Source organism: Spinacia oleracea, chromosome 1 (genome assembly GCF_020520425.1).
Source record: "Spinacia oleracea cultivar Varoflay chromosome 1, BTI_SOV_V1, whole genome shotgun sequence".
Lineage (NCBI taxonomy): Eukaryota > Viridiplantae > Streptophyta > Magnoliopsida > Caryophyllales > Amaranthaceae > Spinacia > Spinacia oleracea.
The window spans coordinates 135,055,645-135,199,823 of record NC_079487.1 but is presented as its reverse complement, the minus strand read 5'-3'; the positions used below and the strand labels follow the sequence as shown (position 1 = coordinate 135,199,823).

At 34.3% G+C, this 144,179-nt stretch overlaps 12 protein-coding genes and 1 pseudogene across 14 annotated transcripts; 5 read left to right on the top strand and 8 right to left on the bottom strand.

The window, feature by feature from the left end:
- Positions 1-42,520: 42,520 nt before the first annotated feature.
- Positions 42,521-44,723, top strand: LOC110794463 (F-box protein At1g67340). Its single transcript, XM_021999449.2, has 3 exons — positions 42,521-43,001; positions 43,101-43,263; positions 43,496-44,723. The coding sequence occupies exons 1-3, from the start codon at positions 42,610-42,612 to the stop codon at positions 44,270-44,272; spliced, it is 1,332 nt and encodes a 443-aa protein (XP_021855141.2). The 5' UTR covers positions 42,521-42,609; the 3' UTR covers positions 44,273-44,723.
- Positions 44,724-52,964: 8,241 nt separating this feature from the next.
- LOC110794424 (vegetative cell wall protein gp1) lies at positions 52,965-54,545 on the bottom strand. Its single transcript, XM_021999405.2, has one exon. The coding sequence runs from the start codon at positions 54,543-54,545 to the stop codon at positions 52,965-52,967; it is 1,581 nt and encodes a 526-aa protein (XP_021855097.2).
- Positions 54,546-55,648: 1,103 nt separating this feature from the next.
- Positions 55,649-58,224, bottom strand: LOC110794454 (REF/SRPP-like protein At1g67360). The gene is made up of 3 exons (XM_021999439.2): positions 58,063-58,224; positions 57,699-57,953; positions 55,649-56,296 (listed from the first exon to the last, which is right to left on the bottom strand). Exons 2-3 carry the CDS (start codon positions 57,939-57,941, stop codon positions 55,817-55,819), a joined length of 723 nt encoding a protein of 240 aa, XP_021855131.2. The 5' UTR covers positions 57,942-57,953; positions 58,063-58,224; the 3' UTR covers positions 55,649-55,816.
- A 1,113-nt stretch (positions 58,225-59,337) lies between these two features.
- On the bottom strand, positions 59,338-64,660 carry LOC110794432 (uncharacterized). Of its 3 annotated transcripts, none has more exons than XM_021999415.2 (7): positions 64,308-64,660; positions 62,962-63,189; positions 62,114-62,247; positions 61,811-61,907; positions 61,389-61,667; positions 60,490-60,827; positions 59,338-59,839 (listed from the first exon to the last, which is right to left on the bottom strand). In XM_021999415.2, exons 2-7 carry the CDS (start codon positions 63,116-63,118, stop codon positions 59,621-59,623), a joined length of 1,224 nt encoding a protein of 407 aa, XP_021855107.1. In that variant the 5' UTR covers positions 63,119-63,189; positions 64,308-64,660; the 3' UTR covers positions 59,338-59,620. The 3 variants fall into 3 exon arrangements, with proteins under 3 accessions (XP_021855107.1, XP_021855115.1, XP_021855121.1); XM_021999423.2 differs by having other exon boundaries at positions 62,962-63,207; positions 64,308-64,652; XM_021999429.2 differs by having other exon boundaries at positions 62,962-63,141; positions 64,308-64,652.
- A 5,061-nt stretch (positions 64,661-69,721) lies between these two features.
- On the top strand, positions 69,722-72,232 carry LOC110794403 (inositol-tetrakisphosphate 1-kinase 1-like). The gene is made up of 2 exons (XM_021999383.2): positions 69,722-70,727; positions 71,291-72,232. Exons 1-2 carry the CDS (start codon positions 70,353-70,355, stop codon positions 71,960-71,962), a joined length of 1,047 nt encoding a protein of 348 aa, XP_021855075.1. The 5' UTR covers positions 69,722-70,352; the 3' UTR covers positions 71,963-72,232.
- Positions 72,233-75,555: 3,323 nt separating this feature from the next.
- LOC110793048 (cytochrome P450 78A5) lies at positions 75,556-78,214 on the bottom strand. Its single transcript, XM_021997879.2, has 2 exons — positions 77,071-78,214; positions 75,556-76,402 (listed from the first exon to the last, which is right to left on the bottom strand). The coding sequence occupies exons 1-2, from the start codon at positions 78,085-78,087 to the stop codon at positions 75,785-75,787; spliced, it is 1,635 nt and encodes a 544-aa protein (XP_021853571.2). The 5' UTR covers positions 78,088-78,214; the 3' UTR covers positions 75,556-75,784.
- A 13,991-nt stretch (positions 78,215-92,205) lies between these two features.
- Positions 92,206-93,850, top strand: LOC110793040 (DNA polymerase II subunit B3-1). Its single transcript, XM_021997867.2, has one exon. The coding sequence runs from the start codon at positions 92,283-92,285 to the stop codon at positions 92,730-92,732; it is 450 nt and encodes a 149-aa protein (XP_021853559.1). The 5' UTR covers positions 92,206-92,282; the 3' UTR covers positions 92,733-93,850.
- LOC110794397 (65-kDa microtubule-associated protein 8) lies at positions 93,733-99,171 on the bottom strand. The gene is made up of 11 exons (XM_021999370.2): positions 98,325-99,171; positions 98,009-98,212; positions 97,276-97,533; positions 96,803-97,015; positions 96,530-96,685; positions 96,277-96,436; positions 96,024-96,175; positions 95,806-95,893; positions 95,002-95,075; positions 94,768-94,842; positions 93,733-94,289 (listed from the first exon to the last, which is right to left on the bottom strand). Exons 1-11 carry the CDS (start codon positions 98,406-98,408, stop codon positions 93,939-93,941), a joined length of 1,815 nt encoding a protein of 604 aa, XP_021855062.1. The 5' UTR covers positions 98,409-99,171; the 3' UTR covers positions 93,733-93,938.
- Positions 99,172-104,458: 5,287 nt separating this feature from the next.
- Positions 104,459-110,819, bottom strand: LOC110794389 (uncharacterized). Its single transcript, XM_021999361.2, has 4 exons — positions 110,579-110,819; positions 109,544-109,697; positions 106,182-106,417; positions 104,459-105,015 (listed from the first exon to the last, which is right to left on the bottom strand). The coding sequence occupies exons 2-4, from the start codon at positions 109,692-109,694 to the stop codon at positions 104,635-104,637; spliced, it is 768 nt and encodes a 255-aa protein (XP_021855053.1). The 5' UTR covers positions 109,695-109,697; positions 110,579-110,819; the 3' UTR covers positions 104,459-104,634.
- Positions 110,820-112,726: 1,907 nt separating this feature from the next.
- Positions 112,727-112,793, top strand: LOC130466442 (uncharacterized; annotated as a pseudogene).
- A 67-nt stretch (positions 112,794-112,860) lies between these two features.
- LOC110794377 (uncharacterized) lies at positions 112,861-118,840 on the bottom strand. The gene is made up of 9 exons (XM_021999354.2): positions 118,613-118,840; positions 116,654-116,763; positions 115,791-115,859; positions 115,473-115,588; positions 115,309-115,363; positions 114,446-114,566; positions 114,304-114,351; positions 113,316-113,410; positions 112,861-113,211 (listed from the first exon to the last, which is right to left on the bottom strand). The coding sequence occupies exons 1-9, from the start codon at positions 118,659-118,661 to the stop codon at positions 113,113-113,115; spliced, it is 762 nt and encodes a 253-aa protein (XP_021855046.1). The 5' UTR covers positions 118,662-118,840; the 3' UTR covers positions 112,861-113,112.
- Positions 118,841-126,353: 7,513 nt separating this feature from the next.
- Positions 126,354-128,923, top strand: LOC110794368 (40S ribosomal protein S28). The gene is made up of 2 exons (XM_021999348.2): positions 126,354-126,511; positions 128,446-128,923. The coding sequence occupies exon 2, from the start codon at positions 128,447-128,449 to the stop codon at positions 128,642-128,644; it is 198 nt and encodes a 65-aa protein (XP_021855040.1). The 5' UTR covers positions 126,354-126,511; position 128,446; the 3' UTR covers positions 128,645-128,923.
- Positions 128,924-131,234: 2,311 nt separating this feature from the next.
- On the bottom strand, positions 131,235-135,501 carry LOC110794362 (flavonoid 3',5'-methyltransferase). Its single transcript, XM_021999338.2, has 6 exons — positions 135,365-135,501; positions 135,070-135,156; positions 134,841-134,926; positions 132,019-132,163; positions 131,755-131,886; positions 131,235-131,662 (listed from the first exon to the last, which is right to left on the bottom strand). The coding sequence occupies exons 2-6, from the start codon at positions 135,145-135,147 to the stop codon at positions 131,348-131,350; spliced, it is 756 nt and encodes a 251-aa protein (XP_021855030.2). The 5' UTR covers positions 135,148-135,156; positions 135,365-135,501; the 3' UTR covers positions 131,235-131,347.
- Between the last annotated feature and the right edge of the window lie 8,678 nt (positions 135,502-144,179).

Below are 144,179 nucleotides of genomic sequence, written 5' to 3'. Positions count from 1 at the left end.
CCGGTGTTGTCTTTTTTTTTTTACTTTTTTTTTTTGGGTGAGATTGCAATATGCATGCAACATCTATCGCATAATAATTGTACGGGCTATGCTACTTCAATATATACTCCATATAACATTTATTCAAAGCATAAAAATGACATTTTGATTAGTTTGGTTGAGTTTCTTTGTCATGAAATTAATGAGGTACAAATAAATTGGATCTAATTTGGAAGTTGGAATGTTTGGAGTAATAAAGTTGATAATTGAAGAAAACAACGAGTTCTAGCTAATTGGTCCCGTACGTAATTGATGAAGACGTGAGAGGGGTGACACTGAAGTGGTTTTATTTTGGATTTGTGCATCTTTTGGAGCATACTAGTAAAATTAGATGATACAGAGTACGGATTACAGATTAGTAAAGATGGTTGTAGGGAGTGGGTCATATATATTATATATACCTCGAAAACAATTATTGTGTTGAGCCGTGCAATGTCATTTATTCTAGAGGTAAGACATAAGTAAAAATAATCATACGACATCGATCTACAAAAGAAATTTGAATTTAACAAATACTACGTAACAAATAGAATCAAATTCCTCCATCAAAACTATGGTCGTTGAGTAGACCTTGCACTGTGGGATATCTCTCGCACATATCGCTTGAGTAGACCTTGCACTTTTTAGGAGCGACAATCTGACGATTTGTTGTAGTCGCGAGGTTTGGATGCATTCTATTCATCTTGTTTTCACTTATTTCAAGAAAAATAAGTTCAGATAAGAAATATTAGGGTAAGATAATATACCTGCCAAACATAGCAAGTTATGTTCTATTCGACTTATTTTGTCGGAACTTATATTATCTAACTTATGTGAATTTATTTTGTCTGAAACAAACTTATTTGTTTGTGAAAATGTCTAAAAAAACTTAGTGTTTATAAACATATATTATCTTATTCAAACTTATATGAACTTATCTGAACTTACTTGAACTTATGTTGTGAAATAGTTCAAAATAATTCGAACAAATTAGTATATATATTTTTAATTAAGTTAGACACCGGCCACACATCAGAACGTTACCTATAATTATAATTAGTAGTAGTTAATTACAATAATTAGATGATGCAACTCTTTGCTTGTGAAAATTAATCACCTAATCCCACTCTGATCTCTATACTAGTATAACAAATCTTGGCATGCCGATGTTTTTGGTCGGTTAGTTGCTAGCGTACGTACCGTCATCAACCAGTTATTTTTGCTCCCTAATTACTTTATCAGCTCTTAATTCTAAACAAAAACCTAAATCATATGTCATCCCAAATATAGATATATCTGTAATCAAGGTTTAAGTTCTACTACTCCTCGCCTTTTTTTTTTTGGTGTAGAAAAAGCCAAATTACAAGATGACAAATGATGTAGACGAGATTCGATCTCAGGTTTTTGTTACCAGCCTTGAGACTTTTTCAACTTAGCCAGGTGAAATCCGCACGTTGTGTTTCTTTCTGTTGTACTTGTTTGAAATCAAGCTTTATAATCGGATTTAGATAATTAAAATGTAATCTAGCTTCTTCCAATAAATGTAGAAAAAAATGTATTCATGTGGGATTTTTGAGTTTGATAAGCTTCGATCTATAGTTTCAAAAAAAATTTAATCAATTATCAACCCTGTTTACATATTTAAAGATATTTACGCTTAAGTATAAACTTTTAAATTACTCAAAAAGTAAAACAGGAATAATGTTATTAAATCAACGGAATATGACTATTGTTGTTGTTATTATTATTATTATTGCTGTGATGATGATGAGGATCAAGTTGCCAATTAGCTTTAGCAAGTTCCATGTCAAAGTGATAAATTGTGGGACAAAGTGAAATTAATTTAAAACTTAAAACATTGGATGAGAAGGAGCTCTCAAAGATGACAATGGTAATCAAAATAGTTATATATCATTATTGATGGGTCAAATTAACTCAAAAAGTGCATGCACCTTAGCTTGGTGGGTTTTACACATTATAGATGGCATGCAAATTGTTGTTGATGATTTAAGGTTTTTAAATAAGCTACTTAGCCTTGGCTTTTAGCTACATTTATCATTTTAATCATAAATTTCATGAAGTCTTTATATAAAATGACAATTTATATACTACCTCTCCGTTTTCCGAATAGAAGTATCAGTTTGAGTGACACATTAGCCAATTCACAAATTAAATCTTGAATTTTCTATTAAAGAATCCTAAAACTATTTTAAAATAAATAAATTTTATGAGTACTTTCGTATACATATCAATAAAAATAATCACACTACAAGAAATTGTACTGTTAACGACGGCAAATCCCGTCGCAAAGGCCAATAATTGTTGATTAACGACGGGATATTCCGTCGCAAATCCGACATAAAAGGGGGCCTTTTCTTAATGGAAATCCCGTCGTTAACCCGTCGTAAAAGACATTTGCGACGCTTGTTCCCTTCTTTGTTGGATTGTTATCTCCGTCGCAAAAGCACTTTTACGACGGGATTTTTGCCCGTTGTTATTAGGTTGTCATAAAAGATACAAATTTTTGTAGGATCAAGGGTTAGTTTATAATAAATAATGTAAAAATCTAAATAATACTTCTATTCAGAAACGGAGAAAGTATATACGAAGTACTCCGTATATTGTTTTCCTTTGTTATTGGTTTGTTACCCACTATATATACTTATGTCCTTGGTTGTAGGGTATATGGTTGTAGTTATACTAATACTATTATTATTGGGTATGTTCATTGTACCATTCTGTGTAATCAATTGCAAGTCAATCATATAGGTGTCGGTGTACGTATTCTTCAAATTTTGTTCGTTTGCAAAATGTTACATCTGTTTTTTTTTGTTTAAAGAAATTAAATAAGATTGTTTCATACACTCCATCTATCCGGAAATAATATATAGTCGATCATATATTGTTTTAATGTACTTCTTCTAATTAGATATATATCATTGTTAATTACTATAGTTAAACTCTTTGATTTATACTTCGTGTTAGTTACAACACCCTTAATAAATTTTAATCAGTACGTAGAATCGATTTTATTTAATTCATCTGATTTTTACTCTCTTTTTTCTTCTGAATTATCTTATTTGAACTTATTAAATCGAACTAACCAGAGCTTGAGCTATGTCCTGTTCGACTTATTTTGACTTACTTCAGACAAGATAAGTTCAAGAAAAATAAGTTTTTTTCAGACATTTTTACACACAAGTATATTTCAGACAAAATAAGTTATTTTCAGGAAAAAAAATTTAAGTTCAGATAATTTCAGATATATAAGTTCAGTCAAAATTAGTCGAATATAAAAGACCTTTATTTTAATTAAAAAGTATATTTGAATAGCCTTTATTTTTCTTGAACTTCTAATAAATTAAGTAGTACTTCGTAATAAATAAAAATAAGTTTTAATCGGATACGTTTCTAGATGACCCCCATCAAGGAGTTGGGAATTAGGATTTTGCTTACAAGATACTTAATTTTGATACTTGCTCAATGCTCATAGATCGAGTACCTTATTTGTATCATATACACGGCTACACGAGGTACAACCGGTTGAATAGTTGTAGAGAATTGCGAGTATAAATGTATAATAGTCCGGCCGGCTATTTGTATAGTTGTATTGTACGAAGTATGGTTTATTGCTTGCACGACCTTCGAATTGAACTAGCATAGTAGAATTGCCATTATTCATTCAATTATGCCAAAGGGTCAAGGTCGTCCCCTTTGATCAACTTATTTGATCAGTAAGTACGTGAAACACATTTGGCAAGTAGCTTACAGTAAATTCATGTCGACTAACAGTTTAAAACACAACTAACATTTGTAGATGCAGTTGGTAAAAGATTGACTTGGTTAAAAAAAAAATTAAAAAAAAAGATTGACTTGGTTAAAAAAAAAAACTTACCCATTTATATTATAATAGTATATTATGTAACCGTGAATTCTTGATAAGTTTTGGTCAACTCATGACTCATGAGCATTTTAATTAATTGAAAATTTGATATGCATAAGAAATGTTGATAACACCCTTATTTCAAGTGTAATTTTTTTTTAAAACACTTATATTTGCAAGATCAGACATTCTCTACAAAAATTGGTATTTTTAATGACAATTTAATAACCACGGGTAAAAATCTCGTTGTAAAAGGCTTTTGCGACGGGGCTAACAACCAAACAAAGACGGGAACAACCATCGCAAATGTATTTTACGACGGATTAACGACGGAATTTTTCATTAATGACGAGCCCCTGTTATGATGGGTTCGCAACAGGAAATCCAATCGTTAATTAACAATTATTAGCCTTTAGCGACGGGATTTCCCGTCGTTAACGATACAATTTCTTATAGTGATTATATATATTGCTTGCATATAAAATTAGATTTTCGAATATATTTGCACGCTCTAAACGATAGGTAAATGGAGTAGTAGTTAATAATCGATTGCTAATTTGAGTATTTCGGTATTTAATAAAAAGTATGTGGTAATTACCAACAACTAATTTGAGCGATCGGTATGTTGTTAGGCGTAGTAACACTACATAATTAGTAACGTTGTTAATCTAATCGAATGGGAAAGTAAACCCTATACTACGAAAGGATCAGAAAAAAAAAAGTAAAAAAATAAAAAAAATTACGACGAGTACGTACGTGCAACTTACCTTACCATGCACGTAAAGTTAAATTTAACCTATGTCCCAAGAATGGTAGGCAAAAAGCAATCTAATGCTGGTAATAATATAAGCATAATCTGCCTTCTTACTCTTAATAAACTACTTGAATACCTAAACATGTGGCCAGTGAAATAGTTTTCTTGTTTCACACGTAACTGCAATTGATCTGAAATGCCCTCCCTGCTACGCCTGTTTTTTATCAATGAGATTACTCACACGTCCATGGAATTTGTTACGTGATTTTGACGCCTTATTAACAACTTAATTAAGAGGGGGAGGTGCCTTTGTGTACGACTCCTAGGTTTATATTAAGTCCTTATTGGGTCAATAGATCATGATGATATATATAGTCAGTGGCGTAATCAGAATTTCTTTTTGTTAATTTGGAACGAAACATATACTTCCTCCGTTTCAAAAAAATTGCAACACTTTTAGTTTTGCCACTATTCATACATCAACTTCGACCATACATTTTACTAATCTACTAAAAGCAAATATTATCGAGTAAAATGTCGTTAAATTGATCGATCTCATTATATATTTTCAGAATATTAAATTTTAAGATTAGTTTAGAACAAGATAATTAGAGATAATTATGGTCAAAGTTGTATCTTGGCAAATATGAACATCAAAGTGTTGCAATTTTTTTGAAATATAGGAAGTATGACTTTTTGTTGGATCAAGAAAGACTCGACACTTAACATTGTTTATCGTGTTTAACATGTTAATTTTGGTTGAATAAAGTACGTTTAGAATGGAAATCAACCACCCACACACGTACAGTTTAGGATTATTCTGAGTTCATGAAAATTTAGGATCTTTTAAAGCAGATCCACCATAATTTAAACTAGTAACATTAATTTATCCTTTAATAAATAGACGATATAATGTATTCCTCTTGAGTAAAGTACTTCAATTATTCTATCCGGAAACAATTATAAGTGAATAAGTTATCACTTTGTACGTAATAAAGATGGCCGTGGGCCGGGATTCGGGTCGTACCCATGGGCTGTGGGCCTAACCGGGTCGGGTCCACACCAGGCCCACGTTGTTTCGTGCCGGGACGAAAAGTTTAAAAAAAAGGGCTCAGACCCGGCCCAAGCCCACGGGCTTTCGTGTCGGGCCGGGCCAGGGCGTCGTGCCTAAGGCTACTTTTTTAAATTTAGCGATTTTTGGCGTGCCGGGTCGAATCGTGCCGTGCTTTATCGTGCTTTTTTCAAAAAATTATGGCCCACGACTTCGTGCCCGGACCGAACCGTGATTTTTTCGTGCTCACACCGGGTCGGCTCGGGCTTCGGGCCGGCCCGACCCACAACCATCTTTACTTTGTATCGATATCTGATGAGACCAGCTCATGCTTGATCTTATGAAAAGTTTTTGAGCTTCAAATAAATACCCGCCAATAATAGTTAAGGTAGCGTATGTATGAAAAGAGATGTCAAACTTTGACCAAGAATCTTTAGTGGAACTCCAAAACTCCAACCCTAAATTAAGGTAAACTCCACGTAATTAAAATTCACTATAACTCAATGCAATACTATACTATTTACACTACTCGATCCTAACAATATTAGTAAGAGCCAAAGTAAGAGTATACTCAGAGAATGTTAAGACAACTTACTAATTACTCAAACCCGCTTAATTAATTAATTAAGTCAAAAATAACTCACTGGGATTCGACACGAATTTCGAGGCACGAAAAATACTCCATGAGCGTCAAGCAACATCCCCTTAATTCCCTCTTCTTATATCCTCATTTATGGTTCGTTACGCTAAATTCTCTCTAATCCCTACAATTTTTAATTAATTATTTGATTTATTTATTTATATGATTAGATAATATATCTATGTTTATATATATTGTAGGACTTGTGTTAATTATTGTAGTCACTTGATCAAAAGATTGTGGCCTAAGAATGATGGCCGTCTTACGTTACTTTGTCCCCGAGTTGTCTTTAATTTCTTTTAGTTAATTAATTAATATGAATGTGTATAATTAATTAATTGTACTCCTTAAAGCAAAAAAGGTGTGGTTGATTTTGTATTTATATATTTGTATTTTTTTAATTTATTTATTTAATTGAATTGATGTTTCTTTTAATCATAGTAAATTGGTTATGAGATTTATTTGCTTGTTATAACGCTCCCATAACGTCTGCATGACGTTTTGGAATACTTGGGTTCTACCATTTCCTCTCGTAAAATTACAAATTGTGACAAGTGGGGAGCTTGTGAACTAGGCGATTAGTCACGTGACTGTTTTACCGACTGTTTTTTATGGTCGGAAATTTGTTTTTTACCGGCTGTTTTTGACGGTCGAAAATTTGTTGTTTCCTTATAGTGTGCTTCAATTGGACGACCTTGATTAACTTTAGGGCGACCGTTTTCCTACAAAACGACGAAAAGTAGCTAACTTGGGGGTATTCTCGAAACACCCTCTCTGATTCCCAAGTCAGTTTCTTGTGCAAAGAAAGAGTAGAGAAAATGAGTGCGTTCATAATTCAATATTTGAAAAGTGATGTGAATATATGACTAGTCGGTAGTTATAGGGACGTGTGAGGAAAACGATGGTAGATATCTCCATTCGTAGGCCAAAATTCTTAGGCCTTTAATTTAGAGGATTAAGTTTGGACCCCGGGATTTATGTGGAAGCCCATCTCAGGCTGTTGTTGAGGGGAATTTTGTATTGTTCCTTTTGGAGGGTATTTTGGTGATTTTCCTTTGGGAGTGGGTCTCATCAAGGGGCCCGAACACCACATTTTTCCCACTTTTAAAATGTGTGCTTCTTTTCCAACGGAGCCAGATCAGATTTGTTTATCTTATTTTGTTTTTAAGTTACTCTTTGTTATTTCTTTCTTATATCTTTCGTATTATAGTAATCCATATTAATATTGTAGGAAAATGCTAATGTTTATTTATTATTATTATTATTATTATTATTATTATTATTATTATTATTATTATTATTATTATTATTATTATTATACTCTTCCTAAAATAGTGACAAGAACAATAGTAGTTACATCATTGAACTCTTACTTAATAAGATCCTTAGATAAAATTGAAAAGACGTTAGTTAGGAGCCGACGCTCTTATATAAAAATGCATTATGCATGGTGAAACTATATGATTTGCATGAAATAATATACGGTGTACAATGTAGCAGCCGTCATTGTAGGATGGGATGTTACTATTAATTAATAAACAATAGTTGCTTAATTAGTTCGACTAACCTTTCTTTTGCAATCAAAACTCACCTATAGTTGATAACGTTAAACAATGGTATCCAAAGTTTAATTTATGCTTAATTTCATTTATTTTATTAATGTAGATGAATGAATGGATAAACTCTGTAATCTAAAGTCTTTTTCCAACAACTTTGCTTGTTTAACGGCTAAACTAGCAATTTGATTATTAGTTGCAAATAAACACTTTGCCACTTTGGATAAGTATGATTTGGGTCAAATTAGTAGGTGATTCGTCTTTGAAGACAAAGGAAAAGGATTGTAGTAATGATTTAGGTTCATCAGTGCATAGCTCAGTCGATAAAAAGTTAAGACGGTCAAGTTTAAATGTACGAACACGTATTATAAGATATTGTACCATTAACGACGGGAAATCCCGTCGATAAAGGTTAATAATCGTTGATTAATAATGGGATTTCCGATCGCGAACCCGTTATAAAAGGGGGTCGTCGTTAATGAAAATTTCGTCGTTAACCCGTTGTAAAAGACATTTATGACGGTTTTTCCCGTCTTTGTTTAGTTATTAGCCCCGTCGCAAAAGAATTTTGCGACGAGATTTTTGACCCGTCGTAATTAGGTTGTCGCTAAAGATACAAATTCTTGTAGTGGACGTGGCTAATTAAGTTTAAACTCTGTCAGAAACATAAATGGGCCATATATGGATTACATAATTGAAAATAAGGTGAACAAAATATCAATCACACAATTATTAATCACACAATACACGTCATTGAGGCATTGAGCTCATATAGTCATATGCAGTACAAATGGAAAATAGATATACTTTCAGGATGATTTCAACAGTTCAACTCTCTAGTGTGAGCCAATCATAACTAGCTAGCATAAAATAATCTCAAACTTTGAGAAACATTCTACCTATTATTCATGTGTACATATCCTACACAAAATATTTAGATCGAAGAGCTTTGTATAAGATAATTAACAAGACACTTTCTATGTAAATAAAATTATATTAATAGGCCAAGTTGTTTAATTTCGCTTCATGAACTTAACTATTCGTCTATACAATTAATCGATATTACACGTACTACGTACTTACGTAGTGAGTATAATTATCTAAGCAGTGTAATCGACCGATTGGTTGGGGTTCGAATTCCAATTTTTGATGGTGAAAATAAATTATTGATCAACCATTTATCCTTAATTAAAGCTCGGAGGGGTAGAGACTTAGTCGTGGTTATCGGCGGCAGGGCCAACTAGAAGGAGGTCTTTTAAGACTTCCAGCACCATAAATTTTTTGTCGTACCCGGGTACAGCCAGAGTTGGCTGTACAGTGTATCCCCATCCAAAACAAACATTTACTATTTCGAAAATGAACATTTATTATTTTATTTGGAAATGAACTTTATTATTTCGTAATGAACTTTACTATTTTTGAAATGAGCATTTATTTATGTATTTATTTGGAAATGAACATTTATCTACTCATTCGAATATGAACGTGTATCTAATTATTTTGCAAACCTCATTTATTCAACCAATTTAGAAACGAACATTTATTTACCGATTGTGAAATGAGTAGTTACTAATTTTAAAATGAACTTAGTTATTGCATTACTATATTATTACTTTGAACATATATTTACATATATTGAGCAATTAAAACATGTCAAATAATATATTTTACCAAAAAATGAACATTTTAGGGATTGCCTATGTAAGTTTGTACTTGCATTAGAAGAATATTGGTAGAAATCATCCACTTATTTTGCAATATCTTCAATCTTAAATCTTGCTTTTGATGTAGTCTCGAGTTGTTATACTTTTGAATGTGTGTATGAACTGTGATTTGAACACAATATTTAATTTTCACGGTTTCAATTTCCTCATTATTGTACGTAGGCTGAAAATGAAAATAGTAAGTAATTTGATATGATGATCACAACGAATTTAAAAATGAACATTTACTGATTTGAAAATGATTAGCATGCAAAGAAAACAAATAGGTTTAAAAGGTACAAGGGTTTTTATGATGCTCATTAATAGAACAAGAAAGAACAAAGAATACAAAAAGGTATGAACAAATAAAACAAAAAGTATGAACAATTTTATTATGAACATTAACAAGATGATGATCATGAAAAAACAAATAAACAAGAAAGAACAAACAATTCAACGTAAAAAGAGCAAAGAATATAAAAAAGAACATAAAATTCCATGAAAAAAATACAATACAACAATTATGATTAGTAAGCATACAATTAATCGTTTATAAATCAGTGGAACAACCTTCTCTAGTTACTCCATAGGTCGCGGGTTCGAGTCCTACTTTCTACTTTCTACATTCTTCTTTCTTTCCTTTCTTTTAAAGTAACCAAGAAAATTCTAAATTTTATTTTCTAAGAGTGAGTTTATCCCTAGTCTTGAAGGGAGTCTTGAGGTGAGTCTCAAACCTAATTCTTGGGATAATGTGGTAAAAGACTACACCAAGTCTTGAAGTGGGTTTGAAAATCCAAGACTCACTCAAGACTCACTTAAGACTCCACTTTTTTCTCCCTCCAATCAAATCATGCCACATGATCAAACTTAATTTATCTTATTTCACCCAACTAAATTATTGATGGTTTATGTATTATTTTGTTTCATTTTCCTTTAAATTTATGTTCTAGATCTTTTGAATTTAATATGTTGTATTATTGTTTCTAATTTGTACGGAATATATATCAATTTCGAAATTAACATTATCTGTTTTATTTGTCATTTTTTTTCTCGAATTATAAATTACTTTGTTTGTATATAAGAAAACATAATTTCAATATTATTTAGAAATTGTACCAAAAAATATACATAACTAAAATATTATTTTAAGAGTTAGGTGAGACTGAGGTGAGTTCTGGGGATAATGTGTGAAAATAGGGTGAGTTTAGTGTGAGTTTGGATAATGAAAAAGTTAGAGGAAAACTGATGTGGCAGAGTCTGAAGATTGCAGGTGAGTCTGAGGATAAACTCACCATAAACTTCATCGGCAGTCCCTATTAATAGATGATAAGACCGTAAAGGTGAAGATTGAGTCAACGGAGGTGTTTGGATAATTTTGGTTACGGGATAAGATTTACTGGTATGAAGTTCATCACTTGACATGCACGTAAAGGTGAAGATTGATCGAAGAAGGGCATATTTGAATTGAATTGTCGCATTTTTTGCACCCAAAAAAGCAACATATAATTGCACCACTTACTTAGTTACGGAGTACTTATACAGTGTTTGCTTCCACGCTCAAATTAGCTTTTACTACTGTTTCCTTCGATAACGTTTACGGAGTATACGTTACTCCGATAGTTAATACGGTGTACGGAATTACGAAGTAGTAATCCAGTTTAGTAAAGATAAGCTAATATAAGTTCAGTTCAACAACAATAATTTTTTTTCAACGAAATTAAGTTTAGATAAGCTAATTAGAGTGAAATTCAGTTAAATAAACAAAGCCTAAGTTACTCCGTCTATACTAGTATATTCCGAAAATTGGATTAGGTGGTGAGCTAAGGCGCGGCCTTGTTCCCTTTACCTGATCTAGTCCGATTTTTTTTAGTTTTTTGTCAGGTCTAATCTGGATCTTTTAGGTGAGTAATTTTTTATTTATTCTGATATAATCTAATTTAATTTTTCTGATTTGATTTAATAAGCAATAAAAATAGTATAAAAGAGAATAAATTCTTGCTCTTATGAGACCAATAATGAAGTTTACATGGCAAATATATACTCCCTCCGTCCCGGAATACTTGACATGTTTTCCTTATCGGACCGTCCCTTAATATTTGACCTGTTTCTAAAAATGGAAATAGTCTAACAATATTATATTATTTCTCACTCCACCCTTATTAACCCACCTACCCCCTACTTCATACAAAAAATAATTAAAAAATCAACCATTTTACACATTTCCCACTAACTACATTAAAATAATACCCCACTATCAACTACTAACTATTAAATTAAATAAGTCAATTCAAGTCCCTTAAACTTTATGCCGGTCAAACCGGATCGAGTATTCCGGGACGGAGGGAGTACTTGGTACTCCACTAGATGCATGTACTCAAAATATCTGGAAGTAACTATCGAATCTTAGCATGATATTTGTTGATAGTTGCTCTTCAATTCCTTTCTCTAAGATCGACACACATTAGGCAATAGCTCATCAACATGATTTAGTACGTTTGTCCCACTTGTGAGATGTATACTCGTATAGTGTCTATGAATCTATGATTATGTGTGTGATCTGTGACAAGATATTTGTAGAGTTGTCTTATGTTACGTGACCACGTAGGTAAGATATACACCGTGACGGATCTTAAACAATTTTACGAGGGGTTGGTAGAAGAAAAAAATCAAGCAATGTACTATATAATTATACAATCATACACAAATTTTAGGAGACTGTCACTAAAAATACACTATATAATTTTTCGACCGGGGAACCAGGCCCACCCCAGCCACAACAAATATTCACCCCTCATATACATAATATCTACATACTCGTATGGAGGCTTGATTTAGGAACACAACGACATGTGCTCATCCACTTATATTATAATATCTAAATTAGGAAAAATATCTCAACTTTATATTCTTGTATCTAAATTAAATAGGTACGTTCTTATTATTGCCAATCACAAGGGAATTTTTTTATTTTTGCTTTTTGTTTCATGGAAAAAAAAAATGAGACTATCCAATTTTTGGTGTTGTTAAGTTAAAGATGACACTGAGTTGGCTTAATTTGTCTATTAAGCAACATGACCCAACACGAAAAAAAACACAACGCGACATGGTCTCGAAGTCAAGGGTCATGAGCTGGTCTTGCGCCATATTCTTTTGGGAAACATACACACGAGATCTGATATGATAAAACACGTTAACTTGGGTGAATACAAATACACATACGCACAAACAACACAAGGTATGTGAGCTTAGGTCGTACTTAATTACGCCATATTTTCTAAAAATTTAACACTGCACACAACACATAGCAAGTCGACTCGACATGAGTCAGTCGTGTCTATCCAGGTCATAAACAAGCAGTGACGGAGCTAATGTTCAAGATATTGGGTCATTTGGCCCTACTTGAATGTAGATTTTTATGTAATTCTGCTATAAAATCAAATTTTTGTAATTTTTTCTTATACAATTTTGTCCATTTACACCCACATAAAGAGAGAGAAAATATTTTGCACCCACTACATCCAATGTTATTTTGGATCTGCCACTATCCACACGCTCACACGCAGTCTCGGTACAAGACATGATATAGACTTGTCATTCGGTCGGGTCGGGTTGTAAAAAAAGATCTTCGGGTTCGGGTTAGATCGGGTCGTTCACTTTCGAGTTCGGGTTTACAAATGCTTGTTCAAGACCAAGAAAAACTTACAGGTTCGGCTCGATCCAACGGGTTGAGAGATTTTAAAATGCACATTATATTTCCATTAATTTAGGTAATAAATATACAAAATATGGGCATAAATTAACAACGTTTCCTACACAAGTTTATATTTAGTCAAATTCAACCATAAAATGACGTATAATTCAAATTAAAATCATATTACAAACAACAATAGTAAAAACAACGTGTTTATTACTGTAAATACAATGATTTTCAATCGGTCGGGTCAAAAACGGGTTCTGTGGATTTTGGCCCATTACTTTTTGGGTTGCTCAGGTTCGGATAAAATCGAGTTGCGGGTAACAAAATCTTTTTTAAGACCCAGTATTTTCTGGTCGGATTCATATCAGATCGATTTTTGACAGGTCTAACACGATGACACGATCCAAGGCCATCTTTAATTAATTGAGGTGCAAGTGGAATATACCAGAGACAAAAACGGAAGGAGCATGGAAATTAAGTTGGGTAAGGCAAAAAAACAAGAAAGTAGTCTGAAGTCTGAATAAGGGAAAAGGGACAAAGCTAAGGGCTAAGGGCTAAGGGCTAAGGCTAAGGGGCTGCCCTAAGGTTGGAGGGGTGCTTTAATGTTAATGTTACGTTACAGTCGGGAAATCCGTGCAATTGGCGTGCATTGTCTCACTGCTTTTTCAAGTGGCTCAATCACCCTTCAATTCAATTCACTGCCCCAAACATTCTGGATTTCTTTTGACATGCACGACCCAGTCAAACACCCCCCCTCCCCACGAACTACTCACGTGTTCTTTCTTCGTCTCTTTTCTCTATTCTTCTTTCTGCCTTTTCTCTCTTTCACTAATTATAATTTTATTTTTTACTTTTATGTGTGAATGAGTAAGAAAGCAATACAAAATATTACTCCATCATGCGCTAAATACTTCATACCTTAATTTTCATTGTAAAATTGTTTATATATATATAAGATAAATTACATACCTTAATGGCTTAATATATTTTCTTAAATAATACTACATCTGTTTCTTAAAGTTCATTTACAGTTATTAGTTTATTACACTACAAGAAATTGTGCTATTAACGACGGGAAATCCCGTCGCGAAAGGCCAATAATTGTTGATTAACGACGGGATTTCCTGTCGTGAACTCGATCGTCATAAAAGGGGGCCGTCGTTAATAGAAAATCCCGTCGTAAATCCGTCTTAAACCCGTCGTAAAAGACATTTGCGATTGTTATTCCCGTCATTGTTTGGTTGTTAGCCCGGGATTTTTGACCCGTCGTAATTAGGTTGTCGTTAAAGATACAAATTCTTGTAGTGCTATTTACGCGGACTCTAATGCAATATTTAACTACTAGTATATCCAATATCGTATGTGAAAAAATTATAAAAAGTTAATATTCTGAAAATACATACCGAGATTAATCTAACAAGATTTACATGTAACGTTTTGATGTATATAATAGTTAAAATGTTTAAGTCCATTATTAACTTATTGATGTTATGCTCAAAATTTTCATATTTCGAACTCATTTTCCAAAGCGTAAAGAATTTTCAGAAACGCAAGTAGTAATACGTTCTAGAATCAGTGGCAGATCTTCTTTGTGGCTTGGGATCAAGGGTCTAGAATCAGTGACTGTGATAGGTCTTCCCTATGATATGGGAGACTCTCCGGGCAAAAGAAAATTATAGTGTGTTTTAATTATGGTCCCCTCATAATATGAGTGTAATTATGTAAATCTCATACTATATTACTTAATGTTTCATTACACCTAGTTAATTAAACGATTTAAAACCCGCCACTAAATGCTTAAATCATTAATCTTCATAGTACAACTATTTTTAGGTAATTCAAGTTCTCCCAATAGTACGATTATGTGACATATGGACTTTCTGAGAAGTACATTAGGTAGTGTTTGGTAACGCGATTTCATTTCAATTTCTGCATTTCAAATTTTGGAAATTGAAATCCCTCCATTCAATTCCAAATTACAAGTTTGGGAAAAATAAAGAATTCTAAATCCATAATTTCAAATTCACCATGGTGTTTGGAAATAGTTGGAATTTGAAATTCCAAAATTAAAAACATAATTCAACTTCATAATCCAACACTAACAATATACGTAGTATGTGATTGAAGAGATAATCACAATCAAATAATACAAATTCAACCTCAACTTCTCTTCTACATTTTCTCTTCCCTTATAATCCTTCTCCTTTGATAAATCAACGTATATAGAACAACAATTTAAAATTAGCTTGTTAATTAAATTAATTAGGGAAAGCAATAAACCCTAACTTATCGATTTTCGTTGCCTTCAATCTTGTTGTGATGTCGGCAAGCGGGGCATCAATTTTCTTCGATCTTGCTGTGAATTGGCGGCGACACTATCATTTTTCTTCAATTCTTCAACATAATCTTCAATTTCCCACAAACTATTTCTAAAATAATCATCCATTTTCTCTCTTTCTAATCCCGCGAATCACACAGTGACAATTCCCCAAAAAATTTCAGACTATAACCCTAACCTCGGGGTCTAAAACCATCGTTTTTCGTCGGAATCTGATGATTTCAAACACTTTCTAAAGGATAGTAACAAATCAAATTAGTCGTAGCAAAGAAATTCATAATTTCAGATCAAAGTTCGGTGCCATTGCAAGGCCTCTGAAGAAGCATTTGTGCTCTATTTTAGCAGAAATCAAGGAGAGAGAATTACACATGAGAGGTTGTTGAGATAGCAAAAGCGAATCGGAAGGGAGGAAGGTGGCGGAGGAGCGAGAGGGAAGCTCAAAGTCTCATGGGAGAGAGAGATAAAAAAATGTCGAGGAAGCTGTGTGGGAGGAGAGAGAAAAAATAAACGCTTAAGTTGTTGGCAATGGGCTATGGGCTGAGAATTTCAAATGACATAGTTTAACTTGTAATTTCAAATCCTTATTTTGATTGGCTCTCCTTGGCTGTTTTAGAATTTGGGTCAATTCTGAATTTCAAATTCTAAATCATCCAAACAGTGGAATTGACTAAATTCCGGGATTTCAAATGAAATCCTCATATCCAAACATAGCATTATTGAATTTGTGTAATTATATTTGAATTTTGTAATGATTTTTTGCCTTCTATGTTGCTCGGATCTTTTGATACAGATTAACTTAATTTACATTCACTTATATATATAAAAAAAGGTTACTTATAGGCAAATGAAATGTGGACGCGCGTGTACATTGTCCATGTGATTATTAACCGTCCCAAGTAGTTCCCAACTCACTCTACTAATCAATTAATCATACATCACATATAATACGTAATCTTAATTAAACAATTAATTAAATATAGTGCTTAAACTAGTTAATGATGCATAACCTAGATACAATGAGCATGCATATATTAAATTTAGGGCAACAAATGAATTAATTTAATTAACCACATACAAAGAGGGTAAAAATAGCTTAATTAGTGGATACTCAAGAAGTCACATGGTTGAATCACGAAGAAACTACAAATAGCAAAAATAACTTGAGACTCAAATAATAAAATTTCGAATTACGAGGAAAGTTTAATGCAAATGCGTCAAGCAACATCCTCTGATTGTCCCCTCCTGAAAATTCCCCTAATTTTAACCCTTTTAAGATTTATTTTATTATTAATACTAAATTAATTAATTAATTAATTGATTAATTAATTGGATCTTCACTTGCGTTAGATTCTGTTTTTGAGGTCCCAACGTATGGAATGAAGTCGAACTTACATTGACACCATTCTACGCTTTAGACCCTTGCGTTATAGTGAGACTCATTATTGCAACTCACTCCTCATAAGTCATATCTATTCTTTGACTTTTGACTTTTTAAGTAAGATGAATGATTCATTTTGGACGATAAAAAGTTCGGAAAATCAAAACTTCACATGATATACTTACTCTGTGTTGTGTTATGACGTGCTGGTATTTTGAATAAGAGAGTCAATACCGTACATAATTAATAATGCAAAAGTGTTGTTGGATTCCTTAACTCCTTGGGAAATTTTGTTAAAATGATCAAATCATGCTAGTCTCTCATGTTGTTGTTTTCGAGATATTTTTCACTCTTGGTTTGTGAACCATAGAAAACCCTCTCACGCTGTGCCAAGACTATAGAGGCTCGTGTTGGATCATGTTCAGATTGTTCAAACCGTATGCCAACTCGGCCATCTATCAGCTTTAGATTGATATTCTACCATTTATCAGATTTAGAGTGATGTCCGATCGACATTCTATTACTCATATTATTATTATAATAATAATAATTATTATTATTATTATTATTATTATTGTTATTATGTATTTTTAATTAATATTTTCTAAGAAAATTGAGTAAAAAGCTTTAGAAGAAGTAATCAAATTGGAAAAAGCGAAAATGATACCTTTCCAAATTGCAACCTAGTTCATATGATAAGATGATATGGTGGGATCCCTCCAAATGAAGCTTTGCCTTTCAATTTGGCGTGTCTTCTTATCTAGCAACACAATTTACCTCTTTCTTAAGCCTCCCATTTTATTTTTATTTTTCCCTCAATTTCTTTTAGTTCACTACTTTCATCCTACGTGGCAAATTCTCAACAATTTAGAACCCTAATACAGTAATACTCATCCAATTTTGTGAATTTTTTTTCTGCCACGTATACTAATTGTAATTTTAGACCGTTGTGAAGCCAACAACTAGATGATTTGCTCCCAAACCCCCCAACAATTTTTTGGGTCCCACTATTTAAAAAAAAAAAAAAAAACTTCATAGCATTCTAAGTTTCTAACAGATTCTCCCATCTTATAAAGTTTTAAGTAACTTGTGAGAGATAGCTTTTTTAAATTATTAATTTTGTAAACTTTATAATATAGTGAATAATGTTCCTCATATTTTCATTTTTGTATGAATGCTATATAAATTGTGATTTACTAGTGTATTACAATGTCATTCGTCCTCAAATAGTTGTAACACTTCCGTATATTTTTAGGTTTGTGTACTCATAGTAACAAAATTAAGATTTTTGAGTTGTGGTGTCGGCATGTTGATAAAATTGTTTAATCCATATTAATTTATTTTTCTTACAAAAACAAGGTATAGTAAACATTTACTTTTTAAAAAAAAATTGGGTGGTCGCTGACCACCCTTACACCCACGTACGCACGTGGCTCCGCCTTGGTGCACAACAATGAAGAAAGAGGGTAAAATAGTAAATTTAATTGTCAACTACTCGAGTAGTAAGTAGATATTGTTAAGAAAAATTTAGGGGAAAATAAGTGCAAAGTTTTATCATAAGAGTAAAAAGTCCAAACACATTACCCTATAGTTAAAGTAGTCCGAAATAACTTATCATTTTAATAAAGTGTTGCAACTAAATGAGTACGGCCGTAGTATATATGACGTGCCGTATGCAATACTCTGTATATCCCTATATGGTTTGTTTGCCCATGCATTTCTCCCTCGTAACCATTTGCAAGCCACCTCATGAATCACAACCAACTATTTAGTAGAGAAAATGACACATATGCCATGATCAAAAGTTCGAGTTTCTTCAATGGTCAGCAATTGTACCTACACACTTTTAGTAAGTATTTCCTCAATTATTTAATAAGATACATCATATTGACTTTTCGTAATATTTATTTACTAATTTTGATCACGTTTATTACTAATATGTAAAGACAAATTTCGTGCTTTTAATTGATATTGGATTAATTCCAAAATATATTTTCAAAATATTTATTTATTTAATAACTTTGACTATATTTATTACTATTATGTAAATTTCACATCATTCTCGTAATGAAATATTGTCAGTCTACCTGATACATGTTTATGATTGTTAGAATATGTCTTGAATCGATCAAGTCCTCTTTCTGCAACGTCTCACCATGAGAATTATTTAGGTCATGACCTAATTGTATTATGTTATTTCTGCTCATAATTAATAATAAAAAAAAAACTCCTCATTCCTCAGTCTGTGGATTTAGCTAACACATTGTTAGTCAACTACGTTAAATCTCTATATTTTGTTTATTTGCGTTCTTAAATATATCTTTCTTGCTTCTGTAATAACAATGCATGATAATACTCGCTCGGATTAATATTGACCATTTCCAAAATCCAAAATGATTGAGTCTCCTCAAAGTATATAAGTTATGGAAAAGATGATAAGGTACACGAAATTATAATTGCACTTAAAGTCTTGATTCAACAACAATTGATAATACTAATTCCTTTGTCCCGTGGTAAACCAAAATTGATATCGAACTTAGAGCTTCTTCTTCAAATTGACATGAATCACATCAATCTCCATATATCTTATACGTGCAATTAACTTATGGTAGAAGCCTCTACTCTTTTACTACAATTACAGAACATTGTCACATGGATTTACACGTCTATTTTACTCCAATGTAAAAATTTAAATTTTTGGATTTGCTAAATTAAGCTAAGGTGTTATGATTAATTGGACGCTAAGTTAGGTGTTTGTATATATGTACTTGCATATAGTCATTATATAGTCCCGTTTGTAAAATTCTTCCTATTGAGGTATGTATGTGTGTTATATTAACCGGATGAAACTTGAATTTATCTTACTTATTAGAAATGACTAAATCTGATTGACCTGATTGAAACTTATTAGACACAATTGGACCTAATCAAACCCGATAACAAGTGAATTTAGTCATCAATGATAAAATTATGAAGTATATATGATTATATGACAAAGTAATTAAATTATGAACTAAAAATATCAACGGGCGTAGGTGCCCAATTATAAACTACATTCATGAAACAAATGGAGTATATATTTGCATGTACATTGTGTTTGGGAGCTCTAGTTTAATGAGGAAAAATGTGTAGAATTGTGGAAATATGAGAATTCCTTAATTTTAGCTTGTTTGGTAATTTAAATGGAAATTAAAAGTGGGGAAAATAAAATATGTGGAAATCTGTGGAAATCAACTAGTTATATTTTGACTATTTTATTTTCCACACTTTTTCCCTCAAAAGTGATAGAAAAACTGTGGAAATATGAGGAAAACAAAATTAAAGAAGTGAAATATATGAGATATTTGAATTTTTTCAGTTTTCCATAATAATTAGCCAAACAAATTAAAATTTGTGATCTCTACATATTTTCTTCAAATTTGCTTTTCTACAGATTTCTATAGTTTTACTTTTCCTCACATTTCCAAGTCTATTTGGTTCCCAAACACAGTGGTAATGTCCATCGGGAAAAAAAACATGTAATATATATATATATATATATATATGATGTTTTATTTAATGAAAATATTTGCATGTAATGTGATGTACATTGGATCTCATTTAATTGGATTCACTTAATTAGGTTGAAAGGCGTAATATAATGCCGTGATTTGGTAAAAACCGCTAGACAAATTAAAGTAATCCTTTGACGTAGGGTTTAGTGGAGCCTTGCATTTGCATTTGCATGTCATGCAAAGTACAATTTATGCATGCTTTAACGTGCCATTTACTTGACTAATTAAGCAAGTCTTCACTTACTAATTACCTAATTAAGGTTTTTGTCTTTTGTTCCCCTCTTTGTTTTGAGAAACCTTGAATTTCTTAAAATGGAATATAAATTCTAAATAAAAAGATATAAATAGATTATGATCTAGACGAATTGAAGAAGGTTAACGATTTACAACCTTTTGCTAATATTGGATTTTGGGTTCTCTCTAATTAACAACGTGATAAAAAAAAAAGAGTAAAGGAAGAATTACGTGTACTACCTTCGTTTCGTTTGGCGTAAAACGTTTTCAGTGGAAAAAAAAATCTACGAAAAACTTTTTCAAGGAAAAACACATTTCAAAACAAGTTTTTCTTGTTTGGTTCCTTACAAGAAAATTATAAATTGGGGAAAGATGGTGAAGATTGTTGGTGAAAAGGAAGACGGGGACATGGATGGGGTAAGGAGGAAAGATGAAAAAGTAGTTTCCATTCCTTTCAAATGGAAAATGTTTTTCCACCTTCAAGTTAGTTATGAAAAATTGTTTCGAAAATGATAAAGGTCGCAACATGCGACCTTTAAGCCGTGTCACAATGATGACATGGCATGTTTATGTGTCATGATTTAAACTGGAAACTAAAATATTTAATTTATATATTCTATTTTAAATGTTTCAAAAAAAGCTAGGAAAATCTTAATATTCTAATTTATTTCCTTATTTATACCGACTACATTATTTACATATTTTCATAGTAAAAATATTGCATTGATAGTAAAAATATTATGATGACTCTTAGCCTACGTGTCGCCTATATGTACCAATTAAACTGCGACACGTAAGATTGCGACAACACAATGTTGTCGCAACTTGCGACCTTTATCATCATCCAAATTGTTTTTCATCCTTTGTCAAACCATGCAAACTACGTAAAGTGATTGAAAAGGGAAAATCGCTTTCCATGAAAATGTTTTACACATACCAAACGAACCCTAAAGATGTAGATATAAATTCAAATGGATCAAATAAAAAAAATATAAATCTGTATAAGATACGTGTAGTTCACAACCATTAAACATGGAATTCATCTCAATCGTCTCCCATTATAGGTGAAAGTCTCCTAATTATTTCATATTACTTACTGTTCTTGACAATTACTATTTACATCAGAATTTGGGAAATTAGGATAGTCTAGAGGTAATGAAAAAGTGGTCGATAAGTGGTTGTGCAGGACAATAGAGTTTAAAATATAGCTAAAAGTTGAATAAAATTAAAGTTGAAAGAACTTTGCTAAAAAACGACCTGTAAAAATGCGTAAAATGTTAACGCAAAAAAAATTAAAAAAATAAAGGCAGTTCAAAATAAAAAAGACCAAAAGGACGTTAAAATATACTCCATTTTTTTTATAAAAAGAAAAAAACTTGCTAAATAAAATTAAATAATATTTTTAAAACAAAAAAGTACAGACCGTCACTGACCTATATAAAAAAAAAAGCGCAAACTGTTAAGAACAAAAAAGGACGAAGGTAGTACAAAGTAAACGAGACCAAAATCTTAAAATGTTTGGAATAAGAAATTTCAAAAACAATACAAATCGAAAAAGACATGGTTATCCACCCACTCTAAGGCCCATCCTAGATTTCTTGGCATAACTTTATACCTCAAAATGTTGAGACACACAAAGCTTCAAGATCACGCCTTTCTCCCTCACCTTCAATTTTATTTTTCTTCCAAAATCTAATCTAATAAGAAAAAGCATCACTTCTCATTTTTTTTTCTTGCTTCCTTATCCTTGTCTTCAAATCCACATTACCCTAATTTCATTATCAACCTTATCATCTCCATGTTAATTTGATGAGGTGGCTAATAGTAGCGCGCCACGTGGCATTTTGTTTGTTTTTAAAAAATAAAATTAAAGGCTAATCCAAAATGTAGAAATATCTCGAATGTTGAACAAATAAAGTGAGGGGTGCCATAATATTTCCATATTTGTCCCCATCCTAGACCTATTTATGTGTTTTGGAAACTAGTCACTACCCTTTTTACTTTTTATTTGTGCCAAATTCATCCAATTTTCATGATATACCTAGATAATACGATGTACTTTATACTTTATTGGTCCATATTTTTTAAAAAAATATCTTAAATACTTGTCATTTTTCTTAAAAGAAATTGTAAGTAAAAGCTAAGTATATATTTCCTTGCACAATGATTTAATTAATCAGACTATAATTATTAATATCTTCATTTAGGAGAAATTTCATAAAAGTATATACTCCGTACTAGATAATTTAAGGCCATATTTAATATATATTGATTAAAAAAATTATTCTGAAAAAACAGTAATCTCGTACGAGTATTTTAAAAAATTAAAACACTAGTGAATTAGTAAATTATACGATTTAATTAATAAGTAAAAACTAGTTTCAATTAGTATACATAAATTGTAATCAATAAAAATTAATTTTAATCATTAAGATGATTTTGCTTTAGTACAAATCAGGTGAAATGGATAAGTAAGAATACTACCCATACCATACTCCAATTTGGCAACACCAAAATGTGTATTTGAAACATAAACTCAAACAAAATAATTTTAGTTATTGTTAACACTTGGCCCTAATCTTTTGGAATGATTTGAATGATTATGAACTGAATTGAAAAGAACTTAAAAACTTATTTACAGTGTATAATCAACAAAAAGTTCAGCATGAACTAGAAAACCTGAAGGGTAGGCTGCTAAAACTCATGGCTTATTTGAAAAGGAAAGATAAACTTAGTCACAACTTTAGTGGGAAATTCAACAAAGTCCCTCCAATTATGAGTGAGAAGGGGACAAGGGAAACTAATCGTGGCTAAATAAGACATCAATATTAATTAATTAATTAATTAATCATAATTATTTCATAATTAATTAATTAATCTTAGGTCCTATTTTGTTCGACTTATTTTGCTTATTTCAGATAAATTAAGTTCAGATAAGTTCAGATAATATAAGTTCAGCAAAAATAAGTTTTTTTCATACATTTTAACACACAAATAAGTTTTTTTCTGACAAAATAAGTTTTTATCAGATAAAATAAGTTTAGATAAGTTCAGTTGAGTTCAGTTAAGTTCTGATAAGTTCAAATAATATAAGTTCAGTCAAAATAAGTCCAATAGAACGGAGTCTTAGTGTCTCTTCTAAAACTGACCTTGTTCTGATGCTTTCTATTTTCCGTGTCTCATTAACCTTAAGGCCCCTTGACCCTTACCTTCACTGTCTTAATTTTGCGTTCTTATTCTCTTTAACATAACCTTTTACTTTTCCCGCTTCATGTTTCACGAACGATTTCTTATGGAGGTTCATGTTATTTGACTCTAAATCATTTTGGGACTAATGGTTTATTGTTGTTGTAGTAGTAGTTGTACTGATTTCACAATTAATTAATTAATTAAAATTGGGTGAACATCGTATCAATGCCTAAACACATCCCATCAATAGACAAACAAGATTTCTTTTTTCTTGTTTCTTTAGCTTTTTTTACTTAGGATAAATTAACAGGATTTAGTAATCTTTTGACCAATCTTTTAACTCCCCTGCTTATAAGTTAAGCAATCAAAACACTAGTTCTTGTAGCTTAAATTCTATCGATTATTATTTGGGTTATTATAAAAGTTGGTCAATTTTTTGGGACTAACAAGAGTTGAAGATCAAGACCTTTACCACTTTGTGTAACCCAATCAGTTCGTAGTTAATGTATTAACGAGGTATTGGCTTATTGGTTAAAAGTTTAAAATTAAGGTCTTGTGTCGAATGTGTACGATAGCTGGTAGGTCGCATGATTTCGGAAAAACGCCGTATTTTACATCGGATACTTCTAATTACTGGTTCAAGGGTGTATAGTCCCATCAAAATGAAATTCAACAACCCTAATTAGCTAAAACTACTCCTAAAAGTAGCTACTTTGGTCATTAAGAACATTTAAGAGATTTCTACAAATAACGTTTGACGTGAGCATATAAGTTATGGGGGCCAAGAAAGACCTTCCAAGTAAGAAAACAAGACTTTGTAGTTAGATTTCAATTATACAAATCAAACATGCCCTTAAATTTACAACTATTCATCAAAGTGGGAAACGTAATAAAAGGGGGAAACTTTATTACCACTATATTTTCAAGTTCTATGGCCCCCCTTTTTTTAAATTTTAATGGTTGAATTTTTTTGCTTGATTTAAATTAAGAATTTTGAAATTATGTGTAAATTCTAGATTGTCCTTTATAGTAACTACTTACATGGGATGCATGTGATCTGTTTCTTATTTTAGTCACACATCTTGACTCGAGTTAGTTGGAATTGAATAGTTACTAAATAAAGTGATTATCAACTAAATCAACATATAATTATCTTCTCATGATGCAGCTCAAAATTGGTTGGTTTGATTTATAGAATTTTTTGCACTATCATCAAAGAGGTTAACTCTTCGGTTACAATCCATCGAACCATATCGAAAGTTACCTCTAAATTAGAATAGATTCTTACTTTTCTAAGACCTCCCCTGTTACAAGATTGTATCAAACAACAATATGTAACAGGATTATCATATCCCATCTGTAACGATCATAGCTTTGTCAAAGTGAGGTTCTATTTCCTGCAATTTGATATGTACTCCCTTTGTTACTAAATATTCGCAACACTTGTGTTTGTCTTTAGCTTCATGAAATTTTGTGGATATTATATAAGAAGTAATAAAATAATGTGCAAGTGGAGTTAATGCGGTTATTTTAATTGCTCGCGTTGGAGAGAGATAATAAAAAACATTGTGCAAATGAGGAAAGTAGGAGAGAAAAACAATAACAAATTGTTACAAGTGAGTAAAATTGGGTGTAGGTCGGACCTAGTCATGCTTCGTGCCGAGATCATGTGGCATGGGCCTGAATGGTCCATGCCCATGTCAAGTACACTTGTTACGTAAATTTCAAAAAAATACGGCGTACACACGACCCAAGCCCACATTCCTCATACCGGGTTGGGCAACCATCATAACTAAACCTAATTTCTTAATTTAATGTGATTTATCGTAAGTCAATGTTTAGTTTAAGCAACTTAATCTTCACATTCACCTTGCAATCTTGCACCTAATTCAGATAAGTTTAAGCAGATATATATATGAAGTACTCGCAGTTTTTAGAGACCAATAATCAATTCATAAATGTTGTAGTTAGTTAGTTGATTGGTTTTTGACAAGACATCGATCTAGATTATCAATAACATAACTTTGGCACTATGTTACATCTAGAATATAATCACTTATCTAAAACAATTTTGTTCTTAGTCATAGTAAAAATTAGGCAACCCTAAGTTAAGAAAACCAAATAACTTGGATATTTTTCTAAGTTTGGAGTTGATCACAAATATAAATTATTAATTTAGATCTTTTTATGACGGATTCACGACATGAACCTCGCAAAGAATTTAATCTGAATTTTATTTCCTTAAAAAATGGTTTGGAGTAATTTTTTTACATAGAAAGGGGAAAGGAGAAGCAAAGGAGGATAGGCAGATGGGGCCCAAAAAGGAGGACACGTACGAATGGTGTACATCAGTATTTGAGTAGCCACGTCAGCTTCCTCAACTTATCCATTGGGTTCTTCTCATATTATGCTTTTCGTGTTTTCACCATTTGGGCCAATTTTAGCAGCTTTTTTTTTTATTTCAACTCTTCTTCACTTCACACTCCTTCGATTTCCCTACTCTTCACCTTTCTCCCAATCAACCATATTATTGCACTTGTCCCCTATCTTTGATTTTTTAAATTCTGGTAAAAGACCGTCTGTCGATTTTCGTTTAAGACGTGTGTTTCCTCACCAGATAAATGCTACGAAGTACATTTATTTAAATTTATCTGAATGAATTGGATCTAATGAAAATTGGGTGGAACTTATTAGACCTGATCATACACGATTAAGTGAGAGTAAAGTCGAGATAGTAAACTTATTGGATCTGATTGAAACTTATTAGATCCTATCGATTTTATTGAAACTTATTAGATTTTATTAACCTGATTGGATCTGATTATAATATATGACTTATCTAAACTTATTAGAACTGAAACTAGGCTTTACCATAGTATCCATATTTCCATGTATAAACTTATTGGTTTGGTTTTGAAGATAAAAGCATATTCTAACTAAATTGTGGGCACGCCTCTATCATAGTTTATTCAAATTGAATTTTGTGCACAACAATTATGCCATTTTCAATACATATAAAAGATTTAAGAGTTACGCGATTTATAAGGTGGATCGAGGTGATATATAGTCTGCTCATGATCTGGCAAGCAAGGTGTCAAAGGAAAGACTGCAATTCTCTTCACCTTTTGTAGTTAGGCCTAATAGATAATTCGCTTTTTGTGTGTTTTCGTTCCTTTTCTGTATCTTTATCTAATGTCAAAAAAAAATTAAAAAAATTATGCCATTGTAAGTTGTTGATTATAGCATTATCATTCTATGCATACTAACAGTTTAGTGATGCTGCTTCCCTAATGTTGTAGTGTTGCTGCTGATGCTATGCTGTTGTTCTGCTGCTGATGCTGCTTTGTCAGCATACAGTCAGCAAGTCAGTTATGAGTTTGTTATAACAAACTTTAGAACAATCTAGATCCCTAAGCTGTACTATATATACTTCATTGCTGTAATAATTATATTATCATCAAATACAGAAAATCAGAAACTGAATTCTGCTTTCTTCTTCTTCTCTCAATCAATACTTTTCTATTCTGTTTCGTTTTTCTTCATGGTATCAGAGCAGGATCAAGGATCCTTGGCTCAATTTTTCTGAAAATTCCGCAAAACTGTTATCAGTTCTGTTTTTTGTTTGTTGACAAATTGATCAATCGATTCTGGTGATTGTTCACTGGATTTGTGGTATTTTTTTTGATTCTGGATTTGTTTTTCCATTGGTTTCTGAATCTGTGTTGATCATCTTGATCAAAACTGCTGATATTAATCAAAACTGCTAATAATGGCTGCTGGTGATGAGAATGTTAACACCAATTCACACAGAGATCTTCCACCTAATCAAGATCCAACTAGCATATATTACATACATCCATCTGATGCTAATTCAGCACAACTGGTTTCATTCAAGTTCAATGGTGAAGAAGGATTCACTAGCTGGAAAAGATCGATGCTATTAGCTTTATCAGCAAAGAACAAAATTGGATTTGTTGATGGAAGTTACATGAAGCCAGATGCTGGAACAGTAGAATGCAAAGCTTGGGAAAGGTGCAATGATTTGGTATGCTCTCTGATCCTAGGGAATCTGAATGAGGTAATTGCTAAGAGTGTTATGTTTCTCAAATCTGCAAGAGACATTTGGCTTGATTTAGAGGATAGATTTGGATTTGCTTCTTTGGCTCAAATTTATTCACTCGAACAAAAATTAGCTGAGATAGCACAAGGAAACAAGTCTGTGTCTGAATTTTTTACTGAAATCAAGTCTATATGGGATGCAATTGAAGAGGCTCATCCCTTGCCTTATTGCACCTGCAACAATTGTACTTGCAATGTGACCAAGAAATTTTTCCAAAGACAACAAGAAAAAATGGTCATGCAGTTCATGATGAAGCTCAATGATCAGTTTGCTACAATTAGAGGCAATGTACTCATGGTGCCTACTTTGCCAAAAGTTTCTGAAGCCTACAGGTTGTTTGCTCAAGAAGAAAGACACAAAGAGGTGTCTCAGGCTAGTAATCAAGTGGAAACATTGGCATTTGCAGCTGAAAAGAGAAGATTCAATGGAGATCACTGGAACAATAACAACAAGAGCTACAAGACTCAGCAAACAGGATTTCAATCTGGTTTTCAGAAAACTGGAACTAATACAAGATATGGTAAACCAGGATCCAACTATTATTGCACCACTAGTAGAAAAAATACCTGTTGAGGGGGGCATTTTGGGCCTATTGAGGCGAACAAGGCCCGCTTCGACAGACGGGGCTTCAACAGCTCAGTGAGCTATTGAGGCGGGCTTTGTTCGCCTCAACAGCTCATCTGTTGTGGGGGGCTTTCAAAAGCCCCCCTCAACAGCCCAAATCCAAAGGAAAAAAAAAGGACCTGTTGTGGGGGGCATTACCAAAAGCCCGCCTCAACAGACACCTCTGTTGAGGCTCACTTCTTAAATGCCCCCCACAACAGACCTGTATTTTTGCGCCAATACCTGTACATTGGCGCCATAAATTCATATGTTGTTGAGGCGTACATTAAAAGCCCCCTTCAACAACATTAATTTTATTTTCAAATTCTTTTAAAATATAAAATAGGTGGCAATAACCAAATCTAGATATATACTCCATTGAGTATTGAAACCTGTACACCAATCAACACCAAAATAGCAAAGATACGAATCTGCTTATCTTTGATAAATATAATAAATCATTACATTAACTTCTTTTACATTAACCCAACAGAGCAAAGCGTATATATAGTACGTACATTTACAATTTTTAAACACCTCTCTAGTCTAACAAATTACAACTAATATTAACAACTAAAGACAAAAGGCTAGAGAGCTAATCTAACAAATTTCTCTAATCCAACCACTTAGGCCCCTTTAGATCATGCATTACAAACCTTAATTAAGGCCGTGTTGACTTTATTCCAATCGACTCGATCCCTGAAATTGGAAGGAGAATATATATGAGTACCAAAGTTTACACTCACGATATTATCTTTACATTCCACTGAAGCATAAAATTAAAAGATATAGTTGCAGACTATAGAGATAATTAAGTTGTTGAAAACCATGCAACTAAACATGTACTTCTAATTGCTCTGTGAGCATTCAAGCTAGTGTCCGGGAAAGCTGATGCCTGTCAAACCAAGATTAGTTGGTGGAACAACTCTAATTTAGACATATCTAATGCATATTAATCCTGTAATAAGAATCAAATGAGTCCTTAGGTTCTTTAGTTCAAAGTTGAGAGCGGAAATGTCATTTTAGCTCTAAACATGACCTGTAACGACCTAATGAGCCTTAAATGTGCATAAATAGATTCAAATGAGTTTTAGAAAGTTAAAATAATGCATATTAGTCATGTAATAAGAATCAAATGAGTCCTTAGTTTCTTTAGTTCTAAGTGCAGTATTTTCTTTAAAATAGAAATAGAATCCTGGAGCCTGTGAGTTTAACTACGATTGGCTGTACCGCCAACCCGTAGATCCCACATTCTTTTGTAGCGAACACTAGTATTTTTTTCTGCTAGTTAATGATGACCAGTTTAACACAAAAAAAGTTTTGTGTTTTTGAATGGTTTCGGGCACAGAAATATACCAGTCTCGGATTTCGAAAAAATGCCTCAGATCATAGAGATCGAGTGTAACAAAGACAGATTTGAATTGCACTGAGAAATTACCACAAAAAAATACAGATACTTTGACAAGACGAGTGATCCGTGATTGAAAAATTAGCAAGTTAGAGGTTGCGGTAATCAACTACTGAACATTCTGTTCTTTACTGTACTTCCTTAATCTAAACCATACTCTGTATATTTATGGCTATTACTCTGTGGAACAATATCTATAATACTCCATGTTTAACAGTGGAGTTGGAAAAAACCACCAGACTCAGAGCATATTCTAAACCACAGACTAAGATTCAAGTCATAGTCGGATGGGTCATGGAAGTACATACCTAGCTGCTAAAACACCTCTGCAGCTCTTCCAGGGCATCATCACTACCTACATACTTGAATTCCATGGAGTTCATCAGCCACACTTTCGCTTCATAGACCTCCTCCATCTCAGTTCTCAGATTTGTCACCAACAGTTACCTCAAGAGTAACATAGTACTCGATATATCGTAGCAGTAACCATTTTCAACAGTGTGAACTTCGAACAAATCATTCTGCAAAAATAAAACATTCCATCGGTCCATCACTTGTATTCATAAATAGTTCCAAAACATAAAAGAATGTGATATGGAACTAGCTCATCTTCCAGTTTCCATATTCTGCATAAAAGGAATGCAAAACTAGCATTTGTTAAATTTGGAGTGTTCTTTACTCCACTCCTGCCACTAAAACATTTCAGAAATGAATATTTCAATGAAGGTATCAGATGCTATTAGCAAGCCGCGATAACAAGACAAATATAATCAATTTCATCAAAAATTACAGGCTATTGTTGTTTTGACAGTCTTCGGGCATTCAGGAATACAGAACCAATGATCAAAAGCTGTATATTCAAGCTTAAAACCAGTGATTAATATCACTGAGAAATGCACAATTATTTTAAGAGCAGGATCATCATCTACCTCTAAAACTTATCTGTCGAAAATGTGGATTCAGATGACATCAACCATTACAGCAGTCTCACAACGATAAAAACGGCCATCCTATAACGACTCAGAGTGAACCTTGTCTGAATTAAAAGGTTTTCAACCTCCTTAGGAGGATTTAATCCTAATTTACAACCAATGCACGGTCCATACGCCATGTTCATGCCAAATTCCCTCATTATGATCATAATCACGTAAATCACCTGAGAATTAAAAGTTTACCAATCAAACACTACCATATTTTGCATCTAAACGAAATTTAGAAGGCCAAAACACAACCAAATTTGAAAGTTAATCATCAGGACAATATGTCAAAAATCGCAATAAAATGTGAGACATTGAACAACAAATTAGATAAATTTTGTACATAAAAGGCGGTCCAATTTGCAAAATGGGAACGAATTCAAAAGTTCAAAAAGGTTGTATTTTTTTTTTATCTGGATGTTGACCGTGCATCAAATTTCTCTTGGAAACACTTAATCGAAAGATTTGATAACATTTTCAGAAATTAATGAAGCATAATTCCAAAATACGAGACAAGAGAAAGTGCAGAGTAAATTCTAAACCGCAGAGGTCAAGGGGAAAACGTGGTAGTATTGGTGTATACCTAGCTGCTAAAACCCTCTTCCAGGACATCAGCATCACACACAAACTTGAAGTCCTGCACTTCGGTAGAGTTCATCAGCCACACTTTCCCTTCATGTCAGTTGTCACCATCAATTGCTTCAAGAGTAATATAGTACTCTAATATAATACCAGAAACTACCTGTTCCTCAGTGTTTACACACAGTGAAATTAGGGCAAAGCATAGTACAAAATTAATAAGCTCTATCGCTTATATTCATAAACAAAAATACACAGCGTTAACCAATTAGCAAAATGCGAATATTCAATGAACATCAGGTTCAGATCTAAGAAACATGAGAACCCAAATCTACAAAAAGAAGATTGAAAAAACAACATAGACCTAAGATATATATACTCATCATCATTTCAACTTCAACTTCTTTCCATTAGACTCGGCCAAAACCCCAATTTGTAGGTCGCACTCAAGCAGTGAATACTGGAATTCATGGTCTTAGAAACTGAATCGAATAGAAACTAACCTTGACAGATTGTGTGAAACAGAGTCGCGCGGTGGTAGGAAAGACGACGGTCGGGGGAAACTCGCCTTTAGGTGGTGGTGGAGCCGCGCGGTGAGGAAGGTGGTGGTAATGATGGTGGTGGTGGAGCCGCGCGGTGAGGAGAGCAGCGAACTCGAACTCCTTCAGATGCGTTTGCGTTGGAATAGAAGGTTTAGGGTGAGAAAATTATGTTTTAATTGTTTTAAATCTTGTGAAGCCCTGTTGAAGCGAACAAACATAAGCCCGCCCCTTTAGCTAGTGTCTATTTAGGGGGGCAATTAAAAGCCCCCTTCAACAACTTCTATAGAAGCGAACACCCGAAAAGCCCCCCTCAACCTGTTATTAAAATGTTTGACCCGCGTTGACCAAGTGGTTATTGAGGCGCGCTTATGTATGCCCCCCTCAACAAGGGGGCTACAATAGGGGTTTTTTCCACTAGTGCACTCATTGCCAAATCCAGGGTCACAGTGTGGAGAGATGCTTCAAGATCCATGGTTATCCACCTGGTTTTAAGACTAGGGACAACAAAACAGCTGCTGTTTCTTTTGGAGGTGATTCTAATGAAGGAGAAACAACAGTGCCACAATCTGAAAATAATCCAGTGATTACTATGGACCAATATCAACAGCTTATGGATATGTTGGCTAAGCAACAGCAGAGTGCAGGGACTGGAACAAACTCAGCTATGATGGCAGGTAATATTTGTTTACTGTCTCATACAAATTCTAAGTGGCTTTTAGACAGTGGTGCTTCAGACCATTATTGCTATGACCTGACACAATTTACTAGTTATGAAGCTGTTAAGAAACAAAACACCTACATAACTATACCTGATGGGAGTAAAATAGCTGTCACTCACATTGGTTCAGTAACTCTTAATGATGACATAACCCTAAATAATGTGCTGTATGTACCAGATTTTAAGTACAACTTAATATCTGTGCACAAACTGTGTCAAGATTTGGATTGTGAGATTCACTTTACTCATGACAAGTGTTTTGTTTGCTGTCAGCAAGGGAAGTTGATTCCTCTTGGTGATGTGAAGTCAGGCTTATACAATTTGGCAGAAAAGAAGTTGGGAGAAGCTAATTCTGTGCAGACACACACATGTAGTGTAGCTTGTCTCTCTACTGTAGACAATGCCAAGTTGTGGCACTTAAGACTTGGTCATTTACCTTTCAGTAGGTTGAAACTAATAAACCCTAGCTGTGTGATCACACCTTGTTTACAGGATACTATCTGTCAAGTATGTCCTGCTGCCAAACAGACTAGACTTAGCTTTCCTTCTAGTAGCATTAAGTCAACTAGTCCTTTTGATCTTATACACATAGATATTTGGGGCCCTCATTCTGTAAAAACTCCTACTCGATGTAATCAATTTCTGACAATTGTGGATGATTATACCAGATTTACTTGGTTACATTTTCTGAAACAGAAAAGTGATTGTGTTACTGTCATGAGCAATTTCTTAAACATGGTGAAAACACAGTTTGGAATGACAGTGAAATGCATCAGATCAGACAATGCTAAAGAGTTTTGTGAAGGTGACATGAAAAAATTATATCAGACTCTTGGTATTTTGACTCAAACTAGCTGTAGTCATACTCCACAACAGAATGGTGTTGTAGAAAGGAAACACAAGCATTTACTAGAAACAGCAAGAGCATTGTACATTCAATCTAAGGTGCCAGAGAGGTATTGGGGAGAGTGTGTCCTTTGTGCTGCTTATCTGATCAACAGGATGCCTCTACAATCCTTAGATCTTGAAACACCTTACTACAGATTGTTTAAACAAACTCCAAACCTCTCACATTTAAGAACCTTTGGTTGTCTTTGTTATGTATCCACATCTAAGGTTGGGAGAAACAAGATGAATCCTAGAGCAACACCTTGTGTGTTCATGGGATACTCTACTACTCAGAAGGGATACAAAGTACTGGAGATAGACACAAATAGATTCTTTGTAACCAGAGATATCCATTTTCATGAGAAACATTTTCCTTTTCATCTCTATCTAAAACACAGCCTTTCACCTTCTCCCTATACTAATGCCATCTACTTACCTAGCTTCATGTCACCTACAATTTTTGATCCACCTGATTTCACTTCTTCTGCAAACATCTTTCCACCTCACTCTTTGCCTGTACATTCACCACCACCCACAGAATCATCCACATCTACAGATTCTGTGCATACACAGTTCAATTCTTCTCCATCTCCAACACCACCTCCCTCCAACACCACTCAAACTCCTAATAACTCTAACTCTTCTTCTGAATCCCACCCAAACACCACTCATTCCACAGATTCCACTTCCAGTTCCTCCAATTCATCTCTCCCTTATCCTATTATCAGACAATCTGCAAGAATACATAAACCACCAGGTTACTTAGATGCTTATGAGTGTTTTGCAATTTCATCCACCAACACAGACACCCCTGTTGTCACCAAGCATTGGTGTAATCTAGTTTCATATGTCACATTTCCAGATGAATTTCAAGCTTTTTTGTCTCAAGTTTGTACTATCACAGAACCAGTGTCCTATACTCAAGCTGCTAAACATCCATTATGGCTTGAAGCAATGAAGAAAGAACTGGAAGCCTTGGATAGAAACTACACTTGGGAATTCGTGGAATTACCAAAAGGAAAAAAGGCTATAGGGTGCAAGTGGGTGTTCAAAGTGAAATTGAGATCCACAGGTGCACTGGAAAGGTGCAAAGCCAGATTAGTGGCTAAAGGGTACAACCAGAAGTATGGTATTGATTATGAGGAAACTTTTAGCCCTGTTGTGAAGATGAGTACTATTAGATGCTTGCTAGCAGTTGCAGCTAGTAGAAAATGGCCCCTTTTTCAGCTAGATGTCAATAATGCTTTCCTACATGGGGATCTCAAAGAAGAAGTGTATATGCAGATGCCTGAAGGGGTAGACAATCCAACCAACAAAGTTTGCAGATTGGTTAAATCCATTTATGGCTTAAAACAAGCATCAAGACAATGGCATGAGAAGTTGTTGACTGCTTTAGAGACACAAGGTTTCATACAATCCAAGTATGATTACAGTTTGTTCATCAACAAACAAAATGGTCACATCAACATTGCAGCAGTTTATGTAGATGACATCATTTTGACAGGAACAGATGTTGATACACTGAAAGCATTAAAAGCATATCTTCATCAAACATTCAGTATCAAGGATGTAGGGAGGTTAAACTATTTCCTTGGTATGGAGGTGGGCTATACTACAGATGGGATTATTCTGAGCCAGAAGAAGTTCACTAGAGAACTTATTGAATCTTGTGGTTTTGATACCACTAAGAGAGCAATCACTCCTTTGCCCATGACTGTTAAATTATCAAACACAGAAGGAGAGTTCTATTCTGATACTGAGAAATATAGGTCTTTAGTAGGAAAACTCAATTTCCTAACCCACACAAGACCTGACCTTTCTTATGCTGTCCAAACTCTCAGTCAATTTTTGAAGAATCCTAGAGAACACCATGTGGCAGCTCTGCACCACACTCTAAGATATCTAGCACACACTGAAGGTCAAGGGATATTGCTGAAAGCATCAGATGCTGTTAGTTTACAAGCATTTTCTGACTCAGATTGGGCATCTTGTCCTGATACTAGAAGATCAGTCACAGGGTACATTTTATTGCTTGGTGGATCACCAGTCTCATGGAAGTCTAAAAAGCAAGGGACAGTTTCTAAATCCTCTGCAGAAGCTGAATATAGAGCAATGGCAGCAGCTGCCTCAGAAGTTACTTGGATTGTCAACCTGTTAGAGGACTTGGGAGTTCATCATTTGAAGCCAATCACACTACACTGTGATAATCAGTCAGCTCTCCACATTGCTAAAAATCCAGTGTTTCATGAACGCACTAAACACATAGAGATTGACTGTCACTTCACCAGAGATAAGGTTTTGGAAGGGCTACTGCATCTAAATTACTTGCCTACTCAGCAACAATTAGCAGATATCTTCACTAAGCCATTGTGTTCTACACAATTTCAGACACTTCTTTCCAAGATTGGAGCTTGTGACGCCCCATCTTGAGGGGGGATGTTGATTATAGCATTATCATTCTATGCATACTAACAGTTTAGTGATGCTGCTTCCCTAATGTTGTAGTGTTGCTGCTGATGCTATGCTGTTGTTCTGCTGCTGATGCTGCTTTGTCAGCATACAGTCAGCAAGTCAGTTATGAGTTTGTTATAACAAACTTTAGAACAATCTAGATCCCTAAGCTGTACTATATATATTTCATTGCTGTAATAATTATATTATCATCAAATACAGAAAATCAGAAACTGAATTCTGCTTTCTTCTTCTTCTCTCAATCAATACTTTTCTATTCTGTTTCGTTTTTCTTCATAAGTTTAACTTGTACATTCTTGATACATGTAGAATGTAAAGAACTTAAAAGAACATTTCAGCTATCTCACATTGAAGAAGAGTGGAACAATAAAGCTTGAGCAACTATTCCCTCTTTTATCAATTTTTTTCCTGAGATGAGAACTTATCCTAAACTCAAAGTGAAACACTTTATTTCTTCTTATTAGGCACGGCCCAATGCCATATTCATACATACATGAAATAACCTTCGACTTTTATCCTATTAAATTGGACTAGTATTTATCTTAAACTTGTAATTGTTGTAAACGAGGCATTTTTTTCAAACTTCAATCAAAACAATCAACTCATTCATAATCTTGCACGGATCTTGCACTATGCTATTTTGAAATATTAGCATACATAAACATATAATATATAATATATGATATATCTTCAATATACTAAGTTATACGTACTACGTATATGATATTATATCGAACTTCAAAACAAGAACTACTTTGAAATGTTACGATACATAAAACATATTATATGTGTTATTTTTCATACGAAGTATATAATCAAGTCTATCATATCATATACGTATGTCATTTTAATAAACTATGAATGATTAAACCATCAAATTAAGTTGCTTATACGCAATTTATATCGATATATTGGTCAATATATTTCACTTGGTTGGTTCTAATAAATTTCCCTAGCAATCATGACCGGCAAATTAATCAACAAGAAATTATATTTTTTCTCATGAGATGTTGATCAATATTCCCCCCTTTTCATACTGTTATGCGTTGTCAATTATGAAAGTTATATTATTGCCACTGTAATTTAAAAAATCTTAGCATGAGAAACTTTTTATTACTTATATCAATATTAGAGAGTATGGAGTAATACTCTTACGCATTTGAAAAATTAAATTGGATCACACATGAACAATTTATTTTCCTGAGTTTTACCCATTTTTTGTTCATGTGGTCAAAACTAAAATACTTTTATCATGTGTGTTAATTTATGTAAAAGAAGAAACTTATCGTGTGAAATATTATTACATTGGATTCTTTTTATCGATCATACTTTTTCAACTATAAAATTAAATTAAAAAATTTACAATAAATACTACTCCGTAATACATTAGAGGACACATAAAATTAATACATTAGAGGACACATAGAATTAGAGGACACATAAAATTAATAATGCTCAAAGAATGGAGAAACTACTAAAGCAAGTCAATGTTATAAAATACGTATATACTTTGTATTTACCAAATTAATACTCCGTATTTTTTTGTTTTGAGGGAAAACAAGGACTCATACAAGTTAAGCTTTTTTTTGTACAAGTACCCATATTAAATGCAAAAGGTCTTGCGCGTACAAGGTGTACAATAAATTTATTGTACACCAAGATAACTTTTATTCATTTTTTTGTAACTTTAACCTAGTTTTGATTAACTTTTATATTAGTAAAAAAAAATTGATAGATAAACATTTTAAAGGGTTAAATGATTAAATTTATACATTATTAGTGATTTTGAAAAAATAAGTTTTATTAAAATGAAAAAATTTATCACTAAAAAATAGATAACTTTTACATATATAAGCTTAACTTTTAAACATTTTGAGTTAACTTTTAATCCGGTGCACAATATTTATTGTACACCCTTTGTAAATAAGAATTTGTGTATTAAATGTACTTTGATTTGAAGTTGTGACATAAAATACAGAGACTCGATCTTTTAACCATTAAACTAATATCTCATCCATAAAGTTAGAAGCAAAGTAAAGCGAATCACAGAAGACAATCGTCGGTATTGATGTGACAACAATTAGTAAAATTACGGCGACGTGACACCATGTTAATTACTAGCATTTTACAATCTTACGCGACCTATAATCCTATTCTAATCAATTTTTAGTATCATAAGTACCACCATTAAACTACTAATCAACTTCCGTGACATCTTTGAAATTTATTCACTTTATGCTTATATTATTTAATTCAAACTTGGTATATACTATTTTTATTTTTATTTTGTGCAAATGAGCCACAAGAGCGGGGATGAGAATCGATCCCAGGATCACCTGGAACTGGGATGAAAGCTCTAACCAACTAAGCTATCCATCACTCTCAACTTGGTATATACCTATTGCATACTACGAAGTACTTTTATTCTCGAAAGATTTTACACCTACTATTTGCACGAAGTACTTTTGCTCTCGAAAGATTTTACACCTACTATTTGACTCAAGTACCACTTTCTTAAATACCGCGTAAAGGGGTATGTTGCAACAATAAAGAATCGGAGGAAGTACTTACTTCGTACTCCGTATCAAATTTTGTATGAGGGAAAATTATCAAAAATTGGTAATTTGATTATATATATTGAAACACGCCTAACAATATTTCACAAATAGGTCAGAGTCCGAGTAATATCAATTGTGAAATGTTTGAGAGTGATTCGAGCGTGGACCTGTAGAGGTGGGTTGACTAACATGCGATAGGTGTTGGTTCAATCAGGTCTATTTTATTACCTAATGAAAATATATATATATTGTAGGTTCGAGACCTACTAAGCCTATTACCCTCTTCACCCGAAACAAGCGAAGTCCCGACTCCCCGCCACCCAAAATCTTCGCTTTAGCTAGAGGCCTGAATATTCTGCCCTTTCCTTCCCGCAGCAGGTACCGGCACCGGGGCCACATTTGCCGGCGAGTCACCATCATCGTCTGATGATACCCCCTCCTCACTAGTCTCCACCGTCTTCTTCTTAGGTTGTTGCTTGGGATTTTTCTTAGCTTGTTGATTATTGGAGCTTGAGTTCAGATTCTGCTTACCTTTTCTACCCTTCGCCATGGCTTCAATCGATGATTGTTTTGAGGTATACAATAATCTAAATTTCTAATGAGAGTATTCATACTTTAAACACACATTTCAAAGTATAAATAAACTTATAAAATAATCGAAAGAAAAACTGTTATGATTACCGCGGAATTATATTTTTGAAATATATATAAAAAACGGTACAACTATTTTGAAACGGATAAAATACTACGTAGCTTCGAAAGTGGGCAAGAGCAAAGTCCGTCATCACTCATCAGCGCGCATTCATTTCTTATGTTGTTTAAGCGGCAGCTTTGAAAGTGATTGGAAGGATTAAGAGCACTAATTGGAAACCATTTCCCCTCTCACCTGAAAAATTAACCTAAAATGGCAAACACATATAAACCTTTTTCTTTAGTTAGTGGTAATACAGTACACACTGCTTTTTTTCTGTTTTCTTTTTGCTTGTTCATATCATACTTATTGTACTACTACAACCTAACAGCCAAGATTAATTGATCATGTAGTACACCATTTAGTACGTTCTCTACAACAAACTTTCAAAAATTGATCATGTAAACAATACTTGTTCTTAATCACGGAGTAATTTCTCAACCGCGATAGGTAGTACTATACGTATGATGTTTTATTGATGTAGACAGATGTATATACACCGTAAGTTATACATGTTGAAATTTACGTCATTTTGATGTGTCATGTAATCCGTACGTTGTATGAGATTGACAAGTCATGTAACGTACATTAGTAACCTTACAACTAACCATTTAGATGGTTTAGATGTTGCGATTCCTGAACCCATCCTTATTTATGAGGTTTAAAGTTGAAATTGTTCCCACTAGTCCCATCTAGGGACTCCACTCCCATAATTGGTAAAGAAGATTAAAAAAACATTATCCTTGATGATAGGATTTATAATTTTCACGCGTGTTTTTTTTGTTATCCCAGATCAATTATATAAATCCGAGTTCGTGTAAATTTTTATCTTTTGTCAGTGGAAATGTGCCATAGGGCGATATATATAAATGAGAGTTGAGAGGAGGATTCGAACATGTGACTTATCATACACAAACATTCAATTTTAACCGCTGTGCCAATAACTCGTTGATTCCATGAATTATCTACTTATCATTAGCGACACAAACGGCATTTTAAAATGGTTTTTCCTAAGTTTGAATTTGCATGAAGATGATATATTTGAAGGTCAACCAATATGTAAACAGAAATCATGAACAATTCTCTAATTATTCCCAAAATTTTATTTTATATTCCCTTTCTTAACTCTCATCATCTTATGCATTACAATTCAATGTTGATTAGCATAACGTGTTAGCAACTTAAAAGAGATAATTTACAATTAGCCAATGTTTAATTAGTTTATATCCTCTAATTAGCTTCTTCCTACCCTTTACTTTTTGTTTGGTTGTCCAGATACTTGGCATAAACTTCAATGTCGACTATTTAAGTTTTTTTTTTGGGTGTGTGTGACAATCTGCTATTTATTTAACTGTCAGACCATGTATAATATTATATTTTACTAGTTAGGTAAGAAGTGAGTGACGTGACATGTTTATTCCATGAACTATTAGAATGATCTTTATAAAAATTTATTTACGAACTATAACTTTTTTTTTGTGGGAAGGAGTGCAAAGTATGGGCCAAAACTCATAAGTTTTGCATCTATAAGAAGTTAAGAACTAATCACACCAAATAGATATTCCATGGGACCGTATATGAACAAGTTTTACACATTTCCAACTCCTTTCTCTCTGTAAATTTATAAGGAGGGGCCCAAATTTGCGGTGGATCATCAGCTAATCTTTGTTGTCAGTATTCCTCTTTGCATTCCTAGTTTTAATTATAAACTTTGATAAATATATACTTCCTCCATTTTTTTATTATTGCACCATTTGGGTTGGGCACAAGATTTAAGAATAGGGGTTAAAAGGTGATAAATGACAAATATACCCATGTGATCTAAGTACAAATGTGATTTAACAAATGATGATAAGGATATAAATGTCATTTTATGTGGACAAACTTACCAAAAAAGGAAATGATGCAATTAATATGCAACTTCCGAAAAAGAAAAACGGTGCAATTATAAAAAAATGGAGGAAGTATAATACTTCTTTCGAGTTGTATCTCTAAAAGATTGCTCCATAAATACTATAATCAAAATATTATTAGAAAACGTTTAACAAACACATATAGCAGAATCTTACTAGAGTTGTTCTAGAAACATATCCCATATTAAGAAATACATGCGATAAAATCTTCATTTAAAGAAATAAATACGATAAGATCTTCATTTAAAGAAATAAATATTGAAAAATCATAGTACTTTATTTTTTTCTCAAAGCATTTTAAGAAATAAATATGAAAAAAATCTTGCATGATCTATTATGTGATTTAGGTAATTTTTCTATTTAAAAAAAAGTCTAGTGTTTATACTTCTAAACATAACTCTAAATGTCTCACAATACGTCATCATTAGTGCGCGGTGCGCCTACTTAACACTCGGTGGTAATACAAGGACTAACGATATTACAACATTAGAACAAACTTTTTACTCCACTTGTTTTCTTAATCTCATTTTTTTTTACCTTATTATCCCTCGTCTGAACTTTTTTCACGTCAAACTAAACAAGAGTCTTAATCTAAATAACCAATTATTATGTAGATCAGAAAAAATTCACGAGTCAAGTTTACTTGATATTGAACCAACGAAAAATAAAACTCTATTACTCATACGTATAAAGTTAATTCTAATTTCTACTCTCTCATTAATTTACCAGTCAATTTATTATTGTTTCAAAAAATTGGTGCAAAAATTACCGGTCAAATAATATCATTTGACGGATTTTAACTTAAATGCGATCAAACTGTTACACAACCAAAAAGCAATCATCCTTCCTCCTTCCCAATTCCCATTTCAGAAATCCAGTCAACGCCCTTTGACCGTGTAAATATTTTCTGTTACACCATAGAAAGTACAGCAGACCTGCAAGTTAGGGTTAAAAACGTAATTCACACCCATTCTTATTAATTAATTAATTTTATTAATTACGCTTAAAATCTCACCTCCTATAATCCTCCCTATAAAAGCCACTCACTCTCCCCTTTACCTTCAACGTTGTCTCCCTGAGTGTGAGAGCATTTCCCTTTGTAGAGAGAGAAGTTATAGAGAGAGAAACAACACCAACAACAAAAAATGAGAACTAGAAGAGGACTCTGTTATCCGAAAGTTCATGCTCCCGCCACAACCACCGCCACCATGACTCTCTCTTTTCTTAAGAATAAGCAGATGAAGGTGACGGTGAGGAAGAGGAGTAATGATAACAGAGCTTTTGTTAATGGCGGCGGCGGCGACGATAAAAAGAGATCGTTGTTGTTGCCGGAAAATGAGAAAAACGATTTTGTTTTTACTAGTTTTGATAAAGTAGACAGAGTTCCTTGCCGGAAAAGAGCGAGAATCTCGTCGGAGTTTACAGCCGGCGGTTCGGATTTCTTCGACGGGTTGCCGGACGATCTCGTCGTTTCTATTCTGTGCAAGCTCAGTTCTACCGCTTCTTGTCCTGCCGATTTTGTCAACGTTCTCTTAACGTATGTGTTGCCTATTCTCTCTCCCCCTCTGTGTATTTTCTCCTCTGAAATTCTGGAAACAATTGAAAATTCATGACCTAAAAATTGATTTTGTAACAGTTGCAAGAGATTCAACGGATTAGGTCTTAATTCAATGGTGTTATCGAAAGCTTCTCCGAAAACATTCGCCATTAAAGCTAAGAATTGGTCTGAATCTTCTCATCGCTTCCTAAGATCCTGCTCCGACTCCGGAAATGTCGAAGCTTGCTACACTCTCGGCATGGTAATTATCTCTTCTCCAAAAATAAACATTTGATTTTATTTCCAATTTTTCCTCCAATGATTTTTCTCAAAAAAACAGAAATACCGGAAAAAATTGATTTATTTCCTAACTTTTCTCCAATTATTTTTCTCAAAAAAATCAGCAAATTCCTAATTTTCTCTAATTTATTGTAATTTTTTATGAATTTTAGCAATAAATAATTGCTGAAAATGCTATGGTTTCCGTTGAACAGATTCGATTCTACTGTTTACAAAACCGAGGAAGCGGAGCGTCACTAATGGCTAAAGCAGCGATTAACTCTCACGCGCAAGCTCTCTACTCCTTAGCGGTGATCCAATTCAATGGAAGCGGAGGAACAAAGAGTGACAAAGACCTACGCGCAGGAGTCGCGTTATGTGCACGTGCCGCCTTCTTAGGCCACGTAGACGCCCTCCGCGAGCTCGGCCACTGCCTACAAGACGGATACGGCGTCCGCCAAAACGTCGCCGAAGGGCGTCGTTTCCTTGTTCAGGCCAACGCTCGTGAGCTCGCCGCCGCTCTCACGTGCTCCACCTCAGCTTCCTCCTATATTGTCTCATCTCAGCCAGTTGGAAACCGCCTTGTGTCAACCACCACCGGAACAATCGGTTGTCCTTTGCTGAGTGACTTCGGTTGTAATGTTCCGGCACCGGAAGGTCACCCGGCGAATCAGTTCTTAACCGAATGGTTTACCGGTCGGACCAGTGAAAATCCTGGACCGGGATTAAGGCTTTGTTCTCACGCCGGGTGCGGTAGACCGGAGACACGTAAGCACGAATTTCGACGTTGTTCAGTTTGCGGTGCCGTGAATTACTGTTCGCGTGCTTGTCAAGCGCTTGATTGGAAGTTGAGGCATAAGGGTGACTGCGCTCCTATGCCTAGGTGGGTTGAAGTTGATGAAGAAAACATTAACGCCGGTGACGTTAACGGTAACGATGTTAATAACGGAGACGCTGATATAAACGCTATGGAAATGGATGAGGACAGTTAACGGTGGACTGTGACTGTGACGGCCAACGGCCCGCCACATGAGTTTTTTGGTTGGGGTTGGAGATTTCATTTCCGGTTAAAGAAGAAAGAAAATGGAACAGTAAAAATGGTCATATTTCGGAAATTTTGCCGTATTTTAGCATTTTAGTAGGAAATTAGTTTGCTAAATGAGAAAGGTGGGGAATTAATTTTTAAATTTTTTATTTTATAATTTGGATGAAGGGTAAAGGGGTGTAGGAACTTTAATTTGGACTTGGGTGTTAATCTTTGGAAAAGAATCGAAAATGAATTTAGTTTTTTTTTTTCTCCATTTGTGGAGAAATTTTTATTTTTTATGTATAGAGAAAAGGGATTAGTTCCCTATTGCGGAAATGATGTACGGAGTAGTTTTTTTTAAGCTAATTATTTGGCTTAATTACAAAAATTTCAATCAACAACTACATAGTCTACTACCTTGTCTTTTGTACTTAATTTATTTTATTTTTTCTTATAGAAAAATATGTAGTTATATTTTATTTTCGAGTTTTAAAAAATTAGTTGAAATAGTTGTGGATGTCACGTTGTAGTTAATGGTTTCTATGTGAGAAAATGGAGAAAATATTAGGTAAGTGGATTGGGATGAATTACCAAACAGGAAATTTGCTTAAGACCGCCATTTAACTTTGAGGGAAAGAGAAGTTATTAGTTTCTTCACTTCTTTAGCTTAATTGCTACAATAAGCTTGAAAATGTTTATAATTTCTAAATGGATTAAACACATGATATTAGGAATCGAGAAAAGAGAAAAGGATAAGTAAATAAAAAAGCACGGGTATGATCGATTTCGTTAATTTGTAATTGTTTGTGACATCTGGTTATGATTTGTGAACTTTGAAGGTGAAATTAGGTAATAATGTGAAAAAAGAAGGTATCCAATGAAATACATGGTAGCATCATTGTGGAAAATAATCCTTTATTTTTTGGTTGGGATAATATTGGCTTTTGCTATAGAGATGTTGGGAAAAATAAAAAGAATCGAGTTTATTTTAAAAGAAATTGATTTAAATTGAATTGACTGGGGATTGGTAAGGTATGCCGAGGTAAATGTTCTAATGTAGGAAAAAAGGGGGAGAGAAGTGGAGAATGAAACATGAAAGAGTGAGTGGGCACTTGGGTTGTCGATGGGTGGGAACCAACTACAATTTTGATAGTGGGAGATTGGAAAAAGTGATTAAAATCACATTTTTGAAAAAAAAGTGATGAAATTAGGTATATCTAGAAATAAAAGGGGTGCCCTATTGTTGTTGGAGTGAACAAGTTATTCAACTTAGCTTTTAGTACAAAATTTAGGGGTGCACAAATAATCAAATATGAGGTGAGATTGATCTCACATCCATTTTAATGATGCACTAGGTTATTAGCTTATTAAATTTACTTGTAAAATTGTTTATCTACTTATAATTTAGAGAAACGAATTAAAGATAAGAGATTACTTAACACGGTTTTCAAATATTAATCACATTGATGGAAAAGATTGTGATTGAAATTAATACACGAACAGTCATGTGCACAATAACATAATAACGTAATCAAATTGCCTTAAATAATTCATTTATAGCGGTGAATTTATTGAGAAGGATATGTACAAATTTGTCTCTCATCACTCAACTAAGAATAGTCATGCATGTAATGTAAGTATGTGACCTTGCTAGTTATCTCTTTGAGTTATCCTACCTTAGACAATTCAATGTCTTAAACAAAACAACCATCAAAACAACTATCTTAAATCATGAATAAGTAGACTTAGTGAAATACATTTTCCCTTTTTTTTTATAATGGTCGAGTTGGCTCTGATACAAAATAAGTGAGACAAATTACCACAAAAATGTAATTATATCATTAATTGACGTTTATATTAAGTTGTCGTTCTCATATTGTGGTCGATTATTATCCCATTAATATAATATTGTTACCAACTTGTATTTTCTCCTTTCCATTAACAAGTGTTAATTACCCTTTAAAGATTACCATAAGATGTTTTGTACACAAGGTTGTCCCCTATTTAAGGCCATTGTTGAAAAAACATGTTCATATGTTCATATACACCATTAATCATGTATGTAATAACGTACACGTACAAATATAGCCAAACACTAATTAATGGAATACCTCTAATTGTCTTAAAGAGGTGAATTTAATGACATAGATATGTACACAGTTGTCTCTAATCACGTAACAATTTCAAACTATTTATATTTTTAGTGATATACTCGTATACGACAAAGAACATTTAAATTCTTGGCCGTGTTCGTTTTTATGTAGGAGGTGTGTACCATATCGCAACTGTTGTCCACGCTCATAAAACCTACAAAATATTAATACTCAGTACTAATTGTTCAGTTCGCTTTAGTTTAGTTCAGACTCAATTCTATTCAGTTTAATACAGTTCAGATTAATTCAGCCAAAGAAAAAAAAAACACAGCCTAATTGAGCCAATTAGAAACAAGGTGTAAAAAGAATGGAAGAAATTGGGATGTTGAAAAAGCTAGGATTGCTTTGAAAAGAGGTGATTTAAAGATCTAAGCAATTTCTAGATGTACTAAGATTTAATTTGAAAAAATCAACCAATATAATGGCCCAATAAATTTGAGATGGATGGTCCAAAGAAAAGGTCAGAAGATGGGGCATTTAAAGGTCAGTAGTTGAAGTCTTGGATACTTTGGCTGAGGACTTATATATCAGTACAGTCCGTGGTATATATGCTGCTGACAAATCCCTAACAACATTGGATCTTTCACAACGTCAAAAATACACTGTTAGTCTTTTTTTTTTTTTTTTTTTTAATAAATTCTTGCAAAAGATTGTCTAATACTCACTTTGTAAGGAGTAATTAGTATCAATCTATTAAAAAATATTTATCCCGTCCCAAATTACTCGTTACACTTACTTTCACACAAAGTTGTACGCGATAAGTGGTTGTTTAGTATCAATTGTTATTTTATTGAAAAAGTATATTTAATAGGATATAGTGGGGGTAGTTTTTTTAATTGAATGAGAGATGGTGTGGGGGGAAAAAATTAGTGGAAGAGAGATAAATATAATAATTGTGGGGTGAGTTCTAATTTAAAAATGTAATAACTAAATAGGACGAACGAAAAAAGAAGTATAACAAGTAATTTGGGACGAAAGGAGGTTTAAACATAGTTTTTTTTTTTTTTTTTTGGTTTGAAAATTAGCAAATGCAGATTACTTAAACATGCAATAAATCTATCGGTGAAACTCTATTTAATTCTTGACCGAGAACATCGTATTCATTTGTTAAAAAAAATTGGAATTTATATGTGTGACTCGTAAGAAAAGATGTAGGCGAGAATCAATGGTCTATGTTGCCATTACCCATCACTCAAGAATTTACCCAACTAAGCTACACTATAGTAACTTACGTACTTTAATGAGGAATTCTTAAGAAAAGGAAATTGTATTGACCATAAAATATAAATTTGGGAATCTTTAAAAACAATTAAACACCATGAAATTGGGGACTTAAAGTGAATGCAATATAATTCTCAGCTCTTCATGGTGCAATATTAATGGTAGTTGGAACCTTTTTCTTTTCTCTATATCCTTCAAAGTGGACGAATATGGAGGCATAATTATGCTAAATATTCCTCAATTCTTCACAAGTAAACCAAACATACTTGTATTATTCCCTAGTCTAAATAACGTATGAAAGACCCACTCTTAAAAAGTTATGGCTCTGATCTCAAGGATAGTTCAAACCACCGAATCGAAACATGTTTAGTTTGTATACGAGTACTTAATAATATTCCGTAGATTAAATACATAAGACTTTGGGACAAGAGAATCCTAAACTCTAATAAGATGGTCGGTTAATAAGGCCTTGTTCTTTTTGGCTTAATTTCAGTTTCAAGACTTATTTGACAGTTCAGTTCAGTTCAATTTTTCAGTTCAGTTCAGTTCAGCTTTAAAAAACAGGGCCTAAGCCAGTGAAAACAAAACTACACTCATAAAGTCATTAGAAGTTTTGACACTGATGACAAGGTACAATTTAAACCACTAAAGTACTAAACGAAAATATGTTTAGTTTGTTTAATACTCCATAGATCGAATAGATAAGGGTTCGCGACAAGAGTATCCTAAACACTAATTAATCATGTAGCATACATACATTATTACTTACCTAATGAGATGGTCAATAAGCCCCTAAAAATGAAACTACACTCATACGATAATGTTGGCTGAAAGATGTACACACACAAACAACACAATGAATAAAAAGGGTATAACTTGCACTTAAGTGAATATATGTCCCATAAAAATTGAGTAGTGGCCACATAATTTTTGATGATGTTAATAAAAGGATGATATATTAGTGGCTAGTTGCCAATTGGGAAAATCCTAGCATATGATGGTGGTTCCTTTTCCCCCACACACACTTAGGTATACAATCATCCCAATTTTGTTGTGATTTTAGATAATTTCAAATGTTCTAAAATTACTTCTTATTCCCGGATATATCTAGATCATCCAGATGTAATTTAGAGTTTCTTTCTAATCGTTTGACCAGTTTTACTCATTTTGGAGAGTTTATAATTATCAGCACTACTTAAGTTTTGTAGAAAAAAGTAACCGGGAACAAGATTAATAGGTCTCATACCGAACATATAGTATCCAAAGATTTTATTAGATCAATGAATTGAATAAAAACGGGGACAAGAACTTTTGCTTTAAGACGTTTCAATGATATCAAACTAGTGATTATGCATGGTGACTAAGTAACATATCCTTAAGGATGGGTTAAAATTTGAGGTTAATTTATATTAATGATCTCTTTGCTTGAAGATGAAAATGTCACCTCAATGGCATAACAATTTGAAAAAGAAAGAATAAATTTGTTACCCCACTAGTGTGGCAAGCAATTACTCCTTTTTCTTTATGCTCTATTTTTTTGTTTTTAATTTTTCTTGTTCTTAATTTTCTCTTACACAAACAAAAGATTATAATGGGGGAAGAAAGTTTTGTACAAGATCGAGCCACTCAAGATTTTTATCTTCTCTTTATAATTGCGCCATCTCAAATTTCCATCTCGATCTTTTTGCTTTTCTTTAGTCAAATTTCCTTATTTTATGCGTTGCCAACTTCTTTTGAAATTGGCATCAATTAACATAAGTGGTATAGTAGCTCTTACCAATATAACACTCACAGATATCTCATAATTAACAACGTTCCAAGAAAAATGGCCTAAAGAATGAAGCAAATCGACCTTTACAAATGTGGTGTAAGTTGATTTTATGTAATCATGTGTGACGTATAGTAAATAAATTACGTTAATTGTTACTCGTAGAAATTGGATGGTCTAGTTTTCTATCTTAATTAGTTTATCTAGTTCAACATATAATATCAAACATGTTTTAATATTTTATTTATTATCAATTTGATATTTAGTTATTAGAGGGCGAGCGTACTTTCTACACAATACTTTAATTTAATTGTATTTATATTCTAGGATATTATGCCATAAATCTAGGTTTTAGCCTTTTCAAAAGAAAGCCTAGTAGAAGTGCAAATAGAGTTGTGTACTATGTTAGTTGACAAGTCAACAATTCTTAGGAATGGAAGGAAAAGAGCTTAAACGGGAGTACAATCTAGTACCTACACCTCTTAAACAATTAACACTCACGAAAGTGAATAAGTAGGCTACAACAACATTTTCATTACCTTTGAACTTTGAAGTAACCCATCATTAAAAGTTTCCTCAATATATTAAGAAGAAAAGGGACACATCAAATCTTGTAGATTCCTACTCGATGTACTCTCTCTACTCCCTTTGTTCCATGTAAAGATGGCACTGGGTCGGTCTGAAGCACCACCAACCCTGCACGAAAAGGCCAAAAATAACACGGGTGTGGAATAACTAAGACATGGCACGAGTATGAACGCGTAGGAGTTAGGTCGTGCTCGAGCCACATTTTTAAGAAAAGCACGATAAGGTTCGACACGACATACCACGTTAAATTGAGTAAACTTAGGTTTATGCATGTAAGCACGACACCACACAACATGAGAGCACGTGGACTTAGCCCATACATGGCCAACACTTTTTACACTTTGGACACTGTACGACATGAAACTAGTAGGCTTGATGGTGTGGGCCCGTGACAAGGCATGACTCACATCGCAACCATTTTGGTGAAAGAGATCACATTCTTGTAAGTATAGGCTAAAAAGCCCATGGGCCCATACCGAATATAACAGACAGAGCCCACATCTACTACGTAGAGAAATGAAACTGGGCTGTAGGCCCAATATAATTCGCACCCGTTTTGATGGAGTTCACGTTTGACCTGGCTTTTGGTCATTGAATATAGCAGCAGTTTGCACTACAAATACGGGTTTCAGTTAGTTTTCGGGACCTTATATTTTACTTTTTGTATTGCATATTATTGCGAGTGTATAATCATGTAATAATTCATTTGTTAATGTAAGGGAGTCTACTGTTACTCACTAAGTTAAGTTTGTTATAAAATTTTCTACAAATTAATACGAGTGTTATAATTCGTAAATCGTACATCGTATATTCGTATGAGTATTATATTAGTTATACAAATAGTATATTCTTATAATAGCCTCAATTCAATCTTCTCGATCTTTTCCTCTGATGAATTAGGTTTAACGGTGCGTTCAATTCACATGATTTCTACTTATTTGAACTTATCTGGATTTATTAAAACTTAATTTAGTTATAAATTGTATAAATACTTGGATAACCCTTATTGATTTTACTTATCTTATCGAAACTTATTTTTCTGAAATAAAAGAAAATAATTAAGTTGGCAGAACTTTGGCCTAACTCTCGATAAAAAGACCTGCTATGTAATTTATTTATTATCTATCAATAAAAGAAAATATAGGCACAAGTACAATTAATAAGCATGTAGCTACGACTTAGTAAACCAAATTTAGATACACAAAATGCAAAAGGCATCCTGCATGCAACTTTGCTTAATTAGAAGCAACTGAATTTCAGAATGAATATATTATGAACCTTCAAACTTTCACCAAACATACGCAGCCTGATTTTATTTGACGCAACCCTTTTTACTTTCATTTTTTTCATTCTTAAAAAACTCTACCCTCACTTTTAGTATTTTGGTTTAAATAAATTTGATTTTTTTAGTTTAATGTGTATCTAATCAAATTATAGAATAAATATATATATTGCAATGGACGATATTTTTGACTTGGAATTGAGGTAATTCTCGTTTTACTCCTGTTTTTTCGAGACTTTTCATACAACTTGTATGAAATTAACACTTCTATTTTGTACAGATTGAACAAAAGGTAGTTAACTATTTCGTACAAATTGAACAAAATATAATTAACCATTTCGTACAGATTCAACATAATAGAACTAAGTATTTCGTATAAATGGCAAAACATAAATGCGTTCAAAATTGAACATAACAGAAATAAGTTTTATCGTCACTACTAATGTATAAAAAACAATCACTACATGACCAGTCGACAACTCTTTCATGGTAGACAGTTGAAAGAAGTAGTATCATCATTTTGTTCAATTTGTACGGGATACTTAGTTCTGTCATGTTCAATCTGTATGAAATAATTAATTATATTTTGTTAAATATGTAAGAAATAGTTAACTATATTCTGTTTAATCTGTACAAAATAGAAGTACTTCTTTCATACCAATTGCGTAAAAAGGCTAAAAAAAGTAGGAAAAAAATAAAAATTACCACAATTCCAAGGTCTTCCAAGGAAAAATTATCGTACATTGCAATTAAATTATGTATGCTGATTTGATTAATTAGATACCGTGACCCTCATAAAAAAATCAAAAAAGTAGAGAGAAAGTAGTAAAAGTGAGAGTTAGGGTTTTTTTAGAATGAAAAAAATGAAAGTAAAAAGGGTTGCGTCGAGTAAAACCAAGTTGCGTTTAGCAACCGTGTAAATAAAACTTCAGTTTTAATATACTTCCTCCGTTCCTTAAATATTTGTACCATGTTGATTTCACACTCCGGATATGTTACTTTTACTCTAACCTCTCAAATTATGCAAAAGTGCTAAAAAGTTTCAGGATGATGGTCCTCAACCTAATATATATATATATATATATATATATATATATATATATATATATATATATATATATATATATATATATATTATTAGAAAATATATATCCATATTTTTTTTGACAATATCCTACATGATTACATATTTTTTTACGTATATATGCAAAGGACGGTCAATAACATAGTATGAATAGTATAAAAGTCTAATGATGCGATACTTATAGAACAGAGGAATTTTTTTTTATTTTTTTCCGCCGCTTACGGTTGGGACATGCTGTTCAATACATCACACACAATAACAATTTATCAGGAATAAACGTACTCCTTAACAAGAAGCATCAAATTACAAACTTTATTCTCAATCCATCACTCTAGACAACAGAAGAAGGTAAACATATTAAATTATAACAATTGAATTAATTATTAACATAACATTCTTAATTGGTTTCCTCCACTTAGATTTGAGACAGACATACATCAACCATCAGGAATCCCAGCACTTAGATTTTGTATGAAGTGGAATGCAAGGAATCAGAATTTAAATCTTTCTTATGACCTGATTCTGTCTACTAACTTCAATCACCTTTATTCCCTTAAAATTCTATTCAGAAAACCATTGTTCTTTTTCCTTGAGCTGTAAACCATGACCATGACCATGACCATGACCGTTCAATGGGTTTCGTGTGACAGAAAGATGAACTCCAGGATCATGGTGTGATAAGGTACTGTTGAAGATGATAGAGCTATTAATTCCTTGCACATTACTGTTGGTGTAAGCATGCACCGGTTTCACCTCTTCATTATTATGACGATTACTACCCTTACCTTGCTTCAGCTTAGACATTTCCTCTGATTTGTCAGCACCATTTATGATCTTGTGAGAACTATTCAAAGAAGAACCATGTCTTTTGGGTGAGGAAAACCCAAGTTCCATGATTGCACCTTTGTTTTCACCAGTAATGGTTATGACTCTCATTCCACTACTACTACTATCCTCAGAATCTGTTGTTGATAACTTCTTGTTGTTATAAATGTCTCTTTCTTTTGGTTTGGCATAGTTTCCACTTTGAGGTTTCTGGCGAATAGATTTCGGCTTCCCTGCAGTAGTTTCCTGCACAAGGACTGTATTCTTTTCTGCTTCAGTTGGGAATTCAGACTTGAGTTGTGAAGGGGGAAGAGTAAAGGGAGATGGAGGAGAAACATAAGGTTTGTTCTTTGGTGATTGAGGAGGAGTTTCTGGAAGTGGATTAGCTGATTTTGATGATGCAAATGGAGCACCATTATAGGGTTTTGGTGGAGAGGAAGCTTTAAGTGGAGGAGAAAGAGTTGGTGGCATAGGAGGTATGATTTGATTGTTGGAGGAAAATGAGAGTTTAGGAGGTGAAGGAGTAGATGGTAATTTCGGAGGAGAAAGAGTGACTTGTTTCATGGAAGGAAATGATATTTTTCGAGGGCCCAATGGAGGAGAAGGAGAAGGTGGAGTTGAAGAAGGTGGAGAAGGTTGAATATTTGGTTTAGGAGGTGATGGCATTGAAGTGGTAGGAGGGGACTTTTGAGTCACAGGAGATGCAGGAGTTGTTGGTGTTGAAGTTGTAGTGATTGAACGAATAGCAGGGACAGGAGTTGCAGGAGTTGTTGTTGTTGTGGTAGTTCTGGTGATCATGACAGGAGAGCGAATTGCAGAGACAGGAGGGGATGCAGGAGCTCTTGTTCCTGAAGTGGTGGTGATGGGTGGAGGAGAGGAAGGAGTGGTGGCAGAAGGAGCTCTTGGTCCTGAGGAGGTGGTGATGGGTGGAGGAAGAGATGGAGTGGGAGTGGTGGCAGAAGGAGCTCTTGGTCCTGAAGTGGTGGTGATGGGGGGAGGAGAAGGCGAGGGAGTAGTGGCAGCAGCAGCAGCAGGGGCAGGACGAGTGGCAGAGGGTTGGGGAGGAGTTAAGGCAAACGAGGCCGGAGCTGCAGGAGCAGCTTCTTTAGCTGGAGGAGGAGGCTGATTAGCAGCGGGAGGAGGCCTAAATGGTCGGGTAAGGGTAGGTCGAGGAAATGGAGACGGTGGTTGTGTTTGAGGCCGTGGTGCTGGTGCTGGTGCTGGTGCTGGTGCTGGTGTTGGAACCGGAGCCTGTGGTTGAGAGGTTCGGGCTAGGGTGGCTAAACGAAACCAAGGGCGTGGTTGCTGGTTTGACATGGTTGATAATCAAACTGGTACTGGTAGAGCTATGTTATATCTGAGTTATATGATCTAACACAGAAGAAGTCTATATGACTTAAAAAGTCTGCGAATTGTAAGATATCTAGGTTGTAATATGAATAGAGGCGTATGTATGCCCCACAAATAACACAAAGTTTCTAATTGTGGATGAAGGGAGAAAAAAGGGGTTGGTATGAGTTCATATATATATAGTCTTGGGGACCAAACACAAGCAGAAAATTAGAACCGTGTAAAATATCATCATGGCAAGAGAAAAGAGAAAGGCATCAGATTCAACCAACAGCTAACAAAAAGCTCACAAACCACGATTGGGATCAAATTAGAGAGTCAATCTCAAGTGTCTCCCCTTTTCCATTAACTAATTATATTTGTATGAACCAAATTATCTGCCATTTTTCAGAGAAAGTAGATTCTCTGAAAAGTTGTTTAATTTATGTGTTGAAAGAGAAAACACAAGGAAAACAAGAATCCTTCACCCCACCTCTCAAACTTACCTTCACTTTTGCCCTAAACATAATCCAAAGGCCTCACCAATTGTCTGTTGATTCAGTGGTGACCGAGGCTGAATTTGGTAAGAAAGACCAGTGTTTAATCCCCCACAACAACAATCGCCCCGAATCCGGATTAGCCATAAGGGTGAACCGGGTGCTAACACCAAAAAGATAATCTAAAGGCCTCAACCACCATCAAGGAATCCAGAAAATATAGATAGTGCGATCACTACTTAAAAATTAACTAAAATTAAGCACTTTAAAAAAAATGAAAAGTTACCTAAATTTAGGTAAAAAGGTTTGACAAGTGGTGTCACGTGACCCCACTTAAACCCTCTGTATCCGCCACTGATCACGATCACCATCACCATCACCATCACCGTCAAACTTCTGTTTCTTCTTTCTCAAGTGGAATATTTGCAAATTTAAACACCTTTTCCCTGAAGCAATCAATTACTGTATAAGACTTCACTAAACAACCACCAGAATCAGAATGTACAACTCACAAGTCACAACCAAACAGCACCTTATACGGGTTTTCCGGCAGTCTTCCCAGGCGAATTCCCTACATAACAGAACACTAAAAACTCGTAAAAGCTAAGCTCGATTCTCATTCAGAGTATGCATGAACAAAGTTTTGCAGAAGAAGACAGTGCTTGATATAATTTTAATATAAATACACATTGCTAATCTTCATGTTTTCACAAACATTTGCATACATTTAGCAGTTTTACAACATAATACTAGTCCTAAATTTCATTGTGATTCGGCCATTTCACCATCTGAGGAATCATCAACATCATCATCAGCAGCAGCACCACCACCACCACCACCTTCGTGTCCACCCTCCGACTGCTTAAAAGCCTTGGTGATCTCATCAATCGGTATCAACGGAACATAGCTGAAAACATCGTACCCTTTCCCTCGTAAGTCTGAGATGAAGTTGTTGTACTTCTCAGACCAATGTGCTGCTGTTGGTACTGTCATCTCGGTTATCATGTGGATGAGTGGGAAATTATCGATTTTTGAAAAGATTTTTACTGATTGATTAAGAACTAACTCCTTTGATTCGTTGGCAGCGTATTGGGCAGCTGCTAACGGGCCCCCGGCTCGGGCTTGGTGAACGACCTCTTTGGCTAGTTGGGTTGTTTGATTGATCACAATGTGGACTTGGGTTAGCACCTGTTTGGCTAATGGAGGGGCGTGGTCATCGAATTTGGTACTAGCCATATCAACCTGTACAAAAACACAGTTGAAATTTTTAGAAGTTAGGTTTTATCAATGTTAGACAGTATGTTCTTGTAAACCTCTGTGAATATTGATTAAGGTGATGGACTGTAATCAATGGGAGGAATCGAGAATAACGAGCTTGCAACTGATAAACAAAACAAACAATCAAAACATCAAAAAAAGACAAGAACGCAAAATATATGACTTTGGTTTACAATTGAAGATTGTCTGATAGGAGAATCACTTTTGCTATCAGAGTATATAGTACATCAAATGATACGTTAAGGTTCCGTTTGGTTGGGGGTAAAACATTTTCAGTGTAAAATGATTTTCATGGAAACAATTTATAATGGAAAACACAATTCCAAAATTAGTTTTCCGTTGTTTGGTTTCTTGTAAGAAAAACGAAGAAACAAAAGGAAAATGAAAGTGAAAGTAAGCAAGTAGTGAAAAGAATGTACAAGAGAGATGAGGCAAAAGGAAGGAAAACAGTTTTCCCTTCATTTGGCAGGGAAGATGGTTTTCCATCATTGGGAAAATGATTTTACACACCAAATAATGTAAATTGAAAATAGTGGAACTAAATTTGAAAGCTTTAAGAATTGATACATATATAGGAACTCAGTGAGGCAAAGATCTTAGCAAGCATGAAATTACAATAACTATTTCCGCACTAGCTATGTTAGTCTCTGTTATGTTCACCTTATTTCCACTTATTTCAGGAAAAATAAGTTCAGTTTAGTTTAGATAAAGATAAAGTTTGGGGAAAATAAGAGTACCAACTTCAATTTATAAATGAAATAAGTTCATGAATAGATGAGTGAAAATCAAGGGAACAGAACGCACCCTTAATACTAGTCAAACTAGCTACTCAACTATTGTAACAAACAACGGTATATCAGTACATGTCCAAGTGTCTAACTCAATCATTTTATGCAACAATTTCCTAACTAGCTTAGGTTAATATTACTTCGACTAGCTACTCGATTATTCGTAACGAACAAAGGGTACATGTCCAAGTGTCCCACTAAATCATTTTATGCAACCATTTCCGAACTAACTCATGTTGATCACTTAATATTACTCACACTAGCTACTCGATTATTCATAACAATCAATTTATACAAATATTAAGCATCCATATTACAAGCAAAATAAGAGCTCGCAACAAATATGATTAAGGTGATTTTCTAAAGCTAATCAAATATTGAGTATGTTTTTATTATGTGTAGCAATCAACATGAACACAAGATAAATTGATTTAATGTTAGTTTAAGCTTTTTCACCTAATGCTAGATTACCATAAACCAATTACACAATATAAAAATCAAGTAACCCATAAAAAATGAACACAAGACTTCAGATCGAATCCACACAGAAAACATAAACAAACAAGAAAAAGGTATACCTTTTGATCAAGAAAAACAAGGACTTGATCAGGAACATCCTTGAATTTACTGAATACAGGGGTGACCACAGTAGTAACAGCAGTTTCAACAGTTCCAACAGCTGATCTCAACGGCCCAGAATTAATCTTAGCATAACCATAAACACTTGTTAACCACACGATTGTGTTGATTGTAGCTGCTCTCACAAAACCTAGGTGTTTCAATTCTTGTTGCCTGTTCTTCGTTTCATCACTGTTTTCCATTTTTGTTTTTTTCTAAATAAGAATCACAAATTTAACAAAAACATAGAAAACCCAGAATTAGATTATTGAAATATATAAGGAAAGGGGGAGAAATTGAGATGATTTGGACGAAATATTTTACCTTTGGGAAGATCGAAAGGAGCAGAAGTTTCTTGAAGAAAGTGATGGAAAAAAAAGAGTGGGAAGAAAAGTTGAGATGGGGAATCTTTTGATTGGGCTTTGGGGGTATATATTTTTGTACTGTAGGAAGATGGTAGAGAGATCTATAAAATTCTTATGATCTAATGGTGGAAAATGGATCTTGGTAGGTGATTAAATTAGGAATTTGGTATCTTTATGAGGAGATGGAATCTTCTTATGAACTCAAAGAGTGAGTATTGCTTCTAAGTATTAAGTAGACCAAATTAACACGAGTCCGGTATACTGGCCTCACTCGACCAACCCAAAAATTAGCGGATTTGGGGCAAAATTTTAGGCTTGTTTTCTGGCCCGATCCGACCCGATATTTTAACTTATTTAATCGGGTTTTGGTCAACGTAAAATTACACTTTTTAATCGTAAATTTGACCCTGTTCGAAAAAGGTGTGAAAAGCCTGCTACTTTTGCCCCGAATAAGCAGGTTTTGGGCACATAAAATTGGCCCAACACGATGGGCTGATTTTTGAGGCTCAGCCCAAACTCGACCCACCTTTTAACCAAGTCTAGTACTAAGGGATCAAGACAAATCATTTCTCTTTTAACTCAACTCGTGCTTGCATTCACGTTACATCGTTACTATATTAGTCGATTGAGCATTTGAGCATGTTAAGTACGGATGAGTACATATTAAAATGGTCTAAAAATTAGAATTAGCCATCAATAAATTAAAAAAGTTAAAACCTCTTAAAGTAGACCGCTCATAGTTGAGACTATTGATGTCAAATTGTCAATTTTTTTTTTCTTTTTGTTATACAACCTATTGCACTTTTAACATTACTCCAATTTTTTTTTCTCGTTTAATGCTATTTTTGTTTGCTCATTTAACCTTCAAATGAACAAAAATAATACGTAGTAGTATTGGTTTTGTCTTACAAAGCACCACCGTCCAAATTTGTCTCCTGCATAAGCCCATGATGTGACATATTTCCATACAAGCATAATTGAAAGATTACAAGCAGAAATGAGTGGTGGAGTATGAAAGACTAGAGATTTCCTGAATCCAGCCAAAAATGTCTTCATTTCACCATTTACAATCATGCATTTGAACTCTTTGTAGTATTATTAGTTCATGCCTTCAAATACATTACAAATTTATCCCTAATAATTTACCCAATTCCGTACCTAATTTCATAAATCACATTCTCATAAACACAGTATAAAATAACGAACGATATCTTAAAACGGAGAAACAGATTGATAATAGAAGAAAGAACGCGATTTATTAAACTGCTCAGTACATGTATAAGGATCACAATACATGTTTAACAACACTTGACAGAGAGTGAAGTTTCATGGTAACAAATACCTAATATAATCTGAGTAACATAGCAAGCTCGGATGAATAAGAAAATTACAAATGTTTTTAACAGCAGATTACACAACGTTGATCATCGTCCAGTAAGTTTTTTTTTCTTTTTCCAGTCAGCTACTACTTGATTACAATTTGGGACACCAGAAAATCTTTCGAAACACAGACAAACTTACCTTTCGAAAGGATCCCCTCTGTTTGAATTAGAAGATGGATAAACAGCAGCAGCAACTCTATGTCTCAGATTGAACTTTTGTGCAATCATAGGCCGTACATCTTCAACCCCAGCCAAGCTCTCCAGAAATGGAATTAACTGCAGTAGTTCTTCATCTGAACGATCATCGAACCAACTCTCTATGGGAATTCCGTTGTCCACTTGAAACCCGAATGCCTGTAAGTAGATCAGTTTTCCTTAGAATTTCAGACAACTAATACTAATAAACCAATAGAATTACAAGGTTATAAACACAAGGATTACAAAGGGAAGATTAAAAAGGAAGGAAAAAAAGAAATGGGAATATCATTTTGGGACACCTCAAGGTTTTGTTTGGTTCAACATTAGTGAAGGAAGGGAAGAGAAAGAAAAAATAATTTATTTTCGGAAAAGAAAGGAAAATTATTTGCGAACTTTTAATTTTCTCTTATCTTCCGAATTCCCCCACTTTAGGGAGGAATTTTATTAATGATGTTTGCCTTCCATTTCCCCTCCTTTCCCATCAAATCCAATTTAATTTTTGAAACCAAGCACATGAACCCATATTTTTCTTTTCATTCCGATTCCTTTCTACCAAAACAAAGCGGAAAAGGAAACGGGAAAAACATTTAGGGATGGAGGGAGTATGAAGTTTGATGGAAAACTATGCTGATTAAAACCATAATTTTGAAATGAATTTTCAGATTACAATGCCATCAATGAGTTAATTAACTAGGGATTTGGGGATTACAGAAGCACGTATAGCTGCAGCCTAAGAATGAAACCTACCATAGAAACTAAACACATACAAAAACCGTGGGAAAATGAGCTAAAGTTAGAACGAATACCTGTGGGGAGTTATCAATAATGATAACACGTGATAAATCACGACCAAGAACTGACAAATCTTTTAAGTAGTTTCCATCCACAAAAACACATGATTCGCGAAATACACGATGACGAAACACCCTCCTCTTCGGATCTAACACATTGAGAAGCTGTTCAGCATAAATACTTTGGCTCGCGGTAAAAATAATTATCTCAAAAAGGCCGGCAACCCTTTCCATGAAATCTTGAAGGTAGGGTCGACAACGGACATATACAGTATGGTCCCTCTCGTTAAAATTTACTGTAAATGTGAAGTCTGCATCACCACAAGGTTCGAGACTGGAGTGGACTAAGGTCTCTGCATAAAAACAGGTTTACTTTCAGTTTAGACCAAGTCTATAATGCTGTGAAGCTTTGGTGAACCGACGTTTATCAATCAAACTATGTTGCTCGGACTCAGCATTTGGAATTAAAATATGGAATTTTTTCATATTTACCACCGAAGTTTCAGTTTTTTGTATTTACCACCTTATAAAATGTGATTTCATATTTCAGTACTTTGTAACGATTTTTCATCCATGTGAGCTCCACTTAACCAACTTCTTTAATTTTCCTCCCCTTTCATTAGGTTTTCAATTGAAGAAGTTAGTTAAACAAGGTTCACATGAACCGAAACTTTGATGAAAACCGTTAAGAGGTAGTAAATTTAAAACATTTCATAAAATTAAGGTGGTAAATATGAAATTACATTTTATAAGGTGGTAAATACAAAATCATGAAACTTAAAAAGGTGGTAAATATCCTTAAAATATTGATTTTTTTTTTTTTTTTTAAAACAGCCGAGTCAAATAATTGACACGTACCCGGGTCTCATGAGATCCCAAGTCCGAGTAACATAGAATACAATTAAGTTACATACCATCAAGGTCCAAGACAAGAGTGTTAGGGGGACATCTTCGTGTTTGTTTAGGTAACAGCATCTGTCGAAATGTTGGAACAACTGTTGACAATGCGGGTAAGTTCTTTATAAAGAAGTATGGATCAAAGTCATCAATTTCCTCATAATATTCCTCTTCCTCCACAGATGCATCAACCATCATAGAATCTTGTCCATACTCGTCTAAGCATTCCAGTTTTGAGTTCTTCATAGCAAGATAAATTGCTGAAACTTCTGAAGACATGCATGCCTCTTTCGTTTCTACATAGTTAGAGATTGTATTGGAAAAGCATAAGTTCACAATAACTTATCATGTGTTCCGTTTGACACCATACAATTCTGCTTCAAAAAAAAGTATATTCCGCACATGAAAGATTGCATCTTTGGATAGATGTAGGACTCACCTGCATCCATAACATCCTCCCCGGCACCTTTTGACAAGTGAAATGATGGTGAAAATATAGTGCCCGAATCACACTGAGCAGTCTCCTCATTACGTTCCTATAATGTATCGTGTAGATACAGAATCAATGTCGGATAAATTAAAAAGATAAGACATTTAAGCTTTACATGACCAAGAGTCCAAGAAAACGTAGTCATTTATAAAAGATTAGCAGTTCTTTTTGAAACAGCCTAATTAAGAACAGATTAGTATTAAGTTATGTCTAACATTTTCGGTTCTCTTTCTACCAAAAAATGAAAATTACCTTGAGAACTGTAGAACCATTACTAACATCATCAGTAACCAAAGACACATTGCATGCATCATCTTCCAACAAACTGAATGTCGAGGTCAAGCTTACAGTAGCAGAATCTACATCTCTCTTAGCTACAGCCCTACCTGAAGACAAAACAACGAGATGATAATACATATATGGTCAACATACATTATTACATGGAATAAATTGCCAAATCAAACGGACTCCAATTAGAGCATAGCCACAAGGCACAGATTCTTACTTGGTCATCAGTTTAAAATTAGTGATAATAAATTGTCAAATCAAACAGACTCCAATATTAAAATATAAAAAATCAAATATTAGCTTTTTCAATAAACTGAAGATCCGGCTACACGGTACTTTGCGACTCAAAACTCGTTTTTGACCTCACATGTTAGTGTAAGAGACTTTTCAAAAGCTTGAAATGAGAATGCTTGTGTATGAGCCCTTCAACTACAGCAGTTACACATGGAACAACCTAAGATAAGTCTGTTGGACAACCTCCTAAGAGTACAGCTTTGCCTGCAACATTCTGTGAAATTTGTCACAAGCTTAAATTATGCAGGTGGAGAAATTTCAACATACAACACATGAAGTTGGACAAATGCAAAACTTGTATCAGATGAATGAATTAGAGACATCAACGGGTTATGGTCTTTCATATGTTACATATCACATCCTGTGTCTAAGACTCTTAAGTAATATCAATTCGGGTACAAATTCTAAGTATTGCAAGAAAGCTACTGCAGGAAGGCCAGGAACATGCAAACAGAACTGTGGCAATGACATATCCACAATTACATTGTATCTTTAGAAAGAAATAGGGTTTTTCTTACCATAGGTAGATTTTCTAGCGGATGAGGTAATAAACGTTGCAGCATTATTCTCGAGAACTGGAACATTTTCAGATTCCTTCTTCTGAGATCTCAGTGTTCTTGTGCTAGAAGGCTCTCGAGCCGAACTTTTAGAAGAAACTCTCTTCTTGGTCTGCATTGCCAAAGTCAAGATGCTTTGGACTTATTATTCACCACACCTTGAGTCAGAATCCAACTATGGAGGTTTGACTGCAAAACCAAATATCTCTTTTGGGAGTAAGGAAGGATCAGGGCCAAAAAAAACATATAATGTAGAGATAACCAGACATAACATTGCAGAGTGAACTGCTCGAAAATGCAGCAAGTTTATGTAAAAGGCCTCATATAGACATTATAGTCATGCAATATCCCACTTGATAAAGTTGATATGAAATACACTTCCAGCATACAACTTTCTTCTATATTCTAGTAAAACACTAACCCCGAAAACAATCAACCTACAAATGATACTTTGAATACCGGTTGTAGATATTCTACAGCGATACTCAAATATCAAGATCCGGGAGTCGCCTGCTAATGGACCTAACAATAGAACTGGGAGCATAACAGGATACTCATGAAGTTTCACCCATGTACCAAACTCTCAAAAATCAAAATTATACCGTATATCGATGTATACCCAAAATAATTGTGCAAGAAATACTACTACATGGACCAATTACATCATATTCATAACCTCCAAAGGCGAAAAAGCTACCCAGTTTCCCATTTTCTCCTTGTCTACTAACAATCAATCACATCTCATAACCAACTACAGTGAAATCAGCTCTCTTTTTTTTCAAATTATGCAGCAAAACCACAGATTGAGAGCTCAAAACCACTAAAAGAACACCCAGAAAGTGGTTTAGCACTGAAAAAGCAACTGAATTAAATACATTATAGTGCCAACTCCAGTTGCATTCTCAGTCCTAACTTCAAAACACATCCCATATCCCAAAAATTCAATCTTAGTTACAAAATCATAATAAAAAATGCCTCATGGTGAATATAAATAAACAATTTCCCAGTTTAGAATACAAATACAGCTACCTAACTCAGAGATGAGTACCAAGATTTAGAACCTCCAAATCTATCAAATCATGCAAACAACTAAAACCCCATTAATTAATTACTCCACCATAAATCTCAAAACAAACTTAACCAGATTTCACACTAAATCTCAACCGCAAAATACAAATTATCACAAAATACAGTGAAATATAATTCAAACGTAGCCCACAAAAACAAACCCTACAAATTTCAAACCCAGGAAAAATTACAAGATTCAAACTTCAAATGTAAGCTGAAATGAGCTAATTAAACGTTACCTGAGCTCGATTTTGGACTTCTCTGACAAACCCAGAACAGTTAATTTACGATAGAAGGAGGGAGAAGACAAAAACCCTAAATTTATTTTCAAAAATCAACAGAATAAGAAGAAGAAGATGATTCAGAACAGGCAAAAAAAATAGTTTAATTTATTAATAAAACTTAATTTTTTGAGTTTTTGAAGATTTCAAAGTTTCCTGGTTTTCCCTCCAAAGAAGAAAGACGAAGAGGGAAATTGAAAATTGAAAATGAAAATTCAAAAAAACAAAAAAAAGTTTTTTCTGAAAAAATTTGGTCTGAATATTTTTCAGAGGAGAGAGAAAATAAAAACATTTATATGGCTGCCTGCTCAAGAAGCAAAGTAGACCCTCCTTTAAGAAGATAAGTATTAAAAATATTTTACTTGCTTTTTTCTATTTTTTCGGAATCAGTGAGCAGTAAAACCTTCACTCGCACAGAAAGGTAAACCATCCACACGCTACAGTCGTGTTTGACAGGTGTAAAATTGTTTGAAGAGCTAACCAATGAGAGAGAGGCGTGAGATATAGGAAGGATTTATGCGCGTGAAGTAAAGCATTGATTTGCGTAATACGCGTCGTATACGTCGTACAAAAAAGGTGAGTTTTTGTGAGCTTTTATGGTTAATTTTTTTGCAAAGTGATCCTTGTAACTTTGGGTAATTGTCATGCTAATTAAGATTTGATTGATTGATCCTCTTGAACTAGATGGCTAGATGTATCATGAGATTCATGAGAATGTGGTTTTTGTTAATGGGAATATCATGAATTTTGAGTTTAAGGTGAGTGTGACATTTGTGCTTAAAGTAGTAAAAATACTCCGTATAACTTATGTTTTTAACGCAAGAACGGAGACAATATTACTCCGTATCATTTAAGGGCTACTATATCGAGTTTTTTAACAAAAGGGCTACTATACCAACAAATTATCGGCCAAATAGATCGAACATTAAACCCTAACCCGATATAAATCATATAACTTATGTTTTTAACGCAATTGGGTGCAGGTTCAAGCAAGAATGAAAAATAAGATATGCATTTCATTCACCTAATTTTTATGTATATTTACTGGATTTATATTATCTGAATTTTTAAAATTTATCAAAACTTATTTTCGTTATAAATTGTACTAGCCCTTATCTTACCTATTTTTCCTAAAATAAGGTGAACAATAAATTGAATATTTATTTAAAATTAGGGTGATTTCTATTCACTTTATTTTTCACTTATTTTTCATGAACTTGTATTACCTAAACTTATCTAAAATTATCAAAATTTATTTTAGTATAAATCATACTTGGGTAGCCATTATTTTTTTCTGAACTTATGTCTGAGCTTGTTTTCTGAAATAAGTAAAAATATGTTGAATAGAACTTAGCCTTAGTATACCACGTGCTACTCCTAGCCACGACGTTTATCTAGTTTAACCAACCCGATTGGCATGAGTAGTAATTACGGTAAACAATATTTTTAAAAGGTAATTTAAAGATAGTAATTACGATACTTAAATTATGTTTAAGGTAGTAACTTAAAGTTTTCATCCCTATATTTATGTCAACAATAACGAAACCCAAAATTTAAGTTAATAGAACCAGTTCAATAATATTTTTACTTTGGATAAGTTATTATTTTGAACGCTTATTGTTGTTGTTTGGAGACTTGGTAGTTGGTACTTTCCTAATTCAAAATTGCAAATATGTCATGAATTTGACAAGATAATATATAACACTGGGTCAATTTGGTGGTGAATATTTTTGGATGGGTTTAATACAATTAACCTATTAAAAATTGAGTAATACGGGCACACTTTTTTTTTTTTTTAATACAAATGCCAATCATAGAAAGTTCAAATCGAACTCGCAAATCAAACAAATAATTAAAGATTTAAAATGCAAATTGGATAAGGAGTACATAAAATAATAAAATTACCTATGCGTTAAATTGGCATAAACTAGTGCTATAAAATTACTTCAAATATGCTGAATAGTGCAACCTGCAATTAATAAGAAATATAGGGGCATGTTATGCAATTTTCCAAGATTTGGAACTCCATTTAAAACTTTTTCGAAATGAGATCAAACCTCGTAAGGAATCTTTTAGCATTTCAAATTTCTGACAAATCTCCGTACTTGCCACCGTGGCATTTTGTAATACGGGCTGCTGAACACAAAATGGTATTATGGATTTCAAAGCCCAGCCCAACCCGTTATTGAAGAGTCCAAGTCCTATTTTACATTTGTTTCACGGGCTTTTAAATTGCCCAACCATTTGTTTCATGGGCTTTGTTCCATTATATGTGAGTAAAGCTCAGTTTCATGTGCTCACACGTGACAAAGTTACTTTTTGCCTTTCTTTTTTTTTGTTGCTAAAATCACTTCAAGTATTTTTCACAAGATCTAAAGTCATTTTAACAATATCTAGTGCACAATGCTGATCAATAATATCTTTAATTTTGATTAGTATACGCTACTTCCGTATAAAAAAAGTTGAAAAAAAAATCATTTCTTATCATAGTTAACAAATAGTGCCTTAATTGAAGTACTTATATTATGATATAAATTGGAACATTGAGTTGTACTCCCTCTGTTCCATAATGTTCCTCATGTTTACTATTCATATGGTCAAAGTTTTTAAACTTTGACCGTAATTAATAGTATGATTAAGAGTATAAATGTTAACTTGTGGGATATCATTGGATTCGTTTCAATATAAATTTTCTAAATATCAATTTTTTTTATAATTTTTACTAATACGAAATTAAAATTATTAACGGTCAAAGTAGTGCATTGGAGACCGCGCATAAGGGAAAAGTGAGGAACATTATGGAACAAATCTCTGTTCAGGCGATGCCCAAGGCTACCTGGATAAGTGCAATTGTATAATTGACTAATAATAATTATTTTATTTTATTAATCGTATCACATAGCCTAGTGAATAAGTAATTTATGCTAAAATAACAATGTCATGAGTTCAAATGTTGTATTTCTAAGTTTCAAATGTATATTTCTAAATTTAAAATGTAGGTAGACGACATAGGTTGTATCCAAGAAGAAGAAGAACAACATTACAAACTTTCTTAAATACAATCATAATACTGTTGTTTCATACAAAATCATATGGAATATATGTTCTAAAGAAAATACTCAGTCAGTTAACCCAAACCATGTGCTCTCTTATGTAACCTTTGGTAGAGAATTATACTCTGTAATATTTTAGTTAACAAAGTCCAAAATAATTACAAGATCTTAAAAAAAAAAATATGTGCAAAGTAATTTAAAGATTTATCTGGTTCGCAAAGGGGAAGGAATGAGATAATTGCAACTATTTTTAGTTAATGCCCAAGAAACGCACGATTAAACTATGTAACTCGTAACATAAGGGCTAGGACAAAGTGGAAAAAAAACTATATCCATCTGGGGAAGTAACTACATTATATAATTAATTTAGTAGGCTAAAGTCATCTCATTTTTTTGGGTATCGTAAGCTTCAAATCCATCTGTAACACATTTAAGTTCAACCTTCAGCGAAATGAGCCATATCGAATCCTCTGATCTGATCCTTCCATCTTTAGAAAAAAAATTCATCTCAATTAATTAATTGTTCGTAGTGATTATTTTGTTTTGTTTGATGAATTGTTTTTCAATTTGAGATATGATTGCATATTTTGTTCCCTATAGCTTACTTTGTGCGAAAAAGATAATGTTGTAGCAGTGGTTCAAACATGTTCGCTTGAGGGAGGAGAGGTTAATTGACATAGTTTGTAATAGAAAGATGAGATTTTTTTTTTTTTGACATCGATATGAGAAAGAATTATCACTAAATTTATTACGTGTTCATTTTAAGAGTATTTCCTAATCCTAATATCAAGCGTGAGAGAATAGTTTGAGACTTAAAACTTGCATACATTGTGTCCTATATACTTGTATATATACATGGTTTTTGGATCAATTAGAACGTAAAAAGATTTGTGACACTTGTGGTTTTTTTTACACGATATTATAAGATTGTGACACTTATGGTTATTTTGACATATCTATAGATAAAATGTATATACGTAGTACGTGGTAGAATTGCTCCTCATAAACTGCATGAAAGATGAAAAAATATCGGATTTGTCAAGAACCAACTAAAAAGAAGTCTACAAGGTACAACAAGGCTATTTTCTTTTGTTGATTTAATTTGGTCATTTGAAGCCTGTGAAAAAGAAGTTTTGGTGACACAACCAATTGTACCTAAATTTTTTGTCAATTAGAGTTGACTGGACCGGCAAGAGTTCTTTTTTTGCGTCGTAAGCAGATTAGTGTCTCCTCGAGAACTTTTAGTTCATAACTAGTCTTTTATGCACGCGATGCGTGCGTGGATTTTTAGAATGCATGTAGGCCGATATTGAGAAATTAATATTTACTATCGTAAAATAATTACTTTTTTTTTTCTTCTTCTTTTGAAAGCATCTTAACCAATTTCTTAATACCTATTTCAAGACTTCGTAACTAATTGAATAGTTAAGAAAATGGTATGAAAGATCTATAGCAACAAAAGGCCTAAGTTGAAAACTTAAAAACCGAAACGATAGATTGAGACCCATCAAATTTGTTGAGACAATTATGATTTATGAATGATCATAGTTTGAAAAATAACGCAAATGATGCATAAATTGAAAACATAAAAAACGAAACGATAATAATTCCGTAATTAACTAATATTCCCACCAATTTTTTTTAATAATTTAACGTAATTATAAGAGATTGATTATCAACTTAAAGTCTTAAACACTCTCTTTTGCCTTTTATATTGCCTTTTATATTAATGGAGTGATAATTTAAACTTTGTAATTAGTAGAGGCATTAATTAATTAAATTGTGAATTAACTGAGGGTATTATTGTCTTTTACATAGGGGACACCAAAAGTGTGATTACAAAATTACCCTCAGCTATTCCCTTATACAATAGAGATTCCCTTAACTAACACGCGATGTCTGTTCATAATTCTCTTAATTAACACTCGATAATTGTTCTCAATTCTCTTAATTAACACTCGATATTAATCCGCTAATTTGTTATTTCTCCAGCCATTGTTTTGTGTAATGTTCTCTCTTATCGGAATTGTACCCTTTATGAGTTTATTCTTCTCAGTATATCATAGTACTGCGTACTTCATTATATACAACAGGAATCTGATGCTAGAATATCAGCCAATCTAACAATTAAAGCTTCCTACTTTTTTCTTGGGTTTGTTTTCCTTTTATTAGTAGAAATCATTTGAAAATTTGCAACTAGGCAAAGTAGAATCCTCCATTAGCACATAAACAAGGACTAAATCAACATCAGTAATTTCGAATATTCGTCTTTCGTTCCGTTGGACTGTGTTTTATAGAAAAAGTATTAAACCGCATCATCATCATCATCATCAAGATTTGTTATCACTACTAATGTGAAAGTATTTTCTAATACTACATAATTGTTCAAAGTGTATATCTTGGAATCAAATTCTCAACTTCCCCTGCCTATTTAAGGCTAAAAATATAAAAAGTTGAGTAAATGGTTACCTTTTCCACTCTTTCTTACCTTCTTTCCTTCATTTCAGTTCTGCAGAATCCTAATTCATCAGCTTCTTTTCTTTCTTAATCACCAGAATTTTCTGAAAGAAGCAGATAAAACTGCATCATCATCAAGATTTATTATCACTAATGTGACTAATGTGAAAGTATTTTCTAATACTACATATAATTGTTCAAAGTGTATATCTTGGAATCAAATTCTCTAAACTTCCCTCTTTAAGGCTGAAAACTATAAAAAGTCGAGTACTTGGTTACCTTTTCAGCTCTTTCTTACCTTCTTTCCTCCGAATCAGTTCTGCAGAATCCTAATTCATCAGCTTCTTTTCTTTCTCGATCACCAATTCACCAGAATTTTCTGCAACAGCAACAGCAGCAGCAACAGCAGCAGCAGCAGCACCACCACCACCACCACCACTACCACCAGAAGCAGCAGCAGCAGCACCACCACCACCACCACCAGCAGATAAACATGTCGAAGGAGGAAAGGAAGCTGAGTGGAACAATAGGATATGCCATCCCCTCCAACAAAGTCGAGACCGTAATTCAGCCTTCTTTGATTGTGCACGCTAGAGAACGAGGAATCCATCTTATTCAAGTTCATGTTGATAAGCCACTCATTGAACAAGGCCCCTTTGACTGCCTAGTCCACAAGGTTTACGGGGATGAATGGGATGCTCAGCTGACTCAGTTCAAATCCAAATACCCGACTACTGTCATCTTTGATTCCCTCACTGACATTGAACGGCTCAACAACCGTGTTTCCATGCTTGAATTGGTGAACCATCTTCCTGTTCTTGTTCAGCAATCAGACACTGAATCTTATTCCTTTGGGATACCTAAACAGGTGCGAATCAGACTGTAATTTCATCACTTTTTTCCCCCTTACTAAGATCAAATAGGTAAATTAATATCCTGTTGACCTGATCGAAATGCGGGCCGGGCGGGCCTGACCACGGCATAAAAATCAGCCCATCGTGTTGGGCTGGGCCAAGATTCGGGCTAGGTTTTGTGCTAAACCCGCTATTTCGGACCTACAATACCGACTATTTGGGCCATTCAGGTCGGTCGGATCAGGCCTGGGTGCGCTATAAAATTCAACACATTATGTCGGACCGGGCCAAGGTTCGGGCCAGTTTTGTGCCTACCCTGCTATTTCAAGCCTAAGATACCAGGCTTTTGGGCCATTTTAGGCTGGGTCAAATTTATAACTAAAGAGTGTAGTTTTGCGTTGCCCAAAGTCCTCCCATTTTTTTAAAATTTCAGGCCGGACCAGGCCCGAAAAACGGGCATAAAAATTGTACCTGTAAATTTTCGGGCCGGGCCAGTGGGTCGGGCTAATGTTGATCAGGTCTACTCTTTATCCGGTTAGATATCTAAAATGTAAGCTGCTTTTAATCCTTGCAACAGGTAGAGATTAAAGCAAGTAACGACTCACCAGAATCATTGTTGACTACTATGGATGAGGAGGAGTTGACTTTCCCAGTGATTGCCAAACCTCTGTCTGCTAAGTCCCACGAGATGTCCCTCGTGTTCACCTTCCACGGGTTGAAGAAAGTCAAACCACCTGTCGTGCTGCAGGAATTCGTGAACCATGGAGGAGTCCTTTTCAAGGTTTATGTGGCTGGAGACCATGTCAAATGTGTCAAAAGGAAGTCTTTACCTGACTTTCTTGTTTCTGATTCTGATACTGCTGCTCAATTTGAAGATATCATGCCATTTTCTCAAATTTCAAACTTTGATTCTGGGGATGAAGATGATGAATCCATAAAAGAGGCTGAGATGCCCTCATTGGGTTTCATTCACAGTATAGCAAAAGGGTTGAGAGAGGCTTCGAAGCTTCATCTTTTTAATTTTGACATGATTAAAGATGTAAGGGAAGAAAACAGGTATCTTATTATTGACATTAATTACTTCCCAGGTTATGCTAAAGTGCCAGGATTCGAGACCATGTTGACTGACTTTTTCTGGGATGTCATCAACACGAGAATGAAGGTGATGCGGGTCCCACTGCTCGTGTGGATACTGGAAAAGATGGTGGAGGAGTCAAAGCAGAGTGTAGCTCAGAAGCTGCAAACCTAGAAATGCATAAGAATGAGATCGAGCTGTTTAACTGTACTGTATAACCATGTAACAAGTACTTCTGTTCATGTTAATTAACCGAACCATTAACACAATAGGGTTCTTGATAACACGACAATAAAAAAGGGTGATTAGTATGTATTAAGGTTACAATTACAGTTTTTTCATGGTTAGCTTATGATACTTTACAATCACTGTATCAGAGGACCATTAAGTTTAAGTTAATAACAACCCAGAAAACCCCTACTTGGTAAATGCACGTTTACATCATTATGTGTCATAAAAACATAGCATTAGAGGAAACTTTGAATTATTTTGAGAGATTCAACGAAAAATGAGTAACATTTTGGATGAAGACAGTACTTTCAGGAATTATGGCTTTTGTGTACTGCAACCTATAAGAAAGAAATGAGTGTTCAGAGAAGAAGTGTTTACTAACTTCATATGCAGTTATAAGATTTGCAACCTGGGAACTGGAGTGCTATTGTTTCAATGTTTTGGCAAATTTTGAATGAATATATATAACCATGGGAATCTAAGGAGATAAATTAGATAAACCGGGTCAAATAATGTCCGATCATCAAATCTATCAATGTCGTCATACTTCAGATTTTGAATGAATATATATAACCATGGGAATCTAAGGAGATAAATTAGATAAACCGGGTCAAATAATGTCCGATCATCAAATCTATCAAAGTCGTCATACTTCAGAACAAATTCAACATAATTACTTCAACACAAATTCCACATAATTACTTCAGAAATCTGTCAAAGTCGTCATACTTCATAACAATTTCTTCTACAAGGTTGGGGGCAATTTAAGAAGGGAAAAACTCAAGTTGCCACAGGAATGCAAGATTCATTAGAACTCACATAAACAAAACAAAAAACTACAGTATTAATGTCAATAAGGAACATTCTAGAATCCGATACGTCAGTTAATGTCAATTCTCTCTGGAACAAGTACATATAAGTTCACTTCTGCAAGTGAGCATCATAAGGAACATTAAGAGAAAACAATGAATGACGCATTAGTGGAAAAATTCCATCTTCATAACAAGGGAGGGATGCGCTTACCAAACGGTTATTCTCTAGTAGATGAAGCAATAACTAAGCAGCTTTTGTCTCGAGAATTTGAACATTTTAGACGCCCGTTTCTGAGATTTCAAGACTCTGGATTAGCAGGTTTACTAGGATGGACATTTAGAAGAACTCTTTTGTTGATCTGCATTTCCATAGCAAAAATACTCCGGTCTTATTGTCGGACACCATACAATCATACGTCAGTCATAGTCCAGTTGGCTGCAAATCAAAAAATGCTGTTGAGGGTACGGATCACAGCAGGAAAAACAATGACAAAAGATAGATAAGCAGAAACAAGGCTAGACCTGTCAAAACAATTAGGTTGGTTTCATATAGATCCTAGTTTTGTCTAGGTAAGTCTCATATCAAATTTTAGATCAAAGCCATTACTAAGTACTTTGTTTTGGATTTAAATCAGAAAATTCTTTTTTTAGGCCTGAAATTTTCAAAAAGGTTCCAGCCCTGATTTCAAATTGAGTAAGTGTTTAATTGGTTCAACGTTACATGATGAACTGCTTGAAAATGTTGCACATTTATGAACAAGACCGGACTAAGACATTGAGTCTTGGCCAATGCCACCTTTATCGACAATAATACGTGAGCCTAAAAGTACACAAATAGACCAATTACCATAGCATCAATCTCCTTAACCTTCATACTAAAATTCAAAAGAAAACAATAACAGTGAAGTACTTAAACATCTAATTTAACATCACCATCATTATCTTCTCAAAGAGATACTTCCTCCATTTTTTAATAATTGCACCATCTTGATTTTAGCACTATTCACATATTCTTATATAGTTATTTTTTGTGAATTATATGTAAAGAAAAATATATTCATGTGGGATCTTGTTAGATTCGTCTCGAAATATACTTTCAAATCATCAAATTTTTATAATTTTTTGAAATGTATAATGAGAGATATTAGTTGTTAAAATAGTGCATTGGCAAGCGTGAAATCCCAGATGGTGCAATTAAAAAAAAATGGAGGAAGTATAAAACACGGGTTCCTTTCCCTTCCTATCAAAAAACAATCCATCACCCAGAAACACAAATTATGAGCTTAAAACACCCAGAAATCAACACAATGTAGTACTTAAACATCTAGTTTATCATCATCATCATCTTCTCAAAGCGATAGAAAAGCCGGGTTCCTTGCCCTTTCCATCAAAAACAATCAATCACATGCTACAAGCAACAATCATTCCGATTCTTGTTTCGCAATGCACACATTGAAAACACAAATTATGAGCTCTAAACACCCAGAAATCAACACATAGTTGAAAATTTCAATGCCCAGAAACTCGAATCAATCAATATACACCCTAATTCAGAAGTTTGTACAAACAATTAGAACTTCCACATCTCTGAATTCATGAAAACAACTGAAATTCACCAATTTCTTTCTAAATTTCAATCTATTTTCCCGCCCAAACAAAAAAAAATATAAATACACAGGAAATTGTAAAAAATAAAGACCAAAATTATAATGAAGAGAATGAAACGTCAAATGTGAGGTGAGATAAGTTCAATGATCATCACCTGAACACATTTTAGGTTGAAAGCTTCGAACTTTGAATCTTTCCACTGCTCCGATCAACCAAATCAACAATTTCTGATTGAAAAGGGGGAAATTACAAACCCTAAACTTCATTCTCCATTCTTTTTTGGGTGGGGAGGTGTCCATCTCTTTCTCTCTATGATCTCAGGCCATTCTCAAGTTGCCATAGCCTCATAGGGCCCTACTATAATCTATCTTTCCCACAACCCTGGACAGTTTAGCTTAATTGGTAAACTAGCCCGGCATGACTCGAGTTCATTGTAAACCCGGAACAACACGAGAGACACGAGGATGGGCCACATACCGTGCATGAACATTATTTTAGAAATTTGGAAGGAGCTCGACGGGCCAGTTTGCACGTTGACACACATAGGCACGATTCGGCCCAACACGATACGTGAGACGAGTCATGGAAGAGAGGAACGAGCTCGATATGACACGAGTCACACGACTTTCTCTTAGCCAGTTTTAGGCACGGCCCGTTAATGCACACGGGAATCAACATGTGGGCCTACACGACCCGGCACATGCCTAGCTCTATGGGGGATTGGGGGTACCCAAGGTCTGAATCTCGTCTACATCATTTTCACCCTGTGGCTATTTTTCTATTTCGAGAATTATGCATAATACTCCGTAACAATCATTGGATAAGGAAGGATGTCATGTAACGAGTTGACTAACTTTTTAATACGAGTACTAGTTATGTGTCTTTGTATCCACATTTTGAAAATCTATTGATCAATAATGTTGGCTTTAAACTAAAAAAGGAATGTACTATATACTTATAATAGGGATTATGTAAATTTGTCCATCGTAGTAAGTTGGGTTGGCATTGACAACCTTATCAATTTAGAAACGGTGTATTGTGTACCCTTTTAATTTCGTCCAAAAATAGTTACAACATACAGAGTAATTTGAAAGTACAAGCGTTTAAAAACCACAGTTGATTAAAAACATCATATACTGCATATTATTTTGGTCACATTGTAGCTACAAAGTTACAAAGCTTCTCAGACGTAAAGCTGAGTTATCTTTGTGATTCCAGTACTACAATTTTCTTCAACTTCCAACTCTAATGAGCTCTTACAGTTAATATTCATCTTAATCATGATTATCCATGAATAATTCTATCTACATTACATTTACCAAAGTACCGAGATATTTTAAGCTAGTTAATTTATGCCATTATTACGAGGAACCACCGAGCAAGCCAATGGTTTCTTCATTTCAAGTGAAAGCCTCAAGCGCTCCGAAAGATCCACGGGCGCAACTTGGGTTGGCAACCACTTGAACTCGTGAAGCATTTGGGCCAACCACAAATGAACGGTGGCCAAGCCCAATGCCCTTCCAGGACAAACCCTACGGCCTGACCCAAATGGAGCAAGTCTTAGGTCCGAGCCCATGATCGACACATCCTCATCGATGAACCTCGTAGGATTGAAGGCCCATGGATCGTCCCATATGGTCGGGTCATGGGTTATGGCCCACATGTTGACCATTGCCGTAGTGCCAGCTGGAATTTTAACCTTGTCAACGTGGACATCGTGGATTGCTAAGCGAGCCCATGAAAGTAGAGGGCCCGGTGGGTGAAGCCGTAGTACTTCCTTGACTATGGCTTGAAGGAAGGGAAGGTGTTGGAGATCTGAATCCTGGACCCGCCTCGGGTTAGTCCCAATGCATAAGTCTAGCTCTTCTTGAGCCTTTGCTTGGATATCTTGGTGTAGGACCATTCTAGCCATGATCCATTCAAGAAGTGTGGCTACTGTGTCAGCTCCTCTAAAAACTGTTTCCTGCAAAAGTTATTATCTAATCAATTATTGACAATTTGACATACACTAAATGGTTCTTGTGACATAATCAGCCTCCCCCAAAAAAGACATGTGTACGCTAATTCTAATACTTAATCCGTCTCTTTTTGTTCTTTCTGTTTATAATCTTTTTGTGAGACAAAAAAAGTTCAAAGTAAGAAAAATAAAAAAAGACTAGGGAGGAGTGGAAAATAACAAAAAAAAAAAAACAAAGGAAAAAGCAAGCCATGAAAATAACAAGGTCAACTAGTTTCAAACTCTGAACACCAATCTCCAGCTTTGTACCAAAAAATTGTGATTAAGGGTAAAGTATCAAGAAAATAATTTACTTTGACAAACATATCCAAGTAACATGAAATAAAGCAAACGAAACCAAGACACCTGTACCATCTTTTGGACAAAATGGGACCCAATGACAAATCAATAGAAAAGGAGATCAACTTTAGATCACCTTATGATTATATGCATTACACTTCACAAGTAACCAAAGTTAGCATAATATGGTTTAAATATATATACTACTTTATATCGGAGTACTAGTTTTACCATCCATTTTTATGTTATAATTCGCTTTTTTGGTTCACGGACTCACGGTTCGTACTTTGCATGGATGGTTTTTGTTAATTTTAAACTGTATTGAAGGCTCTTACCCATAAAACAGCCACCATATCAGATTGACTTAGTTGTTCATCATCGGGCAAAGATAGCAACACACTTAGGAAATCATTTTTCTTCTTAAAGTCTACATCATTTTCCCTAACTTTAATGATCTGACCTAGAAGTTCATTGACCCTGCAAGCCAACTTAAGGCATCTCCTTTTCACTCCATTGAAGTCCAAAAGACCTAAAGGAAAATAATCCTCCAAATTGAATGCAGAAATCAACTCATAACCTTCCCTCACCATCAACCCTAGCACCTCCCCTTCGCTACCCAAATTACTTCCGAAAACACTTTCCAACATGTTTTTCAAAGAGACTCCCTGTAATATCCCTCTTAACTCCACAACTCCTCCTCTACCCTTCATTTCCTTCAACAAATTTTCTGACATTACATCAGCTAGGCATTGCCGAACACCTTCAAGGCTCGAAATTCTCCTAGGAGAGAACATGTGATTTGCCGATATCCTCCTTAGGTGGCGCCAGTAGATGCCATGGGGAGCAAACCCGATGGCCCGTTCAAACATCAGCAAACGGGCCGAGGCTTTTATGGGACGGTCTGAGAATGAAGGTGAGGATAGGATTTCCTTAGCAGTTTCAGGGTGGCTACTAATGATCACAGGTGTGGTGCCTAAACTCAATGCCATGAGCCTAGTGCAACCCAAGGAAGCTGCCATAGTGGCTAGTTTTCTATGGGCCAAAGAACCCATTTGAGGAAGTGTTCCCACGACGGGCCAACCTGATGGACCCCTGAGTTTAGGGTCGGAATTCAGGTTGTAACTTCGCCATGCAAAGCCTCCGGGGACCAACCACAAGTGTAGTAGAAAATAGAGCAAGAAAGCAAAGACGAGAGCAAAGAAGGTTTGTTGGGTGGTTTCAGGACAAAGAGGCAGTTTAAAGAAATAAGCCATCATGGAGTTCATAATGGTAAATTCTAAGCTAGCAGAATTGTCTGGAGTTGGAACTTTCTGTTGTTGTTGTTGAGAGGATAGCAAGGTTGGATGACACATATATATAGAAAAAACTAGATATACTATAGAACGTACAATAAAGGTAAAGGTGATTATTTAGCGTTAAGTCTATAGTTTCTCTAATTAACCATGGTTAGTGGTTACTAATTAATGTTAATATTTTATGTCAAGATATGTGGATTAAGTTCCATCAACGAGGTATGTTATAGTACTACTTCTATTTATTAGATTAGATGCCAATGAAAGAGGAGATTAACAATGTTTAAATCAAATCTACGACGAAAATGATATTTACCCAACTAATATACCATTATAAAGAGCTTAACTATATTCCCACAACCGAAGCAGAAACATGATTATTCATGTACGGAGCATATTTTAAGTATAAAATATTTTTAGGAATATGAAAAGAAAAGGTATTATACTACTGTATTAATTAAGTATAAGTTGGAATATACATTTGGCAACATCATAAGTGATGAAATCAGGACCACCCCCAAGTCCCCCACCTCAAATCTACTCCCCCTCCTGGACTTCTTGGTGTTTTTAGCACATAACTACTGATTAAAATTTAAAAGTCAGTCAGGTTTTACATCAACCAAAGTAAGCCTCAGAAATAGAGTAATCACAATATGGTCTGAGACCAACGAACCCTCCCTTCCCAATTAACCTATCGTGAGGGGTGCATACAATAAATCTGGGCAATACAACAATTTTTGGGAAGAGGCAAGTTATAGGCTGCACAACTGACTGGAAAACGGCTAAGAAGACGAATCCACATAACACCGAAGGTCCAAAGCTAATGGATCGGACTAAAAGGTGAACAAGAACCTATTTTTATCAAAGTAATTGGACGTTAGAAACTGAAAATGCATGATGTAAAGACTCATCAACTTCCACTTAAAACCCTTACTTAAGTCATTTCACTCTCCTTCATATCACATCAATATCTCAATTATGGTTTGTTGTCAAATCTTTACTGCACCTCAACAACATCAAATCATCTTCATTCACCATTTGTCTAACTTAAGAACAACATGCCATTGGCTAACGTTCCTCTCTAAGTACTTAGTGGGGATCTACCAATCACTCATTAGCTAATACTACTCTCCTTTTCCAGGCACTGCATCCTTGTATAGACAGTCTGATTAATGTACGGCCAAACAAAGGCTTACAGGATAGACATAATTAACACTAATCCCATTACCTTGTTTTATTGTAAAATCTTCTTTTTTATTTATGCACATAGACTGGATTTCCATTTTTGTTAAAAAGAACTAATAGGATTAGGAAATATGATTATCATGCCGTACTAATTTTTGCCATTTTGTCATATGTCCTATGCAGCTATGCTAACTGTGGCGGCATTCTTTTCTGGGAACTGATTGTAAGTATCCCTACCCTATAAATTTTCCTTGGGGTATCACCACAATCGACATGGGGTTTCTGGCTAGTTACTGACTACTCTTTTTTTTCCTGTTGCACTTTATACTCATTAGTCACTAGCAACGATGTTGCTTGGACTCTTCTTTCTCCACAAATGTTCATATTGGATCTTTGACATTTGGACATGGTTAAGACACTTCGACACTTTATTTTGAACCAAGGATATTGAATTGTTTTTTATAAAATAGCCAGGACACTTGGACATGGGACATGTCTAATATGAGTCGGTGACTCCATCAGACTAGCAATATAGAATAATAGTCATTTACTGTTACCACTTACCAACAATTAGTTTCCTTGCTTTTCCTCCCAACCAAAAACATTTATTACTGAAGCAAATTGATTAGAATGATATGGAGTAGTCAAACAAAAAAAAACAAGAGATTGTAAGGAAACCTTGAAAATCATATAACTACACGCAAATACAGGTGCCTAAAATAGAACATAAATACCAAAAATTTACATGGCATATTGGTTTCAGTGCCATGTCGTCTTGCAAACTAACCTTCATGCCTATTACTCAAAGAAAAGACTGATCCTATATGACTATATGAGTATGGATCTTGCAGTCAGATACATTTGGGGAAAACATCCATCAAGAATGTTTTCATAAGAATTCAAAGTCATAACATCCATCAAGAATGTTTTCATAAGAATTCGAAAGTCATAACATCCATCTACTTCCTCTGCCCGGAATCATCACATTGAACCAAAAGATGATGATTTTTATGCATGGAACAAACACGCAGCTTTAGTCAGTTAAATGGATTCACAGCTAGTGAGAATCCATATAAAAAACCTACAACAAAGTCCTATATGCACTTGCTTTTGATCTTGTAGAAACAACCTCCCGAAAGTAGGTTAGGAAATGAGAGTTGGGAAAATGTCCGCTTAAGGCATTCTAAGAAAAGTAAATCTTAAAACTTTGCAAAACCATCAACCATGTAATAGTATTTAAATAAGAAAAGTGTGAGTTTCAAAGAGATTATACAATCCCTTTTTTTTTGCCATGTTTGAAACTTATGTTTGCTAGACCATGGCCACAGTTGACAATTACTAACGACGGTAACATTTTAATCACTACCATAGCGTCATATTTGACGCACGCCTATGCTATCAGGATTTTGTGTTTCATCTCAAATATCTCGGTCCAAAATTTGACACTTCATTTTGAACAGAAACATGCAAAATTTCCCTAAATGTCCTAGTCGGCTCTTGGACATGTACTCGTGCCCTACACTAGTATCCCCAAGTCTGGTTAACATAGCCACATAGGTGCACACAGCTCAATGGCTCATGGATAGTTCATAGAGCTAGAAAATTCCAGAGGATAAGGGATAAACACTTGTGTTTTGGGGAAAACTGAATGGATTTATAGAGAGCAGGGTAATAAAGACTTCTTCTATTCCCAAAGTAGGTTTAGGGCCAAAATAATGTCAACAAACTCGCATTATACCCGATAGTGGAACCTTTTTTAGGGCTTCTTTTAACGGTCAGATAAAAGTATGTGACATTCCGGGGTCAGTAAACTTTACAGTATATATTAATTCCAAGCATATGAAAGATTAGCAATGAAGAAGCAGAACATAGCAGAAATCTTACAGGCTTTTGATATGCCAAAGAAAGAAAAGGAAAGAGAGATTAAGAAAAGCATTCTTTAGTTGGAAGACACTAAGAAGAATTTCATACTGAATACTTTAAAGTAAGAGGCGTTAGCGTATGAGCAAATGACAACACAAGAGTTTGTTAATTTCTGAATAAAGAAAACTTGTCAGCGACACCTAATCAAAATAGGGGGGGGTATACAGACGCATTTTCTGCAAATTTAATGCATAAAGAAAGCCGAACCAGTACCATTTTATAATTACCCATAACAACAAAATTGGTTAAACTGAGACTTATAAGACTCGTACACAGACTGAGTATCCGTGCCTAACCTTGAAAATGATTGCAGGAAAAAGAAGGGAAAAAAAATGCACACAGCACGCCTTCCTTTTTATCTCTCAACTTGGACCCTAACACTTGTGTGCCTGGTTAGGGTTAATCCGCTAGAATATCTAAGTGGTCAGTGTTATCATTTATCAGGGCTGCCAACTAACAGTTCCCGAACAGTCTGTATTTCAGAAACTTTGGGATAGACATCTATGTTGCTCTGACACAAGTACGAGTGTCTGATACGGCCAATCAACCATACAGAACTACAGACATTTGTCCAATCTCAGACACGCTGACGTTCATAAACCTTGTCTACAATTGGACAAGGGTACAGAGACATGACATTCTTAAACAATAAACCTGATCCTAAAAGAGTTTGCGTGTCTTTTCACGTTATAAATGCATACACACGCACATACTTAGATTAACTTGCTTGCTAAATCAAGTTCAAAATCTCTAACACATCACATGACTTTCTCTTTGCTTTCTCTATTTTGTTTTAGTTTTTCTCTACAAATACGTGGATAAATAAAATATAGGTGCAAGGTGAAAATCAAGTGTACGTTAAAGACGTTATAAGTAGAAAAATTGGACATAGATAGAAACAAGATAATCCGAGGCCCTTAAAGGGAGAAAAAATATGCATATATCCTAAATCCATTTGAAAGAGAGAATCCGGGAAACAAAAACCTTAATTTGAGAAAGCATTTTGATGATAGCCGAATCTGAAACACATTTGCTGCAACAAATCCTTCACAATCTGTGGCACCAAAAAAATATATGGGTCCTGCAAGAAAATGCAGCACATTACAATCATGGGGACCACATAATTTGCAATAATTAATGCCAGAAAAGAAAAGCCTAGGGGCACGTGGAAACTATTTCTCCCGTTAAATTACAATGTTTATGTTAATGCTAGAGATTATGGATACCACTTTACCAAAGGCATATCACAGTAAAACATAAAAGAGCACCACTCAGCTACAGTAAAACATAAAAGAACACTACCCAGCTAAGTACCTAGACAACCTTACAGTCATTAGAGGTAGAGCTGTTAATCGGATATGCAGCTCATTGCGTGTCGAATCCAATCGGTGAGGATCTTATGGGATAATGACTTATGCGGGGTGGGTTCAAAATGTCCTTATGGATTGTATGCGTAAAAGAAAAGAAAATTCAAGTCACTTAGTCATAATCAGATTAAGTGGAGAGCGTCAGTTTAATTGGAGGGACGTTCCAATTAGAGGCGTGTAAAGGAAAGAGAAATGTAAACCTAACAAAGAACAACAAACACTGTTATAGTTGCTTACCATTGCATGCATGTTTGGATTTGCAGGTAAGGTAGCTATTTCACCTTAACTAACCGTGTTTCGAACCTATCATCATTATCATTACCCAATTGCTTCAAAAAGGCTCCTGCAAGAAACGGGGTAAGGGGGTCAGGTACTCAGGTCTACGCAACCTTACCCCTGCAATTGCAGAGAGGTTGTTTCCAGTTGACCCAAAAGCGATAACGGGACGATCATTTTCTACTTCATGGAAAGGAAGTGAATAGGTTTTAAGAGTCATTTTGATTTAGTCAATTACACCCCACAGCCAAAAGAACAAATGAATCTTTGACTCCATCGAAACCTATAAATAAAACAACATTAGAAGAAGAGTTTTCCCCTCAACACTCGAATCTGGAATAATGGTTGTCTATTATACTACGGTCTACGGATAGCTAGGGGTTTGTTTTAAAAAGTGCAGTAGCCGCTTGAGAATAGTAAAAAAAAACATGCAAAAAGAATGATATACAAAAATAAAATAAAAACAAAGCATCTTTACAGCAAAAATTATACTCAGGACCTTCTGGGAGTGGCAGTGGCAACGCATCCAAGAAAAAAATTGGAAAGATTGATCGAAGTGGAATGTTGTGTTAACCGTTTATTGTTTAACATTATCATTAGAAAAGATAACATCCACACAATCAACCATTCCAAATAAACAAGTAAAATAATAACTCAAAAGAGAAAAAGAGACGGGTGTATTTTGGCTGCTATTATGATCTGGTAAGATTTATTTCTAAAAGAGGTAAGTAAAGAGACAAGCAAGAATCTACCTGCTATATTTGGTCCACATACTCAGAAAAGAAAGTTTCTGGATTTACAGAGAGAACAAAAAAGTTTGGGTTGATAATCCAACCGCTGGTGAAATTTGTTGGGGTTGGTAAATGATAATTGGGTTTCATGCAAGCAATATTAAATACTCATGCTGATATAGTGTAATTTGAACTAATAATGTGACAACTACATCCAGAAAAATGTAGAAATTTTCTCGATGCAGCGTCCTGCTAGGTAAGGTTGTGATTTTTTCATTCAATTATCCGATCATAATTCATAATGTGCTAATCTAAGAGTTCCTTGAACAACAACCAAAAGCATGTGCCTAACATAAACATTCACCGCACAGAAAACATAGCATACAACAAGATCTGAACTGCTTGTTAAGTTTGAAACATTAGTAATCCACTATGAAGAAAAACAGAATCAAGTGTATTGCATACAATACTGCACAGCTAATCAGTTCATCATGGTATATCAGAAGTCGGAATTTGTCATAAGAAGAAATTGATAAGTATATAGAATGGTAACCATACCAAATAAATGCACAAGTAAGAAGCAACGTCATGAGGGAAGTGATTTTGGCATACACACGCCAAAATCAGTTTTCATGTTATGATGCCGCTGCTAACAACAAGAATCAAAAATAAAATAAAGATAGACAGGCAATGATTTGCTAAAAGAGGAACGAGGCAATGGTGCCTTTGCCAATGATACCACCAATAAGGATAAGTTATTGCATTCTCCTGTCTCTTTCTGCAGATATGCTAAAAGTAACTACTCCGTAATTTGTTCCAACAAATCCTAACAAAGATACTGGCTTGACTAATTTTTTAATCACAGTAGTGAGTTGGGAATGATTAAAAGAAACACGTTTTTGTGGAAGCCTACACAATACATGTAGGAAATTTACATTTAAAGCAAAAATGTTGTAAGAAGATACCTTTGGCCGGAATCCGGTCATTGAGGTGTCGACCTTTTGTTTTGTTTTTCACTTTTTCCCCTTCATTATCCCTCCATTTCACCCAAAAAAAAAATCATTCTCCTTTAAAAATCGGCATTAAAATGTGGTTGTTTGGCAAATTTGGGCGGAAATGAAAGGATAAGGAGGTGGTAAAAAAGTGAACGCCGGAAAAATAGTGAGCAACTCAGCATCCAAAATCCTGCCAAAGTTAACTTCTTACAACATTTTTTCTTTAAAAGGTAGTTTCTGATAAATTATTTTATAAGATGACAAATTTTCCTTCTCGAAAACATAATATGTAATGATATAGAACCAGTCTACACGATGAGATGGAACCTTGTGTGATCCACACATGCATTTAAAACAAAAACTTCAAAGATACTCCCTTCGTCCCTAAAAGATTGTTTCATAGACTATAAATGAATGTCTCTATTTGTTTGACCCATACCTTATTTGGTTTGTGGTGCCCACATGTGTCTCCTCACACACTATTATTTAATCTAATTAAATGACAAATCTACCTACCCGTTTGCTTTTGGCTATAACCAATTCTTAATAAAGTGAGAAAAAAAAATTGGGGCAATCTTCTAGGGACGGAGGGAGTAAGAGCACCCCTAGTTTTTATATATAAACAAATAGATTTTTTCAACATTGAAATCACATAAAATGATTTTATAGAAGTCATAAATAACCCCAAAAAAATTCTCACAAAATTATGCAATCATATTACTGAAAACCTAATAGTCCATTCCTCCACTAAATGGGAATCACAAAGTTAAACAAAAACAAGTTGTTAAGCTTCATTGCTCTTATTCCCATTCATATTCTCGTCTTAGTGTAAAGACTTCCCTTTGACATCTTTACCATCCAGAACCGCTGAGCTGGTGAAGAATTTCTTTTCCTATCACCGGAAAGGTCACAGTGGGAATTGGTAGCTCAGCGTTAAGTAAGATAACAGCAAAGACAGAGCAGCGCCTTGCAATCCTCTAGTTTAACATGTTACTTCACAAATTCACATATCATGGAACTGGTTCAACCTATTTATCAACTAACTTTGATTAACTGCATACCATAACCGTCACATGTAATGACATAACTGGATATGTGCATCCCCATTGCATGGAAGAATGTGCATATTCATTAGTGCACTGACAGGATCACAGGAAGGAAAAGATCTTTTGATTAGTCACTATAAAATAGGTCAGTTTCATTATATTCAGGCTTTTACCTAAATGAAGTACACTGCTGCAACAGACCTCTTAAAAATATAGTACAAAGAGAAGTTGTTCTTTTGTATTAGCCCAAAACACTGAAATATACTAACCAAAGACAAAGATTAGAATACTTTATCCCAATGCTAGTTCATGTTCTAAGACTATCCCCTGCTTCTTAAGTGTTCAATTGTATCGAGCCACACACAGATCTGAATTTGTGTTCTTTTACGGTGCTATGGACTTCATTGCACATTGGGGTTGCTCAATCTAGATTCTAATTAGACCAATTGGACAGCTGAAATCTACAGAGTAATAATTTGAGAAAGAAAGCGAGCAATCTGCTTGACTTGATTATTTTCTGCTCTATACAGAAAGACCACAACATTTCCACATACAAAATCTTGTTAGTGCCAATACGTTGGTGTTGTATCCTGCTGTCCCATTCAATTAAACATGGTCCAATAATCAATCGACTAAAAGAAGGAAGTAGCAAGAAGCAAGCCACCATTAAAACCAGTGGTTGTCAACCAATGGACAGGGAATGAACACCCTCTCTCACTAATACACATCCAACATGCTGCCTTCAGCCAATATGGTTTTTTCTAACACGTGAAGCAGCTGAAATAGGCATTCGGTCTTGAACTTATTTGCTAGTAAACACCTTCTGTAGTTCTGTCAATGGGTTATTCTGACGCTTAGAAGTCCTCTTAAACAATGAATTTAACGCGCTACACTGATTTATAAAGCCTCTTCCCAATGCAAGCTCATAAACATAGCGTGTAGAAAATTGCAGTCACGTTTAATTCATAATAGAAACTCAGGAAATAAGTCTGTTTCTGTGAAAATCTGGTGCTAAACCACTACTTATTTCCCCCCAAAAGTGGCTAGACATCCTTTTAGCCCAATTTCTATTTTGGGATGGTCCATAGATTGGTTGTTACTTGTTATACTCTACAATTTACAGATAAGGCTAAAATAAAATTAAAATCAGAGAAGAAAGTATCACAAGCAGCTTACATCAAAACTTATACTCCGTACTACTTGTCTATGTACAATGATAAGAACAAACAATTGCTACAAGATTGATCAACCCAAGGAGGTAAAAGCAAAGAGTTATGGCCTATGGGCAAACAAGAACATAACGTATAAGCAGTCTCCTAGTAGAAATCGAAGAGTAGCCATATAATGTTTATAAAAACCATTATCATATGTAGTGTTAATTAAGATGATAGAAAGAAAAAGGCCACATTGAGAATTTGAGACAGAGGAATCCTATCATAAGCACATGATGTGATAGACAAGTCTTAAAAACTGTTCCTTTCAGTTCAATTGGAACAACCAATGTGTCTTAGACTCTTCATACATAGATATGACGTATGACTTTGTGTTACCTTATTCGCCCCCCCCCCCCCCACTAACCACCTTCGTGAAACATGCTAACTCATTCTTTCTATATGAAATACCTTTGGAGTAATTAATATAGTAAGTAGCGGATTGCACACCCCTACTTCTATTTCGATCACGCTACACACCCACACATAACTTTTGTCCCAATTGACTCTATCCTTTTCGATGATTCCCATTCGATTCAATCCACTAAGGGATGATTGACGAGTAGTGAATAATATTTAGTACATAGCAGCCTACTTTCCAGATTAACCAATTTCATCTGATACGATATAGAAATCAAAACCCCAGAAACGTCCTTGAAAATTACACAATGAGCTCATCATTCGAAGGCGTTTCATTCATTAATCCCCGTACAAGAATTACTATAAACTGTTCTATTGTTAGTTAAAAGGCCACAGTGTCATATTAAGGAGGATGTTCTTACTCAACTAAACTTATGTTTCATAAACTGGACTTTACTGGACTTATCTAGACTTATTATAACTTCTTTAATTATAAGTTGAACTTGGCTAAGTCTTATTTTTCATGAACGTAAACTTATATTTGAAATGAACTTAGCTTAACTTGTTTTTCATGATATACGCTTATCTTAGCTTTTTTTCATGAAATAAGTAGAAATTAGGTGAACATAACATGGCCTACCGCAAATCGGCCATCTAGTCATCTAGATACGGTTATTTATGCATAAACAGTCAATACTAAATGCAATCCACGCCGTTTATGCTTCTTCAATGTTTTCACTCAATAGGTTTTCCTGTTCATCAATAAAATGAAAAAATCCTAACTAACTATTAGTTTTCAAGCCACTGCTCATATTCTACCCACATTCCTCCCACGAAATTTTAATAAGCACAATTAATTACAAACGCTAAACAAATCTACACCCATTCTAGCACAAAGACGGAATCAATAAGCAAATTCCGAAAGCTGGACATCGAATTTATCGGTGGAACACTAAACTTAAGTCAATCAAACAAAATGTTATTCCAATTGCTATTCAGCCATTCAAGCCACAATTCATACTCAACGCACAATTCTTTCCAGATTTGAAAAAAAAACACACATTTCTGTAAATGAAATCAATTAGCAGAATTCTGAAAGATGAACATCAAATTAATCAGAAGAGCAATGTACTTACGTTGACGATTGGAAGTTTCGGCGAAAATTACTTCGTGGATGCACCCTCTTGAACAGCAAATCGACATGGAAACTGAACGAATAGCATAATTCTCCATTGTTGGACTGCTGATTCGGCCTTTGAGACAATTTGATTAAGGCGCGAGAGGCGTGGAAGAAAAATAGACGATGGAAATCCCTAATTTTTTGCATTGCCTTTCTCTCTGAAATTTTGGGATGTTTTGGCGCGTAGAATAATGACACAGCTCACACGATTGACACGAGTGTGAGAATATTTTAGTGGCGAAAATACCTAGGCGTGAAAGTTCGGTAGAAAAAACCGAAAACCGAAAACCGAAAACCGAACCAAACCAAATCAAACCAACCCCAAATAAGAAACTCGGTTCGGTTTTTCCTATTCGGTTCGGTTTGGATTGGGATCTTAAAAAAAATTTGGTTTTATGGTTTGGATTGGACTCAAAAGTCTGAAATCGAATAAACCAAACTAAAACCAATAAACCGAACTTGGCTAAAAAATATAATAAAGACCCAAAAATTGGCTAAAAGTAGGTACTCGTTTATAATAAAGACCCAAAAATTGGCTAAAATGAAGGCCCATGAAAACTCGTTTTTATGGTTTGGCCAATTTTTGGGTCTTTAATATGGAGTATAATATAGGCCCAAAAACATGCTCAAATGAAAGGCCCATGAAAACTCGTTTTTATGGTTTGGATTGGACTGAAAATTTAAAAATCCGTTTTGGTTTGGTTTGGTTTAGATTAAAAGTTTATTTGGTTTGGATTCGGTTTCAAAAAATGAAAACCGAATTAGTTCGGTTTGGATTCGATTTGGCCTTAATCCAAACCGAAAATCGAACTTTCACCCCTAAAAATACCCATACAAGGGGACGAGTTTCGAAACCAAGCAAAATGTGGTGGAGATATTGGGAACTCACCTCGTGATTTTGATATCATAAGTTGGAGCTTTGTTATCTGTGTTGAAAATGCAGATTCTCTTACCTTCACACTAATATACCTAAATGGAAAATATGAACTTTAAAAAACATATACAATATGACCTATAGTTGATCAAACATAGTCTTGCACGCAAACTATCGAGATTTGATTCGAGCTCTTAACATCAATTCTAGACTCATTTAGATCAAATATCATTTTGGCTCAAAAGCCCGTTCCAAAGTTAGCTTTAAGCATGAAAGCTATACTAACCATACTATTTTTCAGATCGATGGATCTTGGGTAAAGAAAACTTATAGGGTTGGATTTTTGGGATGTCTCTGGCAACGATTCTACAACAACCTTGGATGGGGTTAGTTTTATGACGTGGCCCGGTTGAAGATCCATTTTGAAGCTAAGGCATACTTTGAGGCGGGAAAATTGCTCACACTATGAATTTTCAACATGTATTGATTGCTACATGTTTGCAGTTGTAGTTTCAAATGAAACGAAAAGGTACAAAAATACTAATCCTTTTGGAGTTTGAAAGAAAATAAGAATCTTGGTTTGATGTTTCAACAATGTAGAGCTTTGAAGGTGGGTTGTGGACAAGTTTGAGGGGCACATTTTTTTATTTTTATTTTAAGGTAAGGAGAATTTCCTTACATGAAGGGGGATAAATTGGGGATCCTTCTTGGAAGGGGTGAGAATCGAACCCCTATCACAAGGGCGGAAGGAGGACCTTATAACCACAAGGGAAACCTTGATCCTCAGTTTGAGGGGCACATGAAATCACGAAATTGTATCGTATTTCTTTAACCTTATTTTTTATTTTTTTATTTTTATGGTAAGATGATGAAGAGTCCTACCAGGTCAACCCGCTCGGGTTAGCAGGCTAAACACTTTGAGAGCGGGGGGGATGATAAGGGGAACCCACCCTCAAAGTGCCCCTAGTGGGGATCGAACCCCCAACCTTTTGGTTGGAAGGTGAAACCCTTTCTACTAGGTCAAGGCATTACTTGGTTGTATTTCTTTAAATGGGTTATCTACTTTTTCTTGTTTGTTCTGTATATTGTACATATTGTTTACTTAGCATAACGTCATATCTCCACCTCATTAAATATTGTTTACCATGGATTAATACTTGTTGTATTGTTCTATACCTCATGTTATGCACTAATCTATACTATTATTAAATCTCAATGGCATTTCATACCATCCCGCCACATGTCGCGGTCATTAGATGGCAAGTGATATGGCATAGCCACATTGACATATAATATTTTCTTATAAAAAGATGAAGATATGCAAATATCAATGTTGAACCCATGACTTCATGTTCATAAGTTAGAACTTTAACCACTAATCCAATAATACAACATGTGATATTTAAGCAATCGAAAACATATAAGTTATGTTTATTGATACCTTGTATTAAAACTTTAATGCCTACCATAATTATACATTTTAATAATTTTCTTATGAAACTAAACTATACTCCATTTTTTTCATTTACATTTTCATTTAGGTTCATTTATAATTACGTTTTTTTAGCAGGCCAGTTCATGTAAGTTTACCTAGAGCAATAAAAAAAGAGTATTACATATAACAAAAGAATACTCTATTTTAAATTTAATTTAGTTTACTAAGATGTTTAACTAAGTTTTATATTGAATCACCCTTACATGAATAAGATATACAAATAAATTATGCACAAATATTTATCTCATGTTATATGTAAGTATTTAATATCAAACTATTGTAATTATTTTTATTTAACTCAAATTTTATCAAGATTAGTTCTCAAATTACATATAATCACCGGGGCATCGCCCGGGGCAATAACTAATCTATATCTATATATTAAAAGGCGTCTCTACTAACGTATGCTTGTCACGTATACTCTCTTTATAATCACTAGAATATGCCACACTTCATCGGCTTCGCAAGCAATATATATCACATACAACATACATCAAAATTTACCCCAATAAGATTCGAACATGGGATCTATCAAATGAAAAGTTAATGTCTTACCATCTTAACCAACCATTAGATATGATCTTTATTGCATTTAAATACATATAACTTAAAACATCTAAGCGTATAATATACACCAAACATTTTACATAATGCATACCACATATATGATATTCAAAGTAGTAATCCGGTGCATCGCCCGGGTACCAAACACTAGTTAATGATTATAACTATGAAAGTAAAACCCAATGTAACAAGAATTAGAGGTAAATACTTATCAAAAAAAAATTACTTATCAAAAAGAATTAGAGGTAAATAAATCCACCAATATCATTTATTGACAAACTTTATCCTACGATTCAAGTTCACACAACAACTGTATGTGTATGCTATTGCAATCTAATACATAGATGCAAATGCACAACGCATCACACATCAGTTTTGACGATTATCACTCTAAATTTCAACCTTTGAAATTACGGAGTAGTAACTCTATATCTCACTCACAAGCCGTTGATTAAAAGTTATGGTTTATCTTAATGTTTTAATCTTGGATGACATATATGAAGGGATTCTGTTTGAACAATACTTCGTATGATTTTTCTTCTCAAGTGGCATTACAATGGAAATTCACTAAATACATTTTCAAAATATGGTTTACACACCCGGGTCACAATGCTCACTGTGCACCCTATTTTACAAAGAACATATAGTTCAAATACAAAGAACAGATTATTCATACCCAAAGAACATATAGCCAATGAACATATAGTTCAAATTCATAGAACATATAGTTTAAATATTTCACTAGTACATGTACATTGAAATCGTTCTCAATGTTCATTAGATTTTCAAATAAATGTTCAACAGGGTGCACAATGAGATTGTGCACCCGGGTGTATAATCCAAATTGCGATACATTTTAACTTTTTTTTTTTCTTCCGATTTTCCTTGACAAAATTCGAAAACATCCAAAATGAATTAATTCATAGGGCTATATCCGTCTTTTTTGCACTAATCCTAAACCTCAAACTCCCGCCATTTCATCACCCTCACTCTCTCATCCCTCCTAAATTCTCAAACCCTACTACTCTCTTTCTCTATCCTCACAAAAATGGCGGAAGAAGAAGAAAACACCTCAATTGACACCCCTCAACTCTCGCTTCCAGTAGGCAGAGTGAAGAAAATCGTGAAATTCGACAAAGACATCACCAGAATATCCTCCGAAGCTCTCTTTCTCGTCTCCGGCGCAACCGAGTTATTCCTCCAATTACTCGCCGAGAAATCGGCGGAGATCGCCGCCGATAAGAAGCGCAAAATTATCAAGCTCGAACACATCAGGACCGCCGTTAAGCGGCACCAGCCAACTAGCGATTTCTTGCTCGACTCACTTCCGTTGCCGCCGTCTTCTCATCCGACGGATCACCCCGTTGCTGATCATACGGTTAAAGAGAGGTCTGTCCTTCCGCCTAATACTCGTCGTATTGATAGCATCTTCCGTAAGCCTCCACCGCAAAATGATGATTTGAGAACTGAAGCTCCTGTTGACGAAGATGAGACCTAGGGTTTTGAGGTTTATGTAATTTGATAGTACTAGATTGAAGAAATGCTGTTGCTTTTGTGTTTGTAGATGGTTGAGACTTTCAATTGAATGATAATATAGTTAATTGAGTGAATTACTAAAACATCTTCTTGCTAATCCAATATTTGTTTGTGAATAACATGTCAATGATTAGGTAGTTTTTTTTATCAAAGGTTTATCGGAATCAACCTCTCAGGAATCGCAATGGTAATTGTAAGTTCTCGAACTTATGAATTCAATTATTTTGGCTAAGTGGAGTGGTAGATTATCAGAGAGGCACTGTGATATTGGTGGTGTTTTGTGCATTGATAGAATCCTAATTTAGATCATGCCAATAAGTTATTTTGGCTTTTTGGGTCTTGTGTCAAAGTGATGAGAATTGCAGCAGCAGTCTTTTGTTACATACTTGACTTGCATGTAAGAATCTTCAGTATGTCAATTTCACTGGTTATTACTGAATTTATCTAAGATGAGAATTGAGAAATGAGGTAAACTAACTTTGTAATGCGTATTGGTGTCATCATATTGGCGCAGGGACATGGCATTAACCTATGTGAATATGGTGTGATGTTGTAGTGTAAATGTTTGCGAGTAGGATCAGTGTGCTCCTGTATATAAGCACTTGTTTATTGGCATTAAGCTGTGCGCTTTTTCCTGTTTTATTTTTAAAGAGCGATAAGAGAACTTATTGGAGCAAAGCATTCATATATGCATACATTGGGTCTTTGCTACTTGGAATTTACAGAGAGTTTCCTGGTTTGACACATAAATATATATTCAAATTGAAGGGGTAAGATTTTGTTAATTTTCAGAGATTTTTGTTAATTGTTGGCATTATTTGGTTTGTCCAAGTGTTATGTTGCATCCATGAACCCGATTACTTCAGTGTGGTGAAGAACCTTAGTAAAATAGCAAGTCGGCAGCATATATGTAATGAACTAATTGTACATTTCTACTGGTTGGTTGATAAGACTATAAGAGAATAAGAGAAAGCTCTATATTACACACACTGGTCTATTGAAACACTGCATACGTTTCCTCCTGATGAATGCAGGGCACTTTACAAAAGTATTTGGGAAGAATTGGGGGGGGGGGGGGGGGGTAATCAGAATATCTGATGTTATTTTTGCACAAAACTCTCAGATCTACGCTATATTACACACTATTATGTTCTTCCTGTGAGTGCTTTCAGATTTCAGGAGATAAGGGCCCAGAAAAGGTGGACACAACTGAAGCTGTTTCATCTCTTAGATGAGTAGCATATTCGGATTGAGCATACATTGGATGTCTTAATGGTTTTGTTCCTTCCTGCATGAACGATGTCCCTAGACTCCGCGGGTTGAAGCTGTTCGTTCCTGCTTGTTGTGCGCCCAATGATAATCTCCTGTTTGAAGGACTTCCATTCAAGTTCCTGTTTGTAGGGGACGCATTGCTGAAACTACCATTTAAGTTCCTGTTTGGGATACGTCGAGCGCTGGTGCCTGGTCTGGGGCTCAATGAGAGATTATTGTGTCCAGCCGCTACTTTTTTCTTTTCTAACTGAAAAATTCAAAGAAGGACCCACATCAATATCCAGGTGAGTAGTAAATGTTGCTATTATCTATTTTCTATATCTTCCTACTTCTGGCACTATTTAGTCTTTGTTTCTGATAGAATCACGAGCTATGTTGCTCAGACTCGAGTACTAGTGTCGGACACGGGTACGTGTCCAAGTGTCCGACATGGCTAAACTGTGGAAATTTCCCTTGATTTTAGATCAAAATGAAGTGTTGGAGTGTCCACACTCAATGTCCAAGTATCGAGGATCCGACACGGTTACTTGAGGTAAAATAAAGAGTCCGAGTAACATTGATCACGAGTCATGTGTGCTATCTCTTCCCCTTCTCTCTTTGTGCGTGCACATGTATGTGGTTATTTAAGGAGTTGAAATATAAAGTGAAATATTATATGTCATCTGTTTCAACTTTCAACCATGACCAACATTTTTAAAAAAAGTTTCACGTTCATTGAAACTTACCCTTTGTCTTTGCTTCTCATCTTCCTTATCCTGCCGCAATGCAATGTATTCTTCCAACATAGCTAGAAGAGGTGCCTAAAACCACAACACAAAAGCCGAAACATGCTTGAAGTCAATAACTGAATACAGCTTACTTTGATTGTGTAACTTTGCTTCCTAGTCTCTTCGATACTAACTTGAAATACTTCCAAATAAAAAGATGAAAGAAAACTCAATCCCAAGTAAAGTTCTTACCTCATCGTATAAAAATACTTTATGTCTTTCTTCTTCCCATTCTCTAGTCCATGAGATCAACATATCTATTAGAGCTGCAAGCAAGTTCGTGTGAGAAACACGTGATCTGACTGGCAGTGTTTCGAAGCTTAAGAAAACTCTTCTAATACTATTAGAGCATGCTTGGTATAGAGTTTTTAAGTGATGGAAATAAAATCAAGGATTTTTTGTCATTTAACACCTTAAAAAAATTAGTTTTTGTAATTAAACACCTTACTTATTTTTTATTATATTTAAACACCTTAAAAATCTAAAAATTTATAAATCAACACCGCTTAACGATTTCCATAAGAAAAAAACGTTGATTTTTAATCATGCTAAGGATAACCATTACCACCATTTGTTATCTCTCCCAACCCTATGGTAACAACATTGTTACCCTTCTCAATCCCCAATTTGTTACAAGTGATTTCTTTCCTAAGGTATATCAAACAACTAATATTGGTAATAGCTAACACCACCCTTTCCCCTTCTTATTTATTTCCTTTCCATTTCCTTTCCTAAGTGGTAATACCAAACATGCCTTTATACTATACTATAGCAACTTTTTTTTGAAGCTTAACAAAAGTTCTTAATTAATGTAAATGGATTGAACTACTCTAGTAATGACACGTAAACATTATTGTGAATCAGCTTTGTTGATTACTTGTGATTGAATCTTTCCTGACAGTTTTGATGCAATATACTCCATACAGCATTGTTACAGTATGTTTTAGGGGATATCCTATGGTTAAAGAAATCATACAAATTGATATTCAACGTTACCTGGGATCTTGGTGACTGTAACTCGGGCTCTTTCTGCACGTTTTAGGTTCCTGTGAGCACCTCTGCTGACGGAATATCGGTTTTCATCCTGAAGGCACAATAGCATTAGTATAAACAGTTAAATCTAGGGTTAGGTGTTCATACTTAATACATCCATTGGACTTGCTGGATTGTATTAATGACTATAGGACTTGCTGGATTATATTAATGATAGTTACCCTGTTATATTCTTCTAACCACCGTTCTTCATCACGTGCCAAAATCCACTTATCCACTCTCTCCATTATAGCTTTCCTGCTGGAAGCTTCTTCTTTTGCTTTAGCAATCTGTTCATCCATGCTATTGAGGAGGTGGACAAGGTCCATTGTCCCTTTTTTCCACATTTATTAATTGTAGTTCAGTACACTAGAAAATCTTAGAAGTAGCAAGTTTGTGCTTTATTAGGATGGAAATTCGCAAGTCATCTCTTACCTGAGTCTACAAGTTGCGTAATGTTTTCCATTTCAGATGGAGAAGGAATTTCCATATGTGATCTACTGCATATTTCTTGAAGCTCAAACTGTTTTCTGAGGAACAGCTCTTTCATCTTGCTTGCTTTTAGTTCATCTAGTCTCTTTACTTCAGTCTCAGCCTTGATACAGTAAGAGGCATTAGTCTACCACATGAGCTACAGGAGATGCTTTTTTTTCCCCTTGAAGAAAGATCAATTTAATCATCAACTAACCTGTTGGATTATGCCAGGGGTCAGGCTTCCAGGTTTAGTTATTTTTTCAGATGGGACTACCAATAAGTTAACAACATGGAAAAACTGCTGGCGCTCTTTTTCTGGTGTATCAATAAGCTTCCACATGTCTAACAATGCTTTTCCTAAATGATGAAGCTGCAATGACAAAGTTGCTGCATTTAGTATTATTATCCCCAAATACGAACTGATAGTATATAAGCCAAGGAAAAACCAGATAAATTAGCATGGTTTATTTTGCAGGAGTAAGCTGACCTTCTCAATGCGCTTCTTCTTTTCTTCTTCTAGAGACTTCACAGTGTCCTCAAGTTTAGCCAAAATGTTGTCACTTATATTCTTGGCTATACCACACAACTCGTTTAAGCTTGGATGAATCTTTGTAATAGTCATCGAGGAATCCACTCCCAGTAATGCAGCCAGATCGTGTATTTGGCCTGTATACCTTTCCACCTTTTGGAGTCTGTTGCTCTTTAAATTGAATGATAAAGAAATTCAGCACTGAGGTTTTAGTTCATCACGGGTTTATTAATTGTATGCTACTGTCACTAACCCTATATGATAGGCCACATTTCTGATTTAAGCCGTCATAGACTTATAACGGTACCATCAAGGCATCAACTAAGAAGTTTTCGAAAGATTAGACTTACCCTTAACGACCTCAAATCAAATGTGGCCTATTATTTAGGTACAGAGGGAGTATTTTTTCTTTTAGATCGTAATTGTAATACCTTCTCGTTTTGGAGTTTTTTAAGCTCTGCTTGGTATTCCTCAAGTTTCTTCAGTGAGAGATCATTCTCATTAACTTTCAAAGCTGACGTAGAGTCATCATATTCTGAAAGACCTGCTATCTCTGCTTTTATTTTCTGTATTTGCCCGTGAACTGCTTGGAACTGGTTCATTCTCTCTCTTTTCCTTAGCCTCATATCCCTTAAGGATGGGGTGATTGAATCTATCTGTTGTCTCAGTGTCCCTGCCCTGTTCTCTGGCTGTTGTGAAAGGAATCCAGTATTAGAATCTTGCTAACAAACGATTACTACTTCGTATTTTCTTTGATAAATCTTGTTAGCTAAGTACATCAGAAGATTTGTATGGTGGCAGGATGTGTCCAATCACACCAGAAGACTATTAATTTAGGCTAAACAAAATTAATTAAGGTATACCATTTCTCAAGGTGCTTGATTTTACTAAATTTCACTTATGAGTCAAGTTTTGAGCATATTCTAAACAATTCAGCTATCACTCTATCAGTAGTAGTGTAGTACTAGTGTCCATGGAAGATTTTATTTTTTCTGTGAGTAAAGAATATTTCACACACTATTATTCACTATTACTTCTAGTTTACTGCATATCCTGCCTAGATAACAGTTTCTTATCATTGCATAAATCTAATATCAGTTCATCCTATTCATTCATTTCAGTTTATATTAAGGAGCTTCAATAGGATGTTCAAGAATGAATTACCCTCTCAGGGAGAGACCTTTCACCAAGTGACAGAAGAAGCTGAGTAAACTCAGACTCAGATTCAGCCAGTTCCTGATGCAGACGTGATCTCGCCATGTTAGCATAATCAACCTTCTTCCTGTAGACTCCCAGACACTCCTGTTCAATGTCAAGTAAGACCTTCTCCCTTTCGAGTTCATCTTCTCCAACTTCATCCCATATCATCTGCTCCAATATATACAATTATACATAACATATTACATACTATATAGTTACTTGTCTAAGGAAGTAAAAGGTTAAAAAACATAAAGTAAATATAACAGCAAAAGAAACATGCCTGCAATTCTTGAAGCAGATACCCACATGAATTCTCGAGTAACCCTGAACTTCGAACTGGTATCGGAGTCTGAATCGACCCCATCGAGTTTTTATTTTTTACCCTTTAAGGTGAATGGGGCTAAGCTTAGCTCAGTCCAGGAAGTTTTTTTTTTTTTTTTTGGGTTTTGTTTAGGCACTGAAATTAGAGGGCCAAAAAAGGTGGAAATAATGCTTCTCTGAAAAAGATGGTGTGATTCTCTGATGGGAAGGGTTTGAGATTTTTGCTTAAAAGAAAAGACTGAACAGAAGTAGGTGTGGTGTAGCTAAAGCTTTGTGCTTAAGGTTAGTTCATACTTGTATGTTCTTTTCTTCCTCTTCTTCCTTTCCCTTTCTCTCTCCTATATTTTTTTCTCCCCCCTTTTTTTTAATGGGATGTTGGGTGATCTTCCAGGTCTCTTTCAACTAAAATTTAATTTTTATACACACATTGAAATTTGGTATATTTAAAAGTTCAGTGTCTCTTTCCCCCAACAGCTTCTTCCTTTTCCCCAAATTGAGTATTATTATATGTATGGTTATTGTGCTGGTTGCTATGCTTTTTTCTGCTGGTTGGATTACTCACTTAAGCAATGAGCAACAACAACAACAAATAAAGAGGCATCTACTTGAGCTACAAGCTTGACACCGTTGTCAGTTTTGGCATTAACCTGCCCTTGCTAGTGTTGCTACCACGACTTTGTACGAATCTTAAGTCGAACTCATTACATAGTCCCCTCGTGAGGAGAGTATCCTGATGTCACCTCTTATGCTTACTCGTTTAGGATCTGTTTGGTTGGGTGTGAAATATTTTCCGTGTAAAACGATTTTTATGGAAAATAATTTACAATGGAAAACACAATTCCAAAATTAGTTTTCCGTTGATTAGTTTTATGAAAGAAAAAAAATGAAAGGGAAAGTAATTAAGTAGTGAGAAGAGTGTACAAGAGATATAAGGACAAAAGGAAGGAAAATAATTTTCCCTTCGTTTTGAAGGGAAAATGGGTTTCCATCATTGGAAGAACCATTTTACTCCTAGGGTAATGACTTTACACTCCTTCACAAACTAACCAATGTAAAATTGAAAATAGAGGAAAATTGTTTTCCCAAAAAATATTTTACGCCCTACCAAGTACCAAATAGAGCCTTATAGTATTAAAAAAGGGTACCTTTCTAGTACTTTTTCTGGGTGCAATCCAGAGATGAAGAATATGGGAGCAGATTATACCAGAAGAAGTCGGTAAATAATGATTAGTAGTTTTTTGGTTGATTATGATGATTAAGGGAAGGTCTTAATTGGTAGTGGCATTATTTAAGGGTTAATATTAGATTAGTCTGGATAAGGATCCTGCGTGGAGGGTGGGTCGGGTGGGTTCCATATACTATTACACTGTATGCTTATTATTAATTTAGGTAAAAGCATATGATTTGAATTTTCTTAATTGGGTGGGTCATATGATAATTGTGTTTTATTGTTGAGGTATATTTATATTTTTTTTTCTATATTTTCCTGTCTTTTCATTTTTTTTCTTCTTCAAAAAAAGACACAGTTGAAGAATTTTTAATTGTTGGCTGGTTGCCACTTGCCAGTTTCCGATTTTCACTTTTTTGTTTTACAATAAAACTAAAATTATGTTTTAGGTTGAAATAATAATAATAAAAAAACTAAAATTGATCATTTTGTCATCATTCACTGAATTATTACGACGATTTGTTTTTTTTCCACTATGCCTTGCATTGCATCCTTGATTATTACAACGATATAAGAGTGATACATTTCTAAATAGGACGTAGTAGTAAAATGAAAATATTAAAATCGGAAAATTGAGACTAAAAATACAAACGCCTTAAACTACTTGACAAAGATTTTGTTGGCAATTTTTAACTAGAGGATTGTCATTTGTCAACCATGCAAAACATTTTTAATGTAAATTTGGAGGTATATAGAGATGTACAAAAGATTATGGAAAGATATCTTGCCGTCTTGCGTAGAAATATCGTGCTTCCTTCTTTGTTTTTATAGTTTTAGAGTGTAGTGGTTAAATGGTCAATCTCTCTTTTACCCTCTTGTTCATTTGGACATCATTAGTAAATACTCTCATACACACTAATGAGGCCTGAGCATGTTAAGATCGAAAGTCTATGTGCGTTCTCAGGTTTGAATCTCACTTTCCAATTTGTAATTTGTATTACTCATACTCTGTACGAGTTACTGGCCGAAAATTAGAAGCGTTTACCGGCTATTAATTATACAAAAAACATTAAAAAGTTTAGCAAAATACGCAAAAGGTTACTATCAAATAACTTTTCACGCTATTAATTTTTCACAAATTAGCAACCACCATCATTATCATATGTTGCAAAGTCGCTTCCAACCAGGTACAACCTTTTATTTCGACAAACACACTAATCTAAAAGTCATATTCCGTTTAGGTAATTGTTATCTTTGTTCTAATACATTTCACGTATACAAAAGGTCTTGCGCGCACAAGGTGCACAATAAATTTATTGTACACCAAGATAACTTTAACTATTTTTTTTGTAACTTTAACTTAGTTTTGATTAACTTTTATATTAGTAAAAAAAATTGATAGATAAATATTTTAAAGGGTTAAATTATTAATTTTATACATTATTAGTGATTTTGAAGAAATAAGTTTTACTAAAATGAAAAAATTTATCACTTAAAATAGATAACTTTTACATATATAGGTTTAACTTTTAAGCATTTTGAGTTAACTTTTACTCCGGTGTACAATATTTATTGTACACCCATTATAAATAAGAATTTGTGTCACGTATATTGTTTTTTCGCAAACTAGCAACCATAATCATTATCATCTGTTGCAAAGTCGCTTCAAATCCGGTACAACCTTTAATTTTGATGACATACACACTAATTGTACAGTCATACTCCGTTTAGGTACTCCAATTGTTATTGTTAATCTATAACATTTCATGTATATTGTTTGCCGATCATTATCTCCGTTGCAAAGTCACTTCAAACCCGCTAGAACCTTTTGTTTCGACAAACTCACTAATCGTATAATCACACTCCGTTTAGGTACTCCAGTTATCATCGTTACTCTTAACCCATACAATAAATCCAAACAATCAACTTTACCTATAAAAAAAACTTTGGTTATTCGATTTGAATTGCTAATTAAAGTGGCTGGGGTTATGATAACATATCCTTTTCGCAACCCCCACGGCTCCCACCAAACACTTAAATGCAGCATTAGTGTAATTAGTGGCTACGATGATTAATACATTATGATAAGCTCATTCTACCTATATATAGTAGGAAATTAGGAATAAGTAATCAATAATGTGATCTTAGTCAGCTTTTTAGCACGGGGTTATTATTGTCATTTAATTAGCAAATCATTTCAGGGCTTAAGGCTGTGTTTGGTACAATGATTAAACAAACTACTTCCAATTCGTTCTTTGTCTTCCAAGGTTTACAGGTTAACAATGAACAATGCCCCAACTTCTGATCTATATCCTACAAGGAAATCACGGCCTACGCCCAATGGTGACTTTGTCACGATTTCTCGTTGGTGGTGCAAGTAAGGTTCCCTAAACAAAACACAAGGACTGCCTACTACATTTTCGGCTTTCACCACTTTGTATTTCGGTTGTTTTGTAATGGTATCTGAAGACCTTAGTGGTGTGGTTAGTTTAAGTTGTGTTTGTTAAACTTTGTTTTATTTATGCAAATTAAGTTTAAGTGCGACCGGTTTTTTTTTTTTTTATGTATTAAAATCAATTCGTTTATAAAATAGTTATTCAACATCTACAATAATAATTGAATTTAACGAATATATATAATAATAAATTGAATAAAAAAAAAGGGATTAATGTGAACTTAGTCAGCTTTTTTAAAACAGGGGTTATTATTGTCATTTAATTAGCATATCATTAAGGCTGTGTTTGGTACAATGATTAATCAATTCCCAATTGTTAAGAGTGTCAACCATCTTTTATTTGGCAGTATCTATCTATGCTTTTAGCAAAGGAATAATGATGCCGTTACATTTTGCTGTTTATCATGGGATCCTAATTAAAGTACAAAGTACTAAGACAACTAACACGTCGGTCAAAAATTAGTAATATTGTACGGAGTACATTTGTAACTACGTTTGTAACCATGAACCCATGAGGTTTTGAGCTAGTGATTAAAATTGGCGGTCTGTATATTATTGGTTTCAGATTTGAATCTATTCTCTTCCATTTGTAATTTATATCGCCCATGTGATTCAATGGCACCAATTTTAATTAGCAAATAGTGTTGTTACTCCCATCGTTTCAAAATTAAAGGTTTCCGTTTTCTTTTCTTTAAATTGTCAAGAAAGTAAGGGTGCATTCTATTCACATGGAGTAATTACTTAATTTTTAAAACTATGTTAACTGAACTTATTAAACCTGTCAAAAACTCCATTTACCCTAAAGTTGTACTTGGATAGCCCTTATTTTTCTTATACTTATCAGAGTTTAACTAAACTTATCTTAACCTATTTTTCTTGAAATAAGTGAAAACAAGGAGAACACAACATGGCCTAAGTAAAAGAAGTGAATAAAGTGAACTATTGTAGTGTTTATTTAATTGACATAAAAAATTTGAGCATAAACATGATTTCAAAAGATAAATGATGTATCTTAGCCTCTTGGACCTCTAACCTCTATATGGAAATGGTTTATACAAGACTTGGACGGTTGGACCTCTAACCTCATATACTAGAGACTTGATCACCGAGTTTAGCTATGTCATATTTTCTGACCCTTCTGGTAGAGTTAAGACTAAAGATCTGTGTATGATAAGTTCCTGACCGGCTGACCCTACTAGTAAAGTTAAGATTAAAGGCATCAGGCATGTGTATGATGAGTTTCAGGTTTGATTAGCACGTCCTCATTTATAATTTGTATTGTCCTTGTGGCTCATTCGCGCAAAAAAAAAAAAAAAAAAAAGTAAAAGAAGTGCCAAACTGCCAATAGGGAGTGAACAATAAGTGTTGCTTTAATCTTGTTTTGAGGCAGATTCTGTGAAATTCAAAAGGATGGAGATAATCTTGATTACTAAAACCTGGGAAAAGGAGTTAAGATCCACATTTACAGGCAAAATTTCGTTGCTTACATTTCTTTCCAGAACACTATACATTAGTATTAAGGTTCACATGGAATTCATCACCAAGGATTATAAAATTCTTTTTCATCCACTAAGCGACAATTATTTTGGAAAGGAGGGAGTAACATAAGCATCATCAATATACAATTCCTAATTTGAATATTTCAAATTTAGTTTATATAGCACTACTCAAATGCACTTATGTATCCTTCAAATTCCATACGGATGAAGCCGAAATTCGTTTAGTGTTTCTTCTTTGACTTATGTATTCTCGAAAAATCTAGAGATCGGTGTGCCTAAGAGTTTTACTTTTTGATTAGTTTTGCTCATTTAACGAGTAAAACATATCAAATGACGAAAAAACTCATAAGTACACTTATCTCTAGACGCATTCGAGAATAATATCAATTCACAATATGGTTTATTCTGCACAATAATCATGCACAAATTTCATATGTGGAATTGTATTCTTAATGGGATCTGAACAAGGTAAACGAGTACTTATTATAGGAGACACCAAAAAAAAAAAAAAAAAAAAAAAACTCCATACACATTCCTTTTTGTATAACTAAAATACAATTCGCTACAGTAACAGTTAACCGCTAGTTGTCAAAAAGGGCCTTACTCTGTGAAAACTTTATGGAACAGATGAAGTACCACCTCAACATTAGGTAATATATACTCAATGAAAAAAAAAGGACAAGTAAGACACCTCTTGTTTTATGGACTTCATTACAAAGTACACAGAAGATCAACGTCTGTAAGAGTGTAGGGTACAACCGTACAACGTTTGTTTTCTGTGTTTTGCACAACTTTCCAACAATTGCAACTTTTACAAGTATTTTCCAGATTTGTTCTGCTACTGCATTTGGAAATGACCAGCTCACCTACTCCACTGGAGTCCTTTGTAGGGTGCTCTATGCACTTATGCTTTTGTGATTCACAAGACAAATGTATGCCCTATTTTACGAGGTGGTCGTAACAAAGACACGTAAAAAACACGTAAAAAATGCATCATCAATTATAACCCTAAAATCTTCGATTAGTATCCTAGTACGTACATTGACCATAAAAGATACGGATTTTTCCTACGCTACAAATGGACGTTTAATTTTAACAGTACTGTAATAATTTTACAAACAAGGATAAAGAAAAAGCTATCAGTTAATCAGTAATAGCGTGAACCTGTATTGTAAACTCGACCTCCAGGGGTTGGAACCCTACTAGTATCAGTTCCTTGCATTCTCCCACGTCCAAATGATTCCTGACGCTGTCTGTATGAATCAAATTCACCTCCCCCGCTACCAAATTGTCGATGAGGTTCACCGGGGATTAAATCTGGAGCTCCATATCCATGACGACCCTGATTCATATCACTAGTAGGCCCACTAGGTCCACTGTTATTTCGGTACGGGCTCATACCAGAAAGTTGGTGTTTCCGTAAGCGGGCCTGGGACTCTCTCCGGAGAAGGTCTTCTCTCCGAATAGCATGCCTAGCTCGAAGTGCAGATAACTTTTCCTGATATTGGTTATTGATCTCGATGATTTTCTGAAACATACATACACTTATTTCAGCAGTCCATAGGTGTAAGACAACAGCAAAAGTAAAATAACAAGCAAAATTTTGCCAGGAAATCCTATGTACTTTTTGACATTTAACACTAATTGCATACCCTCATTGAATGAAGGGAAATATACTGCAAGTCTAATTTGAAAATTAAGGAGTGAAGGAAAGCAGACAACGTCACCAAAGTGAATTCACTGTAATAACATTTTAGTTGATGTTAGAAACTCTGAAAATGAATACGCTGTTTCTGAAGTATATATGGCGCAAATGTACGCAAACTACCAAAGGTGCGGGTGTACAGAACTTTCTTAGGGGTATGCTACAAATTCCTTTATCCAAGATGAGTTTCTTTGCCACCTACTAAAGAAATCAGTAAAATACTGGCATCCATGCAGAAGAATGCTACTACATTATGAAATTAGCTCTAGAGGCTACTGCTAACTCAAAAGTGGGTAATTAGTTCTCATAAAGCAGGCTGCAAGTAGAATAAGACAACTATCATTGTCCAGAGTCAGGCGAACAGATTTTTACAGCTGAAAATTCTGCAATAAACACCCACTTGGAGAGAGAAGCAACATGTAGACCGAAGTATGAAATCTGAGAAAATATCTTGATATGTTGTGAACTGTAGCCATTTACTAATTCCTCAGGCAATGACCTAAAACCTCAGCAGCAAAAATACTTAAACATGACCAAGATTTCACATTATGATAAGCTGTGTAGGCTCAATTTTCTCTTATGTGTTCTGATAAAATGGTTTAATTCTTGGATATAAACACAATTAAAAAGGACGTCTATTTGTACATTAAAAAAACACTTGCACGTTCATGATGGTCTCGAACTCTCCATGACAACCAACATAGGTTGACAACACACAGTTTACTTTCTCCTCCAAAACATACCTCCAAAACATATATGGGGTAATAGAGAATGACAACAAATTAGCAACCAGTTAAACAGATTGACCAATGTATTTCAGCATTTAGCATTGCAGCAGAGCTCTATAACTCGAGCAAGTCCGACATTTTTTGTAAAATTCTAGGCTTGATTCAACCAACAATTCAAAGGGTTTCATGAACATCATTGCTATGTATCATTCATATTCAATATTCATTCACCTGCTAGCAAAATAGCAACAATTAACTCACCTCTTTGTGTCTAGCATTTTCTGCATCCTCTGCATCATCCTGTTCCTTCATAAATTTCATAATATCATTATGGAACTTATGGTCAAGCCTCTCCAATGTCTGTGGTGCTTGATTGTCTTCATATCCAACTTCCATATCTTGCTCCTGGGGATGGACTCTTTGCTCTTGGTTTGAGCCCATTTTGGTGTCTGGCATCTGATTAGAATAGTATGATCTGCCAGCATTTCCCCCTTGTCCTGGAATTGAAAAGGAAAATAGAGATTCAGATATAGAAACTAAACGAATTCAGCTGGCTGAATCACAAAGGCAAGTCATCATAATAAGGATGAACTTCAGAAATACAACTAGCTAGGTTAATGAAAGAGATATTAGAACAGGGAAGGAAGGTAATGGGGAGAAGAAAAGGGAGGAAAGCTAAAGGGAGGAGGAAAAAGAAACATAGGCGGTGAAGGGATTCTACTTGGCCAACCAAACAATCGATATCTGTTGATTCGGGTATCAATTTCTAGGAATATATCACTTATTACAAAACCATGTACTTGATATCTCACTCGGTACCCAATATATAAAGGCTGACCAAACAGGACTGAAATTATGCGAAGTAGAAAAATGCAGCTCTGTATGTTCAGAAATTTGAAATTTCTACTCACGCAATAAGTCTCTCCAACTCCCAAATTTACCTAGCACAAAAGTAAAGTATTCTGATGCTTGAATTTCATTACTTTGTAACACTTAACAACAGTGTCAGGCAACTAACAACAAAATGGTTGATGCACTCATAAAAATTGGTAATCATATATTGTTTTCCTCCTAATCACTTGGAATGCACCATATGCAATGTTAGTAACAAAGCGGTGCAACAGGATTAGTCAACAAAGAGCCTGCATAACAATAAATTCAATGCGCTATCGCCAAATACCCAAAAATTATATTTCCTATGTTTATTTTTTAGATGCAACACTTCTATTTCACGTTTGCCAATGCATAACTTCAACCATTACATTGAGACGAATCTAACACGATCTCACATGACTGTTTTTTCTTAAGTATGATTCACCAAAGATAGTTGGGATAGTGTAAAATGCAAAATGTTGCAACTAAAAGTAAAAGAAGGGAGTATCAGATACAGTATAGTGTATACTCCGTAGGTATTAGCAGCTTTGTGCAATTGTTTTGTTTTTCAGTTTCTCAAATTTTGGCTAATGCTTTTATAAGCACTGAAGCAGTGGCAGGCTTACAGCTTCTTTATCTCTAATCAGCTTGAAGGAATATCTGAAGTTAATTTGCTTTCTGATACTTTTAACCAGTTTCAAGTATATATTTCCAGATGCCTAACACCTCAGCATGAGGCCCATGAGCTCAGTGGATTACTTCCCTCCCCTCCCCCCTAAAAAGTTAAAAACAGAAGGCCAAAAGATTGGCTTGAACAGGCCCTTTTGCCTGATTTCATAAACCAATACACAGTAATAACTACAAAGAGATAGATGTACAGAACACAAAGGTCAACCAATACATCTAAAATTGTAACCCACAACTGGATATGTAATTCATATAGAACAAGTTAGACAGTGGGAGGCCCCGGAGTGAGGGACAAACATACATGGGCATTAGTTACAACTCTTACAAGCAAAATGGGCAAGAATAAAGGAGGGATGTAAGACATTGAAGGAAGATAATTCAAATCAGATTGTGTTCAGAACTTCAGAGCATTGTGCTCTAAAAGATTATAAATAAGCAAACACAACATTATCATGTTTAGAGTATCAAACTTTCTGTTTGGAGCTAGGCCTACATATAGCAGGAACACAATTTGGTATGAGGAATCATATATATTATATAGTAAGAAAATATACACAATATTGCTATATAAAAGAGTGTGCACCCCAAATAGGCTAAATCACGAAGTAATTAAGGCTTGTCAGAGGCAGCAGCAAGGTCTCTTGACTGAAGCTTCGAGCCTTTGGAGCTTAAGTTACGGGCAAGATTTTTGAGATCTTTGTCGCACTAGCCTTTGGAAAGGTCTTTCAACTAGAATTTCAACTTAGGTCCTCTGTCAAAAACAAACAAGACGGACCAAATGGACCCAGAAAACCCTAGGAAGCTACTTAAAGAGTCAGGGACGCTTTTCTTCACTTTCTATTGAAACTTTACACAGGTGTAAAGATAATCTAGAATACATGTCTTATAACGTATTTCCGAGAAAGTTAATCTATGTTGAGTACAAATTACAGATCGTCTGAGTAATCATTCATAAAACCTAATGTCATCCATGATTCCACTCATTTTAAGAACGGACAAATATTCATATCTTCTACACCCAAAAAGATTTCCTATATAAAATCCATACCCGTCTCACATGTGTGAGATGTTCAAAATTGGCCGAACAGAGGGCAATTTTGTGAGATGTATAATCCATACTGGTCAGTGGTCTCACATGTGAGTCGTAGTTTTCAAAATTTTGCAAGATGGTCTACATTCTAAGCCCCTTCACACTGAACAATATTCAAAGACTCACAGTTCACCCAATGGGCAACTCGTGCTCAAGCTTGGTTAGAACTTAGAACTAGAACAAATCCACTATTTAACAAATACCATAATCTTTGTGCTTGATATACAAATGGATACAAATCTGACAAAGGGTTAGTTTGATGATGTATTTTCCGCTGGATCTATCTTTAAATCAAAGAACGGGTCATCCACCATAGTCCTCCAAACATTTTCTTTCTTTTCACCCGTTGTTCAAATCAGGATGAAAGTTCATTCATTCAAAAGGAACCATTTCTATTTTCTATTTCAGCAAACTATAAGCAAGACAGTACCATAACACAATTAAGACAATGCTTATTTCAACAAAATAATCTTGTGAACAAATCTCAGGTAACATAAATGCTAAACAAGCTGATCATGATTCATGAGCAATTTTTTTTTTTGCAATACACAATTGGGCTACATGACACCCCATTTTAGTCCCTTGAGATTTACAAGCCCGCTCTTCGAGATTTGCATACATGCTTTAGACTTCCAAAACTATTAAAAGGGAGAGATAAACATCTCATCATCAATTAAAAAACATGTAATCCGTTATCTAACTTCAAAATCATGTATACTAATTCTGGTAATCTAGGTTTATTAGAGATGGAAAGCGGTCCATCATTAACTTTTTAAAGATCCAAATAATTGTTAGTAACAAGTCTTATGCAAGCAAAGGAAAGCTTTAGCTTGATACATATACTGATGTAAAGAAAATTCACAAGTCATACGCCCCTAACACAACTCAGAAGTCAGAACAGGAAACCAGAAAGATTGAAGTCTCAGACATGAAAACAGAAACAAGCATCAAACTACTTGTAAACAGAACTTACCATCACTGTAGAGTTGAGGTGACATTTGCTGGGCGTCTCTTTCCCATTGCCACTGACCTTCTGCTTTTTTTGAAGTATATTGACGCTCTTCTTCGGTTGGAAACGAATCAGGTCTCTTGGAATAATTATTCACCATTAAATTTTGCTGCATCCTCTGAGGAGACAAGTTGTGCATTCGAGATAAGAATCGAGGGAAAATACAGTAAATGGGAGTACAATAGAAAACTGTAACGATAACACATAACATTCTTTTATGTGACCCAAAAGTGTGAAAAGAAGGAAAAAAGTTTTGTTATTTCATCTTCTTAAACATTAATTATTAAGATTGTATTGCTTTATCCATTGCCTTTGGTTTTATCGATTAGGTGCTTCATGCCATCATTTCAGCATTTCCTAATTGAGTTGATGGTATTCTCATTTTCTTTGTTAATTAACATTTACAAAGCAAATAAACACACACACACATAAACAAGAATACACTCTTTACAAAACAAACAGTCACACACACACACAGTCCTTTTAAAACCAACATACGAATCATAGGGCACCGCACGACTGGCCAAGCTTTTGACCAGAAGCTCAATTAGTCAATAGTTCATAACTCCAACAGTCCAATGCCACAACAACTACACGATCTCAATAACAAATCCACAGCTTTTACAAGAATCATTCCACAGGAGTACAATAAAATTACCAAATTACCATGAAATTGGGCAGCATCAACAATTCAAATCAACAACAAACTAACATTTCAGCTAATCAATTCACGAATTCGTAAAATTAGCTTTAAATTCATCCAACAATCTCAACCAACTAACAATTTTAGATAACTGATTGCAACAAAAGCTCCAGCCAAAATTCAAATTCCAAACCCAACTCAACAAGTTAACAAATTAAGCAAGTAATTAACAAACTTATTCATCCAATCCTTAAAAGGCCAATATAACAAACCAATAATTGTTAACAAATTTCAAAAAATTACGAGTAAATCGAGGAAAAACTACAAAGTAAAAGAAATTGCAAGAGAGATCATACCTAACAGATTAAAATGGCCGCTTTAATCGTGATTCCGAAGCTGAATTCGGCGACGGCAGCCTCTGAATTCAGTGTTTGCTCGGAAAATGCTGCAATTTGCAGTTACCTCCGATTACAAAAGGTTTATCATTTATGAGACCCAATTCTTTCCCTTTCGTGTATATTTTTTTACAGTTGTTTTTAAAGAAACTATTCTACTTACGCCGTGTTCGGCGTTATCGGGTGCATAAAATAATTTGTTCACGGAACACTCTGGGCTCTCGGATGCATAAAATAATTGAAAATAATTTATCTAAAATTGATCTAGATATTTTGATTGAGGTGTCATTTCATGAAGTATGTTGAACGTCTTGAACTTCAAAATGTCTTGCGCGCACAAGGTGTACAATAAATTTATTGTACACCAAGATAACTTTTACCCATTTTTTTTTTGTAACTTTAACCTAGTTTTGATTAACTTTTATATTAATAAAAAAAGTTGATAGAAATAGTTAAATGATTAATTTTATACATTATAAGTGGTTTTGAAGAAATATGTTTTACTGAAATGAAAAAAATTATCACTAAAAAATAGATAACTTTTACATATATAAACTTAACTTTTAAACATTTTCAGTTAACTTTTACTCCGGTGTACAATATTTATTGTACACCATTTGTAAATAAGAATTTATGCTTGCACTTTATTTGTATTTTATTTCTATGAGCTCTTGTTTTAGGTCATTCCAAGAATTAAGTTGGAAATTTGTAATTGAAGTAAGATTTTAATGTTATTTTGTTTTTTTTATAGGGAAGGTGGTCGTCTTCTATCAACATCATATCCAAGTTTACGGAAAATAAAAAAAAAAAAAAAAAAAATACTATCAATAAAAGGATGGAAAATTTGGCAATTACAACCCAATAAAGTTCCCACTTTCCGAATGACAACCTTAAACTTTCGATTTTGCGAATTACAACCTCAAACTTAATATCGTACTTTAATTTGTTGCTAGACTATTAATAGTATTATTTATTTATTTTTTTAAAAGTAATATCCAACACTGGTAAAAGGACTATATCCAAAAAATAGTCTAGTGTTGGTAAAAGGAAGCAACATAATTTGTTGCTCGGAATGTGACATCGAACAACACTGAGTTAAATGTTTAAGAGACAAACATCATACATCAAAACTCAAAAGTAATATCTTCCACGAACATTCAAATTGTCCCTAATTAGAGTATTATCTCCTTCACTGAAAACATCACATATACTATGTTCAATAGACAATAGCCAAAGTATAAGTTTCAACAGTTTTCCTCATTAAACTAACCAAGCAATAAAAGACTAGGTAAATCATTTTACTTTTCAATAGTTTTACTCATTAAACAATCAAACAAGTGAAATTTATAAATTTTCATTGCTTTATTTTTCCACATATTTTCATAGTTTTAATTTTCCATAGATTTCCCCTCGAATTCCCAAACACCATCTAATTTGTGCTTTTACTTAACATGGCTGTCTATTACTAATAAATCAGTTAGACACTTAGACCATATCCAGTAAGATTTTTCGGCCCAAATCTTGTTTGGACATCAGCCCATAACTTAAAATGCATTAGATAATACTCTGGTTATTGACTTATTGTTCAACCCAATTCTAAAAGAGTTTTACTACTGTGAATAGTGTAACATTTTCATACCAAAATGGCCAAGTATTGAGCCTTACCTAAACAGTAATTTTTCTTATTTTATTTCTATATACTTGTATAAGTTATGATACAAATCTGAGAGAATAATGTCATAATTTTTGTGTATTTTTCCTTTTACAAAAATGCTAATTTCCGTACCCAAAATAGGTGTTTAGGTTAGCTTATAAAGGGCAGAATATATGGAGTTGAAAAGAGTCGTGTCGGGTCGTATTCATGTTTTGTGTAGTGCCTATTTCGTGTTGTTTCACAAAATTTATGAGAACTATGTTAAAGGAATAGTTGCATAATATGACAAAAATAAATCTAAAAGGTCGTGTTCGGGTTGGTTTCATCTCGTTTGAGTCGACTTTGTGTTTCCTCTCAGTAATTTCGTGTTTGTGTCATGCCAATTTCGGTCTTGTTATCGTATCTTGTCAGAGTCTGCCAACTCTAGCTAGGTTGAAGTTCTTACTCCATAGGTGACGTAGAAGATTAACATGACCCCTGCGCAATGATGACACACATACCCGAGAATGGTCCAATTTTATTTTGCTTGTAAAACCGGATTATCAGATCATCACGCATAATTAGCGTTCCCCTCTGTACAAAGATGATATATTTTCGTATAAAATTCATTATCAAACTTGTGCTCTAGACAAATTTTTCACTAAAATGTTTTCCGTATGAACAGAAGAATAACAAGCACAAGTATTATTTATTTGTATCAGAGTTTATCTTCCAACCTAAGGGAAAGGTAGTTGGAGCAGGATATCATGATTCCTGGTAAAATGGCAAAGCAAAGAATGGAAAAATCAGTCAAAATATCCAACATCCAGCCATACATTACCATTTATTTTCCGGGCCGGGGTTAACAAAGAAGGGAAAATGAAGGCATGTCTTCAATGCCTAACACTTCATCCATTAGAAGTTCCTTCTCTAACTGTGCTCTCGTTGATTTTAGGATGTCCTGCAACGCGTTATAGGAAAATTAGTACGTAGACTCTATTTTGTTCGACTTATTTGATCATTTTAGACTATGAAATGGAAGATAGGATGTTGATGTTTTCTTACGTTGAACTCCATGTATGTGGCATTCTTCTCTAGCCATTGCTTATCCATAACCACAAAGGCGACACAGTAAAGCAAATCAAAGGCCCATTCGTTGTCTGGAAAATTGCAGCAGAAATAATGTCTGATTAGAGACACCAGCAATCAATCCTTAAAGGACTGAAAAAAGACTAGATTCTGAATTGGAAGTTATGCCGTGCACTCCGGTTTAAGGGCCCGACAATCTAGGTGGGCGTTCTAAAGGTGGCACTGGGACGGCCCGACACGAAAAAAGCACGGCCCGACACAAGCACAAAGTCATGGGCTGGGACACATTTTTTAGTAAAAAGCACAACAAAGCACAACAAAGCACATTAAATTGAGTAAAATTAGGCTTAGGCACGACAGCCCTACACGAGCATGAAGCCATGGGCCGAGCCTGTGCCACATTTTTTAGGAAAAAGCACGACAAGGCACAACAAAACACATTAAAAGGCCCAGCCCAACACGGGGGAAAAAAAAAAAAAAGCACAGCCCGGTATGGGCACAGAATAGGCACGGCCCAACCAGACACGAGCACAAAGTCGTGGGTCGGGCCTGTGTCGTATTTTTTCAGGAAAAAGCAAGACAATGCACATTAAATGCGTAAAATTAGGCTTAGACACGACGGCCCAATCCGGCCCGACACAAGGGTACGTGGCCTAGGGCTGCACCTGGGCTGCTTTTTTGAAAATATAAACCCGGCCCGGCATGTTATAAGTGGGCTTGGTATGGGCTGGGACCATTCAAGCCTACAACCTGTGGCTTGTCCCGAAGCACGGCCAGACCCACAGATATCTTAAGGTGGGCCACTTAAGTCATTACTAAAAACAGCTGAAAGCCTGAAATGAGCCAAGCTAGCCCGTTTTGAACCAGCTGGCTGGGCTAAGCAACTAAGTGACTGTGCCTCAACCGGCTCACTTGGCAGTGGCCAATAATGATAATAGGAGTTGCCCAAGGTGAAAACAGTTACCTGATAACATCTGCAAGAAAACAGCTCTAACAAAAGTTCTTCCTTTCGCTGTATTAAAAAAAAACGATAGTCAAGATGCACGAAAAAATCACTGAATCATTCAAAACACATAAAATGTAAATTTTCATTTGTTTCTACTTACGAGCATCAAGATCGAGCATTTGTATGAGCATAAATGTTATATTTACTCCAGCAACAGCAAAGGGATATTCCCATGTTGCACGTTTTCCACCAAGTTTCTTCACTAAATGCTGGAAAGATGTCTGCAACAACAATATAATGTAGAAGATGTTGAAACTATATAGAGTTCTTGACTAAAAATAACGTCTTAAATTAGGCAAAAAATAAGGCATGGAACGAAAGAGTAGGAGAACTGAAGAATACTGAGAGAGCAGGAATACACAAATCTCTGTCAATGAAGGTACAAAGCATATACGAAGTATATCTTCTAACACCATTTCTAGAACATATTAACATCCAAATTCCATCTTCAAAAGTTAACGGAACAGAAGATTCCACATTATTCCTCATTATCAGTGTAACAGCAAATTACTAGTTTCCACTTTGGTACACAGAACAGAACAACGAAAACAGTTCCTTCATAATTTAAACCTAGAGGGATTCTCCAAAAAAATTGCTGTCTCATTTCTCTAATCCATCTAAAATTCTAAGGCTCCGTTTGGTTGGGTATAAGCATCTTCAGTGTGAAATGATTTTCATGGAAAACACAATTCCAAAATTAGTTTTCTGTTGTTTAGTTCCATGTAAGAAAAATGATGAAATAAAGGGAAAGTTAGTGAGAGGGAAAATGGTTTTCCATCATTGGGAGAGCAATTTTACTCATAGGGAAAATGGTTTTCCACTCCTTTGCAAACCAAACAATGTGAAATTGAAAATAGAGGAAAACTGTTTTCCAGGAAAATGTTTTACTTCTTACCAAACGGAGCCTAAATGCGAAATCCTTTTTTACCGAAAAATATAATAAAACCCAGATAAGGATCTTACAGAAAATGTCTTGGCAAAGAACAGCAAGTTCTCCAAAGAAATAAAGCCAGCTCCTCTGCTCAACAGTAAGATAGACAAGATCAAATAGCAGAAAATCGAGTCCAAATAAGATGAAGGGATACATAATTAAGAGAGGGACACCGGAAGGTTGGCAAGTAAGTAACCTGAAATCAGTCGATGGATCCCTTCCCTGCCAACCCATTTCTTTCCATTGCTCGGATATTAACCCATGGAGCGGTTGATCCGGGTATGTAGTATACCATAAAACCTTGAGAGCTTCCTGTCAATACAAAAATAACTCATATAATTACATAGAAAGGCTCAGCAATTAAATCTTACAACATGGTTCACAATTCCAAACTCCCAAGGATCACAATATACATTCTCAATCAGTACAATAGACGTGAATTACCTGATAGAATATTAGAACACGTGTAATTTTACCACATACGAGTAAATATACACTATCAGTGGGTGCATACCTGGTGGTCTGATCTTGAGGGATCAAAGTAAATCTTCATGCGATGCTTTAACCTATTAAGTTTTTGTTCCTGTTCCAAGAGAGATCATAAATTGATACCAATTTAAAGCAAAATCTTGATGAACAAACTAATGAAAGAGTAGCTATCTCAATGTGAAACATCTTGCAAAGTGCACAAAACTAGCATAATATGCACAAGATTCAGCCTATCCCATCCACCTCCCACAGACCAAAGAACATTAGGGTTCCTTTTGGTAGGGTGTAAAACGTTTTCATTGAAAACGATTTTCCCTATTTTAATCATTTTACGTTGTTTGGTTTGGCAAGGGTTGAAAAACAATTTCCCATAACTCATTTAAAGGTGGAAAAACCTTTTCCATTTGAAAGGGAGAAAAACCACTTTTCCACCTTTCCTCCTTACCTCCCTCTCCCTTTTTCCCCTCAATCTTTACCCAACTTCTCCCATTTTCTTTTTTCTATAAATTTTATTTTAAGTAACCAAACAAAGTAAAACTAGTTTGGAATTGTGTTTTCCCTTGGAAAATGTTTGACGTGGAAAATCATTTTTCACTAAAAACGTTTTACACCATACTAAACGGAGCCTAGAACAAAGATAGGAGGATAATAGGAAGAAGCTTCATGCTTAACAACAACAAAATTTTCAGAAAAATCTTGGATAATATGCCGTGTATGGACAATACGCAAGATATGCACATCATTTTGTCAAAGAACAGCAAGTTAATGGATGAAAGAAGCTGAAACCAACCTAATGTATGCCATCTCTTCCTTGCCCCTACCCAAACAAAAAAATTCTCTGCCCAATCTTCCCCTGTCCCTCTGTGCAGCGTTGATTAGGGCTTTTACCTGCGATGGTGTCAAGTTAATGCAAATACGTTCATATGACCCCTTCCTTTTGAAGCAGTAACAAGTGAGGCCTTTTCCTATCCATGTTGGTGTACCACAAGTTGCATCATCTGCACCATTCAAATCTTCACTTGTTAACAGCGGATTAACTATCTCAGATGGTACATACAGAGCTAAGAATTTAAAGAACCTTTAATATCAGAACACAGATTGAAACATCATGTCAATTCCAGAATCATACATATGTTTTTTTTTGGCAAAGAGTTTTCTGCACCAATATGAAAGGTAAGAAGCACACAATAATACACACTTGTATGCTGCGCAGAGTCGCAGACACCACAAACATCACAAATGAAATCCATAAATAGGGGACTATTTATTTGGCAAACGAGATATTTGGCATACAGTTGCCTTGGCTTTGATGTAGATCAACCAGAAAATAATCATTCTCACAATCTAATATTCAAGAAGAAAAAAAAAAAGTAATCCCTCTGATTATGATTTTTCCACTATAGAGAAAGGCAACTAGTGCGTGGCTAATGGCTCGTTACTTGTGTTGTGGTAAACTTCAGAAAATGTTAAGAAGGTTAATACAGATGAACCTCAAAAACCTGAAAGAGGCAAGTTGGGCATGGCTCTTTACTTGTGCTGTCTTAAACTTCAGAAAATGTTAAGAAAAAACTCAAGACGTGATACACGACAGACACATAACATGTGTTATGTACTCAAATGATTCATAGACAAAGTTATGCTTACAGACTTACAGTCCAAGGACTGAAACGAAGTAGAGAAACTATGCTCCCTCACAAGAAACTAAAGAAGTACACGTTCACAAAAAGTGACATGATCACCATTTCCTGGTTTTGTTACATTATTGATATAATAATGATGTTGCCTTTTGTTCAGCAATCAAACTAATAAAAATGACATCTCCTGAAATGTGGGAAGCTGGGAACTATTGTTTTGTCCAATCAAAGGTAGAGAAACAAATAGAAGTTCATGTGACTCAATAATCCAAGTAATAGCATACTACTTTCTTGTATTTATTTGACCAATTCTCTCCACATTCACGATTAATGAGTGCTAGCTCAGAACTAGAGTTTCAAAATCGTTCTCAAGTTATAGTAGCATAGGGTAAATCAACTAGTTAAACATAGTCAAGCCGTGAATGTACTAACTATAAGTACTCAAAACTTGTTTCAAAACTTATTCAATTCCTACACTGCAAACTACATGTAAATAAATACCCTTGTTGCTTCAAATTCAAACTACTACAAGTGTGATATGGATGGACCTAATCTCCTATTCTCCCAAAACTGCTACAAGATCACCTAATATAAAGTCAACAGAGTTCTACCAAGTTATTCAGTTCAAGGTTGACTGCCAATTGAGTTGAATTTACATCTCTCATTTGGTTAAGAGCAAATACTATGGTAAGAATTCGATAGCGAGTATGCGAAAACAGAATGAGAATGCAACAAAAATGCATCATTCCCAAATGAATTTAGACTAATTTCACTAAATAATATGTCTGCAATTCCTGTATTACACAATGTCAATGCCAACAAAACATAAACAAAATAGCATTTCTTGGAATTTCAACTTGCATCAAAACCCTCAAACACAACACTATCCTCCTGAAATTTCATCCTTCAATCAATATTAGTGTTCATCCAATTTTATACTAAAATAAAATAATTAAAAACAAAAGGCATCATATAATCCATTGATCCTCACACTCAAGAACACTGCCTTATTTCACGAAAAAAAAAAATTCAAGAAATTAACCATCAGTTCTGCAGCAAAGATCAGAAATTTACGAGAAATACCCAGAAGAAAAAAAAACAGACAATTTCCGAATACATTTTCATCATAGAATCAAAACACAGACGAACAGGCAAGACAAGAATGGAATTGGGTAACTAGAAAATCAAAAATTAGAGAGGAAAAGAGTAGTACGAGAAGTAACTTTGCAGGGATTTCTATGATTGTTTCTTTGAGCGCCCATTGATGGTGATTGTGATTCTGTAAATTGGTGAAATTCCAAATAACAGAAACTCTTCAGTTTATTCAGTGTTCAATGAATGAATTGTCCTCAACAGTGGGGGTGGTGAGAGTGTGATGAGTCTGACTGTCGATTGGTAGAATGATTTGGTCGTCGTTTTCTGAAGAAGCGGCTCTACTCCTTGCTGGTTATGTTTCATAAATAGGGATGGATGGTTTAAGTTAGGCCGGGTTGACTCGTGCGTGGTTTATATTGACTAGCTTGGATTCGAGTAACTAAGTAAGAATTTCACTTTTTAAACTTTTTAATTGTACGATTAGTGAAAATATCGCTTAATAAATTTTGTTTTGAGGAACAAATTAGTTATCGGCTTTTGAAGGAAAACTAGTGTGTGGCCCGGGCGATGCCCCGGTTGTTACTTTAAATAATTGAATATGGATATTCTTCTCAATTCATCTCAATATTTGACCAAAGTATGTGTAGTCCATAAAAGTGAAAAGATTCATTAAGTTGATCAACTATAGATGTACATTGTGTCATTTATCATGTCAATTAATTTTTCAAGTAGATCATCTTACAATTCATTTAATTTATTTTCTAATGGAACTAAGTGCTTCAAATTAATAAACACAAAATTAGATATATGCAGGACATTTTATAGTTGATGCTTATGAGACTTATGATAAGATATCATGTTTAATTCATGGTTTTCCTAATGCTTTAATTTATTATTTTTATTCCAATATAGTCTATAAGAAATAAAAGGTAAGATAAAGGTTTAAATGTAACACGTATTTATAAATTAATGTGCATGGATAAACAACAATTAGTGGTTGGTTAAGATGGTAATAAGAGTTATTCTCCAAACTTGAGGTCTTGTGTTCAAACCTTGTTGCATTTATTTTTGGTTGTCAATAACATCACTTAGCCTTAGTGAGTGGATGATGTGGCGTAACAGGAGAGTTATACGTGGCACATAAACTTTTTCCGCAACGCCTTTTAATATATTAGTATAGATAGATTAAGATTAGTTGGAGATATAAATATATAACGATTGAACTAAAAATAAAAGGGGAAATGACATATACGGAGTACATCTTTGCAACCCTAAGTGTAAGTAAAGAAAATGGTACCTTAATGCATATCTGCAACCCTAATAAAAAAAAGTTCAGGCAGAGCCAATAAGATATGATCAGATTATATAAGTGAAATTCGGGTAGAGAAAATGATACTTTGATGCTTTGAAGCCCTAACAATTGCATATATCATTTCCCTTATTTTAACTAGAATTGAAGTTTTCTTAGGATAATTTGGTTTATACTTTCCCTCTCATTAATTTTTTGATTCTTTTGTCACTGTCTTTAAGACACATATGTAGACTGTAACTTAGATATTTAATAATGTATTAGTGAAAATTTTCAAATTACAAGACCTTGTACATGTCATAAGGATTTTTAACCTTAAGCTTTAAAGATAATTCGGGAAATTCACTTAGAAACCAAAAGTTCGGAGTATAAGATTACTTTTGTAAATATTTCTCATAGTAAAAGCGCATTTAAGCGCATTTTCTCAATCTGTGGGCCTGTGGCATCTTCATTTTGGTTTATAAGAGCTAGTATAACTCAGCTTCTTAGTAGTTTAAGTTGTATTTGGTAACTTTTAAATTAACGAAAATTAAAAAAAAAAAAAAAACTGTGAAAAAAGAAGAATTAGTCAGGTCAATCTAGGATTTTTTTTTTTTTTTTTTTAATATCTAGACCATGTCCCACAAGTCCAACTCCATCATTCCAAATCTTCCTTATCCATGTCTAACCTAGCAGGTCATCATCAACTTATACGAGATAGGTTAAGTTAATTGGTTGGCCTAGACTAGATATACCATATTCGCCAACTATTCAGCATTCATATCTAATATGAAGTGTCAAATTTCATATTCTCTACTATAGAGAAGTTGGATTTCGGTCTTGAATGAAGAGATGCTTAATTTCAGACCATACCTTACTATTTTTTTTTTTTTTTTAAAAATATCACTAAATAATCTTTAGAAAATTTCCCTCCATTGGCTCCAAATTCCAAATTGAAGATTTGGGCCATGAATTAATTAATTTTGTCTTTTAACTAAATACATAAATAGTGATTTGAGCAAGTCGATCCAAAAGAGCAACCACCCATCCAAAAATAATATACCAATAAAATAGACATGACTCATTAGTTTAAGTCATGACTCATGAACCATATATTTCAAGATTTGAACATTTTGAAGTCAACCAACCAAAAGGGTAATATAGTCCTTGTGAGTTGTGACAATTTTGTGGCAGGGATGAGTGTCTCTCCAAACCAGACACAAAGTCTAACCACACATTTAGGATGCCATTTCGACCTTTGGATTCTTATTAGTAATCTCAATTTTCTTTTAAGTTAAACGCGTTTTCTATTAGGTTAATTTTATATTAAATCGTCTGATATTTAATTAATTATCAGATCATGTTCAAAAATGTGTTAAATTTGTGTCATGTGGTATAACAGTTAGTTAACTACCTACTATATTTTATAAGAATTTGTATTTTCTACGGAGTAATAAATTTTCTTAAATATGCATAAAAAAAGAAGATAACATGAGGTTTAGATTAAAAACTTATGACCAGAGGAAATAATAAAACCAAATATTTATTTGTAGCTAATGACAACTATTGTAGTAATAACCTTATTAAGTAGATGTCGACTAGAATAGTTGGTTAAAAATCACAGAGTGGTGCCCATAACATCAACATATGGTTTTTATGCACCCAAAAAACGTTAATTTTAATCATGCACGCAAATATGTACATAGACACATGTATGTCCATAAGGACCATAACCTATCAATTGATTAGTTTTGTTCATATTAGACTATTATTATTAGATATTAACAACCAATATGGTAGGTATGCCCATAACCTATTTGAGAAATTATATTTGATGATTGAGAATGAATGGAATAAACCAAATAATTCGACATCTAATTGAGCGTTGATGAATGAATTATGAAATGTTGAATGGAGTTTTCCAAATTACAAACCTACCATAATCCAAATTCGAAATCTATATACCAAATTACCCAACTTGTACCTAATTTCATAAATTGTCATTTTTTAAAAAAGGGATTTTTTTTTTAATACTTTTAAAAAATTTAATGGCAATACTATTGGGTAGTTGTTTTACATGTTTATTGATATGTTAAATTAACAAGTCGGTTCCTAATTATTACCTTTAAGGCGAATACAAACTAATGCAACACGTATAACGATATGACACGACACGACACGACACGACACAACACGACACGACCACTCTCTGTCTATTGTAATTGAGCTCGGCAATAAAATCATTAATAGTATGGTAGAGTCACGACACGACATGACCAGTTTCTGTCCATTGTAGTTGAGTTCGGCTATAGAATTATTGATAGTAGGGTGGAGTCACTATTGAAGTCATTAACAAAGAATGCATTGAACTTGAGCAAAGTACATCCTTTTCCAACCCGACATTGTGTCATTTTCAGCGAGGGCTACAAACCAAACCATTTTGACATTATATATAGACTTTGTTGTTGTTGTCGTCGTCGTCATAGCCAATACAATAATCCCCCCCCCAACTCTCACTAATTTCGCCATTTTCTCATCATGTACTTTTCGTTGTTTCACAAAAAAGGAAAGATTGACATGGGAAAATAATACTCCGTATAGAACATATCAAAATAGAAAGGAAATTACAACTTGCAAGTTAAATTCAGGCCGCAAAAATGCTACACAAATGGTTTAAGTGTAACAAGTGTATCTAGGCTAGGCTACAAGTCTACAACAAAAAAATATTTGCCCATAAATACGAGCAGTGGCGGAACCAGAAATTATACATAGGGGGGCCAAATTTTAACATATAATTTTTATAACATTGAAAAACAAAAATAAAATAAGGAAATTAAGTATAAAATTGAGGGAGCTAAGAATCGAACCTTGTACCTCCATTTTTTAAGGAAAATAACCACTTGAGCTATACTAGGTCCCATATTCCGCCCCTGAATACGACTATACTAGGTCCCTAATTCCGCCCCTGAATACGAGAACAATGTTTGAGAAATTGAGAGAGAATAATTTATGTTATTGTGTTTATATTTGGGGACCACAAAAACCACCCCATGGCCCACAACTCGGCCCGTGCGCGTGTGTTGTGTGTCCACCCATGCCACTCTCATGCTTTCTACAAATGTTTCTCTTAAGTCGCCAAATATAAACATTGAATGTGGTTTATGTTTTTTCCACGTGGGACTTTTCATATTCCCACACTTTTCCATTTCCCACTCATTTTCTTTTGTATTCTCACTAGAATTTCCAACATATACAACCGGTTGTACCTTGTGCACAGTACAATCAAGATTGTTTCTTTGTCCATGTGTTTGTACCTTGTGAGTTAGGATGAGCATATCAGAAAAAAGAAAATGTCCTTTCAATTATACGGTGAAGATTCCCAAAAGAATGTCATAAAATAATCAATCTCATTTTCCCAAACACGGTAAATGAGTAGAACTCGAGAAAACTTTACAAGTACGAGTGTAGGGCTATGTTTGGGCTGAAATAGAATTGTTAACATAGTACTTCCTCCATTTTTTTTAATTGCACCATCTGAGATTTCACGCTTGCCAATGCACTATTTTAACCACTAATATCTCTCATTATACAATTTTTTAAAATTATAAAAAATTGATAATTTGAAAGTGTATTTCGAGACGAATCTAACAAGATCCCACATGAATATATTTCTCCTTACATATAAATCACAAAAATTAACTATATAAGAATATGTGAATAGTGCTAAAACCAAGATGGTGCAATAATTAAAAAATGGAGTAAGTAATAACTAATAAGTCATGAAGTTTGAGCCAAAAAGCTGGGGCCCAAACCCATTGAAATAACCCAAATACATCCTATGACAAACAATCTAAAATTCACATTCGGGTCAATCTACGACTTCAAAAATGGTCCGGACGGGACAGACCTATTGGACGAGGCCAACCTGATTAACCTTAGTTTGAACGCGACAAGGCGTATTTTTTTTTCTTTCTTTCTATACACGTTTTCTTTACCTGTCAATCCGTCATTAAAAAGAAAAACTTAACTCCATACCAAACTAATAGATCACATTTGATTATAATTTCGTCTATGTCATTTGTTCGAACAACAAATTGATTAGTAATAGCACTAAAGTGTACTGCTGCTTTACTCTTAAGCCTAGCTAAATTAGCACCAAAGTGTACTGCCATTACTCATAAGCCTACCTCAATCGTAAACTAATTGTTAAATTAGCTTGTCATGTCATTTAAGATGTTAAGCTAATTTATTCTCTAGCTAGTTTATATCCCAATGGCAAGCTAATTCACCACACTAACTTGCTAATTTGATTCACTTTTCAATTAACCATTTAATTTTAACTTTATTTTAATTAACACTTGTATACCAGTTGGCCATATTTTTATCACAATCATTCCAAAGGGTTAAACTACTCCCTCCATTCCTTTTTGTTGTACCCATAAGGAATGTTGGGGGTATTTTAAGAAAACTGAATCTTGGGTTGTATTGGGATATGGGTAATGATTGGGTGTAAGAATAATGATTGTGTGTAAGAAAAAGAATAAAGTAAAGAGAGAGAAAGTATTAAATTAATTGGGGAAAAAGTAGATATTTATTAAAGTATTGAATAAATTGAGTTACAATTTCTGTCACATGGACAAACCCAGAAAATTCAAACCAAAAAATCGACAAAAAATCAACCAAAAATTCGGAAAAAATCAACCCAAGATTCGACCAAATATAACCAAAAAATTCGACCAAGATCAAGGCAAAAAATCAACCAAATCAACTCAAAAATTCGACAAGAAATTCGACCAAAATCAACCCAAAAAATTCAAACAAAAATCAACCCAGAAAATCGATAAAAATCAACCCAAAAATTCGACCACAATCAACCCAAAAAAATAACAAAATTAAACCCAAAATTCGACCAATATCAACGAAAATAAATCGACAAAAATCAACCAAAAAACCATACCAAAATCAACCCAAAATTTCAACAAAAAATAACCCAGAAATTCGTAAAAAAATCGACAAACATCAACCTAAAAAATTCGAAATAAGGCAAAAATAAATTCAAACCAACGTGATCTCAATATCACGATTTTGAGGATTTAGAGGCCAAATTCGACCATGAAAACTCTAGATCTAGAGTTTTCATGGTCGAATTTCACCATCTAAAGCCATAATACGCATTCTACAGCTTTTTCTGGCGGGTGGTGGTGGCGGAGGTGTGGTGGTGGTGGCGATCTAAAATTTCACCTCCAGATCTTAAGAACAGAGATATTGTGGAGGAGAGAGAATCTTAGAGTTTTAAGAAATCAGAGATTTTAGAGGAGAGAGAGAGAGAAAAACGTGAGAGCAAGTATGGAAAATGAAGAACAATTTGGGGTTCTTGAGAGTTGCAGAGGTTTTGGAGGAGAGAGAGAGATAGAGCAAAATGAGAGGAGGAAGGAGAGAAATGAAGAGAGAGAGAGAAATGAATTTTGTCATGAATTCATGATAGGGACGGTTCAAATGGGTGGGGAAATGGGGAAGATTTAAGAATAAAATAAGAAAAGTGGTGAAATTTAGGTGTGAATAAGAGTAGAATCTTAAGGTTTTTTGGTAAATAGTGGGGAATCTTAGGGTAAATTGGTAAAAAAACTATGGCCAAAAATAGTAAAGATTCAGTAGGGGAACAACAAAACGAAACGCCAAAAAAGGAAATGGGAACAACAAAAAGGAATGGAGGGAGTAGTAGTTTGAGACTTTTGCAAATTGCAAGTAAGTCCTAACTACAACCATTTGAGAATGAATATTTTTTTTTTTTTTTTGTGAGAACACAATAAACAATCATGTGTTGCGTATGACCTATATGTCTATAACCGAGCTGTACTTGAATTACAAAAATGACCCGGCCTACTGAACAAATAATTACTCTATTGATTAATTTTTCATAATCTTGGTTCTATAAGTCCACCTAACTTATCGATTTTGCCCTTATTCATTAATATACAAATTGTTAAAAGAAGTAATAATATAAACTTGTTATCTATTGTTCAGTCTGCCTTAGTTTTATGTACTCCGTTTACCAATAGGTTATTTGATAAGTAATCCGAATTATTTATTCTTAAAACCACCTTTATTAGGATTATATAAAGGTTCATATGAATCTCAAAATACATTGCATGTATAAACATTACTATTACTCCGAGAGCAACCCGACCGACCCGAAAGGCATAACCCGATTCCGACCCGCTTGCCACCTTAGCAACTATGGAGCAATAAAGGACTATCAAAAATTGACCGATCCAAACGATTTCTGACAAAAACGAAGTGACCCGATAAATAAAATCACACATTCAATTCGCATAAACGTAAATGCATAATGAGTCAGTATAACTGCATTATCCGATTATACCGAAATCGATTATACCGAACCCGTAATCGGACCGGTGACACGATTTGACACCCATTATTATTATTACATTATCCTACCTAAACTATTAATGTGGGCTTCCTTTCAAAAAAAAACTATTAATGTGGGCTTAAGTGTCAATTTATGTCCAAGTAAAGTTCACATGATGGGCTAAGCCCAGAAAAGAAATCCAATAAATCGGAGCCGTCCATCTCTAGGGTTTATCAATCCATATATATTTCCCTAACTTTTCAGTTTCAATCCTTCTCTGTTATTTTCTCAGTTGCTTTCTCTTCCTCGCTAGGGTTTTCAGTTCTCTCTTCCTCGCTCTTTCCTCCCGTCGATCGAAGGTACGTAATTCTGAAATTTCTGAAATCCCGATTTCTGCGTTTCGTTCTTCATTGAGCTCTGTTGAATTTTTGATTTTAGTGAATGATTTAATTTTTGATTTTAGTGAATGATTTAATTTTTTGATTTTGGTCAATGATTTTGGGATTTATGGCTAAGGTTAGTACTCTAGTTTTATACGATACTGTTTGAAATTTCGCATCTTTGAGTGATGGATTGTTCTGTTCTTTTGATGTTTATTTCTTGTTTGTGTACCAATTTTATACTGTTAGATTCATTAAGATTGTTGTTCGTATGATGCTACCACAGTACCTGTTGGCTTTCTTTCACTGATTTATGCAATTAACACAAGCAATAGAACATTAACTGTACCTTCTAATTGACTGGGCAATAGAACCAAATAAGGGGGTAAATAAGCAAAAAACCATTTCTTCTAAATTCCAACAACAAAACAAATACTCTGCCTATTACTCTGTATAAACTACCATTAAGAAATAAAGATGAAAGAATCAGGTTAGAACAAATTGTACAGTGAGAATATGTGAAACTATATACTTTGATATGAAAAGATATGCTGTGCATAAAATCTTGAAGCTAGTCTGTTTCAACAACCCTCACCAGACAATGTAAAATTTGTTTCATCATTGTTCAATTGATCACTTTCTTCTTCTTCTTTAATTGGTAGAACTTTAATGGTTAGACCAAACTTCTTGGGCAGATAGTTTAGCTGAGACTTGAGATTTTTATAAGCTAGAACAAGATCTTTATGTTACAGAGCCAACTCTGAAGTTCATAGTTCACCCTGCTTGGCCAAATCATTATGAGGTTCCCTAATGTAAATTACTCCAGCATTCCCATTTCTGAGATTTTCGTGAAGCTTCTCACCTTTGTTCTGTAGGTGGTTTATTCTAGACAAAACATTTGTCTCTCTATCTTTAGCATACAGATGAGCATACATATGTTGACTTTTCTTTGTCAGCTCAGTAGACAGCAGTTGACTTTCTCAACTAATTGCTCATGCAACATATTTACCTCTTCTGCTTCGAATTTAAATCCAATAAGTAGTTAAGCGAACACCCTTCTGTAATCAAAGTGGGAAAAGCCTAGGAACTGTTTATATGATCCCAATATGTTATGTTCTTATTGTGAGTAGTCTGAATTATTTTCTGGTAAATGCGAAGTCCTTCCTTTGATGCAACTACCTTTTTCTTTCTCAGCTTTAAATTGAATGCTCTTAATTTCTTATTACTAATATGATATCTACCAAGTTTTTATATGAGTGAACAATATGAGGTTTTTGCAGTGAGTTTATGTTTCGAGAGTTTATCTATCAGTGAGAAGTTTAAATTGTTGGTTTGCACCGAAGTTAAATCCATTTAAAGCCTAGGAACTCGTATATATGATCCAAATATATGACCCAAATATGTTAAATTGAATGCTCTTAATTTCTTATACTAATATGATATCTACAAGTTTTTGTATGAGTGAACAATATGAGTTTTTTCCAGTGAGTTTATGTGTTGAGAGTTTTTCTATCAGTGACAAGTTTAAATTGTTGGTTTACACTGAAGTTGAATCCATTTAAAGCCTAGGAACTGTTTATATGAAACAAATATGTTATGTTCTTACTGAGTAGTCTGAATTATTTTCTGGTAAATGCGAAGGCCTTACTTAGTTCCTTTGATGCAGCAACTATTTAAAGCATAGGAACTGTTTATATGATCCAAATATGTTATGTTCTTACTGAGTAGTCTGAATTATTTTCTGGTAAATGCGAAGGTCTTCCTTAGTTCCTTTGATGCAGCGACTACCTTTTCCTTTATCAGCTTTAAATTGATTACTAATATGATATCTACAAGTTGTTGTATGAGTGAACAATATGTTCTTTTTTTAAATTGTTGGTTTAGACTGAAGTTAAAATCCATTTCACTTGCAGAATGGAGTCTCAGATCAAGCATGCTGTTGTGATTAAGTGCATGGGCCGCACCGGATCAAGGGGGCAAGTGACTCAGGTCAGAGTTAAGTTTTTGGATGACCAAAACCGTTTCATCATGAGGAACGTCAAGGGACCCGTCAGAGAGGGAGACATTCTTACTCTCCTCGAGTCCGAGAGAGAAGCAAGGAGACTTAGATGAAGTAGCCCCTCCCTTATATATCTGTTTTGGCTTCCATTATCGGTTTTGCCTCGTTTTGATTTTGTTATGTCAATGATTGGTTTGTCAAGACTTGTTTTAGGAGTATGATTTTTGTGGTTTAATACTGAGAATTTTGCAAGAGAACATACTGTGTTTAGACAGTTATCCAATTACTTTGATCACTTGATGTTTGTGTGGAATGCTCGGTTTTTTTACTTTGATGTTTGTGTAATGGCTGGTTGCCTTTGTTTTATGGTTCATAGAGTATCTTCTTTTCTACTTCGTATCTTGAGCTCTCTTCCTTCTCTATTAGGCTGTCTTATTGCTCAGTATAACAGTTACCTGTCTCTTCATTATTCTACCCATGCTGCCATGCCGAGTTTTGGATTATTGATATGTTCTTTATCTGTTTCTATGTATCTGGTATTTGTTATCGATGTTCAATCGAAAGGTATGCTAAAAAGTAGCAGTTGAACTATTTGGGTATTATGTTTTAACTTTTGTTAAAAGAAACATAACATTTCATCCTTTATTACAATTCTGAAAGTTCATCACATAAACAGACGTACAGAAACAGTAGTAGGGACTAGTGAGCCACTCGTCCCACACCGCCTGAATTCGGAAACATTGTGGAGCGCTGTGGTTTAGGCGCAGCTTATAGAGGGACTAATCTTATGCATGTGATGCGAGCAAATATATATATAAAATAATAAGCAAATTTGTCAAAAATGACCTTTTATAATCCAAATTTTCGAGAAAATACCTTTTATAATTTTTTTTGCGAAGTTACACCTTAACGTTAATTTGTTTTGCCAAGACACATCTTAACATTAATTTTTTTTTTGGAAAGACAAACAAATGGTAGTTTCCGACATTGGCATGTGATGTGCATGTGCGTCTTATTTTTTGCTATCGACACCCTATTTCCCTCTAAAATTGGAAGCTTTAAAGAAGAGTAAGGAGGATGAGGGCGTTTGTTTCGATGGCGGTAACCTCGTGCTTTAGGGTTTTACTTTCACCATTTTTAATTCAATTTTGTTTAAGTTGGTGTGGTAACCGGGATAGCCCTAAGGCATACCATTTCTCTTGTGTTAAACGAGACGAGTCGTTCTTTCGCCTAATCATACAATGGAACTGTGGTATGTTTTTACGTTGGTTAATTAGGAGGGATAAAAGCCCCTAAGAACAACAGATTTTCCAAAGATTTTACCAAAATTGGTACTTTATGTATAGTTTATTTTTCTGGACACTTTAATTTTTTGGCAAATTTATAGAAACACGGAAATTTAAAGAACAAAATTGAAATTAAAGCTAATTAAAAATCGATCTTTGTGAAACAAAAATTTCAGAAATTTTAGACTAATATTGAAGATTTTGGATCTGTAAATAGAGAGAATTAGAAGATAAAGATTGAGGAGAGAGAAAGAAAGGGAGGACGATGAAGAAGGAGGAGAATAGATTGGGGGTATAGGAGAATGTACCTGATTCAAGGAGGAGGAGGAGAATAGATTGGGGGGGGGGGGGGGGGGGGGGGGCAAAGGAGAACGTACCTGATTACTTGTTCAATTTAATTGCAGAGGAAATTAAAAAAATTTCAACTGTTCCTGGGGTTGGGGGGAGGAAGAACTTAGTTATCTGATTTATTTTTTCAATTTTTTTGTTAAAGCTTTAGGTTTTAAAGCTTCCAATTTTAAAGGGAAGTGGGGTGTGGATAGCAAAAATAAGGTACACATGCAAGTCAATACCGGAAACCCTAAGTCAATGTCGGAAACTACCATTTGTTTGTCTTTCACAAAAAAAATTTAATGTTAAGGTGTGTCTTTGCAAAAAATAAAAATAAAAGGTACACTCTTCTCGCAAAATTTGGGTTAGCAAATTTGCCAAAAACATATTTGTATTATTAGGGCAATAACAATAGAATGAACTTAAATGAGGTTTGTTTTCATGCCACATCATCATTTACAGTCCTTGAATGCAATAAACTTTTTATTAGCAATAGGTTTTTTTTGGGGTTCTACTATGAGGAGTACCCACCGCCTTTGGCGAGTGGACTAATCTCGCACGTGAGTTTGCATGGGTACCTCGGTGGGCAGCATCCCTCCAATTTGAGGTTTTTTCTATACCCTAGGCTTGAACCCGAGACCTTGGTTAAGGAGAAAGAGACATTTGTCCACTTATGTCAACATCAATTGATTTTTACCAGCAATTAGGTAAGCCTATGCAAAAGTTTATATCTGGGGCCTAAAAACATTCAACCACTTAAAATAAAACAAAAAGAATTAAAACTAAAATATTTTGCGTAAATGGCAAACACAAATCACTTACTCTTTAATAATCTTTGTTTTTCTAACTTTTTTCAATAGTAGTGAGTTTGTCTACAACAGACTACATACCTCTAAAATTCAACACAAATCTTTTATTGCTATTGCCCTTATATCTTAACCCGCTCAGTGCTTAATAAAGTTTATATAACGAGTCTAGGCGCAACCTCCCCTATAATCTGCAAAGTGTAAGCCCATCACCAACTAAAAGGAGGGTTGACCCAATTGAATTGAAGGGTCAACTTGCAAGGAAACTATTCAATCTTAAATCACTTGCAAATCATATGTTTCAGATCAATAACTCAGCTGAAGTCCATTGTTATGATCAAAGATACATAAAGTATGATTACTTTTTCTTTTCTTTATACACTATCACACTTAGTTAACTCTTTCTCCTGCAGAGAGTAACACCATCTCCAATTGAAATAAGGGCAGATTCAACTCGAGGATCGCTTGCGAGAAAGCTATTTAATTCCTTTGTATGTTTTCGAACACTTTGTCTAAAAGACCTGTTTTCTTGATCACCATCTTCAAAAAACTCAACCTCCTCGGAAAATGCAACAGAACCAAACCAAAGGGTGTTGTCGTAAGCAATGGCTCCTCCGACCTTGACAAGTTTCAGCAACACTTCATGGTAGTTCTTGTAGTTTTTCTTATCAGCATCCACAAATGCAAAATCAAATGTCCCTTCTTTACCCTGCATTTTGTTCACATTTTTTTGGTTATACTTTGTAGTATAAGATAATAAGATGAAATATATTTTCAATTCTAAAAATGGGTCATACATACATTCTTCAGGAGATCATTCAAGATTTGTAAGGCAGTTCCCTCAACAAACTCAATCTTATGTTCAACTCCAGCTTTTTGAATGAAAGGTAGTCCAACCTCATAGGCTTCTCTGTTCATGTCAATTGCTATAACCTGCAACAACAACACATCAATGATACATATGTTCAGTCTTGAACAATGCTTAGGTAGAATGGAGAAACAGTAAAAATTGGAGGTAAAACACATAATTAACTTGAAGGTAAAAACATGACTAAAATGCTATACCTTGCCATCATCAGGAAGAGCAAGGGCAGTGGAAAGAAGCGAGTAGCCTGTAAAAACACCGACCTCCAACGTATTTTTGGCGTTCATCAGCTTTAACATGACTGAAAGAAGTTGTGCTTCATCAACAGGAACGTTCATTGTGTACCTAGAAAACCGAAAAGTTATGCACCCCTAATATCCATGCTACTCGCATAAGCTCCACATCAATTACTGAATACAATACTACTACGTAAAAGCTAACATCAAGAATCTGATAAGAGAAGCAAGAATGTTAAACAGCTCGGAGTTGGTACATTAGGAAGAAAAAAGTTAGTTTGAAAGGACAGCAAATTGGCGATCAGCATGAGTTGGGTACGGAGTTGAGACTTAAGGAATGGCCATGATCAAGGATATGATTTACCTTCCATTTCTATGGAGTTTCTGAGATGACATTTTGCAGTTCATCCTTCTCCTTCCTGTAATAGTCTTTTGTAAGTGGGTCATCTAGAAACACTTCCATCACAGGGAATGTGTTGTGTTTCGTCTATAAATCATATACAATGGCTAAAAAAGTGTCTGCGCTTTTCTTTTGTAGAGTGACCAAGGACAGTTCGGTATTTCCTAACCATTGTTGATATACTATGGACATTCCATATACACTATTTTTGTATCCTCTGTAGACTAAATTCTCGAAACCACAACTTGGTCAATTTCAGACATTTAAGATATACTATTCTCTAATGGACTAAATTCTGCAGAAATTCCAGAAAAGTTGATTTGAGCAAGCAATTATCAACCATGGAGAAGATCAATGGAGATAATTCTATAAAGTAAGAGAATGTTAGACTTCATCAATGATATTCTCACTAAGCCTGTGAATAATCCACCAAAAGCTTAGCTGACTACTTGGCATGGCATGGTAACTTCTTAGTTAGCGAATTAATGAATCTTTCTTTGCAATTTGAAACCAATAAGAACAACACTTTGAGGTAAGCAAGACTATATGTGATTTGATGCTTTATGAAGGAGTTATTGATAGTTTATACTAAGTTAACATTAAAATGCTTATGGGAAGAATTAGACGCAGCTTTGTCTAGGAATACAACCACCAGTAACACATTTGTTGCTTTATCAGGGAGCTAAGGCTCTAAGGCTCTGTCAGTTCCTTAACGGACAACCAATAAGCACCTCAAAGAACCGCAAAGAGAAGTTCTAGATCTTAACAAGACTCAAACGGATAGGCCGTCAGAAATGTTCAGCAAGGTTCAAATTGATGGGAAATGTCAATGATGTGGGAAAAAGTGACAACCAAAAGCGAAGTTATGGGATGTTATTGGCTAATCAAATTGGGATTCACACAACACCAGCTTCAGGAATTGCTGAAATGTCATCCAACTTGTAATGATATCAGTAAGACTGCAAGGATATATTTCTGAGACAGATAATGAAAGATGAAGGGTCACTTTGCCAACTTTGCAGGAATATTGTGCTCAACTGTTCTTAACAAATTAATCATTGAATCAGTAGATAATAGATAGTTGGATAATGGAGCACCTATGCATATGGCACCTAACCTTGATATTATGTCTGCACTCTGCACCATAAGCCTACAAAATGCAGTAACACAAAAAGCCTTTGAAATCGGCAAACTGTTGATACAGGGAATAGAGTATAGATCGAGTTAATAACTTTATATAGTTGTACTAAAAACGCCTTGCATGTAACCTGACTTCAAATTTATCTTTCTCTCTGCTGCCAAACTCATAAAAGACAAATTGAAATTTGATATTTTCTCCCTGAATGTTGCCTTATTCAGGACTCTCAAAGGTGCTAATGGGACGGCCTTGGTAAAGAAAGTGAGGTGGCATCTTCTTCTGATGTAAACTACTACCAGTTTTGAGTTTGGCTTCTTTCTTCTGATGTAAACTACTACCAGTTTCGAGTTTGGCTTCTTTCAGAGTCTAATGTAGATATACTTGTTAAACACTGATGTTTCATGTTCTACAGTTGCTAGTTCAATTGAAGTTTATCAGAATAATTTGGGAATTCCAGTACTTGAATGAACATCTGTTCGGTTTACTTCAGCCTCGAATACTGTCACACAATATAATTTCTTGTAATTAGTCGCATCATAGACTTGGTCTTGCTTTGCTATGTACAAACACATTCCCATTGTTGCTTTACATGTGAATAAGTGTGTAAGTGTCTATGTAACATAGTTGTTTATATCGCTTATCACTATTGCTAAATTACTCAATGCCTAAGTCTCGAGCTTTTCCATACAAAGAAGCCACTCAATCTCAGACATATTCATCATTATCATTACCCTATTTCCCAAGTTCAAAGAGGCTATTTCGGCATTTTCCAACCACTATTGTTGATGATTTCATGGCCTTATTTGCTTCAAAACAACTTCCTTCATCTTCTCTGTCTATATAAACTCTAGAAATTCATTGCATCCCTAGAAAGTTCCGGAACAATGGCCATGAATACCAACTTTATGATCTTAAACAATTGGACTAACCCCTCCTGTGCCATTGAACTTCCAGTAGAGTGTTATGTTTTCCACAAATAGCATAATGTCACATTGTCACGCCAATCATCATGTTCAAACAATAATATGTTTAGCATTGACAATTGTGTTCATGTACCACCAATTGTTTTCAGTTGAATTTGTTATACATTTCAGCTAATGGAAGGTATAAAAACACAAGATTACGCAAAATTTCAACAAGCAAAATTTGACTGCACTTGTATCAACATCAACTTACGCAACATAACTAATATATCAAAGATTCAAAGCACATTTTGAGGAGAAAACCAGCTAAATAGTAAATACATACAATTGAGGGTATTTTTCGACAGTAGCGAGTCGAATTTCCTTGAGTTGTTCATGCTCATTTGGGTATGCATTGGTTTCCAATATATACTGCCCAAAAATTCACATCATTCAAAATCAACCCCACCATTTAACATTTCATAATCATAACAACAATTATTTTTTTCCCAATTCAATTTTCTAATTAAACAGACAGAACAAATAACTTAAAAGGAAAAAAAAAAATTACAAACCTGAAGAAGTTCTGGGCTATTAAGGATGTTCTTAGGCTTTTCGATTGAATCCATGGAACTTTGCTGTACTTGAGCCATTTGCTGATCCTGGTATTTACAGAGTAGTTAAATATATATAATCCAATTCTCTAATTACTTAAAGAATCGCTAATACCCCGAAATATTGGTTCATGATTATATGAAAATTGGGTTAGTTAGCTAGGAATCAGAACAAAAAACACCCAGAAATTTGATCAAAATACTAATTCAGAAGCAAAATAGAGAAATTAAAGCGACAAAAACAAATTAATTGTACCTTTTACGGTTGTTTGCTACTCCGTATATCGTTTCAGATTTTGATAGCAAATTGGCCGGCGATGAAGGGTGGGGTTGTTGCCTTGTTGGCTTACTACGAGATTTTAAAAAGGAAAATTTGATGGGAATAAGTCAACCTTTGCCCTATTTATTAATAATAAGTCTAACTTTTAATTATATATGATTAAGTTAACATTTTATATCCATTTATTTTTAACAAGTTGTATTAAAATTTACCGATTGTAATAGGTACCATGTATGACATGGCAGTGGAAAAATGATATGTTGCGTGATTTTCAACAATTTTGGGTTCTTTTAAAAATTTCTTTTGTTTATTTCTATCTATTTTCCCTTCCTCTTCACTTCTTCAGCGTCCCTCTTCTACTTCCCCTTTCTTCATAATCCCTCCATTAAACTTCATCCCTCCACTAAACTATCCCCTTTTTTTCTTGTATTTCCAGATTTTTTTTCCCAATATGGAGTATAAAATCTCCCATCATGCCAAACTTCAGAATAACATCATCAAGCACACCCGATTTCACGATAACGTGCAATTACAACGAGGTAAGTTTAACTAATTAAGCAAAATTATTCCAGAAGGGGAGAGACAAATCCCCTGTTTTTGGTAATTTTGTGAAATTATTGCACTTAAAAAAGCTTAACGATTAATTTTTTTTAAAATTTATACCATTTTAACGATTGCCACAATGCCCACAACAGCTACCATGGACGTGAGAATGGTTTGGGTAGTAGCCATATGGCTGGGTAATGGGTACTCTAGCTACGGCCATGCCAATCAAATGAGCCCCAATTCAATTCCATTAACCCAAATCAATGGAGTATAAAATTTTGTTAATAATTCCCCCACCAACACCTAAATTTACCCAAGAATATGAATTTTATTCCTATGATTAAGCAAATTGCTTTTTTAAGTAACACAATTAACCCATAATTCATAATTCAAAATAATTAGGGTTAGCAATTTACACCTGCAAATTTTGCTTGGATTATGAATTAATTTCTCTTGAACTTTCATTGCTGCATCTCTATCACTTTTTCCCGATGATTACATCAATGAAGAAGAAGATGCGAAGGTGGGTGAAGCTCATTAGCTATGGCAGAGAACGATGATCGGCAAAAAATATTGAATGCTCTTATTTTATTTAATTTTCTATTTGTTGTCGTATACGGAGTAACTGTATAAGTGAGAAAATTGTAAAGTGGGTGAGCCGTGCGTATTTGTCACAAGTTAATGCCACGCAGACACATTTTGGGAGTTGAAAGTGGAAGTTTACCGGTTCACAATTAATTTAACCGGTTACCGGTTAATTAACTTGTTAAAAATAAATGGGTATAAAAGGTTAACTTAATCAGATATAATTAAAAGTTAGACTTATTATTAATAAATGGGGCAAAGGTTGACTTATTCCCATCAATTTTTCCTTTTAAAAATAGGAGAAATAGAATTTTGACATGGTTGTTTAAATTAAGGTAAATTTGTCAAAAACTACCTTATAAAATATGATTTTTGCGAAAAATTACCTTATAAAAAAAATGTTGTAATAAACTACCTTATAAAAATTTTATGGTGTAAGATACTACCTTTGGCCATATTATGAGCATTAATTCAAAATTACGACGTTGACTTTACTAGGTGCATATTACGCGACATCTAACGGGAAAGACGTAATTAAATGGCACGTGACATATATATGGTAAAGTCAATCCCGAAATTTCAATCAAACGTTCGTAATTTGGGAAAAGGTAGTATCTTACAACATAAATTTTTTATAAGGTAGTTTATTACAACATTTTTTTATAAGGTAGTTTTTCGCAAAAATCATATTTTATAAAGTAGTTTTTGACAAATTTGCCTTAAATTAAATATAACTCTTAAGTAGAGAAATGTGACGTATTACGTAGTTAGACTAGTTACATAATTACATTAGTGGATTATGTGATAATTTTATCCGAATATCACCCGATTTCACTTGGTTTATTCGAGAGTGATAGATGGACTTTTTCTTTTTTGAGGGGGAGTGGTAGATGTACTAAATATAGGGATAGGTCGAGCAAATCTATTACTATCTATTACTATATACTAAAAGAGACACCAGAAATGACACGTGTCAATTTCTGGTGCGATTTTTTTCCGCCAAAATCACTTTCCCAAAAAAAGTGTATCTGTTTTATTTTATTTTTATTTTCTACCTTTTTTATCTATTACTATATACTAAAAGAGACACCAGGAATGACACGTGTCAATTCCTGGTGCGATTTTTTTCCGCCAAAATCACTTTCCCAAAAAAAGTGTATCTGTTTTATTTTATTTTTATTTTCTACCTTTTTTATAAACTATTTATGTATGGAAATAAAATTTAGTTTATAAATTATGGCAATAATAGATACGACGTAATAATAATTATTCTAAATTGGTAATATTTTAGTCAAATCGCTATATTAATAATGGAAAATATATCACTCAATATTTTAGTCAAATTAACACATTAGCATTTTAAATATGCATATTAGATGAATAAACTTAAACGAGTATGTTAAATATGTTATAACTATGCAGTAGTTTGGGGATATTCATTTACATATTTTGTGAATTTTTTTTTATCAAAATCCGTGCGTGCACGGGATCTAATCTAGTATATATATACTAAAAGAGACACCAGGAATGACACGTGTCATTTCCTGGTGAAAAATTTTCCCGCAAAAAACTCTTTCCTAAAAAGACATTTTTATTTTATTCTTTTTTTATTTTATCTCCTTTTGTATAAATGTTTATATATGGAAAAAATATAGGATTATGTAATATGTCATTATTAAAATTTTGGTAAAATTTTAGTCAAACTGTCATGTCAATAATAGAAAATATTCTTACTCGATATTTTGGTCAAATTAGCATATAAATATATCAGATATTTTAGTCAGATCATCATATTAAACATATAAAATATACAATACGTATTATTTTATCTCCTTTTGTATAAATGTTTATACATGGAAAAAATATAGGATTATGTAATATGTCATTATTAAAATTTTGGTAAAATTTTAGTCAAACTTTCATGTCAATAATAGAAAATATTCTTACTCGATATTTTGGTCAAATTAGCATATTAAATATATCAGATATTTTAGTCAGATCATCATATTAAACATATAAAATATATAATACGTAGTAAGTTAAAATATGATAAAATGAGTAAATTCGAGATTATTAATTACGCAATAGATTTAAGGGATAAATAATTCAATTAAAAATTTTATAAAAAAGATGGTCAAATAATAATTTTTAAATATCCGTGCATGCACGGGACCTAATCTAGTAAATGGATATATATGGAAATCTACATGATAGGAACCCGACCCATGTTTACCCCCTAGTCTAGAATTACTGTATTTTTCTAATTGTTAGACCATTCTCGTTAGTATGTTAAGTGATACAATTTATAGGTGACTTTTATCAGAGTAACTTTACACCTGTATTATTTCATATACACAATATGATTATGTATTGCATAAAATAAAATAAAAAATATAAATCCCAATATCAAGATTAGGTAGCTTCGGGTTAAGAAATTAAGGGCAAAAAGTAAATGGTGTAGACGGAATTCGAACCCATGCATGGGCGGGATTAAGAGAGCTGGTGGGGCGATGACCCCCTATGTTATTTTTACGGATGTCCAATCCAAAATATCCGAATGTAAAAAATCGGATCTGATATCAATATTTTGGGATTGGATCAGCCTGATCAACTGGATATCACAAGGTGGTCGGCTTATTAACCAATTTTTTTAGATAAGAATATTTATATCAAGTATACATTTATTAAACAAGTAAATTAGATGCCCTCAGAGAAAAAAAAAGTAAATTAGATCATCTTCAATAGTAAGCTAATTTGACAATTAACTTGTTATGCCATATAAGATTTCAAGCTATTTAATTGTCTATCTAATTTGTGCTCCAATAGCTAGCAACTAGCTTGTTATTTAAATTAGTCTCATTTGTCCCACTTGTCAATTATTTATTTGGCAACATTGAGAGCTTAGTTGTCAAGCAAATTAGCTTGTTAGCCAAGCTAATTTATTATTTTCACTCCAATGGTCTAGCTATTAACTTGAAACTTTTATAAATTTCAAGCTAGTCCCTATCTACAACCATTGGAAATGCTCTAATACGAAATATAGATTAAATAATTATTTTTTATGAGTACACCCCCCGACTTAAAAATGACTCCATAACTAGACTCTAGGCGGACAGATAAAGATGGGTGTGGATCGGGTCGGGTCGTACTTTGGGCCAAGCCACGTACCATGGGCCTAAAGCTAAACAGGACGGGCCCACGCTAAGCCCACATTTATCATGTCGGGTCGGGTAGGGCCGAAAAGTTCAAAACAGGGCACGACCCATTGTGCCTAAACCTAATTTTATTAAATGTAGCGTGTTTTGCCGTGCCGCATAGAGCCGTGTTGTGTCTCATCGTGCCACGTAGAGTCGTGTTTGTCTTATCGTCCTTTTTCCAAAAAATTACGGCCCACTTCCTAAGAATTTGTGCTCGTGCCGGACTGGGTTTTGTTAGTGTCAGATCCCGGTCCGGCCCCACAACCATCTTTCCGTTCAGATAGTTTTGTGCATATATAAAAGGGGGAAGGGGTCAAGGGAGGTCCATCGATCCTACATTCCTACTCCTTAATCCGCAGTAACAATCACAACGTACACTACTACTCTTCTCTCTCTTAAAAAAAACACCCATTCTCTCTCTCCTATTCAACCATGGATCATGGGGTTCAAAAGTTGATTTTCATGATCTGCTGTGTTGGATTTATCTACTGTAGTCTGGCGATAATTAGGCGAGCTCTTCGGCAATCATTTGGAATGCTTGATGAATCAGATTTACCTGATTGGTTAACTTTCATCGCATATCTTCTTACCGTCAACACTCTCACTTCTATCGGTCTCTTTGTCCATCTTATCTTCAACAACAATTTACAGAGATGATAATCTTGAAGATCATATCGATCGACATTTACTTGCTGGAAAACTGGAATTAATGCTAGGCGTTTTTGTTCTTCTTCGTCATTACCTAGCTTGCTAGCTTTGGTTTGTTTTTACTTTTTTTTGTTTCTTTTTGCCCCTGGATTATGAGCATGGTTTTTTATGGTGAAGAAATTAATCAATGAAATGAAATGAAATGGTTAGCTGGTTACTGTATTTGTTTCGATTTTTGTTTCTGGGTTTGTTCATTTGTTTTTTATGGTGAAGAAATTAATCGATGAAATGAAATGGTTATTATTTTTGTTTCGATTATTGTTTCTGGGTTTGTCCATTTTCTAATCTTCTATATTGATTTATTTCTGGGTTTATCCATTTTCTGAGCTTTTATTTTGATTTTATTTTCTGGGTTTATATTTTGTTTTGTCTTTTTATGAAGACAGAGGGACGTTGGAGGGAAATTCACCGTTGTATGCCTTGTAGTACACCACCACATATTCCGTACTATTCCGTACGACAAATAATCATTGGCATACATTGGCATACGACAAATAATCATTGGCATACATTGCTTAGCCTTACTACTTAATTAACTTGCTCCTAATGATAGAGTATATAAAATTAATCCTTGGGCTTCAACCATCAGCTTAAGTTTTTGGTTGAGTTGGTCCTCTGACATGGTATCAGAGTCTACGTGACGCAAAGGTCACGGGTTCGAATCTCATCCACCCCTCCTTTCAAAGTGGAATATTTCGCGATAGGTATGAGGAGGCCTATGCTGCATCCACACTTCAAGCCCAAAGGGCTTTCATGTGAGGGGGCGTGATAGAGTATATAAAACTAATCATTGGGCTTCAACCATCAGCTTAAGCTTTTGGTTGAGTTGGTCCTCTGACACCTAATCCCCAAAAAAAAAAAAAAATCATTGGCATAGATTTTTTTTATTTTTTATTTTTGTCTTATTTGAGATTCTTTTCAAAATAATAGGGAGTACAATGTACCAAAATCAAAATGAAAAATACATGTGCAAATTAGTCTAGTTAAAAATAGTCGAAAAATAAAGGACTTTAAAAAATGTTCTAGTTAAATTAATTTTTTTTTATAAAACAACCCAAATCGAATTAAAGTATGTATAAATAAGATTGACTCTTACTATTACAACTTCATGAGTTCGTGTAGTATTACTTTTAACGATTACAACATATTCCTTTGTTACACTATTTAATTAAGACATTAGTGTGTAGCCCGGGCGATGCCCCGGTTGCTACTTTGAATAATTAAAATTCGATTTTTTTTTTTCAACTCAATATTTGACTAAGATACATGTAGACCATAAAAGTAAAAAGATTCATTAAGTTCATCAACTGTGTATGTACATTACCTTCACCATGCAAAGTAATTTTCCTAATGTTTTAATTATTTAATTCACGGTTTTCCTAATATTGTAAATGTTATTTTTATTCTAATATAGTCCATACGAAATAAGGAATAACATAAAAATTTAGTTGTTTTAGACTTCAAGTTAACATGTATTATAAATTAACGTGCATGGATAAACAACAATTAGTGGTCGGTTAAGATGGTAATGAGAGTTATTCTCCAAACTTGAGGTCTTGTGTTCGAACTTAATTATATTGATTTTTGGTTGTCAATAACATCACCTTAACCTTAGTGAGTGGATCATGTGGCGTAAGCATGAGAGTTCTTTGTGACACATAAACATTTTTCGCAACCCCTTTTAATACATTAGTATAGATATGAAAAGATAAATAGCTAATTGAGCGCACAAAACGACAACAACCAATTAAGTCTTATGAAACTCGGGATTTAATTTCTGGTTAAAGGAGTGTTTAGTTGGACAATATACATCCCCTCAAAAATATTTTTTTTAAAAAAATAACTTACGATATATACGAAAATATTATGTGTTGACGTGTTGTTAAGTAGATGACCAGTCACCATGCTCAATTTTAAGATAATCAACTTTGTTCATCGTCTTGGTTTTTATCATTATTGTTGTGTTTTGATGATTTTGGTTAGGATTTTCGCATTATTAACCCAACCCAAATACCCAATTATAAACGGATTGATCTGAAGTTGACCAGTTCAATTTTTTTCCCCACTTTTAATTGTAAATTTACTTGATTATAGAAGTTCGAGGTGACTTTTTTGTGGCATATCTCATAGCAAAAAGTAAAACGAAGTAATACGAAGTATTTCAATATGTATTTGACATGAATCAAAACGTCGAATATTCAATGTTGAAAGAAAAATGAGAAATAAAATATTTCAAATAACATTTTACACATCTATATTACATACTTGTTTGAAGTTAAACGGGTTAAGCGGGTCGGGTTATTTTCGGGTTGAAATTTTCAACCTGACCCAACCCATTTAATTAAACGGGTTGAATTGGGTTGACACATTTAATTAAACGGGTTGAAAAATTAGACCCAACCCTTTATTATCGGGTTGGGTTGGTGGGTTGAATTAGCTTTTGCCAACTCTAGGATTATGGGTTTTAATTATCTTAAATGTATGGTTTGAGTTGTAAGATTGTAAGAAATTATTTGATCTCTTATCACATGTTCGCCGAGCTACAAAATTGGTGTCACGTTTCTAGAAGATTGGACCGACGTCGTTTTATTTTTCCTCTTCGGTTGCCTTTTTGCTTTGTTTGTCTCCATGCTCAAATTCAAGATAATCAACTTTGTTCATCGTCTTGCTTAATTAATCAATCGATTAATCACTTAATTTTTGCTAATATTTATCGTTATTGGTGTTCTTATAATATCATCGTTATTGTTGTTCTTATACAATATGAATAACAAAGAGTTTGTGGATTAATAATCATAAAGTACGTGTAATTAGGGTTACTTTAGCTAGCTGTCAAATTGGGTCAGTACAATGTACCGCAAAAATGGTGTGTGTGGGGAGTATGTTGGTAGCACTGATAAACCATGGTCTGTTTACAATATTCTTTTTTGTCTTTTTGTGCAGGGGAGTTAAGATTATTTTTATCTGTAACTATATGTAAAAAAAAAAAAAAAAAAAACCTCTAGTTTTCGAGTGAAATTAAGATTAGTTTTATGTACGGAATGTGTGCGTGAAATATAAAAAGTCTTGCTTGTTAATCGGGCATGGTTGAAATAATGATTATCCAATTTCCATACGTGTATTCTTCCTGTTTACCCAAAATGTAGAGGGTTACTAAAAGTATACGAACTACTCATTTAAAGTACTACCTCTGTTTCATTATCATTACTTACGCTTTGAAAAATATATTTAACAGTCAAAACTTTGACCATAAATTCTCACTATTATATCTATAAAAAAATATCATGAGATATCTTGTTAGATTCGTCTCGAAATGTATTTTTATAAATACCAACTTTTTATATTTCTTTTCCATACAGAATTTGATATATTTACAATCATACATTGCACTGAAATCTGTGTAAAAGTAAATGTAAAACACTTATTGAAAACAGAGGTAGTAGCAATTTTTGTGCATGCAAAAATTGTTATCATGCAAAATAATATTTGGATATATAGTTGATCAACATAAATTTATGTTGAAGAGAAAAACTCTTGTGGATTAGATTCGGACTCATGCATGGGAAGAACAAGGGGGGCTGATCGACGGGGCAACGACCCCTGCCCTATGATATGTTTTCGGATGTCCTATATTATATCCAAATGTAAAGAACTGGATTAAATATCCATTTTTCGGAATCAGATCAGCCTGATCAACTGGATCAGACAAGGGTGGTTGTCTTACTACCCAAGCTTTAGATAAAATCATAAAAATA

What these genes read in the sequence shown, in the direction of transcription:
- LOC110794463 (XM_021999449.2), top strand. Translation starts at nt 42,610, where the DNA reads ATGAGAACTAGAAGAGGACTCTGTTATCCGAAAGTTCATGCTCCCGCC. An exon ending in TTTGTCAACGTTCTCTTAAC is followed by an intron (nt 43,002 to 43,100) that starts GTATGTGTTGCC and finishes ATTTTGTAACAG; the next exon opens with TTGCAAGAGATTCAACGGAT. An exon ending in CTTGCTACACTCTCGGCATG is followed by an intron (nt 43,264 to 43,495) that starts GTAATTATCTCT and finishes TCCGTTGAACAG; the next exon opens with ATTCGATTCTACTGTTTACA.
- LOC110794424 (XM_021999405.2), bottom strand. Translation starts at nt 54,545, where the DNA reads ATGTCAAACCAGCAACCACGCCCTTGGTTTCGTTTAGCCACCCTAGCC.
- LOC110794454 (XM_021999439.2), bottom strand. Translation starts at nt 57,941, where the DNA reads ATGGAAAACAGTGATGAAACGAAGAACAGGCAACAAGAATTGAAACAC. An exon ending in TTGTTTTTCTTGATCAAAAG is followed by an intron (nt 56,297 to 57,698) that starts GTATACCTTTTT and finishes GTTTTTGTACAG; the next exon opens with GTTGATATGGCTAGTACCAA.
- LOC110794432 (XM_021999415.2), bottom strand. Translation starts at nt 63,118, where the DNA reads ATGCAGACCAAGAAGAGAGTTTCTTCTAAAAGTTCGGCTCGAGAGCCT. An exon ending in ATGGTTCTACAGTTCTCAAG is followed by an intron (nt 61,908 to 62,113) that starts GTAATTTTCATT and finishes GATACATTATAG; the next exon opens with GAACGTAATGAGGAGACTGC. An exon ending in GGAGGATGTTATGGATGCAG is followed by an intron (nt 61,668 to 61,810) that starts GTGAGTCCTACA and finishes CTAACTATGTAG; the next exon opens with AAACGAAAGAGGCATGCATG.
- LOC110794403 (XM_021999383.2), top strand. Translation starts at nt 70,353, where the DNA reads ATGTCGAAGGAGGAAAGGAAGCTGAGTGGAACAATAGGATATGCCATC. An exon ending in CCTTTGGGATACCTAAACAG is followed by an intron (nt 70,728 to 71,290) that starts GTGCGAATCAGA and finishes TCCTTGCAACAG; the next exon opens with GTAGAGATTAAAGCAAGTAA.
- LOC110793048 (XM_021997879.2), bottom strand. Translation starts at nt 78,087, where the DNA reads ATGTGTCATCCAACCTTGCTATCCTCTCAACAACAACAACAGAAAGTT. An exon ending in ATATGGTGGCTGTTTTATGG is followed by an intron (nt 76,403 to 77,070) that starts GTAAGAGCCTTC and finishes TAACTTTTGCAG; the next exon opens with GAAACAGTTTTTAGAGGAGC.
- LOC110793040 (XM_021997867.2), top strand. Translation starts at nt 92,283, where the DNA reads ATGGCGGAAGAAGAAGAAAACACCTCAATTGACACCCCTCAACTCTCG.
- LOC110794397 (XM_021999370.2), bottom strand. Translation starts at nt 98,408, where the DNA reads ATGGGGTCGATTCAGACTCCGATACCAGTTCGAAGTTCAGGGTTACTC. An exon ending in AAAAACTCCAAAACGAGAAG is followed by an intron (nt 97,016 to 97,275) that starts GTATTACAATTA and finishes TTCAATTTAAAG; the next exon opens with AGCAACAGACTCCAAAAGGT. An exon ending in AAGTATTTTTATACGATGAG is followed by an intron (nt 94,843 to 95,001) that starts GTAAGAACTTTA and finishes TTGTGGTTTTAG; the next exon opens with GCACCTCTTCTAGCTATGTT.
- LOC110794389 (XM_021999361.2), bottom strand. Translation starts at nt 109,694, where the DNA reads ATGCAGCAAAATTTAATGGTGAATAATTATTCCAAGAGACCTGATTCG. An exon ending in ACCTCAACTCTACAGTGATG is followed by an intron (nt 106,418 to 109,543) that starts GTAAGTTCTGTT and finishes TTTCAATTCCAG; the next exon opens with GACAAGGGGGAAATGCTGGC. An exon ending in AAAATGCTAGACACAAAGAG is followed by an intron (nt 105,016 to 106,181) that starts GTGAGTTAATTG and finishes TGTATGTTTCAG; the next exon opens with AAAATCATCGAGATCAATAA.
- LOC110794377 (XM_021999354.2), bottom strand. Translation starts at nt 118,661, where the DNA reads ATGGGCGCTCAAAGAAACAATCATAGAAATCCCTGCAAAGTTACTTCT. An exon ending in CCTCAAGATCAGACCACCAG is followed by an intron (nt 115,589 to 115,790) that starts GTATGCACCCAC and finishes TTGTATTGACAG; the next exon opens with GAAGCTCTCAAGGTTTTATG. An exon ending in TTTCTTGCAGATGTTATCAG is followed by an intron (nt 113,411 to 114,303) that starts GTAACTGTTTTC and finishes GCAATTTTCCAG; the next exon opens with ACAACGAATGGGCCTTTGAT.
- LOC110794368 (XM_021999348.2), top strand. Translation starts at nt 128,447, where the DNA reads ATGGAGTCTCAGATCAAGCATGCTGTTGTGATTAAGTGCATGGGCCGC.
- LOC110794362 (XM_021999338.2), bottom strand. Translation starts at nt 135,147, where the DNA reads ATGGCTCAAGTACAGCAAAGTTCCATGGATTCAATCGAAAAGCCTAAG. An exon ending in ATAGCCCAGAACTTCTTCAG is followed by an intron (nt 134,927 to 135,069) that starts GTTTGTAATTTT and finishes ATTTTTGGGCAG; the next exon opens with TATATATTGGAAACCAATGC. An exon ending in CTCTTCCTGATGATGGCAAG is followed by an intron (nt 131,887 to 132,018) that starts GTATAGCATTTT and finishes TTGTTGTTGCAG; the next exon opens with GTTATAGCAATTGACATGAA.